The sequence below is a fragment of the Grampus griseus genome, assembly GCF_964374135.1.
Source record: "Grampus griseus genome assembly, chromosome: 16".
NCBI classification, from domain to species: domain Eukaryota; kingdom Metazoa; phylum Chordata; class Mammalia; order Artiodactyla; family Delphinidae; genus Grampus; species Grampus griseus.
This window is the reverse complement of record NC_139010.1, coordinates 85,801,798-85,942,750: the sequence shown is the minus strand read 5'-3', so window position 1 is coordinate 85,942,750 and position 140,953 is coordinate 85,801,798. Positions and strand designations below refer to the sequence as shown.

The window sequence follows — 140,953 nt, the reverse complement described above, 5'->3', positions numbered from 1 at the left end:
CATGCGGACACGTCTCAGCACGCATTTCCAGCCCAAACACACGGGACGCGAGCGCTCCGCTGAGGGCCCGGTGCAGACTCCACACGCGTGCAGGGCACCCTGCTCCCTGCAGGACATGGTGACACCGGGCCCCTCTGAGGACGCAGCAGCACCTCCGGCCTGCGTTCTTCCTCACTTGCATCGACTCCGGGAGGCCGGTCTCGGCCTTTGTCCCGACACTAACGTGGTGCCTCACGAGGTCCGCAGAGCCCACAGCCCTTCCCATGGTGGGAGAACAGGGCTCCCTCTCGGCCAACGTCCCTCTCGAGTCTGTTCCTCCAGCCGGTGGCCACCTGGGGTCGGGTTTGCTGCCACCTCCAGCTACAGAAGCCCCAGGCCTCGGCCATGCCCCGTCCCCACAGGAGCCGATGCTGGGTCCCCGAGCCCAGGACACCAGCAGGACGGAGTGTGGAGGTGTGGTGGGAAGGGACTCGAGGACCCACACGCCGAGGGCGGCCTCGGGGGTGATCCACACTCAGTGTGGACGGTGCAGAAGAGGACGCTTTACACCACATGAAAAAGGAAGCACTTCAGACTCAAAACAGCATCACCTCTTATCTCAATCTGTAAAAATGTACTTTTTCATTTGTGCAGAAAGTGCGTCTTGCTGGGGCAGCCCCGGTTGTCACTGAGCTGATGTCAGAGGGAAGATCCAGCCTCGTAGCTCGATAAAGCTGCCCTGAACAGAAAGGCCCAGAGACGCTGCCACAGACTTTACAAAAGCAAAACGGTATTATTTCAGGATCGAAAAATCCCTTCATTAAAAAAACCCCACCTTGTATAAAACCATCATATTAACTCAGATAGGCAGTCTGGGTTTCAGTGGGGAAGAATGTTCAGCGGGCCAAGACCTCCTTTTTTCCCCAAGCAGGAGCCCACAGGGAGAGCCCTGGGGACACGGCCTGGCATCCCCGCACAGGGCCACCTCCCTGCTTACCCACTTGCTCTGCCCTCTGGTCCTGGCAGCTGGATGAACAGACTCCAGGTGAGCTGCCCTGAGGTTTCAGCTGAGAAATTTCAACTTGCAGGGTCAGTGCTGGGAGCAAATGACTCCTGGGGACGGTGTACACGTGAGTGTGCACGTGTGTGCGTGAGGGAGCATGAATGCGTGTAGGTGTGCACCAACGTGTGCGTGCGCGTGGGCACCAGTGTGTTTGCACGTGTGTGTGCACACGTGTACGATGTGTGTTGTGTACATGGGTGTGTGTGTGCGTGTGCGTGCACGTGGGCACCAGTGTGTTTGCACGTGTGCACATGTGTATGATGTGTGTTGTGTACATGGGGGTGTGTGTGCGTGTGCATGCACGTGGGCACCAGTGTGTTTGCACGTGTGTGTGTGCACACGTGTACGATGTGTGTTGTGTACATGGGTGTGTGTGTGCGTGTGCGTGCGCGTGGGCACCAGTGTGTTCGCACGTGTGTATGGGTGTGTGCACATGTGTATGATGTGTGTTGTGTACATGGGGGTGTGTGTGCGTGTGTATGAATGTGTGCGTGCATGCGCGTGTGCTTGTGTTCCGTGCCCTGTGCCTGTGCATCTGTCTTTGACATTTGGAGCAGACGGGTTCTCCCGTGGACCCTGGGTCTCACCCTGGCTGAGTCCATCATCCATGCGTGGGTGGCAGCTGAGCTGAGCTGCTGTGGGTGACATGGCACAGAGCTCCACCCTCATGCGGGGACCCAGGAGGGAGCTGCCGGCCCGGGGAGGGGGGACGCCCCAGGAACTGAGGCAGCCGTGGTGGACGAGGGGTCCTGTGTGGTGACTCCCGTGTGTGGCGTTCAGTGCACGGGAGTGGCCGCTGTCGCCTGGAACAGCGCTGGGTGCTGGGAGGGTATCAGCCGGAACACGCAGCTCTGTCCAGGGGCCCCGGGGAGCACCTCCTCTGCCCGGTGGTCGCACCATCTTCCCCCTCCCCCAGGGGGTCCCGTGCAAGGCAGGTAGGACCCAGGTGGGGATGCAGCGCTGCCCTGGCCCTCAAGGCTGAGTGCTAGGCCTGTGACCAGAGAGCCGAGCAGGTTGGGAGCAGGTGCTGTCATTACCCGGCTGAAGGGACCCTCCCAAAGGCCTGAACCTTCCCGGTGGCTGGGCCTGTGGGCTTGGGTGGCATCAGGGTCCGTCCTACAGAGCCAGGTTCACACACCGGGGCGGCTGCGCCCTTTCCTCAGGGTCTGTCCCTTCCAGCCCTCTCAGCGTCAGGAGGCATGCACCCCCTGCCAGGACACCTCACCTCCCAGCTGGGACCCCACGGGGGGACCCTAGGAGCCCCTCGGTGCCCAGCCCGAGGCAGGGCTCCCACAGGGAGTGGGAACTTGCTTATGTAACCGGGCACAGCCCTGCTGGTAAGATGCACTGTTTCAATGAACCAGGAAGGTGTCCCGCTCCGCTTCGCAGCCTCTGGGCTAGGTGTCCTTCTCTGGGAGCTTAAAGGCACGTTGGGTATTTCGCGCGCTCTTTGTGGGGTGAGACCCTGGCCGCAGAGCTATTTCATCTGGGCTGCGGGACGTTAGTGAAAACTGCAGCAGAGACGAGAAAACCGTCCAAGGGCCGGCTTGCGCCTGCGGGCAGACGTGGAGGGGACGGCCTGGCTGCCCCTGCAGAAGCCCAGGTGGGGGGCCCAGCGGGGCCTGGGTGAGGGCCTTGGGACGACCCAAAGAGCGGGTGTGCGGGAGTGGCCGGCTCCACTCCGGTTCCGTCGCAGGTCCCCACCCAGACCTCTTGGTCGTCCACCAGCTCCGCCACCCATGCTGTGCTGCTGCCCGAGGCTCTGTGGAGCATCCCTGGAGGTTCTGTCCTCCTGGCTCCCCACCACAGGGACCCCCGACTGGCCCGGCCACGTGGGTGCTGCAGTGGGCTCCCAAGTCGGCCCTGCGCCCCCGCCCCCCTCGCCTCTTAGCCTCCCCTTCTTCATCCCTGAGGCTTCAGGCCCGGCAAAGGTAGGTTTGGGCCTGTGCCGACCACTCTCCTGACCTCGCCTCCGCCCTGGACAGGCCGGCCCGGCAGTGGGGGCACCTGCCGACCTCAGGAAAGCAGAGTCACTACCCATGGCCCCAGCCCTCCTCCTGGGAGCCAGCAGACCTGAGGGCAGCGTTCTGCTGATGGCCAGGAGGGGTGACCAGGAGGGCCCGGCACCCCTCCAGAGCTGGGGTCTCGATCCCGTGGCCACCCGGCCACCCACGCCCTCAGAGTCCGCCGTCCTCAGGGCTCAGCAGTGTCCCTTATTCTGACCTGAAATCTCCCGTGAAGCCTCCGCGACGGTTCTGGCATGAGTTCCACTTCCTGGGACCCAGGTCACCTCCGACTGCCAGGTCCCAGGGCACTCAGCGTGGCCGGGCCTGTGGCTGCCCCCACGTGGCCCGGAGGACAAGCAGGCGAGGGCTGGCAGCTGCGCTAACCAGCTTCCCGGAGGCTTAGGTCGGGATGTGCAGCAGCTGGGCCGGCCCTCTCGTGGGTAGTTTCCGAATTTCCCTGACTTCCTGCGCTGGATGTCCCTCTGTGAGGGGGGTCATGGCTCTCCTAGGCGTCTCTGGGGGGGTGCTGGGCGCCCTCGGCACAGCCGTCCACAGCCAGGGCCTTGCGGGTCCCCTCTCCCCTCTGCTGCCCACCTGGGGCCCTCGAGGGAGACGGCTGAGAACTGCCGGGCTTCACGGAGCACGGCCTCGTGAAGACCCCGCCCGCGAGACGAGACGCACAGACTTCCCAGGAAGATGAGCTCTGAGTTCACAGTCTGTCTGCCGTCAAGACCGGACCTAAAAAGCAGACGGCATCCTGGCCCCCAAGGAGGCCCCGTGGTTGAAGCGCGCACGACCTGGCCCGTGGGAGCCACGTCCAGCAGGATTCAGGAGGCGTCTCTGCACGGCAGTCCCAGCACGAGTCCATGTCTGTGCCCATCAGGTGGGACCCCTGTGTGGGTGCCCTGGAGTCTGGCACTCGCCCCATTCCCGGGGCCTTAAATGGGGGACACGTGGGGGCCTGGGCTGCAGGGCTGGGAGGTGTGCGGGGCAGGGGCAGGTCACAGGAGGCCTGCCTGGTGCACGTGGAGCAGATACACAGGAGCGGGTGGGGGTCCTCGTGCCCTTGAGTCTGCCCCACAGGCTGGTCCTCACCTGTCGCCCCCTCCTGGACTTTCTTCTCTCTCGGCCAGGACAGGTGAGGGCGGGAAAGGCCCGGGTTGGGGCTCTCCGGCCTCTGCAGATGGGACCCCATGGGGCTTTGCGGAGTTCCTGACCTGGAGGGACCGCTGGGCAGAACCAGCCCGAGGGTAGCGGAGGCTGGCTCATCCAGCTTCCGGAGCTGGAGCTCTGAGTAAAGCCTGTGCCTCAGGCTGGAGAAACACCGCCTGATAAATTCCAAGGGAAACAGAGAAGGACCGAGCAGACCACAGCTCATTGAACAGGAGACACAAGCAAGCATCCCAGGACGTGGGGACCTGCGGGGCCGCTGCCATGGCGGGGTGGCCAAGAGTGGCCATGGAGCCGTGAGAAGCCCCTCCCCCACAGAGAAATGGCCGCCCAGGCGGGGAGGGTGTGGAACCCTTGGAACCTTGGACCACGGTCCAGAAGATGGAGGCGTCCACGGATGGGCACACGCCCTACCTCCCAGCCTTGAGACCTGGGTCGAGACAGGGCTAACCTCCCACCTTCGCTCACATGACCTCCTTGAGTGGCTTCGAAATGGTGATGGGGAAAGTTTCCCAGCGGGTGTTGGCTCTGAGAGCGGAACCTGCTTTAGAATCTGGGCTCTTTTCAGCTTGTTCTCTGGTTTTCTCTGGTGCACATAGAGCCTGCCTCTGGCTGCCGGATTGGGAGGGAACCACAGCCCTGCCTCTGGGCCAGATTTCAGGCGGTCACACCGTGTCAGTTTGCGCTAGGTACGGAGGGCCGGGACCACGGACAGCAAAGGGAAGCAGCCCTTCTGCAGGGCCTGCGGTGGGATGGGCATGGGATCCACAAGGAGTTTGAGGCCTGTGTGTAACCCAGCAGGACGCTGCGTGGGGGCCTTCCCAGGACAGACACCACCCCCATCCTCCGCCTGACTCCTGTCTGTAGAAAAACTTCAGCCTTCTCCGAGTTCCAAAGAGTAAATTAAATCAAACAAGTGAGAAAATGCAGAAGCAAAGGAAAACAGTTAAACAAGACAAAATATTAATTGTTTAGCCATTAAACAGATCAAGGACCTTCAGTTCCTCCTCAAGGGCTATAGATACTCTTCTGAGCTACGTCCTTGAGCTGTTTTGCAGATACTGAAGCCCCCACCAGGTGGAAGAAGTCAACTGCATGCTGCCCACAAGCACGCAGACCCCAGGCCAGTTGGAACCAGAAGGCTGATGACGTTGACTCCTGATGACCTCACCACCAGCCAATCAGAAGAGCATGCACGAGCTGATCACACCCCACAACCCACCCTCCCTCACCCTGTCTTTGAAAACCTTTTCCTGAAAGCCTTTGGGGAGTTCAGGCCTTTTGAGCACTAGCTGCCTGGACTCCTTGCTTGGCCCTGCGATAAATGCTGCACTTTCCTTCCCCACCACCCGGGGTCAGTAGATTGGCTTTACTGTGGGCAGGCGAGTGGACCCGAGTTTGGTTCGGTGACACGCAGGCAGCAGGCACAGGGTGGGCAGCACTGGGACAGCATGTCACCTGCAGAGCTGGTGAATAGAACCCCGAACATGCAGGACAGACGACGCCCACATTTTCTAAATGAGACAAGAGCAGAAGACGGTCAGATGCTCCGGAGAACAGCCGTGACCAACGCCTGCTGAGATAGCCTTGGGCAGAGCTGCCACCTCCCACGTCAGGTGGGAAGGCCACTCTCCTGTTTCCAGGGAGGACAGAGGGTCAAGAACCCTCCCCTCTCTTGCTCTGTCCACCTTTACAGCAGATTGTGCATTGGCACCCAGACCCCAACCCGGTGGGGTCCTCACAGTCTAATCCCAAATGTCCCAGGGTGGGAGGTGGGCACGGGCTGTTCCCAGAGCTCCTGACTGACGCGGCTGGTGGGGGGGCATTCTCAGAAGCTGTGCATCAGCTGTGGCCCCTGGATCAGCTCACATGGAAAGATGATGCTTCCCCTTCATCCCGTGGAAGAAGGAATGATAAGTTTTCCATCCGGACCTCTGGGTCAGAGCTGATGGAGGACCCTCCACTCCGTGTGCTGGGCCCCCAGCCCCCAGCTGTGACCATCCAGTGGCCTGAGCGTGGGCCCTGGGCTGCTGAGGGGCTGTGGGCCCTCAGACAGTGACGCAGCCTCTCCTTTCTGGTTTTGTGTCTCTAAGCACGGGGTAGGTGCCCCAGGCCTTATCTGCCTCTCTGCCTCACAGGACTGTTGCAGAGTTGCCAGATTTAGCAACAGAGCCGAGGATGCCCAGTTGAATTTGAATTTCAGATAAGCATTATTTTGGTAGAAGTATGTCCCAAATACTGCGAGGGACAAACTAAAGAAGTTCTTCACGTTCATCTGAAATTCCAGTTTGGTGGCTGCCCTCCTTCCTGGCCTCTCTGCCCACGTGTGGGGACGAGCCGGATCCCTGCCCAGGTGCTGTCTCAGCAACACTCAAGACGTGGAGGAAGGGTTCTGGCCCCTCGGCCGCTCTTTAGGCCCTTTTATGAAAAGACTCATCAAAGCAGAAGCTCACCTGCTGAGCTAATGAGTATGTGGACATGTGCTCCGGCTGTTTAAAAACCACATGGCCCAGGGTGTGGTCTCCTGGATGCTCAGTGGCTGGGCCTGTGGCCCAGCTGCAGAGGGCCCAGCAGGGCACCTGCCCCTTCACTTCTCCCAAAGACGATCAGGGCCTAAGGAACAGCCTTGGCTAAGCTGGGAGACAGCAGCCTCTGGGCCTGCGGAGGTGCTAAGCCCGGGCCCATCCCAGGGACGAGAGCCTTCCTTGGGCCCAAGAAGCCAAGCTTGGCTTGCCTTTCACGGAGCCAGCTCTCCGGGACTAAGACGTGGCCACGTGCCTGTATCAGGGGGGCAGTCTCCTCGGGGCAGGGCCATGTGGAGAGCGGGCAGCTCAGGACGCAGCTGCCGCCTGGAATCTGTGTGCCCCTCAGGCAGCCCATGCTCTCTGGGGTCTGCAGGCCGCCCAGTGTGGGTCGAGGACACCTTTCAGAGTTGCAGTCATTTATCTCCTCCAAGTGCCCGGCACGCTGACCAGGTCCTCTAGGAAAGGACACACTGGGGAGGGCCCGCCCCGTCTGTGCTGTGTCCACGTGACGCGCAGGAAGGCACTCCCGGCTTCTGTCTTTGGAGGCGGTTTAGAGCGCGTTTCAGGGCGTTTCCGTGGGAAGCCCTCTGAGCGGGAGCTGGGGAAGATTTCCTGGAGATTTTCACGGTGACTCTTCGTCCTGGTCCTGGACGTTCTCCCAGCTGCACGAGCCTGCTGGTCCTGACGTGGGCCGTCCGGGTGTCCAGGCCCAGAGGGAGACGCCAGAGGGCTCGTGGCCCCTTCCACACACGGCCAGGGCATCTGTGGGCCGCTGGACGTGGTGAGACGCCCCCTCAGATGGGCCCCGGCTTCATCAGACCAGCAGGTCCTGGGCTTGGCCGCTGCCTGGGGTAAACACACAGCGGAGGCTGGAGGCCAGGCCTGGTGGGGGGCCGGGCTCGCCTTGCAGCTGGGCCTGACTCGCCCAGAGCCCTGCAGTCTTTTCCATGCTCTGGCTTCCCCCTCAGTTTCTGAACTTTGTCCTGGGTTAAAAACAATAGTGATGACAATACTAACGTATCGTCTCGAAGGAGAAAAGTTCTTGGGAAATTCTCATCAGTGCTGAGGCCACTGGACGCTGGTGGTTCCGTGGGGGGCCCCCTTCTCCCTCCTTGGGTCAGGGGACACCTGCTGAGCACCCCTGCAGCCCCACACGACCACTTTACCGTCCCTGGAGGCTGCCTTGCGAGCGTGCTCCCGGGGAGACCCCCCCGCAACGGGGAAGCCTGCAGCCGGGGTCTGGGCGGGACTGGGGGAGGCCCCGTGCCGCCCTGGTGACCAGGACTTGGTTTCCCTCTGTGTCAAGGCCCGGGGCGCCCAGCCCAGCGGGCACGAGGGGCAGTCGCATGCCCGCTGCTGTCTCCGGGCCGTTTCAGTCGCGCTGGAGCTGATGGAAAGGCCGGGATCACGGAGCACCTTGGGCAAAGGGCAGTTAGGCTGGAGGGCAGGGGCTGGGGCTGGGGGTGGCTGCGCTGCATCCTCCGGGCTGCACCGCACGGTCCTGGAAAGAGGCGCCGGCCTCCTGGGTTTTCTTTTACGTTTTGAGCCACGCGCAGGTCTAACTAAGAAAACATCATCGGGAAGGGCCGGCGGGGGCTGCGTTGGAGCACACGCTCTGCTCTGCTCGCTCCACACGCGGCCGGCATCCCTGCTCCCGACGGCGCGCGGGCGGCGCTCGGCTCCGGCAGCCGGGCCTCCAGAAACCCAGTGGCGCTGCGCTGACGGCGGGCCCTGACACCCCCGCTCGCCGTCACCGAGATCTGACCTCTGGGGGTGAATGCTGCCACGTGTCGGGAGGCCACAGCCGTGGCACACGGGGCGTCGCCATTGACACGCGAAGGCTCCGGGGAAACCCCGACCCCAACACGCAATTGAAGGCAGTCGCTGGCCGGGGTGACCAGAGTCAACTAAGAATAGAAAACTGTGTCGCATTTTAGCAGCAGCTGCAAACCCATGACTGGATGACGCATTATTTTCATTAACTATAGAAGCCCAGATTTTAAAAATTATTTGTGCTTCAGACAGAAGGACGTTTTCTACATAATTTGGAAATGAACAATCTGATGGCACTAGAACTTCTCACAAAAACTTAAGTGTGACTTTGGTTCCGAGCATGTGTCTCACAGGCACTTGTTTTAATCCTTGCCTTTCCCTCCTTCACCCTCGTGCTTTACGTTTCTCTGAGTCCCCGCATTCCTCTGTGGCCGCTTCACGGGGTGGGGAGCTGGGGGCCTCCCGGTCTCTGCTCTCATCTCAGCCGTAGGGGGCACCCTGCACATGGAAGGGGGGAGGAAGGTGAGGGGAGGTGCTCACAGCCCACTCGGGGCCAGGGGCAGGCGCCAGGGGCAGTGTAGGGAGGTCCCATGGCGGGGGACATGGGAGGTCAGTCGCTCTGCATTTCACAGCTGTCACACACAGATCCAGAGGAAATCCCCTCTTCCTGAAAGCTGTCAGATCTGTTTAACCGGCAGCAAAATGGTATCAACAGCATAATAACACCAATGCAGAACAATTAAAGCCTGGAGGCTGTGGGGTGGGCAGAGGCGCTGGGCCACGCTCCTGGGCTGCCGATGGCCCACCACGCCCCAAGGCTGTCCGGGCCCGTGTGTGCTGGACGGAGCCTGGGCCCCTGAGTGACCGCCGAGGCAAGGCTGCTCGACTGGCCTGGATGGGACGTGAGTGAGAAGTAGAACTGCTGTGCTGACGCTCGGGGACGTTTGTTACGGCAGCCGGCGACACTGATGAATACACACCGTGAGGGCATCTGCAGCCCCAACACTGGTCTCTCGGCCGACCTGTCCTGTCGTCATGGTCTCAGCCTTGAGCTGCCGAACAAGAGGGTCTGGAGGGAGCGGGGAACGGAGGGCGGATGTGGGGAGGAGGTGGCCTCTGCTCTGTCCAGGGCCAGCTGCCTATCCAGGCAAACAAAGACCTCGGCTGGTCCAGGGACGCGGGGCAGGCCTGGCCTGGGCCGCGGGAGGCTCTTCCGGCGCCGACACCACTGAGGCCTTAGTGGAGCTCAGGCCCAGGTGGTCAGCACCTCCATCACCACGTGGGAGCTTCCTGCAGGCTCAGAGGGTGGGTTTTGTAGAAAACCTCAGGGGTCACCCCCAGGAGGGCATGAAACTCAGCACAGTACGGAAAAATTACACTTTAGTAAATAATTCATTTTCTTGAGTGAAAGCCTTGCAGGAAAGGTAAAGGAATTTTGCTGAGGTAATCATGGCGATGACCTCTTCAGAGGCGATGGGGGGAGGGCCGGCACAGGAGACCCCGCCCCCAACAAGGTTGCTGCTCCCACAGACCTGCTGAGACTGCCTGGGGTTTGCCAACCCTCAGCGCCAGGAATCCCGGGACCAGTCGGAGGTTGGTGACCCCTGTGCTGGTGGGAGCCACCCTGCCCCCACTCTGGGTGCCAAGGCCAAGGGTCGTAGGGGAAGGTGCTGCTGAGCTCCGACTCTGCCCAGAAGGCACCCCTAACGGCACTCTGTCCTGCCCCTGGGGCCCCTGTGGGCAGGGCCGGCTCCTGGGGGTGTGACCGGGCGTGGGGCTTGGGTCAGGCTTCAGATGGACAGCCCCGCCCCCCAGGTGAGGGTGAAGGGCAGGTGACTAGCACCCTGGGGCCTCTCACGGCACGCGGGGCTCAGGGCAGGGGCTCCCTGTCCTAGTGCCACGTGGTCAGGACCCTATCCATCCAGCCCCGGGCTGGGCCCAGACCCCCGGCTGGCATACGGGGGCCTCGGGACACCGCAGCTGGATTTGGGGACAGGCAAAACTGGGGGCCCTGGCACACGGGGAGGGCACGTGTGCCCCAGAGGGGGGACGCATGCGCCTCGGCCCGGCCACCCCCTCGCCTGCACTGCCCACTCTGGGAAACGTCCGGATTATCACGGCAGCTTTTCACGTATAAATAGTTTAGACCCATTTGCCAAAAATGCTTCTTACATCCAGGCTCTTAAAAGCCATTAGCCACAGAAAATCCTCAGCGTGCATCCAGACAGCTACTTTATTGGCACTTTTTAACAGGAGGTTTCTTTGTTTCTGCTCCAGGCAAAAATGATCCTTAAAGAAACCTCCCTTTAGAGAAAGTGCTTTGAAAGTAGAGCACACAGAACGCGAGTCTAGAGAAAGCCACGACCGCGCAGAGACAAAGAGGGCGAAATCCGGGAGCACCCTGCCTTTTCCGGAGGAGCCTGCGTTGTTGCTGCCTGGCGACACATCGAGCCCCGGGAAAGGTGGCAATGGGAACACAGTTAGCGGCACAGTTCAGACAGAATTAATCCTCGCAGACGCTTTGGTTCTGAAAGTCCAAGCGAGGCCCCCGCTGACCGAGCTAACCCAGTTATTCTGTGATGTCTGGAGACAGGAGAAGGAGTGACGGTGATCCTACGGGAGACACTCAAGCCCAGCCACAGGTCGCTGGGCTTGAGACCGTGGACATTAGACCACGGAAGGTACTGAAGCCTTGAAAATGGCGGAGAGCTGGGGACAAGTATCTTCATATGTATTTACTACTCTGAGGAAGTGATCTGCCGTAAGCCAGCCTGGACACACCCGTCAAGCCAGGCTGGAGCCGGACGCTGGGCTTTCATGTAGGAGACACAGGCCGGGGGCAGACGTGCCTTTGCTGGGGCCGCGCCCAGACGTGCCTTTGCCGGGGCCGCGCCCACGTGCTTCCCCAAGTGGCCCTGGGTGCTGGGGCCGGAGCCCACGTCCCTCTACTCCCTCGGCCGGGGCGTCAGGCTGCTCCGGTATCGGCCCCAGGTTCTAGACGGGGCTGCGGCTCCTCTCCCGAGACCCACACCTGGGCCAGTTTGCCGGCACTAAGGGCTGTGGGAGCTTCCACACTGTATGTTGGGTTGAGGCTGTTTACAGAGAAAATTAAAATCCACCTGTTATGCTCAGCTCTTTGGTGAGGAGACCCCAGGGGTGCCCCTCGGCTGCCCCCTTGGGCCTTATCTAGACGCCCTGATTAGACTATCTGGAACCTTCAGCTCCCCAAGTGCCTCTCTGGAGGACGTGAGACGCCGTGAACCAAGCCCGAGGACACAGGCCAGACCCCGGCCCGGTGACCAGCGGAAGCCCCTTTTCCTGCAGTCGCTCCACCGCCGCGGGACTAACACCGCATCAGCGCAGCTGTGGACCCGCAGACCCCGAGACGGGGCTCAGGGTGGCATCAGCGAGAGAGCTCGGAGGAAGGTTCTGACACCACCAGCAAGAAAGAGCATCTGTGGAAGCTGACAAACCAATCCTGCTTTGTGGAAATAAAAGGCCTCAGGGAGGACAAACAATCCTGAAAAAGAACGAAATGAGTTTAAAAAACGTACTGCAAAGCTACAGTCATCAAGACTGGTTCTGGCACAAGGACAGAGCGTACATCAGTGGGACAGAATCCAGAGTCTAGAAATAAACCCTCACACTCACCATCAGCTGATTTCCAGCAAAGGCGCAAAAGTAACTCACTGGGGAAAGGTCAGTCTTCTCAACACGTGACCGGCACAGTGAGCATCCACGGGCAGGAAGAAGGATTTATATAAAAAGATGAATTTGATCAAAATGCATCGAAGAACTACATGAAAGAACTAAAATTATAAAACTCTTAAAAGAAAACATAGGAGTAATACCTTGGGACCTCGTGCCCTTGGGTTAGGCAAAGATGTCTTAGATACAGAAAGCACAACAAGTTCAAAAGACATAAAAATGAAAAGGGAAGCTGTCGACTGAAGCAAAGAATTGAAATCATATATCTGAGGAAGAACTTGTATCCAGAATATATAAAGAGCTGTTACAACTCAATAATAATAAGATAAATAACCCAAATAGAAAGTAGGCAAAATGTTTGAATAGTTATCTCATCAAAGAAGATAAAGAAATGGCTATTCCATGCACTAAAGAGGTGCAGCATTGTTGGTCAGTAGGGAAACGTGAGTCAAAACCAGCTCTAGGGGCTTCCCTGGTGGCGCAGTGGTTGAGAGTCCGCCTGCCGATGCAGGGGACACGGGTTGGTGCCCCGGTCCGGGAAGATCCCACGTGCCGCGGAGTGGCTGGGCCCGTGAGCCATGGCCACTGAGCCTGCGCGTCCGGAGCCTGTGCTCCGCAACGGGAGAGGCCACAGCCGTGAGAGGCCCACGTACCGCAAAAAAACAAAACAAAACAAAAAAACCCAGCTGTAACGTCAAACGCACTGGGATGTGGAAATGTGGAAGGATGGGTGCTAACAGGTTTTGGTGAGGCGGGCACCCCCCTCCTCACCCCCATGACGGAGCCTGGGAGATGGAGGTGTGGGCCTGGCGTCCACACAGGTGGTTCCCATAGGTGCAGGTTTGGAGATGCTCCTTCCGCCTGGAACCGCGCCCTGTGCCCCACGAGGAGGGACCCACTGCCCAGACCGAGGGCCATGGACACGTACAGCCCAGGGTCCCGGACAGGCATAGGCAGAGCTGGGGTCTGAGGAGAAGCTCTGCTCAGTGGGGCAGAGCGTCCACCCCGTGGTCAGAAAGCATCCCTGAGATGCAGTTCAGGCCCGTTTAGTGCCCACCCGGCAAGGAGACCCGTCAGGTCCAGAGTGTCGGCCCCGCCAGGCTCAGGGGTCCAGGGTCGTCGCGTCTCCCCTGGGGGCCTGGCCGGAGAGGAGCCACCAGCACTGGCCCATCGAGGGGCTCAGGCCGGCTACGTCCAGACCAGCTGTGTCCAGACCAGGGCTGCTGCTCCAGGGCCCGGCTTTGGAGCCAAGGGGAGATTTCCCACTCACTCCTCTGGAATCCTGGGGGTGTCCTGGCCTGAAGCCGAGCTGGCTGCTGTGCGATGGGGGCGTCCTACTCACCCCCTGCAGTGGCTCCTGGAGACTCCCCTGCTGCAGCCACGGGGCCCCGCTTTCCTCCATGTCACTGTGGAGGGTTCTCTCTGCAGGGAAAAACATTCGCAGGTGGCAGCTGTCCTGTGCTCGGTCCAAACGCCCTGCAGACCGTGGCCCTCAGGACGGGGTCTGCATGGACGTGCCGCCCAAGCAGGGTTGTGAGGACACAGCCTCATCAGCCTGCGGCTCCCTGACACCTAAGGGTCAAAGCAGCGACTAGTGTAACCCTGTGCGCACTGGAAGGTCTCAGGACGCGGAAGGAGGCTGAGGCCACGACACCCCCAAGGGAAGGGGCAAGTCCATGGCGCGCTTCTCCACACGAGGCTCCTGCTACTTTTGCAGGCTGCTGGGTTTTTCCATCCCTTTCCTTTTCTGATGGCGAGTGCTAAGTTGCTCATCTCTCTCCACAAGTCCTTATTTTGGGAAACTTGTCCACAGCTGCGTGATTGCGAACAATCCTTCAGCCTGATTGCAGTCTGTCCGCTGTGTCCCCACGGCAGCTGTCCGTAGGCGGGGGTGGGCAGGCCGTGGGGAGGCCCTGGTGGTGTGAACGTCCAGTCTGGTTCCCTGTGCCAGAGAGTCACCAGGAGAGGGGAGGAGGGTCCCACGTGCGTCCTCCTGGTTCCAGCACGTGTGTGTGGAAACCACCTGAGGGCGGGCAAGGGGCAGCGAGAGGCTGAAAGGAAACCTCCGTCCAGCCAGATTAGAAAACCTCGCGACTCCTGGGCCCTGGGTAGACTCACAGAGGCGTTCACTGGTGGAAAATAGAGTCCTGGAGCGAACACTGCCCTGGTCCCACCTCACAAACCTTACGAAGCGAGGTTCACGAGGATCCTCGAGCACAGACACACCCGGCGCTTTGCCAACGTGAGATCCACAGTGTCTGGGTCTCTGCTCAAAGATTGCCGGCCTGCACCGAAGCGGGGAAAAACCACAGAGCTAGGCCACGGCCCAAGGAGGCGATGGGCCCACAGGCTGGGAGGCGGGGCCGTCACAGGCCTCATGGGGGCGGGGGTGGGTGGGGCGGCCTTGGAAGCTGCCACAGAGATGTCCGCGGGCGCTCTTCTGTGCGAGGCGGCCTTGTGCGGTGCTGTGTCCCCTCAGGTCCAGGGGTGAACAGGCGGAGGCGGGAGGGGCCTGCAGACCGCCCCCCCCCCAGCACCTGCGAGCTCGGCCCGCACAGGCCTCCACCCGCCTGGGCCCCCGGCAGTGCTGGCCTCCTCCCCAGGGCTCTGCTCCCCCGCCACCCCGCCGTCAGGTTCCTCTCTCGTCCTCACCTCCGATCCCCTCGTGGTCCCGGGTTTGGTGAGAAGGGGGCCCGACGGGGTGAGGGGCCGCGGCCGGGGGCGCCCATCCTCGGGCCTGGGGCATGGCTGCGGGAGGACGAGGGGGTAGCCCCGGGCTCCAGGAAGGCATTACAGAAGCAGGCGCAGGGAAGGTGGGCTCAGGACAGGCCTGGAGGAAGCAGGACCCGCTGAGATGAGGCCTGACTCCCGGGGTGGGGATTAGAAAGGTACAGCCAGAGCCAGGGGCCCTGAGGGGCTGCCGGGGACCCGGGCAGGAAACGGAGCCCAGCTCAGGGTGAGGACGGGGCTGGGGGGGGGGGGGCGCCAGGCCGGGGAGGTGCGCAGCCTCACTGAGCGGCTGGGGCTGGAGCTGACAGGCGGGTCTCGGGCTGGGCTGGGGCCGGGGGGCGCGGGGCGGCGGTGCAGTGGGTGAGCTAAATGGAGACACTGATGGGCAGGTCGCGAGGCAGGTGTGTGCTTTCCCGGCCCTCGGAAACCACTGCTGAGCCTGGCACAAATGCTTTGACGCAGAATCGGTTGCTTGCATGGGCTGGTCGGGGGGTGTTCACAGGCCGAGCGGCCAGAGGCGTGACGACAGTGCCCAGGTCCTTGGGAGCAAAGTGCACCCCCGTGGCGTGGCCCAGTTCCTGTCTTTAAAGCGAATCTTAGCCGCTGTTTATAGTTCAGGAGAAAAGCGTTCTAAGTGCTTGTCCGGGGCCTCGGGGGGGAAGAAGCGCGAGCTCGTGGGAACGCTGGTGCTTCTGAGAATACCCGCCAGAGTGAGCTCAGCAGAGAAAGGTGGGCCGGGGGCCGCTGCCCGGCGGCTCTGCACGCCACGCACCCTGAACCTGGACGGCAGGTCGTCACGGGAACCTCAGCACGGGGTCGGCGCCCCACAGCAGCTCTTCCCAAGTGTTAGTAAAGCACCTTCCAAGAAGCAGCCTCTTCATCTCAGCACAAAGGCCAAAGCGCTGGGGACTCCCAGGTGCCCCCCGAGGGGAGAGGGACCCTGAGGCTCCAGGCACGTCTGAGAACACGTGCCCCCTTTGCTGCAGGGCCCCTGGGACAGTCGCCGGGCTTGCAGTGACCTGGCCCAACGCAGCACACGAACTGGCCAGCCACACGGGGGACAGGCTGGCCGTGAACTCCAGGCCTCAAGGTCTGGACTCGACAAACTGTCCCTGGGCACAGAGGTCAGGGTGCGGAGCCCACCCCTGGGTCTCACTAGGGGTTCCTCCATGCCTCCCTAAGTTCACAGGGCGGGGGGGACACACCTGGGGAGGACCCGTGAGCAAGAGCCTGTGGGCGTGCTGCCCTGCCCCTTATCTGGGGGAAGTTACTCTGTGAGCGAGGGTCCTGCTCCCAGCGGGTCCTGTCCTTCCCTCTAGTGGGATGGAAGCTGGGAGGGAGGCCCCTGGAGAAGAGAGACCCCGTCACCCCTCCCCTGACAGAGGCCATGGGAGGCTGAGTGGGCCAGGCTAGGCTCCTTCACAGGCTGGAAACCGCAGGGCTCAGCCGGCCTTTGTCAGGAATCTGAGCTGAGATGGGGGCGTCTGGAGAGACGCAGCCCCCAAGACAGCGGGGGCACAGCCAGCCCCTCCATCTGTTAGGCAGGGTGGGAGGCCAGGCCCAAGGGCCCCCCTGCACCAGGCCCACCCCCAGACATTCACCCGAGGGGAGGGGCTCACACGAGCCGGCGGACAGCAAGAGGCAGGGGTCATGGGGTGCCTGGAGCCTGCCCGGCACACCCCACACAACTGAGACCCCTAGAAATGGCTTGCAGGCTTTCCAAGACGATAGGAAGGGAGACACACACACACACCCCCAGCTTTCATGTGCTCGGGCTAACCCACAGGCAGATGGACAAATCAGAAACCAAAGAAATACATGGCCGTGGGGGACAGAGGCGGTGGGGGGAGCCCAGAGCTGGAGGCAGCTCCCCATCCTGCCGGAGAGCTGGGCTGCGGGGCTCTGGGGGCCGCATGCTGACCCGCTGTCGGCAGCAAGGCCATGGTCTCCATCGATGCAGCCCAGGTGGGCAGGGCACCCGCAGCATCCACTCTGCTCAGGCTGAGACGGATCTCGGGTTTGGTGATGACCTCTTAGATACAACACCAAAGGCACAGTCCATGAAAGAAATAACTGATCAGCTGGACGCCATTAAAATGAGACTCCCGCTCTGCTCAAGATGATGGAAGAAAAAGAGAAAGGAAGCCACAGACTGGGAGAAAACATTTGCAAAACACATATCTGATAAAGGACTGCTGTCCAAATATTTAAAGAACTCTTAAAACTCAGCAAAAAGAAAACAACCCAATTACAGTGGGCGAAAGACCTTAACAGACACCTCACCAAATAAGCTATACACGTGGCAAACAAGCATATGAAAAGATGCTCCACAGCATATGTCACCAGGAAAATGTAAAGCAACACACAATACCGCTACACACCTATTAGAACGGTCAAAATCCAAACCCCTGACAACACCAAGTGCTAGTGATGACCTTGGCATTTTTTTATTGTGGTAAAGTACACATAACATAAAAGTTACCATCTGAATTATTTTTCAGTGCACAGCTCAGTGTTAGTAAATACATTTAGAATGCTGTGCGACATCACAACTCCACCTTTTCATCATCTTGTAAAACTGGATCTCTGTCCCCATTATGCACCAAGCCCCCATTCCCTCCCAAGCCCCTGGCAACCCCCATTTTACTTTCTGTCTCTGTGATTCTGACGGTTCTAAGTGCCTCCCATAAATGGAATCACGCAGTGTATTTTTTGTGACTGACTTATTTCACTTTGCATAATGTCCTCAGGTTTTATCCACGTTGCAGCCTGTGTCAGAATTTCCTTCCTTTTTATGATTAAATAACATTCCTTTGTATGGATGGATCCCATTTTGTTTATCCATTTGCTTCTACAGTTTAGCTACGCTATGAACATGGGTGTGCAAACATCCATTCAAGTACCTGCCTTCAGCTATTTGGGGTGTATACCCGGGAGTGGAATCACTGTATCATGTGTTAGTTCTATTTTTAATTTTTTGAGGAACCTCCATATTGTTTGGCACAGCAGCTTCACAATTTACATTCCCACCACAGTGCACAAGGGTTCCAATTTCCCCACATCCTCACCAATGTTTGTTATTTTCTATTTTTTTATGGCAACCTTTCTAATGGGTGTGAAGTGGTATCTCACTGTGGTTTTGATCTCTTCCCTGATGACCCGTGATGTGGAGCATCTTTTCATGTTTATTGGCCATTTGTATGTTGTCTTTCGAGAAATGTCTATTCAATCCTTTGCCCTCTTTTAAATCAAGTTGTTTGGTTTCTTTTTGCTGTTGTTGAATTTTAAGTGTTCTCTCTCTATTGTAAGTATTAAATCCATTATCAGAAACATAATTTGCAAATATTTACTCCCATTTTATGGGTGATGCAAATGCCCCACCAGAGACAAAGCCAAATGACCAAACCTTGGTCCAAAAGGGAAAATCCCAACCAACACTCCACCATAGGTGAAGCCTATGAGATAGGAATACCTTGGTGTCGTCACTTACCAGAGAGGCTCACAAACCAGACCAGACCGACCAGGACCAGAGCCTTGTTTCCTTCACCACAGAACTGAGAGCGCCGTGGACAAGCGACGCCTGGTCAGTGGCAAACACTTGGGCCTGTCCCTGAGACAGAGGTGCTCAGGCAGCTGTTAGACAGGATCCAAGAGCTGCCACTGGCCAGGGGCCGATGTGCCACGGGCAAGATGCCTGCTCCAGACTTCTGTCCCACCAGGGGTGCCAAAATTATTACAGAACCAAACTTGGGTCCACTCACCCTTGTGCAGTAAAGCCAATCTACTGACCCCGGGTTGTGGGGAAGGAAAGTGCAGTGTTTATTGCAGGGCCAAGCAAGGAGTCCAGGCAGCTAGTGCTTAAGACTGAACTCCTTGAAGGCTCCCAGGGAAAGGTTTTTAAAGACAGGGTGAGGCACGAGGTTGTGGGGTGTGGACGCTCTTCTGACTTGCTGGTGGTGAGGTATTTGGAAGTCAACGTCATCAGCTAAAGCTCCTCGACTTTCTCTAACGGCTGAACTATCATTATTTTGTCTTGCTTGATCGCTTTCCTTTGTTTCTGCATTTTCTCACTTCTCTGATTAAATTTATTCTTTGGGACTCGGGGAAGCCTGGGAGACTAGAGTTTTCTACAGACAAGAGGCAGGTGGAGGACATGGGCGGAGGGGGTTCTGCCCCGGGAAGGCCCCCCAGGTCTTGATGGTTACACCTTTTTACTCATGTGCAGGTTTTTGTGTGGACAAAAGCGTTTAAATCAGTTGGGTAAATACCTAGGAGAGTAAGTGCTAGATGATATAGTAACATTGCCTTTAGATTTATAAAGAAGCTTCCAGACTGTCTTCCACAGCAGCTGCATCACTTGCGTCCCCACCAGGAATGCTGATTCCTGTTGCCCTGACTCGAAATGAGCAGGACCCTAGGGTCCTTCCCCCTGCCCCATCCTCCACCTGCCTTTTGCTTGTGGAAAAATTCTAGCCAAAAATAAGTTTAATCAGAGAGGTGAGAAAACGCAGAAGCAAAGGAAAGCACTCAAAAAACACAGAGTAATGATAGTTTAGTCATTAAGCAAAGTCAAGGACCTTTAGTTCCTCCTCAAGGGCTATAGATCATATTCTGAGCCGTATCCCGTGAGCTGTCTTGTAGATACTGAAACCCCTGCCAGGTGGACGAAGTTAACTCCATGATGACCAGGCTGTAGCCATGACATAAGCTGCCACAGTTCTGAGAACTGGCCTCAAGGAAATGGAAACAAACGACCCAGGAACTGAAGATTCACTGTACCTAAAACAATCAAGATGACGCTGGTCAGACCACCGATGACCAATTTCAAGATGACTGCCAGAGCTGACTGTGCTGTTTCTGCATGGAGCCCCTTCCGTCCACCTATAAAAGCTCTTGCCCCCTGACTGTCAGTGGGGGGAGTTGGCCTTTGAACAAGCATTAGCCCTCCCCTCCCGTTGCTGGCACCCAAAATAAAGCAGACTCTGCTTTCTACCAAATGGCCTGTTTATTGGCTTTTGAGCAGCGAGCAGCTTGGACCCCCACTTTCGGTTACACTCTCAAGACATTGGTGTTGGCAGGTTTCGATCTGAGCCACTCTGATAGGTGTGCGGAGGTATCTTGTTTCAGTTTGCATTTCTCTAATATCACATGATGTGGAGCATCTTTTCACGTGCTTATCTGCCATCCCTATATCTTGTTTGGAGAGGTCCGTTCAGATCTTTATCCCAGTCGTAAATCATGCCGTTTGTTTTCTTATTTTTGAGTTTAAGAGTTGTATGTACATTCTGGATCTGAATCCTTGATCAGATGTGGCTTTGAAACATTTCCTCCCATTCAGTGTCTCGTATTTTCATTCTCTTAACAATGTCTTTCACAGACGCAGGAATTTTGGGATCATGCTTTTGCTGTTGTATCTAAAACCTCATCACCAAACCCCAGGTCATATAGATTTTCCTTTATGTTGCCTTCTAGGAGTTTTACAGTTTTGCATTTCTGAGTGAGTTTTGAGTTTATTCTTTGCGTGTCCGGTGGTCCCAGCACCAGCTGTTGGAAAGTTTGTCCTTCCTTTACTGAATTGGCTTCTCAGGGACCCACACTGCTGGGCAGGGAGCAGGGGGTGTTGGCACCGGAGCTGCCCTCCCACCCTCCAGTTCCGGGCACGGGAACAAGGTGGCGCTGATCAGGGGCCGCAGCCGGGTGCGTCCAGAGCCGCCACCACCGGCTACCATCAGCTGGCAGCACCCTCAGCGGTGGGCCGGAACCCGGTCCTCCCAGAGGTGGAGGCCCCTTTGCAAAGGGAACCAAGGCGAGGGGTCCCCCGTGTCAGAACTTCTGCGGGTCACCTGACGAGCCCTCCCTGCTCTTCCTGCCACCCGGGGACGCCTGCACTGCCCCCCAGAACGATGGGCCTCTCCTGACCCCGTGCGGGCCTCCTGCTGCTCTCCGGGGCCGCCCTGTTGGCCATGAGCTGTGGACCCCAGAACTACCCGATGGAAGCCAGCACCAGCGGATGAATGCTCTCCTCCTGCATTTAGGGGGCTTAATGGGGGCCCCGGGATAGGCAGCCACCGCGCCCTGCTCCAGCTCACTGTCCTGAGACCGAGGCGCACAGGGAGCGACCCAGGCGTCCGTCTCGGCTCTGCTTTCTGCGGGAATTGGGCCCGCGAGACCGCGTGCCGTTGGCCCAAAACCCAGCGCCCGGGTGCGGGAGGAAACTACACGTGTGTGCATACACGCTTACACATAAGACGCACACACGTACACTCACACGTGTGCACACATGATTGGTGCCCCTACACGTACACACTCATGCACACCCTCACACACGTGCACATATAGACGCGCGCACACACATACAGGTGCACACGTGTACGCACACATGTCCTGGTACTTGCATTTGACAGGCAGTGAGGGTCCTGCAGGTGTGGGATGAAGGATGCCCCCTTCGTGGTTGCCAGAGGCCCTCGGGGCTGGCGGGAGGGGTCCCTAGGAGACAAAGCAGCTGTCTCCAACCCCGGTCCGCTGGGAGTCCTCTCCAGGGACAGCTTAAGGGTCTTCAGAATCAAAGCTACAGAAACACCCCAGGACAAGAGGCCAGCAGTGAGCTGCCCTCAGGGTGTCCCCTGCCACACCCCTGCCCCAGGATGGAGCCAGGCCTCGTGGTGGTGGCACAGAATTGGGAGCCAAGCCCCGAGTTTGCACAGGCTCTGAGCCACGGCCACAGGACTCCCACACGCATGAAGGGCTCCCATTTCTCCCCTGGGCACGGGCCTAGAATATGTTTACGTGTAAAAGGTCCGAAAAGCATTTGTTTGTTCTTGTTATAAAATTACGGCGTTTTCTTGTCTAAGGAATGCTAACTCGCTCTTTTCATTTCGATTGTGATAAAGCCACCAATAAAATCCCAACAGACTCCAAGGGGCGGCGCAGAAACCCCTCCTGTCCTTTCTTGGACCTCGACCTAGCCCTTGACCAGACCGTGTCAGCCCCACGGGCAGCAGCACAGGCCCCTGGTTCCAGGGGATTCTTTGTGATTCTGTCTCGTTCTCTATCACACACCAACTTTTCTTAATCCTTCCTCAAATATAAGGCAATTCCCCACATGGTAACGGTGCTGATTTATTATACCATTGGGAGGTTCAAGTGACTGATTTAAGTATTGATTCGAGTGATTTATTACAGTATTGAGGGGCAGGGTCTTTTCTCAAGACTCCAAGCACAGCTACAATCCACGCACGCAGGCTTTGAAGGACGCTGCCTCTGAGGACTAGGCTGTGCCCCCGTGGGAGGGAGGGACGGAGCCGGCTGCCTCCGAAGACTAGGCTATGCCCCCCGTGGGAGGGAGGGACGGAGCCGGCTGCCTCCGAGGACTAGGCTCTGCCTGCTGTGGGAGGGAGGGACGGAGCTGGCTACCCTGGGGGGCAGTCCCCCCACACCCAGCTCCACTCCTGCTTCTGGGGCAGGAGCGTATCTCAGGGCTGGAACTGTCTTTGTGACCAGCCCGTCCAGAGCCCCGGCCCTTGTCTGACGGTGCAGCACACGGGGCTGACCTCTTGACACGTGTAATCTGACAGGGCTCTAGGTCCTGGCTGTTTATGCTGAGATCTTAGCAGTGTCACCTGCTTCTGGAGTCTGCGTCCTCCTCCCTCTCTGCTCCCCACCCCCCTCCCTGCTCCCCTACCTGACCCCTCCCTGCACGCAATCAGTGATCATTCATTCCTTGCCATGTGTGCGGCGTGGCACTGGCACCAGAGGCCGCGTTAAACGGGCACAGACCATCTCCCCAGTGTGCACGCAGGACACACTGCTTCCTGGTCCCCGGGCTGCGCCAAGCCTCTTTCCTCATTTAACCCTCAAATGGCCTTGTTTGTCTCCGCCTTTCCCAGCTGGGGGATCCGGCCTGGGAGGCTCACCAAGGAGCCACAAGTGCTGACTCCAGGCGGGGGAGCTGCTCACCAGCCCTGGCCCCCGTCTGGCCGGCGAGCCCCAGAGCCTCGGGGGATTATTTGAGGAAGCCGGAGCTGTGCGCAGCAGGGGCAGAGCGGGAGGTTCTAGTCCCCTCGCTGTCGGCCCGGGGCAAGCTGAGGGCTCAGCAGCCTCCAGACCAGCAGCATCTCTCAGGAGAGCCTTGGGAGATGCTCAGACCACCGTGCCCTTGGAAGCCATTATCAGAGCCCACCCTCTCGGGAGCCCTTGTCATTCTTCGTCCTCATTCCTCAGCCTGAACCAGCCCATCCTGAAGCTGGCACTCCGCTTCCCTGCCACGGTCCAGCCTGGAGAAGCCGCTCTGTGTGCACTTACGTGCACCCAGGGTTTCTCTGCCTGGACTGGCCATGTAGCTGGGCGGGTGGTGACAGACACACAGGACGCTCTGTGCTCACAGGCTCGGGAGATGTGACGGGAACTTGACGTTTACCAGCTCGCCCCCAGTCGGGTCTCCCTAGGACCAGAGGGACGCGCCTCGTGTTTACACATCCATCCCTGGACGAACCGCCCGGATGAGCCGGGAACAGTTCTTCCCTGTAGAAGCATGTGGCGTTTCATCAGCACACGTGCTCTGATCCTTTCTGATTTTAGAAGGTGGCTCTGGAACACCAAAGGGCGAAGCTCCTCGGGGCGCCTGACCAAGAGCCACCTTTTGTCTGCTGACCCTCCCTCCAAGGCTGGGCGCTGGCCCTCTATCTGTGTAATTAACCGTGGCCCCCAATGTTTAATCATAGCTGGTGCTCCTTGATCCAGAACCCCAACCCCTCAAAATCTGTCCCAAAGCAGATGCTGGCTGATCCAGTGATGGGCTCGGAAGCAGGACCAGTAGGGACGCAGGGGCCAACGCCGCCCCTCCGTAGGCCAGCTCGGAAACCCTGGAGGGGGAGCCCTCGCGTTCACGGGGTCTGACTCACCCAGGAACTTCACGAAAGCAGACAACCCTGGGAAGGGGTTCACTGAAAAGAGGGGTTGGGAGCCCAAAGGCGGGTTCAGGTGGGGGTGGGAAGTCAGAATGGAGAGGTCAGCCTCTGGGGGGCCCTCTGAGCAGGCCTCACCCTCTCAGCTCTGCAGGCTTCCCTGATGCCCCAGCCCCGGGAAAGGCACACCCGCTGTCGGCACGTATGGAAAAGGCCCAGGTGTCCCAGAAATGCCCCAGGAAGAGGGGCCGGACTGTTTGCAGAGAGACCAGCCCTGCGTCCTCCGTCCGTCCTTCCAGAGGAGGAAGGAGGGCGGGTGGCCCGGTGGTTTCTGCGCCATCCCCGACAGCAGTGGCTTCAAAGATCGCAGCTTTTCCCTTCTGTCAGAGTGTGTTCGAGGGCCCCTCGGTCTGGAGGGCACACGGGCGGGTGGAGTCCCACTGGGCCCACCGGGCCCCTCCATCCACCTCGCCCCAGGGCACTTCAGCTGAGCTTTGGAGAGAGGCAGTGAGGCCCCTCCCGCTCCTGTGCCCACTGACCCCCCACTTAGCCCGGCTGTCTGGGGCAGCCCCGTACAGACGGCACCCCGGCCGCCCTCCGCTCCCCAGAGCCAGGCTGAGAGGCAACTCATCCCACCTCCCGTCGCCCGCAGATACTGACCCTGGGGGAAGCGCAGTCAGGTCCCTGAAGCGTGTGGGCTGGGCTGTGGCTTCCTCTGGGCAGACGGCCTCTCAGGTGCGCAGGTCCTGGGGGCCATTGCGGTGTGTCTCTGCCCTCCTCCGGCATGTGCGGGGACGGTGACAGAACTGCTGACCTTCAGGGCATCAGGCTGACCTTCGGAGACACAGCCGCTGACCTTCGGGGCCTGCCATGAGCCCCAGTCCCCTGTGAGAGGCACTGCCTGCTGGGGATTGCAGAGGCGCCCGTGGGAGGGGCCCGTCCACACCCACCCCTCCGCTCCCCGCCACGGGAAGGAGTCCAACAGGGTGGACAGCCCTGTCCCCAGGGCCGCTGCCGGAAGACCCTTCCTAGGGCCCTCACCCCTCGGTCTGCGGACCCTTCCCTCCCAAACGAGGTCTTTGCGCGTCCGTGCAGCCCCCACTTACCCATCTCAGCACGGAGGTCTTCGCAACTGGAGGGCGGGGACGGTTCTGTCTCCCTGCACCTGCTCAGGCTTAATACGGAAACATTCAGGAGGCTTCATTTCTCTTCTTGAGGCGAGAGTGGAAGATGGCCTGCCGCTGGGGGAGCCCATCTTCGCACGGCCTGTTCCCTGACCCTGGGTGCAGGGGTCTGTGTGCGACCACAGAGCCGGGCCAGCGTACCCCTGGGGCAGCAGGAGGCCCCAGGTGCCGGGACCCCGGCCAGGCGCCCCTGCCCAGCCCCTCCCCCAGGTGGTCTCGGGCCTCCTCAGCAGAGTTCGTGGGCATCACCTCCCCCAGGCCCAGACCTGCAGCGCAGCCCCTCTGGGCTCGGAGTGTGGGCGGGCGGCCGGCTGGACAGGGAGGGCGAAGGCACTGTCCAGGGGCCCAAAGGGGACGGGCTGTCTCCCTCCGGTTGCCTGGGCTCCGCAGGACCAGTGGGAATCCTGCAGGGTTTCATGGCATGAGCTCCCGGAAACACTGGCTTCTACTGCGAGGAGCTCGTGAAACAAGAAGTTTTGTTCTCAAATACCCACCAGGCTCCAGACCAGGAGTTTTAACTAAGTGGCCGGGGGAGGGGGACGACTTGAGCCATAGGGGGGCCGAGGGCAGGAGACTTGCTCAGTCCAGGGCCTCACACGGGGAGGCAAGTCAGGGCGTCCCCGCACACCGAGACCCCGGGAACCCCCGGAACTGGTGGAGCCGGGTCACATTTCTCGGGGCCCCTGTGACAGGGCTGCTGCCCTCGCCCACTGCGCGCTGGCCTTGGGGGCTCCACGCCCTCAGCTCTCGGGGCCTCACCCTCCGGTTCCGAGTCTGCGAGGAGGGTGTGGCATTTAGTCCTGTTTCCCTCTGCTCTGTCCACGGTGTTTTCCTTCTAGGCCCAAAGAGCAAAGCTCTCCCTAGGGGATGAAGCCGAGCGGAGTCTGGGCACCAGAGGGTCCCCGGGCCCGGGGACAGACTGCATCGGGCAGGGGCCCTGAGCGCGAGGCAGCACGGACCCTGCACAGAGCCCACCGCCCCAGGCACCCCCCCGGGGTCACAGTGAGCCCTGCTCCAGCCGCTGTAGAAGCAGGCTGGGGGCCCTTCCAGCCACGTGCTCCGGCCCTACACCTGCCCGCACGTCACCTCTGGGAAGACGAGGGGCTCCAAGAGCCACCTGTGAAGCAGGGAGCGGCTGGAGCCCCACCCTGGGCCCCTGGGGTGACACTGCACCCCGGGCAGCTGCGGAGGCTCTCAGCTGGGTGACCCCCAGCTGCCCTGAGGACGCGAGTCTACACTGTGGCCGGCGGTGACTTTAGAGTTGCCCCCACCAACCGTGCTTTCCCAAAGGCGCTCTGTGTCCACACGCCCCGAGGAATCTCTGCTCGCTGACCCCTGCTCGTCCATAGGCCTGCCGTGCAAGCTTTCCCGCCGTGCAGGGAGGTTTCACCAGGTTGGGGGGCTGCCCCAGAGGGTCTGAGGGTCTGAAAGAAGTGGCCAATCCAATCTGTGCTTGCAGTTTCAGCTGCTGGAGGAGATTGTCTGAATGTGTAAACGACGTTAAATGCTTAGGGAAACTGTCGTGCGTATGAATTAATCAAATGGCGAGTAAGATGACTGACATTTATTATTTTATGCCAATATTAATAAATCCATAAATAATATAACAAGATCTGTGAGTTCAGCCTAGAGGCTTAAGGAAAGACATTTAAATTTGTAACTTGAATAATATTGATTAAAACCCAAGGACTGTTAAGTGTTTCCTCTGGAAACATGCTTGCATGGTTGGGACCCGGGACCGGCTCCACGCCCCAGTTGGTCTCTGATCTTCATTCTGGCCACAGAGATGCTCTGGCCCACCAGAGTCAGGCCTTGCCCACCTCCCAGCACATCCCAGGGGCGCTCACGGCTCAAGGACACTGCCTGGTTTTCTCTTGCTCACTTCTGGACGCATTCGCTTCATTTGTTTGTCTCCCGACTGGAGGTAATTTCAGGGAGTAGGGCGCTCCCATCTTCACCGTGGGCGGAGTGGGGCGTGGTCAGGTCCCTGATCTGAGAACCCAGTCATAGACCCACCTGGAAGCACCGTTGTCGGCAGCCTCACCCCAACACCATTCCAGTGGCCCCAGGGTCTCCCCAGACGGTATACGAGCTGATCCTCACCAGTGCTCTGTTCTTCAAGAGGATGCCCCCTCTCCCCTGCTCTCTCCTCCGAACACTCCCCACCTCTCGAGGCACCGCCCAGTCCCCTCTTCCCCACTCATTGAGGCCCTTTGGGCCAAGTCTCTTCCCGCAGAGAGGGGCCCCCAAGGTTACCCTCCCCTCTGGCGTGACCTTGCACTCCTGCTGGGTTTGGTGAGGTCTGGGGGAGGAGGATGCTCGGGGAGGACAGGACTCCAGACACAGGGTGCCCCAGACTGCAGGGTGCTTGGGTCACCTGGTGCTTTCGTTCTTTCAAGGAGGCTCTGGCCTCAGGCTCGTTTTCACTGTATATAAACAGCACTCTTCATTTACCTCCATGTGGGCTTTTAGAAATGGCTAGTGTTCACGGTTTCTAAAGAAGACGCTGGCAAGCACACAGAGCAGCTTCACGTTCTGATGATCTGCGTTCATCTGAAGCAGCCTCTGTGTGACTGAAGCCCTTTCTTTTCAGGTCCAAGTTTTTGAATTAAAGAAAGTGTGCGCGAATCCTTCAACTGATGATGGGTAAACAAAATATGCCATCTCTAGTGATGGAATGTTATTCAGCCATTAAGAGGAATGAATTGCTGATTGATACTAAAACACGAGTAAACCCTGAGAACCTTAGGCTAAGTGAAGAGTGCCAGTTGCAGAAGGCCACATTTGTATTGCTCCATTTACAGGAGATGCTCAGCATAGACAAATCCATAGAGACACAAAGTAGGTGAGTGGTTGTCTGGGGCTGGGGAACAGAAGGGATGAAGGGTTCCTGCTCATGGGGTTTCCTTTTGGGGTGATGAAAATGTCTGGAATTAGATAGTGGTGATGTTACATAACTGTGAATTTACTAAAAACCACTGAATTGTACATGTAAAAAGATGAATTTATGGCATGTGAATTATATCTTAATGTTAAAAATATAAATAGTCTAAACACACCAAATAGAAGACAGAGGTTGGCAGAGTAGTTTAAAAACATGACCCAACCATTTGCTGTCTACCAAAAGCTCACTTCAAATATACAGGCCGGTTGAAGGTAAAAGAATGAAGAAAACTTTACCATGCACACAGTAATCAAAAGAGGCAGAAGTGGCTACACTAGTATTGATAGCATAGACTTCAGGGCAAAGAAATTACAGACAGAGAGACAGGGAGGGATATCATATAATGATAAAAGGGTCCATTCACCAAGAATACATAGCAGTCTTAAATGTGTATGTACCAAACAGCAGAGCTTCAAAATGCTTGAACCAATACTGATAGAATTTAAAGGAGAAATAGTCAAATCCACAATTGCAGTTGGGGAGTTAAACATCCCATCTATCTCTCTGTACTGAAAGATAGAACATCAGCAAAGATATAGAAGAGCTCAACAATACCATTAACCAACAGGATTTAATTGACGTTTAAAGAATCTCCACCCAACAACAGCAGAATTCTTTCAAGTGGCCATGGAACATATACAAACATAAACCACGTCCCAGGCCATAAAGCAAACCTCAACGAATTTAAAAGAACTGAATCCATACAGGGGGTGTTCTCCAACCACAATGAAATCAATAACAAACAGATAACAGGTAAAACTATACATGCTTGGAAAATAAACAACACACTTCTAAGTGACCCATGAGTCAAAGAGGAAGTGTCAAGGGAAATTTTAAAAAAACACAAAACTGAATTAAAATAAAAATACAACACATCAAATATTGTAGGATGCAGCTAGGGCAGGGTTGAGAGGTAAATTTGTAGCACTAAAATGTATATATTAGAAAAGAGGAGATGTCTAATCAATAACCTAAGATCCCACGTCAAGAACCTAGAAAAGGAAGAGCAAAATAAATCTAGAGCAAACAGAGGAAGGAAATACTAAAGAGCAGAAATCAATGAAATTGAAAATAGTAAAATGCAGCAAATCAATGAAACAAAGAGATGATTCTTGGAAAATATAAATAAAATTGACATATCTCTATAAAGAATGATTAAAAAGAGAGAAAATTCAAATAACTTATATTGGGAATGAAACAGGGGATATCAATTCAGAGCCTGCAGACATCAAAAGGGTAATAAAGGGAGAGCTACTACAAACAAAATTAAACACATAAATTTGAGAACTTAGATGAAATGGACCAATATTTTAGAAAACATAAACTACCACAACACACTCAGTATGAATAAATAATTTGAATAGCCCTATAATTATGAAGAAAGTTGAATTTATAATTAAAAGATTCTCCCAAAATTAATCTCCAGCCCCAGATGGTTTCCCTAGAGAATTCCATTAAGCATTTAAAGTTGAATTAACACCAATTCTATACAAACTCTTCCAGAAAATAAGAGGAGGGAAGACTTCGTAATTCACTCTATAAAGCTAGTAATTACTCTAATACCAAAACCGTACAAAAAGAGAGAACCACAGACCATCATCCCTCATAAATATAGACACAAAAATCCTTATAAAAAATCAGTAAATAGAATTCAGCAACACATAACAAGAATTATACAGCACGAAAGTGCGTTTATTTCAAGGATGAAAGGCTGTGTTCAGTTTTTGAAAATCTATCAGTGTAACCTACCATCTGAACAGGTTAAAGAAGAAAAATCATGTGTTCGTATTGACTGATGCAGAAAAAGCATTTGAAAAAGTCAATATACATTCATGATGAAAATTCTCAGAAATATAGGAATAGAGAAAAACTCTCAACTTGTTAAAGAACATCTAAAAAGAACCTGCACTAACTGTATACTTAATGGTGAAAGTCTAAATGTTTTCCCCCTAAAACAAGGCACAAGACAAGGATGTCCACTCCCATAACTCCTATTCAACATTGTACTGGGAGTTCTAGTCAACATAATAAGGCAAGAAGAGGAAATAAAAGCCATACAGACCAGAAAGGATGAAATAAAACTGTTCGTGTTTGCAGATGACATGACTGTCTATGTAGAAAATCCCAATGACTATCAAAAAATCCCAGAAATCAAAACAAAACAAAAACCTCACAGAAAACAAAAACAAACAAAAAACTACGAGAACTAATAGCAGTTCTCAGAATACAAGATCAAAAAAATCAATTATATTTCTATATACTATCAATAAACACATGGAAATCAAAATTAAAGATAAAATGACATTTAAATCACAAAAGGAAGGAAGAAAGGAAGAAAACGAAGGGTGAGAGGAAGAAAGATTTACTTGTAATAAATCTACCAAAACATGTACAGAACTTTTATGTAAGAACTACAAAATGATAATGAAAGAATCAATGAAAGATATCAACTCTCTCCAATCGATATACAGGCTTCAACAACTCATTAAAATTCTAGTTAATTTTTTTCATACATACAGGCAAGGTTGTTCTAAAGTGTATATGGAAAAGTAAAAAAGAAAGAAAGAAAAGAAAAAGTGGAGGTATTTGTCTATCCAATTTCAAGACTTATTCGGAAGACTGGATAGTGTCTATGGAGGGACGGACACACAGATCAGTGCGACAGGACAGAGGAGCCAGACGCAGACCCACACGAATGTGCTCAACTGACTTGTTAGAAAGACACAGAAACAATCCCACGGAGGAAATACAGCCTTTTCAACAAAGGGCACCGGAGTAAGTGGGCACCCAGGCAAGAAAGGACCTTGGCTGAAACCTCACACCTTACACGAAAATTAACTCAAAACAGGCCACGTACTTCAACGTGAAACTTAAAGCATAAAGCTTTTAGAAAAAGCATAGGAGAAAATGTTTGATATCTCCAATATCTAGGGCTAAGCAGAGCTCTCAGACTTGACATCAAAGGCTCAGTCCATAAATGGATACATTGATGGGCTGGACTTCATCAAAATCAAAAACATTTGCTCTATGAAAGACCCCATTAAGAGGAGGAAAAGATAAGCTATGGCCTGGGAGAAAAAACTACAAACTGCATATCTGACAAGGGACTAGTATCTAGAACATATAAAGAACTCTCAAAACTCAACAGTTTTTTTTTTTTAAAAAAAGAAAGAACAAATAACCCAGTTATAAAATGAGCTAAAGTCACAAAGGGCTTTCCACCAAGAGGATCTACAGATGGCAAATTAGCACATGAAAAGATGTCCAACATCATAGCCATTAGGAAAATGCAAATTAAAACCACAATGAGGTATCACTACACGGTTTTCAGAATGGCTAAAATAAAAAATCCCAAATTCTGGCAGGAGGCAGAGGAAATGGATCCCTCAGATACAGCTGCTGAGGAGGTACAATGGTAGGGCCCTCTGGAAAACAATTGGGCAGCTTTTAAAAAAACAACTAAACATGCAATTACTATATGACCCAGCAATTGCACTCCTGGGCGTTTATCCCAGAGAAAGGAACATTTTTTTCGCACAAAAAACCTGGGCACGAATGTTTATGACAGTTTTATTTATAACAGCCAAAGTGTAGGAACAGGCCAGATGCTCTTCAACAATAAGGTAGCTGAGATGCGCCCAGACCACGGACAACTACTCAGCCCTAGAAACGAGGGGACGACCCGGTGAGCCTCCAGGCAGCCACACTCCTTGTGTGAGCCTCCAGGCAGCCACACTCCTTGAAAAATGCCAGTCCCCAGGGTTACGCACGGCGTGATTCCTTTTCTGTAACATTCTGGAAATGGAAAACCTGCAGAAACGGAGAAGAGATGAGGAGTTGGTGGAGCTGAGGGGGGTGGGGGGAGGGCACACGTCCGTGTGTGGCTGGGCCTGCAGGTGAGTGTGGTGTGTCTCGTGTGCACACGTGTGCACACCTGTCCGTGTGGGGGTGCGTGAGTGCATGGGTGTGTGCACACCTGTGCGTGTGTGCATGTAGGCGTGCCCAGGTGTGTGAGTGTGCACGCACTGTGCATGTACAGAGCGTGCACAGTTATTCACCTGGGTGCCGCCTGTCCACTCCACTCCTGGTGCCTGGCCCGAAACAGATGACTTCACTATGTCCTGGGGCCAATGTGCTTTCTGGAAAAGTCCATGTCTGCAGTGGCACTGGGAATGGGGCAACAGGACTCGGCTCGGAGAGTGTTTACTTTACACGGTTCCTTTGGACCAGCTCCACGTGCGAAAGGAAGCCGGCCTGTGGGAGGGGCTCCTTCAGACCCGGAGTGACAGGGTCTGTGTCAGTCACTTGTGGAAGCCTGTTCCTGGTTTTAAGGAAAATAAAGTGAGCTGGCATCACCTGCATCAGCTCCTGCATCATCTCCTGCATCAAGGCTCAGCAAAGCTCCTTTTAAATAGAGAGCTCTTCCATGGGCTGTATTTAGAATATAACTCGATTAACTGAAAATAAAGTTTTGCACAACCCGTCAGAACGACATCATCAGGCGAGCAGAGCCCATGGTAAGCAGCTCGGGAGCCGCGGGCCAGGCCTCATGCCATCTATGAACTGCAAGTGTCCCCCACCACGTGCTGGACAAGCTGCCGCGTTCGTTCTGGAAATCAGCGTGGTAGGAAAAGACCATGTCCTCCGCCACCTCAGAATAGGGTGTCTTAAGGCTCCCTTTCATACATTTTTTTAAAACCAGTGAAAACACGTCTTTCACGATTACAGAGCCGACTCATGCAAACCCAGATACAGACGACCCAGTAGGTCTTTGCACAGAGGGTCCCCAGGAGCGACCTCTGACAACAGCGGCATCCACCACCTCCCTGCCCATCGTCCCTGGTCAGCCCCGAGTGGGGCCACACCCAAGGCCAAGTCCACTCGGCGCCCACACTGGCAGGGAGGCACACCCCGCACCACCGGCCCTCACCCACGGGGAAGCTAGGGATGGAGAGGCCAGTGGGGGGCCCTGGGCACGGGAGGGCACCTCCTGGCTGGCGGGGTTCAGTAGGCACCAGCTCAGCCAGCAATGAGCAGAACAGGAAGGACGAGGGCCAGGGTCTTCAAAGAAAAACGGAGGGGGCGGGGAATCGTGTTTAAACTCAGAGAATGAAAACACAAAGTGGCAGAAATTGCACGTCAGAGCGAGCTCGGCAAGTTTTGGTCACGGGCGGGGCCCCACATCAGCATCAAAGCGTTGGTACGCAGAGGCCGGCAGCTGACTCCCGGGAGGCACTGCTCTGACGGAAGGCAGCATCCTCACGGGGGGGTGAGGGGCTTCCTGGGAAAAGCAGACGGTGGGCGTGGAGGGAATCAGAGATGCGGCCTGGCGCTGGCCTGCAGAGCGGGTCCCAGAGAAGTGGCTGCTCTGCGTGGGCGGGCAGGGCTGCTGGGCTCCCGCACAGACGGAAGGGCAGGACCAGGCCCCTGGGCTCGGAGGCGGCGGCAGCGGCTCCGGCACCGCCCGGGCTTGGGTCAGCTGCAGTCACTCCTCCCGCAGACAGAAGCCAGCTCGGGTGGGCTTCTCCCCTCCACTGCCCACTGACCCCTCACCTGCCGTCCAGCCCAGGTGGGCACCAGGCAGGGCTGGGGGTGAAGAGAGCCCGGTGAGTGCAGTGGGCCAGGATGGCATCCATCCAACAACAAACAACACGATCCTGGATTTCTAGTCCCCATGACGACAGCTAGGAGCATGGTGGTCGCTTGTTCTGGTTTTATCAACGTCGAAGCACAGATAACGTCTTCGGGCCGAGCTAAGCTCAGCCAGGAGGCCAGGCCAACGCCTCTGACAACGTGTTCTGAATAGTGAGCTGTCATCATCGTCTGCATTTGCTTTATTCTTCTGACAGCAAAGACTTTACCCTGGGCTGATTTCCCACAGAGACAGGCCAGACAAGGCTGGCGCAACGGGAGAGGAGACCGCGTGAGTCATGGAGCCAGACGCTTCCCAGCAGAGATGGCCTCAGTCGGGCGAGGGGTGCCGAGCTTCTCGGGCACAGGCTGGAGCCCAGCGTCTCCAGAGGAGGAATTTTGACAACTTTTCTGCACACACATTCAGAAAAATAGCTCTTTCTACAGAAAGTGAATGCCTAACCTAACCCTAACCCTAACGCGTCCACCAGCACAGCCAGGCTCGCGGGCTCAGAGAGCCCTGTCTCAGGTCAAACACACAGCCACCACCTCCTCCAGCGCTGTCACCACTGAGTGGGGGCCCAAGTAAGGAGGAGTCAGCCCCACCCCACCCTGACCCGTCCTCGCCCCAGATACCTGGTGACAGGCCACGCAGTCTGGACGCAGGTTTCCTCTAACGGGTGACCAGAGCCCTGGCTTTCTACCCTGGCCCGAAGACCCCCTCCCCTGACACAAGCTCACGTTTGGGGCCCAGTCCCCAAAGGCCACCAGCTCGCCCTGCAGAGACCCACGTGGAAGCTGAAGGCCTGCAGCCATCGCGGGAGGAGCCGGCAGATACCAGGTGGGGGCCAAGCCCGGGCCCGGCACAGGCTGGACGGACCCACACGCTCCTTTCTGGTCTCCTGGGTCAAAGGTGACCTGCTGCTGGGACTGTCACTCTTCTGCCTCGGCCCCCATGTGGGCCCTGTGCGCTTCCCGGGACGGGGGTCTCCATCGTGGCAACTCCTGGGGACCCTCCCTCCGCCCACCCAGAGCCAAGACAGTCCTTTGAAACCCTTGAGCTCTGCAGCTTCCCTCAGACGAATGAGGTGCCCCTGGTTGACAGGTGGGACACACAGGGACCTGGGGTGGCATCTAAGGGAGAGACGATTGGCGTGGGGACCTGAGACACCAGACAAATGGAAATACGCCCACGGGGCACGTGTCCACGGCCGCAATCAGGGAACGTGTTTTTGTGGGGTCTGAGTCCTGTATTCCCCCGAACAATCCTTTGCTCTGAGATAAATACAGAAAAAGCCCGACCAGCTAAGGAAGAAACACAGTGTATAATCCCATTCCTCAAAACTGCTATTAATTCAGACCCTCCCCCGAGGGCCAAGTCCAGCTAGAAGCAACCGTGGACGGACCTGCTGCCTCGGTTGCACGCGGCTTCCATTCCACCAGCCCCTGGGGAATTCCTGCTGCAAAGATGACAAACTTCCCCCAAGAGGCGCTGGTTTATTTTCATACCCAAAGTGCTCTGAAAGAGGCCTTTTTATTATTTTGAGGATCTCACCTAATTGTGTTCATCTAAGTGATAACGTTTGTTAAGATCTTTAATTTAAGAAACCACGCAAGTCATTTATTTTATAAATGCAAAACCGCTCAAGCCCAAGATGTATTTAGATGAAAAAGAATCAGCTTCCCTGCTCTGCCTCATAATTCAGCGCAGCCCAGAGAGTTTCAAATTGTATGAATTTTCACATCAGAATGACGGTTGATAAACAGATAACAGGGGCTGCTTGACGCTGAGCTCCGCTGATGCTTAAATATAAGGTAACACATGAGCCTGTGCCAGCAGCGTACTTATAAACTGTGTGCTCTGTACAGACACCCGAGTGCACGCAGTCACTCTCCTGTACGGGAGAGGGATGAGATTTCCTCAGAAAGTTAAACCTAGAACTCCGTAAGACCCAGCAATTCGACCCGAGTATACACCCAAAGAACCGAATACGAGAACTCAAACGAAAACTGTGCACAGATGTTCACTGCAGCACGACTCACAGTAGCCCAAAGGCGGGAAGAGCCCGAACGTCCATCAACAGGTGAGACTGAATAGATGAAACCCCCGGAACGTGACTCGGCCGCGAGAAGGAGTTAAGCCCTGACACTCGCTACAACGGGGGTGAACGCTGAAAACACTGTGCTCCGTAGAAGAGGCCAGACCAAAGGCCACGTGTTATATGATTCCGCGCATACGAAGTGTCCAGAAAAGGTGACTCCAAAGAGACGGGAAGCAGATCCGTGTTGTCAGGGGCTGGGGGAGGGGCACGCGGAGCGGCCGCTGGCGGGCGCTGGCGCTCGGGGATCAGAGGGTCCTGGAGGCGGACAGTGTGATGTCTGCACAACTGTGAACATGCACTGAACGCCCCGAATTGCCCTGGAACCTGCCGGCAAGGGGAGGGGGGGAGCTGGGAGAGGAGATTGAGTCGGAGGAGGGAGGTCTCGCCCAAGGTCCCCCGAAGCAGGCCTCCAAACAGGCCAGGGAAGCAGGCGTGCGTGAGCGCGTGGACGCCCCAGCCGGGTTCCTCCCTGCCGGGGCTCTGGGGGCAAACTCGCTTCACGGCCTCTGTCGGGGCGAGGCAGAGGCTGCGAGAGGCCGGTGGAGCCCGAGGCCGGTTCTTCCCATAAAAGGCTCTGCCTGGGTCCTTCTGCATCACAACAAACATCACAGAGAGTTTTCTCATGTCTCATTTGCACAAAGGAAACGCCAGTCTTCTATTCGGCCAAAGGTGACCTTGTAATTAATGTGTCACACTGAAGCTGAAACAGGAAAACTGGACACTTTCAAATCCTTTCAGCTGTCGAGTATCCAAAAATCCTTCTGCCCCTACTTTGGGAGCCCAAATATTTTATTGCAGAGGTTATGTTAAGGACTAAAAACAGATATAGCACCTGAATTCTGACAGTAAAGAATGCTAGACGTGGGCTTCCCTGGTGGCGCAGGGGTTGAGAGCCCGCCTGCTGATGCAGGGGACACGGATTAGTGCCCCGGTCCAGGAAGATCCCACATGCCGCGGAGCGACTGGGCCCATGAGCCATGGCCGCTGAGCCTGCGCGTCCGGAGCCTGTGCTCTGCAGCGGGAGAGGCCGCAACAGTGAGAGGCCCGCGCACCCCCCCAAAAAAAACAATCTCAAGTCAACGACAGGTCCAAGGTCCCTGTGGCATCGGGGAGCTGGACCACCCACGGCAGGGGCAGGCCTGGCCACAGAGCAGAGGGTGAGGGACCCGTGGGTGCGGGCGATGCCAGGATCCAGAGGTGCCTCTGGGGCTGCAGAGCAGAGCCTGCAAGGGCCGGCCGCACCCATCTCCAATCCCCCGACCGCGTGCCCTCCACTGTCTCCACCCAGGACTGTTCCGGGGTGATCTGTGGTGTCCCCTCTGGGGGGGAGAGTCTCTGCTCTGCAATGTCATCCCCCATCACTGCCCAGCCGACAAGGAAGGAGCCCAGGAGCCGCCACCATCATACTCTCACAGGCTTGCCCACAGACTAGCTTCTCTGACCAATCCTGCCCCAGTCCTCACCACAGAAGCAGCAAAGGACCCCCTGGACAGCCTGGGAGCCCTCGGGGCCTTGCTCCGAGCCCATGGGATCCAGGAGGTTATCAGCCCAAGGAGCGCCCTCAGTGATGCTCAGCCCTGGGATCCCAGCCGTGCAGTCAGGAGCCTGGTGGAGAACCGGCAGGAGGGCCCACGGCTGCCATCAGAGCATCATCTCCCTCTGGTGGCCACTTCCTGAGGGCGCACACTCCTCAACTCCACCCGAGGCTGCATCCAAAGCCCAGGATGCCAGCGATCACCCTCCCCACCCCAGGGACACCGCCGTCACCTCCCCACCCCAGGGACACCACCGTCACCTCCCCACCCCAAGGACACCGCCGTCACCTCCCCACCCCATGGACACCGCCGTCACCTCCCCACCCCATGGACACCGCCGTCACCTCCCCACCCCAGGGACACCGTCGTCACCTCCCCACCCCAGGGACACCGCCGTCACCTCCCCACCCCAAGGACACCGCCGTCACCTCCCCACCCCATGGACACCGCCGTCACCTCCCCACCCCAGGGACACCGCCGTCACCTCCCCACCCCATGGACACCGCCGTCACCTCCCCACCCCATGGACACCGCTGTCACATCAGACAAGGTTGGACTCCAGGCAAAAGAAATGAACAATACGACAGAGGTGATAACCCACAGTGCAGGTGGAAAGGCTGCCCACCCAATGTGCCACGTGACACAGGACCAGAGGCCCTGAAAGCAGGGAAGCCCGCAGGTGAGCACGGAGACCCAGGCAGAAGCACACCAGTGATGCTGTGTTTTCAAAGGTGAGGATGCAGAGACCTGGACAGTAGAATCGGCGCCAGGTTCTAACTGACGTGTCATGATGTTTCCAGTGCCTGCGGGACCGTCCTGAGAACCGGTTGCATATCTGGGCCCAAAGGTGCAGAGCAAAACAGGTGCAGCCGGGACAGTGGTCTCTCCTCACAGTGCGACACCACGAGAAGTTGAAGCGGCAGGAAACAAAAAACTTTCAACTTGCATAAGAAACTCCTGAGCCAGAGAAGAAAGAACTCTCATTACAGACTATCTAGAAAGCAATCCTAGGGTAATCCCTGCTGCTCGAGAAAATGCATCCAGAATTTGGAAGTAAGGCAGCTAGGGGCTCTGGTTTTCAGCATCAGGCCACGCCCTCGCCCGCCCCGTGCAGCGGGCAGAGCTCTGGGGGCTCCTGTGGTGACCCCAGGGCTGGCCGGCCAACCTGGGAAGCCAGAGGTCACCCTGTGGAAAGAGGATGGCGTGTGGGTACAGAAGTGACCCCAAGGCTATACACTCATCGTCCCGTGCGACGTGCACCAGGTGTGGATCTGAGGCAGGAAACTGATTCACTGTCCCTGGTCCACTGGCGGGACTCTATGTCCTGCAACCTCGGACCTTATGGCCATCCGCCAGTTTCCTCATCAATGGGCTAGCGGGTTCTCTGCCACACCCCCAGCTATTTGTATAAAAAACACATTTCAACAGTTTGAGAATCAGGCTTCTGCATTATATATCAGAAATCATGGGATACAGCTAACAGAGCGCTCAGATGAAAAGTCACTCTTTTTTACTTATATTAATTACTAAGAAAAGGTGAAAATAATAAAGCAAGCATCCAATTCAATAAGAACTAAAAATACAGCTAAGTTAAGCAGACAGAAGGACGAGATAAGAACCAAGGAAGAAATTAATGATTTAAAAAATAAAAAATGATAGGATCAATAAATGAATCCAAAAGCTGGTTCTTAAAAATAGGAAAACAATAACATTTAAAAATAAGTTAGCTAGTCTAATCAAGAAAAAAAGAGAGATACAGAAAATAAGGAAATAAGAAGAAAAATCAGCCCCAGATACAGAGAAAATGGAAAACAACCATAAATGACTACTTTGTTCAACCCCATGCATATTACAATTTGGATGAAATGAATGCTTTTCTAGGAAAATATAAATTACCAAATTGAGGCAGGAGGAGCCAGTTACCACAGATGAGAGTGTTGCGAAAGAGCTGCAACAGTACACACGCGTGCAGCACACACACACACACACACACACATCCATACACATGTACACATACGCCAGACACACACACGAGCATATATGCACACGTACATATCCACACAAAGACCCCCACACACATACACAAAAGCACATATACGCACATCACACACATGCACACACACACACACACACCTGCTCAAAACAAGAAGAGAAAATGTCCAGTTTCACAAGCTCTAGTGAACCTTTAAGAAACACATAATTACAACGTTATGAAAACCAGTTCAAGAGCGCAGGAAAAAAGGGAAAAAAGGACAAGCTTCCCAATTATTTGTTTGAGAAGAAACCGCAGGACAACCTTACGTACTGAGGCGCATATTGTAAGCGCAGTGCTCGCAGGAGCAGGACCTTTCCTCACAGCCCAGAGGGAAGCCCACGGGGCTGCGGGGCACAGGCAGGAAGCAGCCACGCGGAGGGCTCTGCGGAGCTGCCTCCTGGGCGGTCAGTGGGCCCCACCTGGGCAGACGCCCGGCCTTCTATCCAAGCTCCTCTGCACGCTCAGCTTTTGGAGGGAGCGGAGGAGGATTTCAGGGGGAAACGCGTGGTGCCCCACAAGTTCCAACTTGATTCTTGGGGAGATAAAGCAAAGAGTGGGCCTGACCTGAACTGTCTTTGCTAAATGAAATACCATCCGGCAAAAAATAACTTTTGTTTTCCACTCTTAATATTTAAGGCTGCTGTAAAACTGGAAACAGGAGTTTTAATATTTAATGCTCTAGGACTCTGAAAGTCTTACTACACAACGTCTGTGAGACACTTCCTCGGTGGGAATAAATACTTTATAACTGCTATGCGTATGGTGCCGGATGTCTTTATGAATAAACAAAGACATGTTTGAGAACCATCTGTGAGGACTAATTGCTGGCTAATTTGACAGGGACTGGAGCCTTCTCCCTCCAAGGTGGTGCACGGCTCCGGACGCCGAGGAAGAAGGGTGTTTAGGTTTCAAAGTGATATCCAGGGAGAACTTCTTTTGCCATGTGTGTACATGTGTATCCATATTTCATCATGCGCTGGGCTCTAAACTTTAGCTAAGAAAACCTAGACTCTTGTCAGAAAATGTGTCAGACGTCTTCCCTCCCTCCTACTGCCCTGTGATCTGCATTTGCGTCCTAACCTTCACCAACGGGCACAGCTAAAGCCCTGGTGAGGATGTCGGTTGGGGGTGTCTCAGGAAACACAAAGCAGCCGTGAATTCAACAAGAGAGAAGTCTACTTCTTTCTCACATGAGGCTACCCAGGACTGAGCAGCTGCCCACAGAGGGGACCCGTGTTCCTTCACCCCAGCACAGAGGTTTCCTCTTCATGGCACAAAGTGGATGCTCAAGCTCCAGCCTTCATAGCCACTGTCCCACCAGCAGACAAAAGGGCCAAAGAAGGGGCTGCTCTCCCTTTGAGCACACTCCCCTAAGGCTGCATTGCAGTGACCAGAGCTGGGTTACTTGGCCATACTGGTCATAAGGAAGGCAGGAACTGGGGACGTCTTGTGCCTGCTAAAAGCTGGGATCTATTCCCGAGGAAGAAGGGGAGAAGACAGAGTACAACAAGATCTCCCCGAAGCCTGGGAGGCCAGGTGAGGGAGGTCTGCTCTACTGCCCCTCTGCTGCCGACTGTCAAATCAAATCATCCACGACACTTTCCTGTTTGCAGGCTGGCCTTCTGGGCTCTGGCAGCCACGGCACCAGAGCCCAGCCCCGCCCAGGGCACCAAGACCCACCCCACCCTGCCCGCCAGCTTCCCCTCCCGGTCACCTCCGCCCGATGCCTGCACCCACCTCCCCTGCTCCTTCAGCCTCCCACCCACAGAGGCCCCAGGGGACCTTCTCTCACCCTGGACTTGGGCAGCTGTGCCCTGCGGGAGCATCTTGGGGATGGGGGTGCCACTCGGGGTTCATGACCCCACAACGCAGGGCCCACAGGAGCTTCTTGTCACCCACTCGCTCACCCTCCTCCACGCCCAGTCCTCCCCAGACCACCTGGCCTCTCTCAGCTTCCCAGGCAAAGCGCCCGCCAGCTGACCCCTGGTTCTGGTCCACCCGCCCGGCCCGCGGACCCCGGCTCTGAGTGGGCCCAGCTCATGGTTCATTCCGGCTTGGCTGTCATCACAGTAAAAGAAGATGCCCCTGCTTTAAATGTCGCTTCACTGCATTTTGAAAAATGCATACGACCACGTGCCCAATTGTCCAGTCAAGACGTGGACCTTGTATGCCACCCCTCCCCAGTCAGGCCCCCACCCGATTTCTGTCACCTCAGTGTCCCTTTGCCTGTCCTAGAATTTCGTGGAAATGGGATTGTGCAGATGGTTTCCACGCCTGGTGCTTTTGCCCCGATTCATCCACCTCGGGGTCGTGTGGCTGGTTCACTCTTGTTGCCGAGTTGTGGTCCACCGTGGCTGTGCCACAACTGTCTACCGTTGGGCGTTTGGGGTTGTCTCCACCTTGGGGCCATTCAGGATAAAGCTGCTGTGTAAATTTCTCGTACACGTCCCTGTGCGTACATGTGGTCATTCCTCTGGGTCAATGCCTGGGAGAAGGATTTCTGGGTCAGAGAGTAGGGGGATGTTCAACTTTATTAAAAACATCGTTTTCCAGTGATAGCACATTTCATATCCCCACAAGCAGTGCGGAAGAATCCCAACCTCCACCTTTGTCGGCTGTCTCCATTGTAGCCGTTCTAGTGGGTCTATGGCGACATCTCTTTTTGAACATTTGTAATTTGTATTTCCCTGATTACCGACGATGTTGAGCACCTTTTCACGTGCTTATTGGATATTCAAATATCTTGTATTTTTGAGAGTCTATTCAAGTTTATGCCCATCTTTCAAAATTTGTGTTGTCTTTTTATTATTGATCTATTGGCTTTCTTTCTATAACCTGGATACATGTCCTTTGTTAGATGTTCACTGTGGTTATTTTCAACCACCCTGTAGTTTGCCTTTTCATCTTAACAGTGCCTTTCGAAGAGCAGAGGCTTCACTTTGGATGAGGACAGCTTTCTTTCTTTTCCTTTGATGCCATTTTTTATTTCCTACCTAAGAAACCGTTGTCTGCTCCAGGGTGGTGAAGTATTTTGTTTTACTCAAGAAGCTGTATGCACTTAAATTTTCCTTTTAAAGTCTACCTATGGTCCATCTCAAATTAGTTCTGTCCATGGTGTGATGCAGGTTCCAGGCAATTCACGGCCCACTTGTTCTGGCATCACTTGTTGCGAAGACTTTCCTTTTCCCCCTTGAAGTGGCACATGTGGCAAAAGCAATGGACCGAATCCATGTGGGTCTGGTTCAGAACTATTTATTCTGTTCTATTGGTCCATTCATTTGTCTTTCACCAACACCACACTGTCTGAAACACCACGGCTTTATTTATTTTTTATTTTTTGTCGTACGTGGGCCTCTCACTGTTGTGGCCTCTCCCGCTGCGGAGCACAGGCTCCGGACGCGCAGGCTCAGCGGCCATGGCTCACGGGCCCAGCCGCTCTGCGGTATGTGGGATCTTCCCAGACCGGGGCACGAACCCGTGTCCCCGACATCGGCAGGCGGACTCTCAAGCACTGCGCCACCAGGGAAGCGCACACCGCAGCTTTAGAGTAGGTGTTGAAATCCAGGAGTTTGAGTCCCCCAACTTTGTTCTTCTTCCTCAAGGCTATCTTGGCCATTCCAGGCCTTTGTGTTTCCATATAAATTTTAGAATCAGCTTTCAATTTCCAGGAAAGCACTTCTGGGATTCTGACTGAGATTTCATTGAGTAGAAAGATCAGCCTGGGGAGAAGGACATGTCACAGATAAGCTCCAGTTCACGAGCTCAGCGATCCTCTCCGTTCACGGGGGTCTCCTGGAGTTTCGCACAGCAAGATGTTGTAGTTTTCAGTGGAACAGTACTAACACATCTTTTGTTAAATTGATCCCAAGGTAGTGGTTTTGATGCTATTTTAAATGGTATGTTCTGCCCTTGTCTGTTGGTTGTCAGTATACACAGATACAATTGATATCCACGCATAGCACTGTATCCTGCTCCTTGCCAAGTTCACTTAGTAGTAGTTGTAGTAGTTTTGTAGATGCCACAGGATTTTTTACACCCATGATCACTTTGTTTACGAATAAAAGCCCATCAACTTGAAAAGTGCTTAATTGTCTTTTACCTTTAATAAGACACCTCCCCAGACACCAAAGGCCCTACATCATCTCCCCCAAGTCTCTTTCCTCCCCATTAAGAGCCAGACTTCTTAAAGAATTATGTACCCAAGTCTTTCCCTCTGCCTCCTCTCCCTCGCTCACTCTTCCACCCCCTCCAACACCCGCCCCCTCCCCCCCTCCAATTAGAGATGTAGCTATTCCTGAGTCACCGGCCTCCTCCCCCGGGTGCTGTTAAACCCGACACTGGCTTCCCAGGGCTCACCTCACCACTGTCTGGGCCACATTTGACCTGGCCGATCCCTCTCTCCCCCTTGCCTTGGCTTGTGGACTCAGCCCTGCACAGGCCTCCTGTCCACCTCTCCAGTCTCCCCCGCACCTGCTTCCTGCCCACGGCCCAGGGGTCTCAAGAGCTGCCTCCAGCACTCCTCGCCCCGCCACGCTCCCCCTCTGCAAGCTCACCCGCACGCCATCACCTCTGCACACCTGCTCACAGGCCTGAGCCTCCAGCCCCGGACCTCTCCTCCCAGCTCAGACACCTCCCACAAATGTGGGCTCTGAGCACCCGATCCACATGTTCCACAGAGAAGGCCCGACGTCCTCCTGAGCCCCACTCCACCCGCCCTTTCCCGGAGCTCCCCAGGCTGGCCCGTGCCCCCATCCACCCCCAGGTGTGCAGTCCCCTGGCTCTCCCTGGCGCCACGTCCATCACCCAGTCTTCACCTGGCGCCCACGGAACATGCTCAGACCCACGCACACCGCTTAAAGCAGTAGGAACGAGAACCGCCCTGGCAGTCGCGCTCTCCTGCCCCCACCCCCATCCGCACTGCTGTGCCCCCCACCCCGCGTGCCCCTCCCCAGGCCTTGGCAAGCGCTACTCTTTGGACATCCTCTCCCCTTCCTTCTCTGTCCAGCACCTGGCCCCTCTTTCAGACCTCAGCCCAACTGCCCTGAGCTTGGGGCACTCTCCCCAACACCCCCCTCGGGACCTCACCCCTCTACAAGTGGCCTGGCTCCCGCGCTTGCCCTGCCGGCGCCCCGGGCGCACAGTTACTCCGTGCGGGTGTGATGTCCTCTCCCCACGGGGGCGGCCGTCCACCCGGCTGCCTTTTCAGGCCCAGCTCAGCCCCGGCCAGTGGCAGGGGGCAATTAACTATTTGCAGGATACATGAATGAATGAGCTAAGGAATGCAGGACCGCTTTGTGGGAGACTGCGAGGGGCTTTCAGCAGAGGGTCAGGGCCCGAACCCTGGGCATCCTGGACCGGCAGGGACCCAGATCGGAACCCGTGGCAGCTGCACTGGGCAGCCCCGCGACGGGGGTGGGCAGGGGCGGGAGGCGGGGCAGAGCCTGCGGACCCGCCTGCGAGGACGCGACCCCGGTCAGGCGGGCGCCTCGCCCTCACGTCCTCTCCGAGGGGCTGAAGGCGCTCTCACCGGGTGGGCGCCGGAGCGGTTCGCCTCCGGACAAGTATGGCCCCGCCGCCGACCCGTAGGTCCGGCGCCCTTCTCTGTCGCTAGGCAACCCCCGGGCCGCGGAGATAAAGCCAGCGGACGTTGGGCAGCGGGCGCCTCAGCCGCCGGCGCCATGGACCCGGTCATAATGCAGGAGCTGGCCCGCGCCGAGAGCCAGCAGGGTGGGTGCGGGGGCCGGGACCGCCCGCTCCCCGCCCCTGGGGAGACCCCGGGACCCGCCGGTCACCGCCCTCCCACCGGGAGGCTGTCCCCGCCCTGTTGACCCCCGCCCTGCCTGATCCAGTGACCCCTTGAAGGCAGCACTTCGAGGATTTGTCTGACTTGGGCAAACTAAGGCGCCTTTTTAAAAGGAAGCCTTTCGTCCTTCCTAAGCGTTCCTCAAGGGTTATTCACCTCACGCTGCTCCTGAAGCAGGAGCCGCAGAGCTGCTGCGGGGCCCGGAGGGCTGAGCTCGGGGCATCTCGCTGCTGGGCTCCTTCCCCCGGAGAGGACCGGGCCAGCGCGGGGGCCAGCACGGGCTTGCCTGCCCGACCCCAGCCCTGTCCCGGGTCCTCCTGACCGTCCCCACTGCTGCTTGGTGGGGCAATGGCTGCGTGATGACCAAATCTGCCTCAACTCCTGTCCTGATAGATGCTGCGTCCCTGAAGAGGGCTTATCAGTTGATCAAGTCCGCCAACCTGGGGAAATCAGAGTTCGACCCCACAGAAAGCTTCAGCCCCGACCTGTTTGTTTTGTGTGCAGAACAGGCCCTGAAGGTGATTAATCCCAGGGGTCCTAGGGAGGCGCCTTCAGGGGACCCCAATTTCTTGGTTTGTACTAGAATCGGGAAGCGGCAGCCCCTGGTGGGTGGTCCACTGGGCCGCCCCCTCTGCGAACCTCCTGGGGGGGGGTCTGTGTTCTTGCGCAGATGGGGCAGCCCGAGATGAGCGAGGACTGCATCCGGATGTACTTCAAGGTGAAGGGGCCGGTCACCCAGTTTCTGGGCCGAGCGCACCTGTGCAGGGCCCAGCTGTGTGCGCCCAAGTCCACCGAAAACATGGTGAGAGGCGATTCCGGGCCCTGTCCCAGTGTCCCCGCCAGCCCTGCGTGCTGCTTCCGCCGGATTTTCTTTACTGTCCTTTGGATCATGAAGGCTTGGTGTGCACAGCCTTGAGTGTCTTGGCGAGGTGAAGCGCACCCTTAGCTAGCTTGCCATCCTGAAATGAATATGTAATTGTCCTACTGTGTTTTTCCCCTGAGAGGTTGCTTCCATTCTCCTCAAAGTTCCACGGCTTGTACCGCCGCAGTTAAAATTCCCCCACCTCCAGACGGCGTCAGGCTAGACTCACCTTAAAACGGCTTTGTTGGGAGTTGGGTGACCAGATTCTTCTCAGTGAAGTGAGATGCCGCATTTCCCATCTGTGCTTTTCCCTGAGGGGTCTGGCTTGTGTCCTTTTGACCTCTGCCCTTTGTGTCCCCGTGCCTGGTGGTGCCTGCAGCACAGGTGGGGCGCAGGGTGGGGTGGGGGTGGGCTTCCAGGCTTCCAGGGAGGGGGCGGAGCTCCTGAGAGCTTCTGTGGGCGTCCACTCCCCCTGTTGACACCCTGGGGGCCAGGCCGTCTTCAGAGAGGCTTAACGTTCAGGGGAGTGACGGTGAACAGTGATTGATGTTCTAGTAGCAAATTTGATCTAATTGTGCATTCTTTATGTTGTTTAGGAGGAATTTGAAAATTGCGTGACTCAGTATATGAAGGCAATCAACTTTGCAAAAGGAGAACCAAGGTGAGCATGACGGAACGGCCGTTTCTAACTGAGTGTGTACAAGGTTTAGAATCAGAACTTACCAGGTGGTTCTGTCTGTTTGGACGCCGGGGTTTTTGTCTTGTTTTGTTCGTGTTTTACTGCATCTATGGCTGTGGGCTCACGTCTCTAGCGTTGGAGCTGGGCCGCGTGCACACTGGACCCTTTAGCTGCACCCTCTTCCCTGTGCAAAGGTCTCTATGACCTGCAGATGCCTTTTGCCTGCTTTCTCTGTGGGAACCTTGCCTTTGACCAGTCCCCAGGCACCTCCCTTTCTTGTCCTCTCTGGGGGGTTGGCATCTGGGCTCCCTCCCTGCCCTGCCCCCACCGACCTGTGCTCCCCCTGGCAGATTGCCTGGCCCACGGCTTCGTGTCTGGAGGTGTGATTCCCCTGAAACTCCAGCACAGTTTTCTACTCAATTACTGCTTAAATATTATTGAAATTGTTAAGTTTGCATACAAACTGGTATTGATACAGCCTATTTAAACAGGACACAACGTTTAAAGCACATTTAAGTATAAACCCTAGGTTCATTCATTCCTTCTCCTAGTGTCGCTGTGGATGGCCTCCGCTGGCCAGCCCCTGTCGTAGGTGCAGGGGATACAGGGCCCAGCTCCGCAGACCCTTCCTCAGCGGGGACATCTGGATGGCAAGGCCCGGCCTTGAGCCAGAGGTTCTAAGGACAGTGGGTGTTTCAGGGGGACCATGCCCTGGAGCCCTGAGCCCACGCTGTGGGCACCCTTGGGGAGGGGCCTGGTCAGTGCTGCACTGCAGGGGTCTTGGGGGGACGTGCAGACTGCCTGGGGAGGACCAGGAGCCTTGGGGGCTGATGAGGGGTCTGAGTAGACCCCACGAAGGAGCAGGCAGCCTTGCCTTCCTGCTGGGCCTGGCCCGCCCTCCTCTGGGTCGCAGCGGTCATCGGCAGCACCGTCCATCAGACAGCCAGCACCGCCAGGGACCTGGGTCCTGCAAGGCAGAGGTGGCCCCTCCAGAGAGGCGCCTGGGTTCCCTCACTCGGGTTCTCCTGGGGGCTCCTGCAGCCCTCAGGGAAAGGCCCAGCTTCTCGGGGCGCTCTGCTTCTGCCCCAGCATTCCTCCTCACCCACCGTGCACTTCATCCGCTCGCACGGGGACCCCACCCAAGCCGCTTTCCCTGTACTGCTCTCCTGGCTGATTCCTCCAGGCAGCCTTCCTCGATGCCCCCTGCACTTGCCCATTCTTGTCTATCCCTTGAAAGCCGAAGGAGGCCTTCCTCATTGGGTACTTTTATGGGGAGCTGATCGCTTTTCAGAATGGCCAAAAGAGTGATGGGATCTCTGGTCTGGACCCAGGAGCCTGTGGCGGGGTCTGAACTGGAGCCACCTACGCGGCTGAGCAGGGCACGTGGCTGCCTCTGGGAGGATGCTGCGTCCACCCGACATGTATATCTGGCAGCCAGGCCAGGGCGGCTCGGGCAGGGCTGTTGCACCTGCCAGAGACAGAGGCCCTGGGTTCCCTCAGGAAGGGGCTCAGGACGGACTGGCTCTGGGTGAGCCTCACCCACCCTCCTCTTGTGCCCCAGGTATTACTTCCTGGTGTATAATGCATCGGTCCTCTACTGGCAAATGGTGAGGCCATTTCGCAAGCCTGGGTATCACCACCGCCTGATCCCCAGCCTCTCCCAAATCGTGAGTGTGTTGAATCAGACCGAGGAGGATGACAAAGGCTGGCGGGCCGAGCTGATGCTGTGAGTCCCCAGACACCCGGCAGACGCTGGCCTTCCCCTCCCCCCTCCCATGACCACATCTCACACCGCAGCCCTGGCAATGCTTTCTAGCCCGAAGTTAGAATCAGGTTTTGTGTGTCTTGTCTGCACACGTTTCTAAACTCTGCAGATGGCATCACAGTGTCCTGATCAGACAGGTGTTACCACAAAACACGTGCTTCTACTCAGAACCCGGGAAGTGGGAGCCTGTGTCATAGTCCTGGCTCGTGGTTTTGAAAATAAATAAGTTGTGAATCTAGTAGACATTCTAGCAACATACAGCTTGGCCCGAGTGCTCACGCATCCAGGTGGCCCCACTTAGGGAAGCTTGCCCTGAGCGCATAACCCCAGGGACAGACAGGCCTGCGTGGATGTCAGCAAGTGGTCCTCAGGCGGGCTGAAAGGCGCTCGGTGACACTTTCCTGTATTTGGGTGGCATTGTTTGCGGCCAGTGACTTTGTGGATGCTACTGGCGGGGCCCAGAGGGTCGGCCCTGAAGTTGGAATCCAGAGTGTGCAGGCATTCCTCACCTGCCTTACAGCTATTTGGGGAGGCCTTAACCGAAAATAAGTAAAACTATGCTCTTTCTGTAAAACACCGTTGTTTGAGTCCTTGGTACTCACAGCCAAACAGGCCCCTTTCCCTTTGCAGGCAGTGGCCGAGCTTTCCAGCCCCGGCCTCAGCTCAGTGAGCCCCATACTGGGCGTGGGGTAAGGAGCTGGCCAATCCCTGCATCTTTCTGAAATTTGTAAAACATGAAAATATAATAACCGGGTTATTAGCCGTTTGCAGCAGAAAATGACTTCATCCAGGTTTAACATGGACGATTTCTGTATTATCCAGGGAGCTTCTGGAGTGTTATCTACAAGCTGGAAGAAACGAGGAGGCCGCGAAGTTTTGTGCCACTGCAGCCCCGTTCATCAAGGCTAATGCGCCACAGAAGTATCGACAAATATTTGCTCTTATGGTAAGTTGGAATATTCCAAACTGTAGAAAGAAGTATTTTCTTAAGCCATTGTTCAGGAAACTATGTATAAAAAACAGACAAGACCATCCACTGAGAGATACAAAAACATACATACATATGTACCAGCATGAACAGAACAAAACAAAATCTTTTCCTTCGTTGTGACTGAATATTTCCCTTTTTTTTTTTTTTTTTAATATTTTAAATATATTTATTTATTTATTTATTTATTTTTTAAACATCTTTATCGGAGCATAATTGCTTTACAATGGTATGTTAGTTTCAGCTTCACAACAAAATGAATCAGTTATATATATACATATGTTCCCATATCTCTTCCCGCTTGCGTCACCCTCCCTCCCACCCTCCCTATCCCACCCCTCCAGGCGGTCACACAGCACCGAGCTGATCTCCCTGTGCTATGTGGCTGCTTCCCACTAGCTATCTACCTTACGTTTGGTAGTGTATACATGTCCATGCCTCTTTATTGCTTTGTCACCGTTTACCCTTCCCCCTCCCCATAGCCTCAAGTCCATTCTCTAGTAAGTCTGTGTCTTTATTCCTGTTTCACCCCTAGGTTTTTCATGACATTTTTTTTTTTCTTAAATTCCATATATATGTGTTAGCATACGGTATTTGTCTCTCTCTTTCTGACTTACTTCACTCTGTATGACAGACTCTAGGTCTATCCACCTCATTACAAATAGCTCAATTTCGTCTCTTTTTATGGCTGAGTAATATTCCATTGTATATATGTGCCACATCTTCTTTATCCATTCATCCGATGATGGACACTTAGGTTGTTTCCATCTCTGGGCTATTGTAAATAGAGCTGCAATGAACATTTTGGTACATGACTCTTTTTGAATTATGGTTTTCTCAGGGTATATGCCCAGTAGTGGGATTGCTGGGTCATATGGTAGTTCTATTTGTAGCTTTTTAAGGAACCTCCATACTGTTCTCCACAGTGGCTGTATCAATTTACATTCCCACCAACAGTGTAAGAGGGTTCCCTTTTCTCCACACCCTCTCCAGCATTTATTGTCTCTAGATTTTTTGATGATGGCCATTCTGACTGGTGTGAGATGATATCTCATTGTAGTTTTGATTTGCATTTCTCTAATGATTAGTGATGTTGAGCATTCTTTCATGTGTTTGTTGGCACTCTGTATATCTTCTTTGGAGAAATGTCTATTTAGGTCTTCTGCCCATTTTTGGATTGGGTTGTTTGTTCTTTTGTTATTAAGCTGCATGAGCTGCTTATAAATTTTGGAGATTAATCCTTTGTCAGTTGCTTCATTTGCAAATATTTTCTCCCATTCTGAGGGTTGTCTTTTGGTCTTCTTTATGGTTTCCTTTGCTGCGCAAAAGCTTTTAAGTTTCATTAGGTCCCATTTGTTTACTTTTGTTTTTATTTCCATTTCTCTAGGAGGTGGGTCAAAAAGGATCTTGCTGTGATTTATGTCATAGAGTGTTCTGCCTATGTTTTCCTCTAAAAGTTTGATAGTTTCTGGCCTTACATTTAGGTCTTTAATCCATTTTGAGCTTATTTTTGTGTATGGTGTTAGGGAGTGATCTAATCTCATACTTTTACATGTAGCTGTCCAATTTTCCCAGCACCACTTATTGAATAGGCTGTCCTTTCTCCACTGTACATTTCTGCCTCCTTTGTCAAAGATAAGGTGACCATATGTGCGTGGGTTTATCTCTGGGCTTTCTATCCTGTTCCATTGATCTATATTTCTGTTTTTGTGCCAGTACCATACTGTCTTGATTACTGTAGCTTTGTAGTATAGTCTGAAGTCAGGAAGCCTGATTCCTCCAGCTCCATTTTTCGTTCTCAAAATTGCTTTGGCTATTCGGGGTCTTTTGTGTTTCCATACAAATTGTGAGATTTTTTGTTCTAGTTCTGTGAAAAATGCCAGTGGTAGTTTCATAGGGATTGCATTGAATCTGTAGATTGCTTTGGGTAGTAGAGTCATTTTCACAATGTTGATTCTTCCAATCCAAGAACATGGTATATCTCTCCATCTATTTGTATCATTTTTAATTTCTTTCATCAGTGTCTTATAATTTTCTGCATACAGGTCTTTTGTCTCCTTAGGTACGTTTATTCCTAGGTATTTTATTCTTTTTGTTGCAATGGTAAATGGGAGTGTTTTCTTGATTTCACTTTCAGATTTTTCATCCTTAGTGTATAGGAATGCCAAAGATTTCTGTGCATTAATTTTGTATCCTGCTACTTTACCAAATTCATTGATTAGCTCTAGTAGTTTTCTGGTAGCATCTTTAGGGTTCTGTATGTATAGTATCATGTCATCTGCAAACAGTGACAGCTTTACTTCTTCTTTTCCGATTTGGATTCCTTTTATTTCCTTTTCTTCTCTGATTGCTGTGGCTAAAACTTCCAAGAATATTTCCTTTTTAACAGCACTGAATTTTTTAAAAAGTTAGCAGAAAATTAGTAATTTAAGTAATTACGGCAACAGTGTGTAAAGAGCATTCATCACATATTAATTTTATATATAGGAATCAAATTGTATAAGAAAAACTAAACATAAAGCATAATAACTGAGAAAATAATTGTTAATTACGAAATTTTACTTTTAAAGGAGGAATGTTTGTAAAATAATAGCTAAATAAAATATCTGGTCTTTCCCTAATTATTTGCTCAAATCTCTGTTAATATTCTGTTTTCATCTTACAACAGGTCCGACATGAATTAATGGATGAGCTTCAGTTAAAGGAAGAAGAGAGAAGTTCTATTAGCCTGTCTGTCACTTTCCAGATTAATGTGCTGAAAGCGTAAGTGCTTTGGGAAGGGGGATAGGCGCCGACTAGTCTCTGTGCCGGGGGGGGGGGGGGCACACGTGCAGGGACGGTGAGGCTGGATGGCGGGCTCGGCCTTGCCTCCCTTTACTGAGAAGCTCCGAGGAGGATGCCAGAGTGAGTGCAGCTCGTCAGCAGTGAGGAGGGTGGTTTTAGAAGAGAGGGACAGCAGCCATGTCAGATGCTTCAGTTGGCCCTGCCAGAGGAAGCTTGAGACCTGACCATGAGCTTGAACAAAAAGAGAGTAGTTGTGGGTGAGACCCTCATGGGACCGGGTGACAGTGCATGGGGGAGATTATACGGAGGTAGAGACCTGCTGTGGCGAGAGGGAAATAGACGGTAGAGAACCTGGTGTGTGTGGTGAGGAGATCCCGGTGTGTGTGAACGAAGAGAACCCGGGGTGTGAGGAGATCCTGGTGTGGGTGCGTGAGGAGATTCCAGCGTGTGAGTGAGAAGATCCCGGTGTGAGTGGGGAGGACAGCTGTCCAGGGGGAGGCAGGTGCTGGTCTGGGTTGGATCTGGGCAGATGGGAAGGGCCAAGCCTCCCTTTCGGTGGGCTCTTGGTGTGGGACTCGTTCTGGGTACAGGGCCTGTGCACGGTGTCCTCGGGATCCGTCCTTAGTGATGGAGGGAGATAGAGCCTGGGCTGGCAGTGAGGGAGGAGGGCGTGAGAGGTCATCAGGAGAATGGAGAAGGAGAAGGTCTTAGGCCTTAGGCCTTCTGTTCAGTGAGGACACAAGTTCATGGACTTCAGATTTTTTTAGGATAATTTAAAGAAATCTGACAGGATCTTTTGGTTATTTAATATTTGATTAAATCAATCTATATTCTAGAAAACTGGATAAAAATGATTTATCTGAAGATACCAACAAAATTCTGAAGGATACCTATAAATGTTTAAGTTATTACGATCACCAGAACTTGCCTTCAGTCAGAGAGGAAAAGTAAGTGTTTATGTTTTTGCAGTTTCACATCTATGTACAGCATTTCGTAGCTATAGGAAAATGTGGAAAACCACACAACCATCATTACGGAAGCAAGTGTCAGGCATCGTGGAGGTGTCAGTGTTTCCCTCTAGTCTTTTCATGTCCTGAGGTGTGTACTGCTTGGCAGCACCTGGGTTATGAAACTTCACATCATACTTTTTAAAAGTCAAATTCGACTTCTAGTCACAAGTGCTTTTCAAGTTACAACACCATCTTACACCTTCTGAATAGACGCCTCACAGCTGAGCTGCAGAGGAGCGTGCCTCTCCCTGAGCAGTTCCGTTGTCAGCTCTCTGCTGCCTGAGTCCTGCGAGCACTGCTCAGAGCTCAGTCCTGGATTGGATTCCTGGGAACTGGTAGTTGAGCCAGAGGCTGAAAGAAGGTCTGGAATGTACCCCCAGTTCAGCTCTTTCATCAGGTGCTCTGAGTTGCTCTAACTCAGAGCAGATCCTGCTCGTCCCGTGCCTGGGCACAGCCTCCCTGAGGGGCCCTGGGAGGTTCCAGAGGGGGGGCCGTGGGGACAGAGGGGACCACATGACACCAGGACACCTGCCCTGCCTCCTAGGACTGCACTGACTCCACTGCAGGTCCACTCCCTGCTGAAGTGGAACTTTTTTTCATATATTTACGGACATTTTTTTTCTCTCGTTAATTTTCCAATGATTTCTTTTGCCCAGTTTTTAAAAAGTAGGTTGTAAATCATTTTACTAAGGACTTGCAAAAGCTTTTTCTGTTTCAAAATTTGAGCCCTCCAATTCCAGTATAGTTATCAATTGTGTCAGTATGTTTACTTTTTAGGTCTTTGAAAACAATTTTTGATGTACAGATGTGTTTTATTTTTATTTTTTTATTTATTTATTTTTGGCTGCACTGGGTCTTCGTTGCCGCGCACGGGCTTCTCATTGCGGTGGCTCCTCTTGTCGCGGAGCCTGGGCTCTAGGCGTGCGGGCTTCAGTAGCTGTGGTGCACGGGCTTAGTTGCTCCACGGCATGTGGGATCTTCCCGGACCAGGGCTCGAACCTGTGTCCCCCGCATTGGCAGGCCGATTCCTAACCACTGCGCCACCAGGCAAGTCCCCAGCTGTGTTTTATTTAAGATAAGAATAATTTGAGCTGACGTTCATCCCCCAGCATCCTGGACCAGGCTCCATTTAGACCCGTCAGGGAGTCCCCACGCTTCTGGCCCAGCAGCCCAGTCGGTGGGCGCTGACCTGGCTCCCGCAGGAGCCCCGGCATGTGGCCTGCACGGAGCCAGCTGCGCCCCTGCTCCCGCGCCCGCCACACGCCCCCCTCCCCCACCCCGCCTGTGGGCCTGTGGCTTCGCGGTTGCCAGGTTACTGCATGTGGCTTGTGATGTGGCTTCCCGAGTGCTCAGCCCAGCTGCTCCCCAGGCCTGGGAGGGGCGTGGCCCCTGCTGGCCTGGGTCACAGGCTCAGCCGCTTGGAGATGCTGTCTGTGGGGTCAGGTCCTTCCTCAGCCCCGAGGCTCCAGCCGTCTGTGAGGCGCCCGCTGACCCCTCCCCACCTGAGCGTCTGTATCTAGAATTCGGGTAGAAATAAAAGTTCTGTGATGTTAAGACCGAAAAAGCACTGAAAATCAGTGCTGGCTCCCTTTGTGGGTTCTCCCTTCTTCCCTGCACAACAGGCCCAGGTGGTGGGAGCTAGGGGAGGTCAGAGGGGCTGTGGGTCTGGAGGCCCCACCAGGGTGCTTGGAGGTCCGGGCTGCACGGGTCGGGGCAGAGGGCAGGGACCTGCACCCACCCCCGTGAAGGGAGACGGGAGGGCGCCTATTGCAGCGGACAGGGTGCTTGCTTCCGGAGTGGGTGCTGGGAGGTGGAGGTGTTGGATAATGTTCTCCCGGCTGAGAAGCGTCTCTGAGACTGAAAAACAAAGCAGGCAGCTCTGTAAAGTGCAGTTAGGAAGTTCATTGTGGGGACTGACACACAGGCAGGACCAGTCTGCGGATGACAATCCAGAGGCATCCGCAGCTGTGCTCCGAGCCACCAAAAGGGGCGCAGGGGACTTAAGGAGGACTTAAAGGGGCCAGAGCTAACACTGGCACCTGACTACCAGTGGGACCGAGGGTTTACCTCCCCTGGGGGTTCCGTGACCACTGTCAGCACAGGGCACTCTTCAGTTTTCGTATCAGGTGAAGGCAAGGGTTAGCATTGCCGGGGCTCCTCTGCTTTGGACGCATTCCTTGTGAGTGGGCGGAAGCTGGGTCGCGGTCACTAGAAGGAGGCGGGGGTGAGACTGCGGGCCTGAGAGGAGCTGACCAAGTGCAGTCCGTGTGGTCCGGCCACAGTCAGGTTATGATGCCTGCCTCGGAAAGAGCAGGGAGGTGTTGGCTTATCCCCAAGGGAGGCTGGCATGTCTGGGGACGCTGCTGGTGGCCACTGTTGCTGGTGACCAGGGGTGCTGCTAAACACTCCACCGTGTGCAGGACGGGTCCCCACCCAGCAGAGAACTGCCTCATCAGGACGTGATGGTGTCAGGCTGGGAACCATTGCCTTGATTCCTGCAGTTTTATATTAAGTCTTAAAATCAGGCAGTTTAGTCCTCTGACTGTTCTTTTTCGGAGTTGCTTAGGAGAGCCTAGGTCCTTTGCATTTCCGTGCACATCTTAGCATCAACCTGCTGATTTCCACAAAGACCACGATTGGCACTTGGTGACTGTGAATGCTCTGGTCACGGCCCCGAGGAAATGTGTGTCTGTCTCTTGTCACCCCTGCCCCCCACCAAGGGCTCAAATGGTGATGCCCAGGGCTCACAGCCCCTCATCAGGCTGCACCTGCACCTGCCCTGAGTCAGTGGAAGTCCCTCCAAATCCTGTGTCAGGGCCAGAGGGGGCTGTGCTTAGGGACGCTCACCATAGGATTTCTCTTCTCTATTTTATTCCTGCCTCCCCTAAATGACAGCTGAAGGCTTATTCTACCCACAGGTGGGTGTTTCTTGTTGTCTCCTGTTGACCCAATGCTGTTTTGTTTCTGTTTCCAGAATTCTTTTGCTTTTTGAATTAGCTCATCTTTCTCTGATCTTGAAATGTGGGGAGATCACCTCTGACTGCCTCTCAGACTTGAAGAAGATGGACAGCAAAGTAGGTGGTCAGGGACTGGGTGCACCACCCCTACTCACTGTGATCTTGACATGAAAGGCAAAAAACAAAAACAAAAACGGGAAAGGAATTCAAAATCCCCTCACCAGGAGGGCCTAAATTGTTGTATTGGTAAATTTCCTTTCAGTCTTTTTTAAGTGCAATTCATACAGTTGAGATGATGTGATTTTTGCAGTTTTGCATCAATAGTATCATTAATGATAAATGGATCAATTTGTCAAGAGAATATAACAATTGTACATGTATATGCATCCAACATTGGAACACCTAAATATATTAAGCAAATACTAACAAATCTGAAAGCAGAAATAGACAGCAATGCAACAATAGTAGGAATCTTTAATACCCCGCTTTCAACATGGATAGATCATCCAGACAGAAGATCAATAAGTATATATTGGGCTTGAACTACACTTTAGACAAAATGAGCCTAATAGACATCCGTAGAACATTCCATTCAATGGAGGAAAATACACATTCTTCTCAAGCACACATGGAACATTCTCCAGGACAGATCATACATTAGATCAGTGGTACCCAAGCTTCTGGGCACCAGGGACCAGTTTCAAGGAAGACAGTTCTTCCACAGATGGTGGGTGGGGGTTGTTCAGGTGGTAATGTGAGTGCTGGGGAGCGGCAGGTGACACTTTGCTCGCTTGCCTGCCGCTCACCTCCAGCTGTGCGGCCTGGTTCCTAACAGGCTGTGGACTGGTACTGGTCCACGGACCGAGGGTTGGGGACCCCTGTGTTAGATCATGAAACAAGTCTCAACAAATTTAAGATGATTTTCTGACCACAGTGGTGTGAAACCAGAAATCAGCAACAGGAGGAAAGCTAGAAATTCACAAAAGTATGGAAATTAAACAACATACTCCTGAACAAAGAAAAAATCAAAAGGGAAAAAAAGATTTTGAAACATAGGACAATGGAAGTACAACATACCAAAACTTATAGAATATAGCAAAAGCAGTCCTAAGAGGGAAGTTCATAGCCAAAAACACCTACAATAAGAAAAAAGAAAGATTTCAAATAAATGACCTATATTTATACCTCAAGGAACTAAAAACAAAAAACAAAAAAACAGAACAAAGCCAAAAGTTAGCAGAAGGAAGGAAATAACAAAGATCAGAGCAAAAAACAAATGAAATAGAGACCAGAAAACAAATAGAAAAGATCATTGAAACTGACAGCTGGTTTTTTGAAAAAATAAACAAAATTGACAAACAGCTAGACTAGGAAAAAAAGAGAAGACTCAGAATCAGAAATGAAAGAGGAGACATTACAACTGATAACACAGAAATACAAAGGATCATAGAGACTACTGTGAACAATTATATGCCAGGAAGATGAGTAACCTATAAGAAATGGATAAATTCCCAGAAGCATACAACCTACCAAGGCTGAATCATGGAGAAATAGAAAATCTGAATAGACCAGTGAGTAAGGAGATTGTATCAGTAATCAAAAAATCTCCAAACAAGGACAAGATGACTTCACTGGTGAATTCTACCAAACATCTGAAGAAGAACTAATGCTAATCCTTCAAAAATTCTTCCAAAAAATTGAAGAGAAAGGAACACTCCCCAATTCAGTTTACAGGGTGAGCATTACTCTGATACCAAACCAGACAAAGACACTATAAGAAAAGAAAATTACAGGCCAATATCCCAGATGAGCACAGATGCAAAAATCCTCAACAAAATACTAGCAAACTGAATTCAGCAGAACATTGTAAAGATCAAACACCATGATCAGTGAGATTTATCCTGAGGTTGAAAGGATGGTTTAATGTAGGCAAATCAATAAATGTGATATATCACGTTAACAGAATGAAGGGTAAATATACGATCATCTTAATAGATGCAGGAAAAGCATTTGACAAAATTCAACATCCTGTCATGATAAAAATGCTCAACAAATTAGGTATAGAAGGAATGTACCTGCACATAACAAAGACCACATATGACAAGCCCACAGCTAACATTATATTCAATGGTGAAAGAATAAAAGCTTTTCTTCTAATACCAAGAATAAAACAAGGGTGCCCACTCTTGCCACTTCTGTGCAACATAGTACTGGAAGTTCTAGCCACAACAGTCAGACAAGAAAAAGATATAAAGGTCATCCAAATCAGAAAGGAAAAAGTAAATGTGTCTCTGTTTGCATTTGGCATAACCTGTTTATACAGAGAAAACTCTAAAGACCCCACCAAAAACCATTAGAACTAATGAGCAAATTCAGTTAAGTTGCAGGATTCAAAATCATCATCCAAAAATTGGTTATGTTTCTGTTCACTAAAAATGAACTATCTGACAGAGAAATTACGAAAACAATTCCATTTACAATAGCATCAAAAACAGTAAAAGACTTAAGAATACATTTAACCAAAGAATTGAAAGACTTGTGCACTGAAAACTAGAAGACATTGATGAAAGAAATTGAAGAAGACACAAAGAATGGAAAAATATCCCATGTTCCTGGATTGCAAGAATGAAAATTGTTAAAATGTCTATACTACCCAAAATCACCTACAGATTCAATGCAATCCTTATTGCAATTCCAATGGCATTTCTCAAGAAATAGAAAAAAAAAAAATTGTACGGAACCACGGAAGAGCCAAAGCACTCTTGAGAAAGAAGAACAAAACTGGAGGCATCACACTTCCTTATTTCCAACTATACCACAAAGCTATAGTAATCAAAACATATGGTACTGGTATGAAAATAGACACACAGACCAAGGGAACAGAATTGAGAACCCAGAAATAAGGCCACACACATAATGTCAACTAATCTTTGACAAGGGCAACAAGAAAACGCTGTGGGGAAAGGACAGCCTCTTAAATAAACGGTGCTGGGAAAACTGGCCACATGCAGATGAATGAAATTGGACCCGTACCTTACACTACTCACAAAAATTAAATGGATTACAGACTTTAAGACCTGAAATCGTAAAACTCCTATATGAATACATAGGGCAAAAACTTATTGACATTGTTCTGGGCAATGATTTTTTGAATATGACAACAAAAGCAAAAGTAAACAAGTAGGACTACATCAAACTAAAAAGTGTCTGCACAGCAAAGGAAACAACACAATGAAAAGGCAACCTATGGTATAGGAGAAAAATATTTGCAAACCATGTATCTAAGGGTTTAATATCTAAAATATATAGGGAACTCATACATCAGTAGGAAATCATCATCATCCAATGGGAAACATGGGCTAAGGACCTGAATAGACATTTTTCCAAAGAAGATACTCAAATCGTACATGAAAAGGTGCTCAACATCATCAGGGAGATAAAATCAAAACCTCAGTGAGTATCACCCCACACCTGTTCGAATGGCTGTTATCAAAAAGATGAGATAACAAGTGTTGGTGAGGATGTGGAGAAAAGGGAACCCTTGTGTTCTGTTGTTGGGAATGTAAATTGATACAGCTATTATGGAAAACAGTAGGGAAGTTCTTTAAAAAATTAAAAATAGAACTACTATATGATTTAGCAATCACACTTCTGTTTGTATGTCCAAAGGAAATGAGATCAGGATCTCAAAGAGATACCTACACCCCCATGTTCACTGCAGCATTATTCACAAAAGCAAGATGTGGAAACAACCTAGGTGTCAGTTGATGGATGAATGGATAAAGAAAATTGTGTGTGTGTGTGTGTGTGTGTGTGTAATGCAGTGTTATTCAGCGATGAGAAAGGACATCCTGCCATTTGTGACAGTGTGGATTAATACGCTCAGTGAAAGAAGCCAGACAGAGAAACAGAATAGCCTGGGGGTTGCCAGGGCCTGGGGGTGCAGGAAGTGGGGAGGTGCTGATCAAAGGGGACAAACTTTTAGCTTTAAGATGAATACGTTTTGAGGATCTAATGTACAGTTTGGTGACTACAGTTCAGAATTTTGTAGAGTATACTTGAAATTTGGTAAGAAAGATCTTAAGCATTCTCACCAAAAAGAAAACAAAACAATAACAATGTGAGGTGATGGATGTATTAATACATTTGATTATGGGAATCATTGCACAATGTCTATGCTTTTACACTTTACTCTTTAAATATATACAATTTTATTTGTCAATTATACCTAAATTAAAATTTTTACATAAAAATAAAGCAGAGTAGACATTTCAGAAAAAAACATTAGCAGACGTTCGAAGGTATAGTAATGCAAACTATCTAAAATGAGACAGAAAGGAGAAACACTAAGGAGGATATAGGGAACATCAGTGAGCTTGGGACGACTTGAAGCAGACTCTAATGTATATGTAATCAGAGTCCCTGAAGAATAGAGAAAGAAGGGGACAGAAAAAAAATATTTTAAGAAATAACGGCTCAAAATTCTAAATTTAATCGTCTGTAAAGAGCAGGAAATTATGTACTGAGGAAAAGAGAGAAGAATGACAGCAAACTTTTTGTAGGAAATAATACAAGCCAAAAGACATAAGATCAACATCCTTAAAATATTAAAATAAAATTAAAAATAACTATCAACCGGGCTTCCCTGGTGGCACAGTGGTTGAGAGTCTGCCTGCCGATGCAGGGGACACGGGTTCATGCCCCGGTCCGGGAAGATCCCACATGCCACAGAGCGGTTGGGCCCGTGAGCCATGGCCGCTGAGCCTGCGCGTCGGGAGCCTGTGCTCCACAACGGGAGAGGCCACAACAGTGAGAGGCCCGCGTACTGAAAAAGAATAAAAAAACAAAACCAAAAAAACTATCAACCTAAAAAATCTACACTCAGAGAAAATATCTTTGAAAATCAGAGGCAAAATAAGTATTTATTAAAATATACAAAATCTGAAAGAGTCTGACTTATACTACAAGAAATTTTAAAGGACTTTTTCAAGCAGAAGGAAAATGATGCCAGGCGGAAATCTGGATCCACACAAATAGTGAGGAGGACCAGCAAGGGGAGCCGCATGAGTCACACAGAGACGGAAAAATCTGTAAATCTCTTGAAAAGATAATTGGCTATTTAAAGCAAAGATAACAACATGGATCAAAAGACTCAATATTGTTCAGATGTCAGTTTTCTCCAGATTGAACTGTACATTCAATGCGATTCAATCAAAGTCCCGGCAGGAGTATTTCAAAAATTGGCAAGCTGAGTATAAAATTTATGTGGAAATGCAAAAGATCTAGAATAGCTAAAAGCAGCTTTGAAAAAGCAGAACGATGTCAGAAGACGAGCACGACCTGATATAAAGTCTCCATGGTTGAGACAGGGTGGCCTTGACATGGAGACTCACAGAGACTGAGGGACAGGACAGGGTCCAGAAAGAGACCCACAAGCGCGGGGCCTCCAGCTTGCATGAGGTGCAGAGGCTTCCGGTGGGTGACAGAGCATCTCATCCACAAATGGTACCGGACAAGGAAACAACCACGTGCGAGAACGTGAGCATCGGCCTGCACTTCATACCGTGGACAGAAATCAACTCAAAATGCATCATAAACCAAAACGTGAGTTAAAATGATAAAACTTCTGGGGAAAACGTTAAGAGAAAACAATAAGAGGAAACTTTGTGAGCTATTATCTCACAAGCACACACCTAGTAGACGGCTAAGCTGGAGACTAACCGTCCCAGATGGCCAGGAGTGGGATGGGAAACGGCAACCCCTTGGGAAAACAGCTGAGCAGTTTGTAAAAGTAAAGTGTGTGTCAGCCACCCACCCAGCAAATCCCAGGCCCCCGCCACCCCGCTGCCTCCAGCAGGACGCCCCGTCCAAACCCGGCAGGGATTCAATGAAAGAAATCAGCCAAGTTTCATAACAGAGCGTTTGTCTGAAGTTGGTGTAGTTATTTAAAAGTTCTGTGTCCAGTGAAATTAACTATCAAAGGTGAAAAACAATTTTTTTCTAGCTTTCTCATTCAAATCTTTGCATCTTTTGGAAACATTTGAAGTTTTTCTTATATATATTTGTATCATCTAATTTTTATTTGTTGAATTTCTACCTAGTACACGAGTCATATTTTTAAATGGTCTTTGAAGTTAATGAATGTGCGTGATCGGTTTCGTTAAAACTCTCCATCTTACACAGCACCTCCTGTGCCCCGCAGGATCCCGGGGAGCTAATTGAAATCGAATGCCTGGAGTATGAATTGGAAGCTGAAAGACTTGCAAATAAAATGAAAATCTACACCCGAGAGGCTGTGGAGGTAAGTCCTCGACTGGGAGCCGCAGCAGATGCTGAACTGTTGTGCAGGTTCCCTGGACCCTGTGATTTGACTGGTGCCAGGTTTGGGGGGGAGACCTGACAGGCACGGGCCAGCCCCCTGTGCCCTGGTTTCCCACCCGTGACTGTGGCCTCTCTGGCAGGAGCTCCAGGGGCCTGGGTGTCCCCCAGCTGCCGAGGCCGGCTGCCGTCCTCCTCTGCGGCACGGAGCTGGACCCCCCACGGCTCCCAGGGCCACCTTGGCCTGGCGGACGTCTGGGTTCATGCAGCCCATTCTCTGGGCCAGGGGCTGGGGTGGGACCATCCTCTGGCCAAGCCCTCCTGCGGCCTGTGTGGAGTGGCCCACCCCAGCACACTGATAACACTTGCCATTGGTGATCGCTGAGTCCCCGTGAGAGCACTTTGCCATCCTGACTCAGGTCCAGGAAGGCACACGTTGCCCCGGCTCTAGTGCGGGGCTGTCGGCCTCGCTGGGCTTGGGAAACAGAGGGGCTCCAGTGAAGTGGTGAGGTCATCACGGGATGGGGGAGGGGGGACCTCGGGGAGGGTGGAGGGCAGGTCCAGAGGACCCACACGAGCGTTCCTCCCTCGCTGCCCCCTTTGGAAATCCCTGACTTGTCTAGAATATTCCACTGGTATTTACTGAGGAGGCAGCTGTCTCTCTGAGGAGTTGGCGCACGGCAGCCTGGTGAACACGGTGGCAAAGTGACAGACCATGTGAGCTCAGCGTCCTATGTAATGCAGTCAGAGCTGGTCCAGCAGCCACCGCCCGAAAAGGAATCCAGCAATCATTTATGTTCTTTAATAAGAATCCTGCAGTTGGAAAAAGGGAACCAAAATACCCTGAAACAGAGTGATGGCGGCTGGCATTTCTTTGGGGCCCAGGTGTCCGCCCCCTGGCTCAGCTCCTGGGACCCTCTCTGGAGCCCTGGAGCCGGGCTGTGCTGCCCCTCTGGAGCAGGAGAGGCAGCGTCGGTGCCGTGAGCTCTGCCAGGGAACGATCAGCTGGGCCGGGGCTCCGCGAGTTCGAGGCCACCTGGGGGATGTGCGTGTTCCCTTTGGACTTGCCCAGGTGGCTGCCCCTGCCGGCGTTGATCTTCTCGAGGGAGGTCGTGGGCTACCTGTTGACCGCGTGCTGGTGCTGGCTGGTGGTGGCGCAGAGACTGCAGGGCTGTGTCCCTCTGCCTTTGTCGGCCTCGGACCTCGGGCCAGGGGCCCTTCAGGGACACCGGTTCAATGAGGCTTTGATGGACACATCTTGGCAGGCAGGAGTCACAGGGTCTGAACCCCAAGCCTGTGCTGGTCCCTGTGGCTTGGGAGCAGCACGAGGGGAGGCCCCCAGGTGCCAGAAGCCAGGGCCCATGGACATGGCTGAGCTTAGGCGGCAAGGCAGCCCTAGTGGGCGCTGAGGGAGGCATGGAGCTGGTGAGGCCCCTTGCACAGGCTGAGGCCGGCCAGCGCCTGTCTGCTGGGCAGGGCGTGTGGGGCACGGACTGGAGGAGCTGTTCACTGGACGTCACTGGGCGTGGGCCCCATAACTATACAGGGCCAGGAGATCAGCAGCTTCGCTCAGATGGGCTCACAGAGGAGAGACGCACCCAGAGGGCGCAGAGCCCGTTCTAAGGCAGGGTCTCGACCGCAGGCCATTTCCACGGACAGACTCAGACTGTGGGCCTGGGCGCCCCCTGCGGCCTCCTGGGCTCAGGGTCGGCCGGGGCTGCCCTGGCTCGCCCTGTGCTGCGCGTTTGCCCCCAGCCTCACACATGGGCCACTGTCTTTTGTGCAGACCCAGCTGAATATAGTACAGAGACTGGACATGGTGCTCCGGCGAGCTGTGCGCCTGGGCAACCCGCGGGTCATCCACGTGGTGTGCGCCACGCAGTGGAACACCTGCCTCCCGCTGCTGCAGCACGACCTGCGGCACCATCTGCGGAAGTCGCTGGCCAGCATCGCGGAGGTCCTGGAGAAGATGGACAGGTGGCGGTCCTGGGCTCTCCCCCCGGGGGGAGACAAGCGGGCGGGAGACCCTTGGGGTAAGGACGAAGTCCAACTCATTTTCCCAAAAAAGTGGGCAGGAAGGGCAGCAGGACTCCACGGCTCCCCGCAGAAGGGCCAGCTTGAGAGGCCGGCAGGCCGTGGGGGAGGTGTGTCTGGAGTGCGGGGGGCAGGGCCTTGCAGGGGGGAGGCTGGGGGGCACCCGGGCGGCGCCCATCTGAGGTCGAGAGGGGCTGAGGAGATAGGGCTTTGTCAGGAGGGTCCTGGGCTGCATGGCAGGGGGATGGCAGGGCACAGGGCCTGTGGGCACAGGCGCAGGAGGGAAGGTGGAGTGGGCGGTGAGTCAGTGAGGCCCCCCGGCTGGGGGTCGCAGCCCATGGGGATGCTGCAGTTGGTCCCTGGCAGACAAGGGGTCTGGGAGACGGGGACTTGGTGTGTGGGCAGAGAGGAGCTGTGGGGGGTCACCCAGGAGGGGCTGCAGCCGCAGGGAGGGGCGGTGGGGAGAGCTGCCCTGCCCCGTCTGCTCCTGTGATTAATTAGGGTTGGGTTTCGTCGCCTACTTGAGCCCTCGGAACAGGGGTCTCGGCAGGGGAGCCAGGGACCTGGTTGTCAGCCTGAGGGTGGGCAAGGGGGGTCCCCAGGGTCTCCGGTATGGTTCATTTCCTGCCGGCACCTGGGGGTCTTGGCTGTGAAGAGCTGCATCTCTCTTCAAATCTGGGATTTTTACCCATTTTGAAAATAGTTTCTCCTTCTGGAATCCCATGGGGATGTATGACAGGCTCCTAGCCCAGCTACCAACCCCCCCCACCCCGCCCCCAGCGAACTTTCCGCGCTCACGGCCCCACCCCCCATGTGTGACACGCTGAATTCTGACAGATTTCCTCCAGGCCATTAGTACTCTTTTATTTTACAAATTCTCTAATTTTCCTTCCTTTCTTTAGCCTATGTTTTTAAATTTTAATGACTATTTCTTCCAAAATATCCTTTTAGTTTATTTTCATATTTGCCTGATTTTTAAAAATAATGTCTTCTAGTTGCCCTCTTTTCCTCTGACAGCTCTTTTTCTGATTAACTTTATTGAGATATAATTGCACACAATAGAATACAAACATTGTTAATGTCCCTTCGTTGTGTTGTTTTTTAATCATGGGTGGGTGTTGAGTGCCGTCAAATGTTTCTTCTGCATCTATTAAAAGGTCTGTGACTTTTCTCTTTTGTTCTTTAATGTGGTGAATTATGCTGATTGAACTTTGAGTGGTGAACCAACCTTGCATTCTCTGCATGGTCCTGACATATGTCAGCGTGTTGTTAAGGATTTTTACGTGTAGGTTCATGAGGACGTTGGCCTGTGATTTTCTTCTTTTGTAATGTCTTTGTCAGGTTTTGACATCAAGGTCATGCTGAATTTATTAAATGAATTGGGAAGGTGGGAAGGATTCTTCCTCCTCTGCTTTCTGAAGGAGTTTGTGCAATCTTGGTGTTTTCTTCCTTAAATGTTTGATAGAATCCAGTGAAACCATCTGGGCCCGTCTGAAGCATTTCTTTTTCCATCCTTTCAATTCTCATCCTCTGTGGATCTTCCAATTTAAAGTGTAGAACACAGCTTTTAATAGCATGTAGTTTGGCCTCACTTCTTTCTGTCTAGTATGATAATCTCTGCCTTTTAACTGGAGTGTTTAGTCTCTTTGCGTTTAGTGTAGCTTTGAACTTGTCTACAATCTCATCATTTGTTTCCAGTTGTCCCTTCTGTTCTGCTGCTGCTCTTTCCCTGCCTTCTTTGAGGTTAATTGAATTTTTTACCATTGGATTTACTTCCTCTATCAGCTTTTTTGTCCACTGTACCCTTGGGGTGGGGGGGATTGCTGTAGGGCTAACAGTGCACATCCTCCTTAGCTAAGTCTGTGTGAGGTGGTGCTTCCTACCCGGCAAAGGGAAAACCTCACGCATTTCCCGTCATCTACCCCACTTTGTGTGGTTGTTGGCATGTCTTTTACTTCTCAATGTGTTATGGGCCTCATCTTACAGGTCATTGTTTTGCTTTTAGCAGCCAGTGGTTTTTTAAAGAAAATTACAGAGAAAATCAATAGTCTCTTATATTTGCCCACTTCTTTGTCAATCCCACAGGCTCGCTCTTCTTTCTTACCCTCAGATCCAAGTTTCTTTCTGCTGTTATTTCAGCCTGAGGAACTTCCTTTATTTTTTTCTTGTAATGCATGACTGCTGGTGATGAATTCTTTTGGCTTTTGTTGATCTGAAAATGACTTCACCTCACCTTCATCTTTGAAGATTATTTTCACCAGTTGCTGGATTCTGGGTTTACAGATTTTTTTTTCTTTAAACCCTTTGAAGAGGTTGTTTCATTTTCTTCTGGCCTTCGTAGTTTCTGATAAAAACCCAGCATCTGGCCCCTCTTACGTTCTGACTGTGGGTTACCTTTTCCTGTTTCCTTGCATGTCCAGTCGTTTTTTATTGTGTACCGAATGTTGTGGTTGGTGCACTGTGGAGTCTGTGGATTCTGTGATCTTTTTAAAGAGAGTGTTGCTTTTTGTTCTCTTGGGTACTTCAGTTACGGGTTGAGAGCTGGCTTCTTGTTTTGTTGGCCATATCTCTGGAAGTTTACAGTGTCTTCCAGCCTGTCTCAGTGGGGCTCAACCTCTAGCCCAGTTGCACCCGCGATCTCCGTGGGCTCGGCTGACATCTGGGGTGTGAGTGAGGGATACCCAGCTCTCTCCTCTCTGGTGGGCAGGCCTGCAACAGCTGCTCTGGTACCCGGCTCCTCTTCTCCAGCCTGGAGCAGCCTTCCCAGCCCAGAGCAGAGACCCTCCCTGTGGACGGCAGGTGCCCTGGTTCTGGGCCCAGTGCTCTGCCCGCGATGCCACGGGACACTGTCTCCAGGCAGGGTGCGGGCTCCTTCCTGAGTTCCCGCCTCCAGGGACCCCAGGCTTGTGCTGCTCAGACCCAGTGCTGTGTTTGGTCCAGCTTCACAGTGGATACTCGTGGCAGAGACTTGATCACAGTTGGAAGCAGAAGGAACTCTGAAAATTACTCATTTCTAATCCTTTTCATCTGGTCCCATTCATCCTGTTTTGACAGGGACGGAGTCTCTCATTCGAGTCTGCTGTGCTTACTCACCATCATCTCTGTGGCTTCCTTGAGCCAATGGTTTACCAGGTTGTTCCCGACGCTGGCTGTTCCGCTGTGTAGCCCTCTCCGCCTGCCGGGTTGCTCCTGACCAGGGCTGTGCCTCTGTGTAGCCCTCTCCGCCTGCCGGGTTGCTCCTGACCAGGGCTGTTCTGCTGTGTAGACCTCTCCGCCTGCCGGGTTGTCCCTGACCAGGACTGTTCCGCTGTGTAACCCTCTCTCTGTGGTGTCAGCTTGCCTCAGATGGCTCCTCGCGTGGTCCAGCCCTGGATGAGTCTCGCATTATGGATTCAGGGTCAGACTGCCCAGAGCACACAGTTCGGTGCTGGTCCAGCTCCCATTCTGTGGGCCTCCTCTTCCGCTGCCTCAACACAGAAGAAAGTGGCCTATTACTGGCTTCTGTCCAGGCTTCCGGGCAGAGTCCGTGGAACCTGCTTCCCTGATGGGAGCGCAGACCTCACCCTTGGCATCAACCAGGTGCCCTCTCCTGCCCACCACTCCCGGCCCCTGAGCAGCGGAGCGCCAGCCTCCAGGCGCCTTGGGCACTGCGTGCTCTTCCCTGAGGTCACGGGCCTAGCGTGTGACGCTTGTGCCTTGCCGTGGCTGAGGGTCGGCTCATGGGTCTCCTAGAACTTTAATTCGACCAAATTTGTTGGCTTTTCTGATGCTCGCGTCCAGGGTGGAGGCTGTGGCATGGGGCTCTGCGTGCTGTGGATGAAAGGCTTTGAGGAGACTGTGTTACCAGCTTAGACACGGCTGTCTCCAGCCCCGCCCAGCCCAGGAGGCTCCAGCAGAGGCAGCAGCAGGAGCAAACGCCAGGCAGGGCCACGGGTCCACGAGAGGCGTTCTGAGCAGGGGAGTGTGTGCTTCGGCCGATGAGATGGAGAGAACTCAGAGCAGAGCCGAGACGGCCCATCCGCTGAGGCAAAGCCTGGGCTTCGGTTGTGCTAAATTCACCTGCTTGGCCTCGCCAAGAGCCTCCCGGGGTGCTGGACGAGACGCAGCGTCGGGCGCCCCGCGTTTGCTGAGCTCGCCACCTGGCTTTCGTGCCGCAGTCGTTCTCTGTAGCGTGGAGCCCGGCTGGGCCCAGCTGCCGCTCCTTGGCCCTGGTGCGCCTGTGGGCTCCGAGGTCTCCTGTGGTCTGCAGGGACCACCTCTTGGTCCTCCGTGGGTCCTTGGGGTAACGAAGGGCAGAAGGCGGGGCTGGAAAACCAGGCACCAGGGGTGTCCCGCGACAGCCCCGCCGGGCTCTTGCAATGCTGTCTGTCCCCGCAGCCTCATGGTCCTGTTCCGTTGCCAAGTGCACATGGAGATGGCGTACATTGAGGAGGGTGCGGACCGGCTGGAGCCTGCCATGGGGCACCTGAGGAAGGCCGTGCTCCTGGACACCCTGGGCCTCTACCAGGACACGCTCAGGATGGCCCTCAACCGCCTGCACCTCTGCGCCACGCCGTGCCAGGTCCCTGAGCGCACCGAGGACAAGGCCACCTTGGCCATTGAGCAGGTGCGCCCCGCCCCCCCGGACCTGGGCCCTGGGGCCTCTGCGCCTGGGGAGGACAGGCATCCGGGGCGGGGCCCCGTCAGGCCAGGAGCGCTCAGCAGAGACGGGCAGCGGAGCTGCTCTGGACGACGCGGGTGCTCATCACGCCATCTACCCTTCGCAGGCAAAGAAAGCGATGCCGGAGGACAGTGTGCGCAAGAAGCGGGCGCTGCTGGTGACCGCGGGCCTGGCCCTGGCCCCTGACACCTTCCAGATCGTGCTCGACAGTGAGAACGAGGCCAAAGGTGTGCAGGCTCTCTCAGCAGCACACACACGCCTGACCTCCGCCCACACGGGCCTCAGGTGCTGGTGTGCAGCCTCCTGTCCCCACTCTGCGCGACAGAGCACCTCCCGTGGCGAGGGGGGAGGCTCACACAGCCTGGAGGCCCGAAGCCTGAGACCGAGGGGCTGGAGGGAGGGGCCGCCTGGGCCTGTCTCCGGGGCCCACACGGCTGGCTTGCCTCTGCACCCGTTTGTCTCTGTGTCCAATTTCCCCTTTTAAGGACACCCGTCATAATTGATTAGGGCCCACCCTAATGACCTCACTTTAACTTGATTTTTCCTGGTAAGACCCATCTCCAAACAAGGCCACATTCTGGAGTTCTGGGGGTCAGGGCTTCCTCGTATACTTTAGGGGGCACTGCCCCCATGCCACTGTCCCCCCCGAGGATGGGGGTCCTGGGCTTCTCTGCATTACCCCCAAGTATATCGAACCCTTGCAGATGGCAGATTAGCGCCCGGCTCTGGAGCACCCCGGCGCCCTTCCTCTCAGAGTCCCACCTGAGGTTGCCCAGGGCTCCCTTAATGTTGGCTCCCCCGGCAGCCTTCAGCCGGGCAGCCCCTGCCGTCTGCAGATAGGAGCCGCGGAGGGAGCCCACGGTGGCCAGTGTGGTGGATCTGGGATGTGGACCGGGGGATGGCTCTAGGATGTGACCCTTGGCCTCGGTGGGCCACGGACCTTGTGCTGTCTCTGTGGCCGCCGCACAGTCACCAGGTCCTGTTGTCACCCCGTCCGGGGCGTGGCAGTGCCACCCCGTGCTTCCTTCTTGTCCTGCTGGGTGTGAGGGGCACGGGCCCAGTGGGCAGCCGCCCCGGACACGCTCGGGCTCTCTTGGTGCGTTTCACTCGGCGAGGGGCCGGGCAGGAGTACCTGGCCAGGCGGGGGCCTTCCGCGGGGTCCCTGCCAGTCGGCTCCTGGAGGTGAGGGGCCGTGGAGACAGAGGCCACCACTGTGCTGGGCGCGGGTGGAGGCTCTTGGGGCCGGCCTGGCGGGTGCAGAGGGGGTCGTTCTGTGCACCAGCTGCCCCTGGTGCCCGGCGCCCCTCCCCTACAAAGGCACAGCTAGCGGGACCTAATCTTCATGAAAAGGTCAAAAGACGCCCGGGAGGCGCCACCACACCCGTCCAGAGTCCTGCGCGCTGGGGTTGCGGGAACGTGCCCTGACCCGGGACCCGCCGCGTCACTGCCCCGTCCCGCTGTCCACCCTCAGTTTCCACCGGGGAAAAGCGGGGCCGCTTCACCTACCTGTACGCGAAGGCGCGGCACCACTCCCTCAGCGTGGATGAGGCCGCGGGGCACCTGCAGCGCCTGCAGGGCCGGAACGCCAAGGAGAGGTGAGTGGGCGGTGGCCGGGGGGCGTGCGGGGGCTCCTGGGTCGTCGCGGCGGGGGCACCGGACTGCTGCCCGCCCCCTCGCCTGGCCCCGGGCAGCACCCCCGCGGGTCTGCCCGTCGCCTCGCGTCCAGGCTGGGGCGTCCATTGGGCTCGTGGCAGGAGCCCTGCGCCGGTTCTCCCGAGCAGAGAGCTCATCGTGCACCTGTGCAGGGTACAGATCTGGGCCGAGCTGGCCAAGGTGGCCCGGAAGCAGGGCGTGTGGGATGTGTGCCGGACGGCCAGCCGCTTCTGCCTCGCGTATGACGTCGGCAAGGTGGAGCGGCAGGCGAGGCTCAGGCGAGGTAGGCCCCGGGGCCACGCCTGGGCGCCCGCACTGGCGGGATCTCCCCAGGCGACCTGGGGTTGCTGCGGGGCCCGCGGGGCTCAGCGAGGGGACCCAGGGCTGCAGGCGGGGGCCTGCGGGCAGAGCGTGGGCCTGGGCCGGCTCCCCCGTCAGCGCTGGGTCCGCACGAGTCCGGCCTGCAGGTCTCTGGAAGAGGTTGGTTTTGCGGACGGTGAGGATGGGGGGGCCTGCAGGCAGTCCCAGGAGGCCCGGGGCCTGGGTGTTGGGGGCGGGGCCGGGGCCTCTTGAGGGGCAGAACAGCGCAAACAGAACCAAGAGCCCAGCTGTCAGGGAATCGGTGGGAGACTGGCCATGGCCAAGCTGGCTTTGGGGACACCTCGCCACCCCGTGGGGCCCCTGCGCTTGGGAGGTTTCTGCCAGCCCCTCCTGGGCACAGTGCCACCTCGCAGAGACCCCGCCGCCGCACCCGGGGCTGCACCGCGTTCCCTGAAAGGCTGTTCGGGTTCTGAGCATCCTGCCGCTCTGCTGTTTCCAGGGAAGAAGAAGAAGGGCGGGGACGGCGCGGAGCAGGACTCCGCGGGCCAGTCAGACGCCACCCTGCATAGGCCGGTGTCCCCCAGCCTGCTGCGCGAGTTCGCGGAGGTGGGGTTCATCAACGCTGAGGTGCGTCCCTGCCCACGACCCCTCGGCCCCCGTGTCACCTGCCTCTGCACGGACGTGGCCCTATACCCCAGCCCTGCTCCCGAAGGAGCCTGTCCTTTAGGGAAGTTTTCCCGGGTTCTTGGGAGATTTTCTGGGAGAAAGATATAAATCAGAATGTATCGTGAGGGGTGTAGATGTTAATTTTCCTTAGAAGTAATGTTTGAACTGTGAATCCACGGTGACGTAGGTACCGCAGGCTGATGGTTACTGGATTTGGGAGTGCCCTCTGCATGGGGATAGCTTCAAAAGCACTTTGAACCCATTGTAAGGGAGGAGCGTGTGTTCTCATCTCAGCCCCTCAGAGGCCGCTGAAGGCTGCTGGCGACCACCCCCCTCAGCCCTGACCTGGGGTCGCTCCCGCCCCCTGCAGTGAGCATGCAGAGACCCCAGCGTCAGCCAGGTGGCTGAGCTGGGTCTAAGCTGGCACTGGCATCCCTGCACCTGCACGTGGTGGTGATTTTGGTGATACTTTGTAACTTCGGGATTCTTGGGGCCACTCGAGGTTGTTTATTTTGGGGGTCGATGGGGTAACCTGGCCAGAACTCCCCGGCTCGTTCAGTGAGGGTTTGCTGAGCGCCTCCTGAGGGCCAGGCCATGCTGAGAGCTGGGGGCAGGTGACCGCGGAGCCAGGGATGGAGCCGGCATCACCCCCGGGAGGCAGGCAAGGCCACCTGCCCCCCGTCCTTGGTCCTGTCAGCCTGCAGGGCTTCCGTGCGCAGCCGTGGAGGGACGGGGACTGGGTTGCCGTGGACGCCTGTGGTGTGACAAGGGGACGTTTGTGTCCCTGGGGGCTCAGGCTGTGCTCTCGAAAGGAGCCGGTCTCTCTCTGAGATGCAGCGTGTATGGGTGAAGCAACGGCGTGGGGTGGGGGAAGTGTCGCTGCAGGCAGGGAGGACCCAGGGGCTGGGAAGGCCCTGGGGGCATTGCGCTGGGTCTGTGCTCCCGGGACCTCTCCTCCACTCCACTCGCTTCCTCTGCAGGCCACCGTCCACCTGCTGCGATCAGAGGGCGTGCAGCTAAATGACCATCCCATGCCCCCCGAGGACCTGAGTCAGCACCCGGTGGGCTACATACCCGAGTCCCCAGAGGACAACGCCGAGTGGATCACGTACCGGTAGGGGAGCCGCGGGGGCGCGTCCTATGCACCTGGCACCGCTCATGTGTGGCCCGGGGGCACAGGCTGGGACGCGGGCCGCGCCCAGACATGTGAGAGAAGTGGCCGGCTGTCCAGCACGGCTCACTAGCTCACGTCGTTGTTCGCTGTGGTTAGTCTTCCTCGTTATTGGTGGAAACGAGATGTGAGGGAGTTGGTGTCTGCGGAGGGAAGCGGTAGTCGGGGCTGGGCATGGGAAACTGTCCCGGGAAGTATGTGCATGGAAAGAGGGTCCACAGGGAACCCCCAGAGACTTGCCCACGTGAGATGCCAAGTGCGGTTTAATCATGAAATCGAGGTGCTGTGGAAACAACCACAGTTTTTAGCCATTGTTTCATCTAAAATTAAATATTCGAGAGGTGAACGCGGTGGTGAGTGAGAGTCCGCGTTGCGGTGTCGCAGGAGCCGAGGCTGTTGGCTGCTTCCCGCTGAATGCGGACAGGGGCCACTCTCCTGTTTGTTGCACCCAGTGGACGGGCCCGCACACCCGCCTGCTGTGGAGGGGTTGGGGATGCCGCCGGACTCCCTCTGCCCACGAGAGGCACAGGGAGGAGGGCCCTGATTTTGCGCAGATGGGGTTTGTCCTGGTGTTTTAAGTCGCCTGTGAGAGCGCAGCCCGCAGCCTTCCCCAGGGGCCGCCGCCGCTTCCGTCTGGGCCGGGCTCCCCACGCCTGGGGGAGGGCCCAGGCCACACCTGACCACCGCTTTTGTACAGCCCACGAGCTAACGGTGGTTTTGATGGCTTTTAAGTTTGTGAAGTTAAATAGTGAGAAACACACAACAGAGACTCCATGCAGCTGTCGAAGCCCAGGGTACTAACTGTCTGGCCCTTTAGAGAAAAGGCTTGCCAGGCGCTGGTCTGAGGCCAGCAGGTCCCACGTGCCCATGTGGATGGAGGAGGGCAGCCTGTGTGTGATGGGCCGGGGAGACTGGGCACAGGCAGGTGCAGAGCTGGACTGGCGGCCTGCAAGCCTCGGCCAGGGGTCCGTCCTCGGCCAGGGAGGGGCAGGGCGAGGGGCGTCCAGCAGGGAGATGGGAGAGCCAGGCGGATGGGGTGGAGGTGGGAGGAGATGGGCAGGCTGGGTCCTTCAGCGGGAGTGGCGGGCAGCCCCCAGCAGGGCAACTTTCTGACCCCTGGGCTCTAGGGATGGCTTCACACTGGTGTCTTCCTGCCGCTTTGGGAAGGGTCTTAATCCCGGGGAGAGCCTGACGCACGCCTTCTGTAGGACCTGGATAGAGGGCCTGTCGCAGTACACCATGAACAGCTGGCTGCGCTCGGCCGACATTGGGCAGATGATACAGGAGGCGTGGCTCGTGCAGAACGCCGTGGTCTACGTCCTGAATCACAACCAGCACCTCATCACGGCCGGGCGCCAGAGGGAGCTCGTGGACGCCTTGTACCACCTCCTGGGCATCGTCAAGGCCATGGGCCACAGCGGGTGGGTGAGGCTGCCGGTCGCTGTGTGCATCCTGGCTTCCCAGGAGGGCCCCATCCTGCCCCTGCCAGAGACCCTGGGATCGGGCCGGGAACTGTGGGGTGGGACGTGCGGGGCCACCCTCACCTAGTGCGTAGCAGTGACAGGGCCTCTGTGTACTGGCCGTGCACCCCGAGCAAGATACTCACCCTCTCTAAGCCTCAGGGCACCGTGTGGGGATCGATGAGGTGCTCAGACGCCCTCGGGCCCGTACACGGATTCCCAGCAGCACCACTGCCATGCAGCTTCCCGGCCTGTCACACTCTTGTTGCAAACAGTGCGATTCTGAGGGAGGTTGGCGAGGCCCAAGCCTCGTAGGAACGGGGGTGGAAACCGACCTTGGTCTGATTTGGGGCGGGTTGGAAATCAGTGTCCGGGAGTTTTCATATCCAGGTGGTGTGAACTCATGAGAGACCGATGTTTTCACTACCTGAAGTTGGAAGTGTGAAAGCGTCAAGTCAGGCCAGACCTTCGCCTAATGAGGGTGACTGTGTGAAGCCCTCTTTGTGTTCTCTGCTGCTTGGGCATTTAGTCTAAACACTCAGCTTTAAAGTTTTCCGCCAGATCCCGAAGCAGAAAGGCTTGAGTGAGTCAGGACGCAGCTACGTGTGCACATGGGGACTTTTACACTGCGAATAGGACGGAGCAGCCATGGAGGACGGCCTGCCAGTGCCCTCACCTCTCCTCTGGGCGCGAGGCCCGGGCAGGGTCCCCAGGACCGTAGGGGTTGCGGGAGCACCTCTCTTTCTAGGCGGGTGTCCGTGTCTCTGTCGTAGACACAGGTCGGACCGCGTTTGATGGTTTTAAATGTTTTGGTGCTGAGACGTTTCAGGAAGAAGCAGGGAGGTTCTGGTCCAAGCCCGCTCCATCCGTCGCCCAGTGGAGGGCCTGCTGGACGGCCCGGCAGTGGGCACGGTGGCCAGGTGGGCCTTTCTGTCCAGGCCCCGCAGGACTCCCTGAGGAGTCCACCCACACGGCACAGGTGTCTCCCAGGCGTGAAGGCCGCCTGGTGGAGGACGAGCCTCCACCGCAGCCAGTCCTGTCACCATGGCTTCCTCCCTGGGATGGCCTGGCCCGGACATGCTTCTCTTCCAGAGACTTGGCGCTGCTGGCGACGCTCTGCAGCACCCTGGCACGAGGCCTGATCATCGCCTGGATCCCAGCCCTGACGCCAGAGAAGTCTAGAAGACACACACGCTCAAACCCACTTCATACGCCGCTAGACCCTGAGGCCGCCTCTGAAGTCAGGACCGCAGTGGAGGTGCCGCGCCCGAGGGTGGGATCGGAGCCGGGGGAGTGGCAGACCCCGGTCAGTGCAGGCGTCAGTGGGAGAGCAGTTGAGGAAGGAAGCTGCAGGCATTCTCAGCTGCCCAGAAATGGGGCGTGGGGTGGGGGGACACGCTTTCTCTAAGAGCAAGGAAACAAGACGAGAACACCTGGGTGTCAGTGGTGGGGACGTCCCTGCAAGTCCCAGAGCTCAGAAAAAGGTGGACATAAGGCCAGAAAAATAGGACCAGTGCCAGTTCAGAACAGGAAAGCCGCAACACCAAAGGAAAGAGGCACAGGCCGGGGATACGGGCGGCTCCACGGCGACCGAGGGGGCTGTTTGTGCCCTGATTGCGTCTCCCGGGGACGTGGACTGTGTGGCGGCCTTCCCAGTCGAGGACGAGGGATGTTGATGGGTGCTGACAAGCACGGATGACCCCTCACCCATTCCTAGTAAACGTGAGCGAAGGTGAGTTCCGTAGTGAGTCTGAGGGAGGCGCAGAGCCTGCGGCTGCCCCAGGTGTGGCCGGGAGCGGTGCCTCCTTCCCGCTGAGGCTGTGCCTCAGCCCCAGGACTAGTGCGTGTTCAGGCCACCGTCCCTTCTGGACCCAGCGCCGGGTCTGCTTGTTTTTGCAGCTTTAGGTCTTGGCTCGGGTCCCCTGTTTGGACTCAGGTGTCATGAGCAAGGACACCTCCGTTTCAGGTCTGCGAGTTCGCCCTGAACCTGACCAACGGGACGGTGCCTGAGGAGGCGGTGCCCGTCAGCATCCGGCAGCAGCTCATCGCCACGTGGGTGAAGGCCAAGCAGCTGCTGTGGCAGCAGATCGGGCCGCGCCTGGGCACGGACGAGCAGGTGCCAGCCGGGGGGCGCCCCCGCTGAAGTCTTCCCCACCCGAGGGCGAGCAGCCTGGGGGACGGGGCGGCGGGGCTGCGGAAGGGGTGCTTCCCTTCAGGAGGGTCCGTCCTTGCCCAGGCCGACCCCCGAGAGATGGGGCGTGAGGCCTCCTCTGCCTGCCTGGCCGCTGGAACATCCCCTCGTTCCTCCAGCCGACTGGCCACAGTTCTAACTGTCCACCAAGAGCCGCTGGGCCTCTGGGGGCGCTGTCCACCCTCGGTGACACCTCGCTGTGGCTTTATCTGGAGATGTGTCTAGGCCACAGGGGGACACCTCCCTGGCAGGGCCCCACGGGCCACCTGAGCTGTGAACGCAAGGCCGTCGGGGTGAGGATGCAGGGACCCAGAGGGGAGGGGGCAGGGCCAGCCCCACGGCTTCTCCTCCTGCAGATGTGGGCCGTGGATGGAGGCCAGTGGGAGGTTCCCTGGGGCCCCAGCTGGAGCCAGGACACGTGGCTCAGGTGGGAAGTGAGGCTGGCAAGGCAGGGACCATCAGGGAGGGGCATCTGAGCCTGCCGGGAGTGAGCACCGGGTTGGAGCAGGACCAAGGGAGGGGCCTCTAGGCAGAGGGCCACTGCTGTGCCTGGCCACCTGCCCTCCACCTCTGGCCGGCTCAGCCAGCCTCCGGGCCACCTTGGGGGCTGCAGCGCCTACTCCTCTTTATTACGTGAAGAGGTAGCTTGGAGACAAACACTTACACAAACAGCTCCGATCGTTGCCGCAGAGCTGATGTTTCACAGGGTCACTTCCCGAGTAGTCCAGATTCTCCAGCCCCGGGGCTGACGGGCCCTCTGCACTTCCTTCCCACCAGAGCGCCAACGAGGGCATCAACTCGGTGACCGGAGTCCTCGTTGCTCTGGAGATGCACTCCTGCAACGGGCTGGGCCTCATGGACTTCACGGTGCCCCCCTTGGCTCAGGTAGCTGTCGCTCCCTCACCCCACAGGTGTCACGTCCCCCCAGAAGTCACCTTCCTCCCCCTTGGCCCACGCAGGTGTCACTAGGTGCCTGGTAGGCATTCCAGGGGCTGTGCCCCGACAAGGCTCCCCAACTCGAGGTGCTTATTCGAATTGTGCTGTCGAGACAAGGAGCCCCAGGTGGCCAGCGGCCCTGCCGTGTTCTCTGCACAGCGCTGCCAACAGAGCCGAGGGTCCCCTCAGGGCCCCTGAGTCTGGTCTCCTGGCTCGTCAGAGGGCAGGGCTGCCCATGTGGCAGGAACGCAGTGTGGACACTGGGACATTTGTCCTCAACCCACCAGCCCCACCCAGGCTTGGCCGCAGTTGGCAGCTGGAGCCTCAGCCTTGCAGGTGACTCGGCCTAGGCCGGGTGACCACTGGACCCATCCATGTGATGTCAGCCGTGAGCTGGCAGCAGAGACGCCCCCCACCCACTCACAGACGCCCCTCTCCCCTGCCACTGGCAGCTGGTGAAGATGGCCTTGGAGTGCAGCTGGTCGGACCCCTTCGTGGAGCTGCAGACCCTGACGCGGCTGACCCACTTCACCTACGTGGCCCGGGACCACGAGGCCACCATGGCCTGCTCGCAGAAGGCCATCCAGACGGGCATCAAGCACCTGCAGGCCTTCAGTTCGTGAGTCGCCCCAGCGCCCGACCTGTGTCCCTGTGGCGCGGTGCGTCCTCTGAGCCCGCCAGGCGGGGCAGCCTCACCCACTCGGCCCTGGAGCCACCCCGCCAGCCCCGCGCCGGCCGGGGCAACGCCTCAGCTGCGGCCCCTGGAGAGCCGTGTTCAGCAGGGTCCCGAGGCCCCACGAGCCCCGCCAGCTGCGGGCGTGACAGGGGCTCAGAGGCCGAAAGGGCCGCAAGGCTCAACCGGCGGCCGCTCCCACAGGCAGGCAGCTTTGTTGAGTTAGCTTTGAGCAGGCGACTTTGGAGGCCACGTAAAGTCGGAAGTAACTGAAGGGTGATTTCAGTGAAATGAAAATAGCCCCCCGCCACTGGCTCCTCTCCGCCCGAGCGCTGCTGGCGGCGGGCTCTCCAGGGTGCCGGGATGGCCGCAGGCGCTCCAGGCCGCTTGCTCCCGTGCCCCGGGCCCCGTTCAGCTCGTCGGTAATCAGGGCTTCTGACCCTTCCGTCTTCCTAAACAGGAGGTTGTTTTAAAGTTGTTTCTGTTGTGAGTATTTCTGCTGTAAAGACTGTTTCCCTTGAGGCTCTTCTCTTTGCCTTACTTCTGAGTCTATTTCCTGAAACACAGGATCCTGGCCCCCAGGCCAGGAAGATACCCATCGTGGCCGCACAGCCAAGCTGACCGCTCGAGGCCGGATCCAGGGAGGCCTGGCCTCCTGCCTCTGGGTGATGGGAGTGGAGGCCTGAGCCTCTTCCGGTCAGGATCCCGGGGCCAGCTGCGGGAGCGCGGCCGACACGTCCCAGCAGCTGCTCTGGGGCCTGCGTGGGACACCCCCGTGGGTGTTTGGGGGCTGACAAGTGACCATGACCCGAGCTGTGGTCACCCGCCTCGCATGCAGCCAGGGCCACAGGCTGCTCCGAGCTCCCGTGGAGGCCCCACCCGCACCTCATCTGTCCCTGCAGCGGCTCCTGGGCAGGGGCTGCCGTGCCCGCACTGGGAGCAAGGAAACCAAGGCAGGCAGAGGCTGAGGCCCTGGCCGAGGCCACCCAGCAGGTGGAGGCGGAGCGGGGAGCCCCGGCAGCTGCTGGCGTGAAAACCAAGGCAGCTGAAGCAGAGGCTGGACGGAGCCCCCAGGCCAGCCCAGCATGTCTCACTGCGCCCACCCCCGCAAGGGGCTTTCCCTCGTGACTGCCTTTCCTCCAAAACGGAGGTGGCTTTTGCTCAACAATCCATCCTGAGAAGGACTTGGCTTCTGAAAGGCTTTCGAACGTCCTGCCCTGGCCTCACCGTGCAGCAGGTGGGGGCCGAGGGCTCCGTGACGGCCAGGGGGCCGCTGGCTCAGGTGCCCAGCCTACGGAGATGGAGAAGGCGCAGCGGTAGCGCACGGAACACCCGGCCCCCCGGCAGGACATCTGATAGCAGCCAGGGACTCGGGGTTATTCCCGGAAGCCTCTGGTCCTTAGCACAGGGGTCCCCACCAGACACTGGTCTCCACCAACAACTGTAAAGCTGTGCTCGTCAGCAGACGAGCCCTTCCGAGCTCCGCACAGCATCTTATACACACTCTCCAGTGTGAACAGAGGTTCCTCAGACTTTTGAGAGGCCCTCAGCTCTGAAGAGAAGACCAACGAGAAGAAATAGGGAAAATTACTCTGGAAGAAACTGTCAGCTTTTATAATATAATATGTCCAGTTATCTCACCAGGAGAGGCGGGTTCATTCAGGAATAGCAGAGGAATTGCAATTAGGGAAATGCAAACTTCGGTGGACCACAGGAAATGTGGAAAACAAGGAGGGGGATCTTGCTTTTCTAGGAAAAAGGGGGAGTCAGGGGGGGCTGTGATAGCCAGAGTCCACTGGGGGAGTTGGGGGTCCAAAGTACCGAGGCTTCCTGTTGGCTGTCTGTGCCGGACTCTGATCGGCCGGGCTGTTGGGGGTGGAGGGAAGGTTCCTTCCTCCTGCTGCACAGTGAGTAGAGGCCCCTTCCTGTCTGAGATGTAGGTGAGGCCCCTTCCTGTTTGGGGTAATTGCGGTGCGTGGCGGACGTGGGACCTCCCTGACAGGCCTGGCCTGACTCTAGCTGTAGCTGAGGTTTCTGTAATTCATTCCACAGAACAGATTACATGATGATCAGAAGAAGTATTAAAAAAATAATAATAATAACGTCCAAGGTATTTGAGAAGATGCAGCATTTAGAAGTTAAAATGTGTTATGGAAAAGGAATGAGGAATAAAAGGAAAAGGACTAAAGAGCTCTTCAAAATTAAAAAGGTAATTTCTGAAGTTGAAAATAAAGTCAGTGAAGGGCTAGAAGATAAAGTGTGAGGAAATCGTGCAGGAAATATATGAAGAAGGACAGAAGGAAATGTGACAGAAAAGCCAGAAGAAACAGTAGGAGGTCCTAAACCCAGCTATTGGAATTCCAGAAAGAGGGGAGAAAGCGTTCTTAAGAAAGGGGTGAAAAGCAGGAGCTTCCCTGAGCAGAGGACACCGTCTCATGACTGACCCTCCCACTAAATGACCGGCGAGAAGAATGAAGAGATACTCACATCCAGATACGTCATGGGGTCATCAGGTCACGGTAGATACGGAGACTATCCTACAGCGTTTAGAAGAAAAGAAAAAGAAGAAGGAAATAGAAACGCATCAGTCTTCTCAGAAACCATCACTAGCAGCTAAAAGAAAGTGGAACGTTCTAAGTGGAAGTAGTTTTCAACATGTAATTCTAACTCACCCAAACTTTCAAGTATCCTGGTAAAGAAAGCTACTTTTAAACAGATGAGGACCTAGAAAATGTATTTGTCACACACCTGTTTTTAGAAAGTTAATTGAGGATACACTCCAGAAAAACAAGGGAGTAACCCAGAAAAGAGAAAGATGTTGGATGCTGGAAATGGAGATGCAGTCCAGAAAAGGTGCCCAGCTGCACTGCTTGCTGAGAGAGCCTCCTCGGCAAGGATGCAGGGGAGGGCCCTGGGGGTGCGGGCAGGGCCAGAGGAGGGCCCAGTGTTGTGGAGAGTTTACAGGTATTGTGGCAAAGGAGGGAGGGAGAAAAGCCAGTTGGAAATGCCAGGAGGTAACAAAAGTAATAGCTTGCCTCTTCAGTGAGAAACACAGACATTATCTGGGTGTTTATTGATATTCCAGTGTTAGGATTAGCATTTTGACAAAGAAGGCTTATTTGTGGTTACCCAGTAAAATATCAATGTTACCAATTTTGACAGTACGAAAGTAAAGTAAAAGCACAGATAACATACTTTAGCAGCGGGAAGGGGGACGAGGACAGGTGGCGTGAGACCCTCATCTGAGAAGCTGAATATTCTGAGGTACAAAGATAATAAGGGAATTAAAAGTAATGCTGGGACCGGCTATATTCATAAGTTGGGAAAAGGGACTTCTGTAGGTAATGTTTAAAATTCATAAATTGGGAAATCAAGATAGAAGCCAGTTTTTTGGAGGAAAGCGTATACCTGCTAGAAGATAGAGCTGAAGACCTAGGAGTCATTCCCTCTTGGGAATAGGACTGGGGGCTGGGTAGGGGAGTAGTTCTCAACCATGTGGTAGGTACCACTTTGATAAAAATTAGAAGGTTAATTCTAAAAGAAAGAAAAAGACTACATTCATAAAGAAAGAGTCGGTGTGTGAGGGCTGCTGCCTCGTCTTCTTATAGCGGAGTTAAGGCTGATTTCACTACTCGTTGCCGGCACCGCAGAGCTTGTGAGGGGACGGGGTGGCAGGGTGCCTGCTGCGGTGATGGGTGTGTGCCCCAGCTTCGCCGTTCTTTCCTCAGTGACCCTTAAATTAACTTTTATTTTAAAACAGCAATTCTTATAATAAAATAGGCTAAAAATATAAATGTTTACGTATGGTAATAGGGAAAGGGGAGGTCATGCAAGACTATGTAAAAGTTTGGTTTTCACCTCAAGACCTTGGAGAACTCATTTGTAGACTGTTGCTGTCCTCTAGTGGTGGTCGGTGTCACTACTCTCAGTGGGGTCACCCCTACCCGGGCTTGACTGTGGACCTGACCCGTTTTTCACCACACTGAGGGCCAGCTGTGTCTAGGCCTGGAGCTGGGCGCTGGGAGGCTGGACAGGCAGAGGTGGGCGGCCCTTGGCTCTCTAGGGGATGCCGACTGCACGGTGGCCTTGCTGGCCCCTCAGAGCCCTGGGCCCGGTCCCCAGTCGGCAGGATCCGCGGTCAACTTCAGCGCGTGGCGTGTGCCGCAGGTGATGCGCCTTTTTTCAAAACAGTTATACATATTTCAAATTTTTATGCTCATTTTTTCTATTTTGCAAGTTATGTAAAGAAACTCAGTGTGGAATTGGTCACAGTAATTTTCATGATAGCATTTCACAGTAATAGTGAAAATAGTTTTCAGATCTTGGTGAAAAATAGTGCAGTTACTAATCAATTAGTATTCTCACCTCTGAGTGTGTAATTGCCAGAATCAGGTTCATATTTATACTATTAATGTAAAGGAATATATATTAATAGGAATTTCATGTAGATCCCTAAAACAGACCAACAGAGATTACCTTTCTACTTTGTTTAGCACTTTTATTTGACATAATCATCATCACTGTTGGGTTTTTATGTGAACTTAAAAGTCACTTTTTCTACCAGTTCTGGCCATGACACACAGTGGATCTCATACTCTTGTGCTGTTTAAAAAACTGTAAAACTTGACAAAATACATGAAACAACTGCTTCCAGACACTGGCCAACAGATGGCCCAAGGCCACGCTTCTTGCAAGAAGAGGCCATCAGAAGTGAGCCCCACGTGCACCCTCGCGCTCTGCCTGGGGGCGCGGGGCGCTGCCCAAACTGCAGCTCCGGGAGCTGGAGCCCAGACAGAAGAAATGCTCTCGGGAGGCAGAGACCAAACCCTGGGGCTGCTGGGGCCTCTGGACTCCACAGAATGCAAGACGAGCGAGGAGGTTCCTGGACAGAGAAGGCCAGATCCTGCAGGCCTGGCAGGAAGCAGGCGACAGAGATGCCAGAGGCCCCGTGCTGACCCAGGACAGTCAGGGAGCCCTTGCTGAACCGCCGGGGCATTCAGGAAGACCACGCCTTAGGGACTGGGCTCTAAGGGCCACGCGAGTCTTGCCCTAAGACGCCTAGTCCAGATCTCAGTAGGATAAGGGTGAGCCACAGGTGAATCCACTGCCTGCCAGAATGAAACCCCACCTTCCTTGAAAGGAAGGCAACATAATCCACACTCTCAGCAAGACAGCCCTCCATCCTGCCCCCCGCCCCCCGCCCAGCGTAACAGCGAACATCACCAGGCATGTGGAAAAACAAGAAACTGTGGCCCATCCCAGGAGAAAAAGCAGTCAGCCGACTCAGACATGACACAGATGTTGGAATTAGCAGACGATGGATTTAAAACAGTTATTGTAAATACAAGGAAGGAAAGAAAGGATTTTAATGGGCAAATTGCAGGTGGTGAATTCCAACAAAGAAATGGAAACTCTAATTAAAGAACTAAGTGGAAATTCTAGACATGACAAGTACAACCTCTGACACGGAAATAGCAGTGGGCGAGCTCGACATCTGATCGGTAACTCTGAACACAGGCCGGCACACTATGGAAACTGAGGCACAGGGAGAAAGTCCTGAAAAACGGAGGAGCAGTGCCTTGGGGACCAGTGGGCTAGAGCCCATGGGCCAGCACAAGTGCAGGTGTGGTCTCAGAAGGACAGAGGCGAGGTGGGAATACGTATATTCAAAACTGTAATAGTTGAAATTGTTTCAAATTGAATTAACAGTATCAACCCAGAGATCCAGGATTTTCAATGAACTCCAAGCAGGATATACACGAGGGAAGCCACACCTATTTTTATTGTAGGCAAATCGCTGGAGACCAAGGTGACAAGAAAACCCTGGAAGGAAGGTGGAAGGGGAAAAGGACGCATTGCACACAGGGAAACAGGGATGAGAGGCGAGTTCTCAACAGGAACAATGTAAACCATCTTAAGTGGTAAAAAAGAAAAAACCCTGTCGATCTAGAATTCTGTATACACCAAAAATAGCCTTTGAAAAATGAAGGCAAAATCAAGCCATTTTAGATTAATTAAAACTAAACCATTTTAGATTAATTAAAACTAAAACTAGTTTTAAGTAATTAAAACTAAGAGAATCCATTCCCAGAAGACCCACAGAACAAGAAATGCTAAAGGAAGTTCTTGAGCCTGAAGGAAGATGGTACCAGATGGAAACTCAGTTCAGGAAGTAGTGAAGAACGCCCCAGGTGGTGACTGTGTGGCTGAACATAAAAGGTTTTCCCCCCTTCGGTTCTTGAATTCTTTAAAAGACATACGCCTGTTTCAAACAAAAATACATTGCATTGTGGGATTATTAACAAATGTGGAAATACAATGTATGACAGGGGTAACACAAAGGATGGGAATGGGAGAGATGGGGTATATCGAGAGTTCTTACACTGTCTGTGAAGTGGTATAATATTAATTCACCATAGACTGTGATTAGTTAGGAATGTATGTTGCAGTCTCTAGAGCAAGTACTACAGAAACAATAAAAGAATTATACCTAGACATCCAATGGAGAAGATAAAATTGAACACTAAAAATATTCAATTAATCCAAGAGGGGAGGAAAGAAAGGACGAACGTATGGGACAGAAGGAAAGCGAATAGCAAAATCGAAGGTTTAACCCAAAACCACACCAACAGATCCATTAAATGTAAATGGACCAACACTCCAGTTAAAGTGCAGAGTTTATCCCACTGGACCCAAAAAGCAAGACCCAACTCGAAGCCATTTTCAAGAGACACTCTTCAAATACAAAGACACAGGTGAAAAGTGAAAGGAGGGGGACAGATGGCCTCTGCGGCAGCAGCTGCAAGAACGCCGTGGGGCTGGAGTAAAGCTCCCAGGATGTGTGATCAGAGGTAGAGAGGCGTTTCACAAAGATAAAAGGGTTCAGTCAGCAAGAACACGTAAGAATCTTAAACGTGTATACACTTAACAGCAGAGCTTCAAAATTCAAGAAGCAGAAAGTTCGATACAGCCACAATTACAGCTGCAGATCTCGACATTCCTCTCTCAGTGGCTGATAGAACAGAGTAAGCCGTAAGCATATAGGTGGTCGCCATCAGCAGATCACCCAGTTGTCACTGACAGACTCTCCCCAAGGACCACGTCCTAAAGATCCAGGTCTCCAGGACAGCAACGCCAGGGCCCAGCAGGGCCAGGCTCTCCTCCACCTCCTGCTGGGTTGGCACGCCCATCCTGGGGGACGGGGCCAGCCTCCGATTCACCCCTAGAGCATGAGCTTGGCCGTGCCCTGCAGATCCTTGTAGGCGGAGGGACAGTCTCTTTCTCCCCTAGACTCCTGACGGGCAGGGTGGCGGAGCAGCTGGCTCCTGCAGGTGGGTACCTGCCTTTGGGGCCTCCCAGGCCATGGCGGGGAGGTCTACCCAGAAACGAGTGCTTTTCTCCTAGAGTAAGCCTGGTGCCCCCTGAGCCGAGTTGCAGGGACGTGCGTGTGGTTGTTACGTGCACAAGCCACGGCTTGGCTGAGAGAAGAGAGCTCGTGGCACCCTTGACGTTGCTGAGTCTAAATTGTACGTTCTGAGCTCTCAGCGCAGAGCCTAGGCCCCCTGAACAAGACGTGCTCTGGGGCACGGGGAACGGGGCCCCATCGCTCCGGCAGGGCCCGGCCTCGCTTGGGGTGGGCGCCTTGTTCTGCTGCTGCTGCCGCACAGGACACCCTACGTATTAGTCATTCAAACATCAGCTTATGATTCTGTCTCATGGTTCTGCGGGTTGACTGGACTCAGCCAGTTAGTTCTGGCTTGGGGACCTTCATGACGTTACTCTGGACTCCCCAGGGCTCTCTCCAGGGGCCGGGGTGGGGTGTCCCCAGGGCTCTCCCCTCTCGGCGGCACCTCCCTCCCCTAGGAGCCTCCTGGGAGCCGTGGCGCTTGTCTGTCTGCAGGGTGGAGACTGAGTTGGTGGCGGAGATGCTGAGCACCGCAGCCTGCATCCAGGGCAGGAGCATCATGGATAACCTCAAGGGCTGGAAGCAGCTGCGCCTGACGGCCGCCAATGCCTTCGTTGAGAGTGCGAGGTGGGCTGCGGCCCCCGGTGGCCAGGGTCGTCGTGCGCGTGGCGCGTCTGGGGTGCGTGTTTTGGGTGGGGACGATGGTGCCTGCGGGGCGTGGTGCTCGCTGGGGACTGTCCCCAAGGCCGGCCCCTCCCCCAGTGGCCCTGTGACCAGGGTCATCGCCTGCCCCGTGCGGTGACACCCACCTCACCCCCGGGGGTTCCCGGCAGCCCTGAGCGTCTGAGCCAGGACGGGCCCGAGGAACGGGGAGCCGGAGCTCGTGAGCGGGTCACGGCGGGGCTGCCCTGAGCAGAGCCCGTCCTGGTCCTGCAGAGATGTCTTGGGGCCCCACCCCTCCCCTCGGCGCCTATACCTGTCCAGGTCAGACCTTCCCTTCCAGGTTTGGGGGCATCGCGGGGAGCAGCGCCCTGGTGATGCAGGCCGCCCGACACTTCTGGAACACCTGGCTGCCGCTGCTGTCCTCTGCGGTCAACAGGAAGAAGTGCAAGAGCGCCACTCAGGAGGTCATCAGCGTCATCAACAAGACGGAGGCCAGAAAGCAGGTGTGCCCTGGGCCGCCTCTCGCGTCCTTCCTCCAGCACGGTGGGCGAGGCTCCCGAGGAAAGACGGGCCCCGTGGAAGCACTCAGGCGATGAACACGACGGCTGCATGGGGGACAGGGGACGCTGACACCCGTGAGATCCCAGTGGGGCAGGCGGGGCGGCTCCTGGCTGCGCTCAGGGCTCAGCTCCGTCCTCCCCCATCCCTGAGGGAACCCTAACTCAGACCTAGAAAGCGCCAGTAGGAAAGGGGAGAGGAGGGAGGGTGGGGGCGCAGACCCACTCAGGGCCCAGGGAGGTTTTGCCTGACAGTGGACAGGCATCTGGTGGGCCTCGGGGAGTGAGGCCTCCTTCCCCCTCCGCCGTCACCCAGGAGTGCGGTAGGTCGCGGCCCCGGGACCTCCCTTGATCTGAAAGAGAAAGCGTCAGTCTGTCACCTTTGAGTATCACGCTAGCTGTGAGTTTTTCACAACTTTACTGTGTTGAGGAGTTTTCCCACCACTCCTGGTTTTCTGAGAGATTTTGTGAGGAAACGTTTTTGGATTTTGTCACATGCCTTTCCTCCAGCAGTTGAGCTGATCGTGTGGTTTTCTCCTCTGTCCTGTTAAGGCGATGGGTTGCACTCCTTAGGTTGGACCAGCCTTGTGTTCCTGGGACAAATCTCCCTTGGTCGTGGTGAATAATATGTTCACTGTGTTGTTGGACTTGATCTGCAATTCAGCAGCTTACTCTGTCGAGAATTTTTGCATCTATGTTCATAAAGCGCATTCATCTATAATTTTCTTTTCTTGTGATGTCTTTATCTGGACCCCTATCAAAGTAGTGCTAGTCTCATAGAATGAGTTAGGAAATGTTCCTTCCTCTTCAATTTTTTGAAGAGTTGAGAAGGATAAGTGTTATTCTTTTTGTTAATGTTTGGTAGAATTCACCTGGGAAGCCAGCTGGTCCAGGAATTTTCTTAACTGGAAGGTTTCTGATTACTGATTCAGTCTTTACTGTTAGAATTTTGTTGCCATTTTTTATTTCTTCTTAGGCAATTTGAGTGTTTCGAGGGATTTTTCCGTTCCTTGTAGGCGATCTCATTTGTTGGAAGACAGTTGCTAGTAGGGTTCTATTATAGTTCTTGCTATCATTGTGGGGTTGATAGTACTGTTTCCACTTTCATTTCTGAGTTTAGTTATTTGGGCTTCTTTCTTCTTTTCTTTGCCAGTCTAGCTAAAGGTTTGTCTATTTTGTTGATCTTTGCAAAGAATCGATTTTTGGTTTCATTGATTTTGTTCCTTTTATTTTCTGTGCTCTAATCCTTAACATTCCCTTCCTTCTGCTAACTTTGGATTTAGTTTGTTCTTTTTCAGGTTCCTTAAGGTGTAAACTTAGGTTGTTGGTTTGAGATCTTTCTTCCTTTTCAGTGTCGGCATTTGCAGGTGTAAACTTCCCCCTGAGCCCTGCTTTTTCGTGTCCCATAAGTTTTCCTAATGTGCTTTTGATCCTATTGACTCAAAGCTATACAACTGACTTGTCTGCTTCGTGTCATTGTAAGCCGTAGACTGTGCTGCAGGGCTAGTCTGTGCGTGTGTGTGTGTTTTAAGGTAGTGAACCTTGAACTGGAGCGCCTTCTCTTACAGGGGAAATGTGATTCCACTTTTTGTGACTTAGTGTTTCAGAAATTTAGCCGCAGCTTCCGTAATTCAATGCTGAACCAAATGAAAAACAAACTGGTGAAAGAAGAAACTGCAACTTTCAAACGTCTGTACTGTTGATTTGTTTTTGCTTTAGGAAAAAGGGAAGACGCTGCTTCTGCACCAGTGGCCCACAGCCGACTTCCAAAGTGGAGGGACGATGGAAGGGTGTTTTCTCTCAGGTTTGTAGATGCAGGACAGACGGAGCCGCTGACATGAGGCCAGGCAGGGCCTGGTGTTGTTAGATCCCGAGCCTTGTGTAGAACAGGTGAAGTCGTGGCAGTGACCACGGGAAATGCCTGCTCAGCCCTGAACTCGGGCAGGCACGGTGAGGGTGAGGGCTCCTCGCGAGCAATCGGGGACCCCCACTGTAAGCATGAGGAAACCCCCCAAGCCTAGGTGGCCCCCCAGTTCAGGGCCACCCTGCGCCCTCCCAGGCAGCCTTGAAATCTAGCCTCTGGGTTTTTCTGACAGGTAAATCACACTTTTCCATTTCCATAAAAATGTGGAGATATACTTCTGCGAAAAAAAGTAGTGACCTTAATAAAATAAAACATATTGTATAATTTATTTCTAAAATAAAAAATGATTATCTGCTAAAAAATTATCATCCCTGTTAGCGTAAGGGCCACGGTGTGTACCGCAAAGCGTGAATGTGTGGATTAGAGCCGTGGCCCTCCCTCAGGTGCCTCAGAGTCTACGAGAGAGAGAGACTCGATTTAAAATAGTGAACAAAGATGTGACCGTGTGTAATTAAACACTGAGTTGAACTCTAGACCCCCAGGTAAGATTGTTTGCTGGTGCCGCAGAGGGAGATGCAGACAGCAGCCCAGACCCGCAGGACTGCAAGGGCCAGTGAGGAGCCGGCTGCTTGGGGTCCCGGCACCGCCCGGAGCGCGTGGAGCCCGTGTACGCTTTACTCCACGTGCTGAAACATACTCAGCTAAATGGTTTAGCAGCGTTAACAATTCAAACCATAGGAAAAAATGAGAAAGTAGAATTGAGCAAAGCAATGTTCTGAGGAAAGATTCCTGCCTAAAGTTTAGAGTGATCAAAGAGGCACACTTTCAAAATACGTGAAAATTTAAATAATGAGAAATGAGAAAATTAAAAAGTAAACACTGGAAAAGTACTGGCATCAAATTTAGCAGCTAAATGATCCATTTCTGTAATGCACGAGCAGTTGCATTAGTCAGGCTACGAGATGCCACACTGCAGTAACAAATGGCCCCGACGGCTCAGCAGGTGAACTCGCACGGGCAGTCTCTCCCTGCTCGTCCGAGGCACCGTCTGGAATTTCTGGCAAGCGGGGTTGCCACGTCCAGGGGCATGTGGCCCTGCTGCCAACCAGGGGGTGCAGAGCCCTGACTGTAAGAGCCCTCACCACCGCTGCGTGTGGTTCCGAGTTGGCCCGGCCGAGATGAGAGGAGGAAAGCACGCTATGGAACCCACGTTCCCAAGTGTCAAGACGTTGACCAGTTTATCTGGTCACGTGCCTCAATCCCCCTGCTCCTGGGCACCTGTATTCTGTCCCAGCGCTGGCAGTGGGGGGCCACGGTGAGCCCTCAGGCCCTAAGTGGTGTGAGTTGGTGCTGTCCTCTTAGCCAGCATCCGGACAACATGCCGGCAGGATCCACGGGCGTGTTCACCCCTTTGCTATAACGATTCAAAAACGGGAAAGAGAGCTACACGGTCAGCGAGGTAAAACAGGACAACATGAGTGTCTGGCACCAGGGGCAGGGGCTCTGCTTTGCTGGACGGCGCGGCTGAGGCGGCCCCTCGAGCGGCCTGGGCGAGGCTGGTGGGGAGAGGCTTCTTCTTTCCTGACGCTCCCATTGTTTATTTTTAAAATTACGGAAGAGTAACGGGAGTTTCCAAAAGGGAAAGGGCTTAGAGGACTGCGGGGCCCGAGAAAGCCTGGCGGGGTGGGGTGAGGGGCAGCTGGGGGCACCTGGTGCAGGTGAGGCAGGTGGGGGAGGGAGGACAGCAGCGCAGGTGTCGCCCGGGAGGAGCCCCTGAGCCTTCAGTCCCAAAAGGACTGATGTGTTTCCCACGATCGGGGTCACTCCCGCTGCTCGAGGCCCGGCCCTGGAAGGGCAGCTCTGCGTGTGTCTAAGGGACGCAGATGACGAGGTCCTGTGGCTGGATCTCCACGCGGTCCCACCTGCTGTCCGGCTCTGCGGCATGAGGCCCGGGGTGTCCCAGACAGGCGGCCGTGTCCCGAGTGCTCCCTGGGGGCCTCTCGGTCCTGTGGACCCCCAGCTGCTAGCACCTCCATCCCCAGACCCCCTGACCGGCGCCCCTCCTGAGCCCCCTCTCCCACCGCAGGGGCCGAGGATGACCTGACGCTGAGGGCCGCGCTGTATGGCCTGCTGTTCCACAGCCACGCCGACCAGCATGACTGGGAGGGCTGCCTCAAGGTGCTGGACGAGGCCCTGCAGGTGCTGCCGCGGACGGCGCACCGCCTGTGAGTCCCTGAGGCCCCCCAGGGCGCCTCCCCTCCCCGCGCCTCCCCCCCCGGGGTACCTTCCCCTGCAGCCCCCCAACAGGGTGGCTCCCTCCTCAGCCCCCCACTCTCCCATTTCCCCTGGTGACTTTATTTCCCTACCAAGAAGTCAACACACGAAGGGAGGGGATTTAAGCCCAACACACACAAATGATAAACGGAAAAAGCAAAACACAGCACGACACAAGACCCCCGAGGCACTCAGGTTTCCTTGTTTCTCTGCGTGAGCAGGAACGCGCACAGACACTCCAGTGGGTGTGCCTTCTATATGGGGACGACTTTCACCATCCAGGCGCTAATTTCTCTCTTTTACTTTTCTTCAGCTTGATTTTCAAACATATGGTCGTGGTGAAGGCTAGACTCGGCCAGAACTTCGTGATGGAAATTCAGAGATTCAAAGACCAGAGTGAGGAGTATCTGGCGCACATGTGGCGGCGCCTGGCCCTCAACTCCACGAGTGTCCCCGGGGAGCTGACCTGCTACCTCCACGCCATCCAGGCCCTGCAGGTCTGGCTCTGACTCACCGTGTGTCTGCGGATGAAGCCCCCGGGGGTGGGAAGGTGCGGGGGGAGGGGGGGCGGTGCGGAGCCCAGCCCCTCGGGAGAACCGGAAGGAAGGGGGGGCAGCGGGACACGAGCCGGGGCGGCAGACGGAGCCTGTCCTCCCACATGAGGGACGCAGTCCTTGTGAGGCCGTGTGGGGAGGGCAGGGGGTGGGCCGCGGGGCTCTGCAGCCTCTGGGGTTTTGGGGTCTTGGGGATGGCCCCCGCCCCCGAGAAGCCAAGACACGTGTTCCTCTCGACGCGCTTGGAGATTTGGGGGAGGGCGGGCACCTTGATTTGGTGCAGAGCTTGTGGGACTTGCCTCGGGGGAAAGAAGGCCCCTTGATTGTGGGACTGAAGCCCCCAAAGACGTGCCCTGCGGCAGGCACCTGACAGGCTTTTCTGTTGAGCAGAACGTTTCCCCTTCACGGAGCAGATCCCACCGAGGTTTTCAGAGCGCTCCAGGGTCGGGGTGTCCCCAGGAAGGGGTCCGAACACAGGCTCCATCGATGGCCATGCGGTCATGACCCATCTGTCAAGCAGAGGCCCGGGCCCACTACAAGCGGCCGTGGGTGCCCCTGCGTCTCGCGCCTAGAGCCCAGGCCAGGGTTCCTGGGGCCAGGCAGCTGTGCCGGGGGAGCAGGCGGTGCTATGGACGGGGCGGCTGCTGGCCGAGCCGAGCTGCCGGAACCCTCTGCACAGACTCCGTGGAAAGGCTCTCTGCCCCTTCCTTCCTTTGCTTCCTTTTTCTTAGGGGTACAAGGTGCTTTATAGTAAATTCACGGGGTTATGCAGCCATCATCACAATCAATTTTAGAACATTTCACCAGCCCCCCAAAACCCAGGTCCGTGGGCACTGTGTCCCTCCCCCACCCCCGCTGGCCCCAGTGAGCCAGCGTTACACGCATGGAGCCAGACGAGGTGGGTCCTCTGTGTCCGGCTGCCCTCCCTGGACGTCTCGTCCAAGCTCCATCTGTTGAAGCGCATGTCCGGGCTTCACCGCTGCTGGTTGAATAGTCCTCCATCGTGTGGACGGAGGCTGCGCCGATGGGCCTCCGTGTTGCTTCCTCTTAGGAGCTCTTGTGACTGGGCTGCTGTAGACAGCCGTGTGCGAGTGTTTGCACGGACACGTTACAGCTGTTCTCTGGGGCACATAGCTGGGAGTGAACTCCCAGGTCACGTGATGACTGTCTTTAGCTACCTGAGTCATGGTTTGACTTGCGTTTCCCTAGTAACTAACGTAGTAACTGGCAGCATGTTTTTCCTGTGCTAATCGGCCATTTGTGCATCTTCTCTGGAGAAATGTCTATTCAAATCCTTTGCCCTTTTAAAAAAAAAATTGGTTTCTTGTCTGTTTATTGCTGCGCTGTAGGAATTCTTTATGTGTTTTGGATACAAGTCCCTTATCGGATATAAGATTTGTACATATTTTCTCTCATTCTGTGGCTTGTCTTTTCAACTGCTTTCTCGTATTCTTGATGATGTCATTTGTAGCACAAAAGTTTATAATCTTTTTTTTTTTTTTTTTTTTTTTGCGGTACGCGGGCCTCTCACTGCTGTGGCCTCTCCCGTTGTGGAGCACAGGCTCCGGACGTGCAGGCCCAGCGGCCATGGCTCACGGGCCCAGCCTCTCCGCGGCATGTGGGATCCTCCCGGACCGGGGCACGAACCCGCGTCCCCTGCATCGGCAGGCGGACTCTCAACCACTGCGCCACCAGGGAAGCCCAAAAGTTTATAATCTTGATGAAGTCCAACTTGTCTATTTCTTCTGCTGCTTACGCGTATGGCATCGTAGCTGAGAAACCAGCGTGTAATCCAAGGTCACGAAGATTTCTACGTTTCCTTCCAAGGGTTTCATAGTTTCAGCTCTCACATTTGAGTCTTTGATCCGTCTTGAGCTCAGCCGTGTGTTTGGTGCGAGTTAGGGGTCCTGCTCCTTTCCTCAGTGTGTGGCTGCCTGCTTTCCCAGCACTGTTGTTGAAACGATGACCATTCCCTCTTCCACCGCCCTTGTCCCCATCATCTCTCTCGCACAGCTCTTGTCAAAGCCACCCGTGACCACATGGTCACGGTCATTCTGAGGCCCCATCCGACCCCTCCTTGGCACTCGTGGTCATCTGTCACCTGGCTTCCAGGCCCCACTGCTCAGGGCCACTCCTTCTTCCCTTCTGCCCACCTGCTAATGAGGGGGAGGACCCCACTCAGGGCTGGGATGCCCCCGCTCCCTGGTGACGTCAGGCAGTGTCCTGGGGAGAGTCCACCCTGACCTTGCGTGTCCCACCAACCGGCCCCTTCCCTCACCTCCGGCCGCGCATCCTCCTGGCATGTGAGGCGTGAGGTGTGGGGTGTGGGGCCTGGGGCCCGGCAAGCGGAAGGCAGGCTGGCTCCGCTCTCGGGGGGGCAGGGAGGGCAGCTTCCTCCCTTCGTGCAGTGATGATTGATGAGCGATACTGGGTCTGACTCGGGCTGCACACTGCACGGTGCAGCATCTTCAGTGCCCTCCGAGCCCTGTGAGCCACAGAACCGTCCATACCTCCAAGTGCCGGAGGAGACCCGGGGCTGGTGGTGGAGCGCCCGCAGAGAGCCCCTCAGGCCGGCGTCGCCCCAGAGGTGGGAGGGACACGCGGGGCCCGCGAGGGGTCCGGTGGGCAGGTGGCGGGGCGTCCGCAGGGAGCAGAGGCCGGGGTCACTCGCCTGGCTCTGGTCTTGCTGCCCGCTGCACGTGGGAGGTCTTGCCGAGCCTGGTGGTCTCGTGACGGTAGAGACGGGTGAAAAGCAGCCCCTCTGTTTCTAGGAGGTGGGGGAACACAACACCTGCCGTGTGGTCCTCGGGCTGCTGAGTGGCAGGTGTGTGTCTTTACCACCCTTTTCTGTTTAATCTCAAAGAAGCCAGAGAGTGAGTGGCAGAAGGTTGACTACATCATGGAATTCAGCGAGTGGCTGTTCCACAACCAGTTTCCTCTTGAAGACGTCGTCTTCCACCTGGAGTGGGCGATCGACATCCTGCTGAGGATGCGGCCCGACAGGGGCTCCCCGGAGCCGGCAGGTGCGGGAGCCGCAGGCGCGGGGGCCACAGGTGAGCGGCGCGGTGGCGGGCGGAGGGGCCGCCCGCCGTGAGGGGCTCCTGGGCTCCGCTATCCCTGCGACGCCCCTGCAGGCCAGCGCCCTGTGGGCTTGGCGAGGTCAGGGCCCCGCCTCCCCGGCTGCTGGTCCCTCCCGCTCCAGCAGAGCTCATCCACCAGGAAGGCCCAGCCCAGGCGTGATAGGGAGGTGGTGGGAGCCCAGCCAGATGTACGGAGGGAGGGGCGGCATCCCCTCACTGCCCCGAAGGTGGCTGCAGCGTCCCTGCAGGTGGGCCTGTTGTCTCCGCTGGGGGAGCCCTGGGAGGCCCGTCCCTGAGGGTGGCCCCTGTGAAGGTGGCATGCCCCTCTGGAAGAGTCTCAACCCCAGGCCGGGTGGCAGGGGCCCCTGGGGACCAGGCGGGCACAGGGGGTGGGCAGGGAGGGCACGCAGCGGCCCCTGTCTTCCAGAAGAGCAGGTGTCCACTCCGGCGGCCCCGGAGGGCCCGGGGGCTGAGGGCTCGGGGCCCCCCTCCCTGGAGAAGCTTCGGAATGTGCGACAGCTTGAGACGCTGGCCCGCGCCTACACGCTGCTGGCCCTGGCGGCCCCGAGCGCCGCCGGCCGCCAGGACTACTGCCTCATGGCTTACACCTTTCTCCGCCGCATCTGGCAGGTGAGGCCCCGGGACCTGCACTTGCACAGGTCCTGTGTCTCTCCCCTCCTTCCCAGCAGCACCCTCCCTGCTTTGGGGACTCAGGGGAGGAGGGAGGGCCTCGCTGCTCCCTACGAAGGGGCCCCTCCTCCCCAAGACTCACCCCAGCGCCTTTGCCCAACCACCCGCAGAAGCCTGTCTTTCCACCGCGCTGCCACTGGGCTTCCAGAACCTTCTCTATGCCCCCTCTGCACGGCCTCCGAGCTGCCCTCCTTCCCACCACCTCTTTACGGGGCCCCCGGGGCAGCTCCTGGTCGACTCTTGTTCTCAAGGACCTCTCGCCGTCGGTGCCCGCCCAGTGGGACAGTGTCGGCAGGACAGGCCTTTCTTCTGGGGGCAGGTTTGCACCCTGCCCTCAGCCATGTGCTGGGGACAACAGGGCCATCGCCCTTTGGCAGCAGGAAGGACTGGGAAGGCCGTCCTGGGTCTTGAAGATGCCCCAGGCCACTGCCACCCACCACCCACCACGCAGCGGCTCTGCGATTCTTTGAGAACCGCTAAAAGTCACTTGAGTGTGTTCTTCACTAGAGACGTTAATTCATTTTATGGGGCTGACAAGCTCTTCGTAAGGGTCAGCTGTGCGTCCCCGCAGGCCCAGAGTCCTGGAGGAAGCCCCCCGAGGGCAGAGGAGGGCGGCCGCGTGTCCACCCGCCGAGGGGCACTGCCGCCACCTCTGCGCCGGGCGGCTCATGGCCTGGCCACTCCCTCCCAACCTGCCCTCATACCTGAGTGCGTGGGAGGAGGGGGACCCGCTTGTGTTATCAGTGTTGCAAAGTCGGATTTTCTTTTCCCAGGTTTCTTTATTAACAGCAGGAAAATCAATTTCAGAAAGTAGAATTCCAGCAGCAGTGAGTTCACATTCATTGTTGCTTCAAAAGGAGAAGGAGAAAAGCAAAGACAGAGAAAAAGACAAGGACAGAGACAAGGACAAGGGCAGAGACAAGGACAAGGGCAGAGACAAGGACAAGGACAGAGACAAGGACAAGGGCAGAGACAAGGACAAGGACAGAGACAAGGACAAGGGCAGGGCCTCGAAGCAGGTGACCGTGCCCTCCCGGTGGCCAGGCTCTGCCCCAGCCGCCCTTGAGGCTCCTCGTCCCAGAGGCTGGGCCGCAGGGGGCAGAGCTGTCCTGGCTGCTCTGTCCGGTTTCTCCCCCTGGGAAGTGGAGCCAGTGGTTCTTGTCCCCCTGCCCCGGGTGTTAGGAGGTGACACGGGGAGGGTCTGGCTTCTCCCCTGTGGTCTGTCGTCTGCGTTCCCAGAGCGGGTCCCTCCCTCTGCCCAGGTGCATCTGGGCCCTGGCCATGTGGGGTGGGACAGCACCTTCTCTCCATCCACTGGGGGCCTGTGCTGCACGTCACCTTGTCACCGGAGGAATTGCCTGTCTCTGGGGCTGTGCTCACGGCAGCACCCCTCCCGGGTGTCCCGCCTCACTGTCCCCACTGGGGACGCCCCCGCCTCCCTCCCCCATCACTGCTCTCCAGGAAGTGGAGACACGTGTGGGTCCGGCGTGGCTTGCCGTCGGGCTGGCAGCCCAGGGAGGGCGCCACGCACGTCCCCAGAGGCGCTGCCGACCCGTCCTTTCCCGTGGGGCCACCTGGGTGTCTGCTGTGAGCTCCACCTCCTAAAGCAGAGCCTGGCTTCCTGCTTTGCAGTTTCAAAGCCCCACTCCTGGCAAACGCCTTGAAGACGTACCCGCAAGCATAGAAGAGTGGGCTTCCTACGCTTGCCCCGAAGAAGCTATATCAGTATTTAAGCAGGATCAGAGCAACTTTGCCGTCAACCGGTCAACTCTCCAGAAGCCGGTGAGTGGACCTGAAGATGCCGTCCCAGGCCTGTGTCCGTGTCCTGCCTCCTGGCTTGTTGTCACAGCTGACGCTTTCTGGTGTGAAGTGGGACCAGAGAGGGATGCGCAGAAACAGGGCTCTGCTCAGGGAATTGTGAAGCAGGGCCTCCTGGGCATGAGCCCCCAGACCCTCCCACAGGCCCGTCCCCGGCCCCCTCCCCCTCCCTGAGCACCCGGGGACTTTTCCTCACGCATTCCCCGCACAGGTCACACTCCTGCACGTGAAATTCAGCCATGCCTGGGAGTGCCCCACGGCTGCTGTGACCGGCCACCGCAAACCAGGTGCTTAAAGCAGCACAAAGGGTTTCCTCACAGTTCTGGAGGCCACAGGTTCAAAGTCAGTATCACCGGGCCGAAGTCAAGATGTCGGCGGGGCCACATTCCCTCTGGAGGCCCCAGGGGAGGGTCCTTCCTGCCTCTTCCAGCTCCTGGGGGCTCCTGGGCTTGTGGCCGCGTCACCTCCCCCACCCCCCGCCTCCGTCGTCACGTGGCTTCTCCGCTGTGTCTGTGTCTCATCTCCCACGTACAGGGGCCCATACGATGACACGTGGGGCCCGCCTGTATCATCCAGGGCAACCTCCCCAGCTCGGCATCCTTACTTCGATCACACCTGTGCGCAGGTTCCAGGGGTAGCGCCGGGCTACTTCGGGGGCTGTTTTTCAGCCCCGCACCTGCCTGGTTTCTGTGCTTGTGGAAATAGAGACTCTCGGCCTCTAACCGCCCATGGCTGGCTTCTCTCTGGAGCGCGGTGTCCGCGGGAATCCTCCGCGCTGCTTCGTGTGTCTGGTTGTGTTCACATCGTCGGTGACGAGTATTCCGTCTGGTGACTCGACCACGGCCTGTCTGTCCTTCAGCCACGGAAGGCACGGGGCTGTCTCCAGCGTGCCTGTTACAGATGTCTCAGGGCCCACGTGCCCACGGGCCTGGAGGGCACACCCGGCAGCGGCGTTTCTGGTCACGGAGCACGTGTATCTCCAACTACAGCATGTTGACAGACTGCCTTTGGCAGTGGTCGTGCCGTGAGGCCCGCCTTCTCACCTGGCCGTCTGGGGGGCGTGGGCCTCTCACTGGGCTCAGCCGGACACTCCCTGACTACGGTGAGGCCGGACGCCTCTCAGCGCCTTTTGGCCACTTGAATGTCCTCTTTCATGGCCTGCGTGTGCAATCGGTCGCCCATATTTTATTAAGCCTCTGTCTTTACCTTGTTGAATTGAAGGAGTTCCTTATCTGTCTTGGAAAAAACACTCTGACAGTTTAGGACAGCAGGTCACCCTCCACTCTGGGCCTTGACTGTCTTGAGGTCTTCTTGTGAATACGGATTCCAAGTTTTAGTGTACGAAAAAGTATTAATCTTTCCCTTTATGACTAGTGCCTTGTTGTGTCCTGTTTAAAAAAATGTTTTCCTTCCCAAAGGTCATGAAAATGTCCTCTTATGGTATTTTCCCAAAAGCTTTATACTTCTACATGTCAGATTTAGATCCCCTTGAAGTTGGTTCATGTGTGTGCTGTGAGGTGAAGGATCCGGTTCTGAGCTCTCCGATCTGGATAATCTGAATGTTCTAACACCACTCATTGAAAAATCGCTTGCCGGGCTTCTTTGCCACGCTTGTCATGAATCAGGCGTCCACACCTGCACCAACACCTCACTGTCTGAGCTCCTGAGGTTCGTCACCTTGACTGCTTGGGAGAGAACATTGCCTGCCCTTGTTATTCAGGAAGGTCTTGGATGTCCTTTCCATCGTCCATGTGTTTCCATGTGTCTTTTAGAGTCCGCTTGTTGGCTTCCATTGGAAACCCTGGTGGAGTTTTGGCTGTGATTGCACTGAATCTCGAGATCAGTTTTTGGTTTGGGGGAGAACTGGCGTCTTTGCCACATTGAATATTCCAGTCGACGAGCATGTTCTAGTTCTCTATTGACGTAGGTCTTCTGTAACTTCTCTTGATAATGGATTTGAGTTTTATGCATGGAGGTTACACACATTAGATTTATTTCTACGTATTTGATGTTTGTGCTGCTGTTATAAATATACCTCTTTTGTTTCATTTTTTTAAACTCCAGACGAAATCCAGAAATATAATTGTTTTCATCTTGACCTTGCAGCCATCAGTTTAGTTAACTTCTAGATAAGTTTGGTAATCGATCTGTAGATTCTTTGGATCTTATGTGTATACACAGAGTCTGCATTTCGTCCGCAAATGTTTTTCCTCATTTCCGATCATTACACTTTTTATCTCCTTATTCCACTGGCTGCCACCAGCACAGCGCTGAACAGAGATGGTGACACCTCCTTATCCTGCCCCCTGGCTTAGCAAGGGGGCTTTAGCATTTCACTCAGTGTCATCGATGTTTGCTGTAGGTGCTTATAGGTATTCTTTATTGATTAAGGAAGTTCCTTTGTTTCTATTTGCTAAGAGTTTTAATCACAAATGGCTACAGATGTTTATCAAGTATTTTTCTCCATCTATCACATAATGGCTTTTTTCTCTTTCCTTACTTTATTCCCTAATGCTTATCAGAATAATGTCAACTTGGTTGAGACATATTATTCGTTTCACTTATCATCAGATTCAACTGGCTAGTATTTTGTTCGGGGTGTTTGCCTCTGTGTTCATGAGGAAATTGGTGTTTAATTTTCCTTTCATACTACACGCTTGTCAGGAAGTGGTAAGAGGCTGCACTGACTCTGAACTGTTTTCTGCTCCCAGCGCTTCTGACCGCAGGTGTGCGGGTTTCCGCACAACAGCCAGTTCTCCGCTCCCCGTGGACACCAGCTGGGTGACCCCCCATTTAACTCAGTTCTGGCACTATGTGCCATGGTCAGTGCAGGCCCCACAGGGTCAGGGCTCCGTCCCTCGAGGCCGCCCCCACCAGGCGCCGGTCTCAAGTGTCGGGTCCCCAGGCCACTGCACTCCATGCAGTGTGGCCATGAATCGGGTTCCCACCACCCCCTCCTCAGGTTCGATGTTTGCCGTGACAGCTCCCAGACTCAGGAAAACGCTTGACTTAACTAGATCGCTGGTCTGTTACAGAGGATGTCGTAAAGGATGCAGATGAGCAGCCCGATGAGGGGGTCCATGGGGCAGGTGTGGAAGGGTCCCGAGCACGGGAGAGTCTGTCCCCGTGGAGCTGGGGTGTGCCGGGCACCACCCTCCTGGCAGGTGGACACGTTCACCAGCCCAGAAGCTCTCCAAACCCCTTCCCGCAGGGTTTCCCTGCAGGTTCTGGGACAGGGCACGGCTGATCGGCTCGCGGGCTGTTGGGAATTAACTCAGCCTCCAGCCCCTCTCCCCGCCCCAGATGTCGGGACGGGGCTGAGGGTTTCACTCTCCCATCATGTGGTTGGTTCCTCCGACCGCCAGCCCCCATCCTGAAGCTCTGTAGGGATGGCCAGGAGTCACCTTGCGAGTAAAACTCAGGTGTGGGTGAAAGGGGCTTGTGAACCACCAAATCCCAAGGGTTGTAGGAGCTCAGTGCCAGGAACCAAGAACAAAGACCAGAGGTATGTGTCTTATTATATCACAGTATCACACTGACCTTTTAGTCAATTAGAGAGTGTTCCCTTTTTGAACGCTTCTTGGGAAGAATCTGTATGAGATTAGCTGTTATTTCTTCCCTAAACGTTTGGAGGAACCCCCGGTGAGGACTTCTGGGCCTGGTCTACTTGCGGAGACTGTCAAACATGGGTCCAGTTTACTCAATAGTTACAGAATGCTTCAGGTTTTATAATTCTTTTGTAATGTTGGTGGGTTATGTTCTTCTAGGATGTTTCCAGTTAATATAAAATTTTTAATTTATTGACATAATGTGGTTCTTACTATCGTTTTTTTTTTTTTTTGCGGCACGCGGGCCTCGCACTGCTGTGGCCTCTCCCGCTGTGGAGCACAGGCTCCGGACGCGCAGGCTCAGCGGCCATGGCTCACGGGCCCAGCCGCTCCGCGGCATGTGGGATCCCCCCGGACTGGGGCACGAGCCTGTGTCCCCTGCATCGGCAGGCGGACTCTCAACCACTGCGCCACCAGGGAAGCCCCTTAAATCCTATTATCATCTTTTAGTGTCGGCCTCACCAGGGATGATCAGTTATTAGTCTCTCAAAAAAACACACGCTTTCCAGGCCACCCACATGCCACTGGGCTGGGATGTAACCCCTGACAGGGCTGTTTTATTTCGTTGCCCTTGAGCCTCAGGTGCGGGCTTTGGGGACCCAGTCGGGGCACTAGCCTTCAGTGGGCCCTCAACTCCACCTGCAAAGGAAGAGTCACAGGTGCTGTTCAGGCTCTCAGCTGCCTCTTCTGTCAACAGACATCCCAGGACACGTGTATCCCAAGGTGCCAGGTTCACATCTCTCGATTCACATCTTCTTCCATGTCTCGGCCCAGTCATTTTTGCCTGCATTGTTCACTCTTCAGTGCTTTTAAGCAGATTTTTAAAATAGCTCATCCAACTTCTCTAATTTTCTACTGAGAATATCAAACCTAGTGTGACATTATAAGAAGTATTAGTTCGTCTCTGTCTATATTGAATTTGAAAGCAATTGTATGTGTATATAAAGAAATGAAACAAAGACATTAATTTGAATGAAAGCAGACAGATTTTTCTTGTGAGCATCTTTATACTTGGGTGCTGAAGATTCCAGGAGATTGCACACGACAAGCTGAAAGCCATTAACTGAAGGACAGGAGGCAGAGAGCACATCACTGCTTCCCTCAACAGACACTAGTTCAGCCCCTGTGCACGTGGCACTGTGTGGACAGAGTTTCTGGAGGGAAGACCCTGTGAGCTGGGGGCCCACCCTTCCCCCGTCTTTGACCTTACGTGTTTGCTGTGTATTGATGTAGGCGTACAGTTTATATTATCTGGACCACTTGGTCGAGGCCCTGCAGAAGGTGTTCCTTCATGAGCTCGCCATCCCGGTCCTGCAGTTGGAGGTGCTCATTGCAGCCTCCGTGGTCGACAGCAAGAGCCTCGAGGACCTCTACCATCTCCGGTTGGTGCCACCTGCTTTATTTTGGGGGGAGCTGGGAGACATTCAAGTGGCTAAAGTGAATATTTCCCAAAGCAATATAAAACCAAATAAGATTTTAAAATATTAATTCTGTAGTTGACGATTTATATAAATAATAAAGTCCCTACGATTTGTAAAGCCAAATAAATCAGAATACTTAAACATAAAAATAGTATTTTTAGTTTTAAAATTTCTGCCTGGTTCTTAAGAGAATATGATTATTCCAAGGAAATACACACTGAAGTAGAATAAGTAGAAAAAAGGAGCATTTTTGTGTCTCCAGCTTCCTCTCAGAGAGCTCAGGAAAACATTTGATATATATAAATTTTATATAAAATTTATGTGTAAATAAGTTTTAATTATTTCCTGAACTATATATGAAAGTTTATATATAGTTCAGGAAATAATTTTTATATATACAATTTTTATATTTTTATAAAGTTTTATATAAAATTTTAATAGATCTTTACATATATAAAATTGAGAGAGAGAGAGAGAGAACCTGGGTGGTGAAGGATGTAGTAATTCTTTGTAGTGTTTGTGTAACTTTTCTGGAAACTTGAAATCATTTCACAATACAACTGTTTTACACAAGAATCAAAGCAGAGCTTGTTTGCTTAAAGTTGTAACGGGTCAGAGCCCCACCCACTGCACCTTGTCTTGACCTCGAAAGATGACCCTGAGGCTATAAATGCGTGTGGAGTAAAGTTCATGAATGAATGGAGTAAAAAAGTTCATGAACGAATGGAGTAAAGTTCATGAATGAGTGTAGAAACGTGCTCCAGCTGGAACTTGATGGAGCCGTCTGTTATGTTTCCCTAGTAATCTGGCTTAGCTTTACAAATTATAGAAAATAGCCTCAGATTATCCATTCCTTTTCCCGTTTACCAACTTGTATCAAGTTGGCTGAGCCCAGGGCAGCCCGACTCAGGGCTGACGCTCCTCTCGCCCCCCCAGACTTGCCCTAGTTTGTTCTGATTTGAAGTTGAGGGAAGCAGCCACTTTCCACGAGGAGGTGGTCGGGCACGCCTACATCTGCGACGTGGAGCAGGTGAGGTAAGTCAGCCGAGCCGCGGAGCTCCGCCTGCTGCCGTGCCGCTCAGGCACCGGCCCTGCTCTCGGCCACGTCTCCTCGAGCCCCAGGCCCCGTCTCCCACCACGGCTGGGCAGCAGGGGCAGTTCATTCCTCACTTGCCCTCCCGTGTGTGGGCGTCTCCCGGGCTGGGGCCGCGTGGCGGAGGGACACAGCACCAGGCGTGTGCAGGGGGCCAGGGGGAGCGGGACGGGTGAAGGAGGCGGCGTCCTGAGGGCACACGGGGAAGGAGGGTCCCACAAGAAGCAGGGGCTGGGCAGGGGCCTCTGCGGGCTGCCTTTCCAGATGGGGTGGAGTTCTGGCCTGGATGTAAGTTTGAGATGCATGTTAAACATCCAGGTCGGGATGTCAGACGAGTAGCTGGGTGCATGAGCCTGGAGTCTGGAAGAGAGAATGGGCTAGGAGTGCAGATTTGGGAGTCATATATGCTGCTAAACCATGGGAATTAAAAAAAATCTTTGTAAACACGTGAGTGGATAGCGGCTTCTTGTAGCTATTTTCATTTGTATTTCTTTGATTCCTAGTGAAACTGAACATTTTCAGGTGTCTCTGGCCATGGTATTTCTTCCTTGGCATAATGCCTGTTTTACTTATATTAGCTGCAGAAAAGAAATTGCCTTGAAAAAGGAGAAAAATAAGGAACCTCTATTAGAAGAAAGTCTGCCAACACTGAGGGAGCCCCCCACTCCAGCCCAGCAAGCAGAGATGAAGCCCCTCGTAGCAAAGGATAAGGTAGCCTCTCTCTGCAGAAGCACCTCGGTTCCTAGCCCAGTGGGGGCAGTGACAGGTCCCGCTCCAGCCAGTAAGCTCGGACTTGTCTTAACTGCCTGCTGCCTCCAAATCCTGGTGTGGGGTTTCCTGGGAAATCCAGGGACCGATGGGATGTGTCCCCTCCCTGCGGGCCCTGGAAGTCCCCAGGGAAGACGGGACTGCAGGGCCTGAGCTGCAGTTCAGAGAGGCCGGGCTGGGAGTAGCGGGTGCCCCCCCGGGAGAGCTACCGCGCCAACCAGAAGGGGGAAAGGCCGAGGCCCTCGCAGGCCTGAGCGCCCACCGGCCTGCCCCCGACCCCGTCCGGTGGTGGGCTCGCCTCATATGGGCTCGCCCGTAAAGGAAATAACCATCCCCACCCCATGCTCCGAGGTCATGAGCACTTGTTACCATGGGAGTGCCACACCTGGGACTCCCTTCGTGGTGGGGGATGGCTGGGACCCGGAGTGCACAGAGCCCTCCTGCAGGACAGGCCAGGCGAGCCACCTGCACCCGGGACTGCTTGGTGGGCCTGGTGGGTGAGGAGAGACAGACTTCCCGGGGGACAGCCCGGCCACGGGCACTGGAGTGGGGGCTGGGCTTGGCGGGTGTGGGGCCGGTGGGGAACCTCACTTGACAGCATGGGCCCTGCACCCACGCAGCACCGGCGGGCCTGCATGTCTTACAGACTTTGAAGATAGACGGAGAGACCGGCAGGGGCCTGGATGGAATGTCCTTCCCGCAGCTGTGGACCCTCAAGGCTGAAGTCCTGCTGGAGATGGACCTGTACCAGCCTGCCCGGCTGCTCCTGTCAGAGGCGTACCTGGCCTTCCAGGTGAGGCCACACCTGCCCGGCCCACTGCGCCTGTGGGGCCTCTTCCCCCGAGTGGCAGCCCCCCAGCTCCGTGCCCCCGCTGAGACCCTTCTCTCTGGGAGGCAGGGACCTGTCTGTGCTGAAGCCTGTTCTAGAGCACCCGTCCCACTCCCATGTGCAGATCCAGCTCTGCCGGAGGTCCGTCCTTCACGTCCTTTGTCTGTCGGCTCCTCTGGTTTCTCGAGCTCCTTCATCAAGTGTGTTAGAGCCTCTTTCTCCTCCTGTGCTGGGGGGCCCCTTCTGTTTGTGAGCCGGCCTCCCGATGTGCGTGTGGATGGGCGCCCCTGGCGAGGCCGAGGGCTTCGGTTTTGTTCCGAGAGGCAGATAAATAGATGGGGCCCCGGGGCCCCGACCCGCTTGGCTGTTTTGTTGCCGCTCCTCGGTGTGGGCCCTGCAGGTGTCTGTGGCATCTCCGGGGTCTCACTGGAAGCCTGGGGTTCACCCGGCCTCCTCAGAAAGGCTTGACTCCAGCCTGGACGCTCAGATCTCAGCTCAGCCCCTCAGGCCCCCACTACTGTCTGCTGGGTTTCTTGAGCCTGCTCTGCCCCTGAGAACAGGTCTTTGGACCCTCCCCCGGCCCCGCCCCCTCCAGTGCCAACTTCTGGAAGCCCCAGGCTCCTGCCTCCTCCCCCAGCTCAGATGTGGCTTTCTTCCTGGGCTCTGTCCCCCGTGAGGACAGACGCCCTCGGGAAAAACCCAGGACAGAGCGGAGCCACCCGTGTGTGCGTCGCTCCCTCCCCAGAGGTGGTAGCTCAGCTGCAGTGTCAGCGGCTCCCAGGGCCTCAGACGGATGCTTCTGTCTCCGGGCGGGTTCAGAATTGTTCCCTGGGAGGGTGGGGCAAAGCTACAGAGCCACACAGGCTGACACTTTCTTCGTAGAGGAACTCCAGAGAGAGAAGCATCCCTAATAAAGGTACAAAAACTTCGCAGCCTTGGGAGGTTCAGCTCTCTGTCTTAGGCAGGGGGACAGGTGTGTGCAGACCAGACTCAAGAGGGAGCGTGGCCTGGGAAGGGACCGAGAAGGCCGTGCGGCTGCTGAAGGGAAGCGGCCAGGGTGGGCCCTGGGGGGTGCAGAGGAGCACAGGCACGGAGGGGCTCCCGGGGGCCAGGAGTGGGGACCAGAGGGCGGACAGGTGGCCTAAGGAGGTGGGGGGCTGTGAGCCGACACCCACATGCCACAGGCGCCGCAGTCCCGTCTCCTGGCCTGTGGCCGTGCATCCGTGACCCTCCCTGTCAGCCTCCCCCAGACTCACGAAAGAGTCATCCACGCGCTGCCCTCACCTCCACCTGGCCGCCACCCGACCCTCCTGCTGCCAGGAGCGGGCTTTCCAGGGCTGTCAGTGCTTTCCAGAGTCAGGGGAGTAGGTTTTAACACACACACAGGCATCAAGCCCAGGCCCTGCGCCCTCACACTGCAGGCATGTCTCCAGACAAGAGCTCAGACAGTGTGTGCAGAGGCCTGGTGCCACGGCTGCCGTCTCTCTCTCTCTGTCTCAGTTTCTCTGTCTCTCTGTCTCTCTATCTCTTTGTCTCTGTCTCTCTCTCGCTCACTCTCCCCCCGCCCCTCCCCGTCCTGTCTCAACACGCACCTCTTTTTTAGGAGCTCGACGATCCTTGTGCAGAATCAAAATGCCTGCACCTGTTGGCACGGTTGGCAAACAAGGAAAAGAAGTACGGCCAAGCTAGGAAGATGGCCGAGAGGGCCCAGCACCTGGGGGGCAATGAGCAGTTCTGGTACGAGTCCACCCTGACCCTGGCGGACACACTCCTGTCCACCGAGAACGAGAGGAGAGAGGCAGTGGTGAGGGGCCGGCCACGTGCCCGCCCGGCGGTGCAGCCTGCGGCGGGGGGGAGGGGGCGGAACAGCGGGGGCCGCCGTGACCCTGCTGGGCCTGCCTCAGGTCTGCCAGCTGTTCCAGAAGCTCATAGATACCTTCAACGTTCTTAAGAAGGAGAGACCGAACCGAATGCCCATATTGGAATTCATGACCACAGACCTAGAAGCCAGGTAAATTTTTGTAAGAAAAAATGTTAATCGGGCTTCCCTGGTGGCACAGTGGTTGAGAGTCCACCTGCTGATGCAGGGGACACGGGTTCGTGCCCCGGTCCGGGAGGATCCCACGTGCCACAGAGCGGCTGGGCCCATGAGCCATGGCCGCTGGGCCTGCGCGTCCGTAGCCTGTGCTCCGCAACGGGAGAGGCCACAGCAATGAGAGGCCCGCGTACCGCAAAAAAAAAAAAAAAAAAAAAAGTGTTAATCAACGTGAAAATAGTGGTTTACTTTTTTCCATCTATTAATCTTTAAGCCAAATTTCAAGCCTACGAAGTTCAGAGACTCCCAGGACAGGGCCCTGTGCCCACAGCGCCGTCCGCACCCCTTCCTGGCAGCAGGGCCCTGTGCCCACAGCGCCGTCCGCACCCCTTCCTGGCAGCAGGGCCCTGTGCCCACAGCGTCCGTCCGCACCCCTTCCTGGCAGCAGGGCCCTGTGCCCACAGCGTCCGTCCGCACCCCTTCCTGGCAGCAGGGCCCTGTGCCCACAGCGCCGTCCACACCCCTTCCTGGCAGCAGGGCCCTGTGCCCACAGCGCCGTCCGCACCCCTTCCTGGCAGCAGGGCCCTGTGCCCACAGCGCCGTCCGCACCCCTTCCTGGCAGCAGGGCCCTGTGCCCACAGCGCCGTCCGCACCCCTTCCTGGCAGCAGGGCCCTGTGCCCACAGCGCCGTCCGCACCCCTTCCTGGCAGCAGGGCCCTGTGCCCACAGCGCCGTCCGCACCCCTTCCTGGCAGCAGGGCCCTGTGCCCACAGCGTCCGTCCGCACCCCTTCCTGGCAGCAGGGCCCTGTGCCCACAGCGCCGTCCGCACCCCTTCCTGGCAGCAGGGCCCTGTGCCCACAGCGCCGTCCGCACCCCTTCCTGGCAGCAGGGCCCTGTGCCCACAGCGCCGTCCGCACCCCTTCCTGGCAGCAGGGCCCTGTGCCCACAGCGCCGTCCGCACCCCTTCCTGGCAGCAGGGCCCTGTGCCCACAGCGTCCGTCCGCACCCCTTCCTGGCAGCAGGGCCCTGTGCCCACAGCGTCCGTCCGCACCCCTTCCTGGCAGCAGGGCCCTGTGCCCACAGTGCCGTCCGCACCCCTTCCTGGCAGCAGGGCCCTGTGCCCACAGCGCCGTCCGCACCCCTTCCTGGCAGCAGGGCCCTGTGCCCACAGCGCCGTCCGCACCCCTTCCTGGCAGCAGGGCCCTGTGCCCACAGCGCCGTCCGCACCCCTTCCTGGCAGCAGGGCCCTGTGCCCACAGCGCCGTCCGCACCCCTTCCTGGCAGCAGGGCCCTGTGCCCACAGCGCCGTCCGCACCCCTTCCTGGCAGCAGGGCCCTGTGCCCACAGCGCCGTCCGCACCCCTTCCTGGCAGCAGGGCCCTGTGCCCACAGCGCCGTCCGCACCCCTTCCTGGCAGCAGGGCCCTGTGCCCACAGCGCCGTCCGCACCCCTTCCTGGCAGCAGGGCCCTGTGCCCACAGCGCCGTCCGCACCCCTTCCTGGCAGCAGGGCCCTGTGCCCACAGCGCCGTCCGCACCCCTTCCTGGCAGCAGGGCCCTGTGCCCACAGCGCCGTCCGCACCCCTTCCTGGCAGCAGGGCCCTGTGCCCACAGCGCCGTCCGCACCCCTTCCTGGCAGCAGGGCCCTGTGCCCACAGCGCCGTCCGCACCCCTTCCTGGCAGCAGGGCCCTGTGCCCACAGCGCCGTCCGCACCCCTTCCTGGCAGCAGGGCCCTGTGCCCACAGCGTCCGTCCGCACCCCTTCCTGGCAGCAGGGCCCTGTGCCCACAGCGTCCGTCCGCACCCCTTCCTGGCAGCAGGGCCCTGTGCCCACAGCGCCGTCCGCACCCCTTCCTGGCAGCAGGGCCCTGTGCCCACAGCGCCGTCCGCACCCCTTCCTGGCAGCAGGGCCCTGTGCCCACAGCGCCGTCCGCACCCCTTCCTGGCAGCAGGGCCCTGTGCCCACAGCGCCGTCCGCACCCCTTCCTGGCAGCAGGGCCCTGTGCCCACAGCGCCGTCCGCACCCCTTCCTGGCAGCAGGGCCCTGTGCCCACAGTGCCGTCCGCACCCCTTCCTGGCAGCAGGGCCCTGTGCCCACAGCGCCGTCCGCACCCCTTCCTGGCAGCAGGGCCCTGTGCCCACAGCGCCGTCCGCACCCCTTCCTGGCAGCAGGGCCCTGTGCCCACAGCGCCGTCCGCACCCCTTCCTGGCAGCAGGGCCCTGTGCCCACAGCGCCGTCCGCACCCCTTCCTGGCAGCAGGGCCCTGTGCCCACAGCGCCGTCCGCACCCCTTCCTGGCAGCAGGGCCCTGTGCCCACAGCATCCGTCCGCACCCCTTCCTGGCAGCAGGGCCCTGTGCCCACAGCGCCGTCCGCACCCCTTCCTGGCAGCAGGCATTTCTCTCAGGAGGGGGCGGGTGGCCTTGTGTGTCCCGTGGATTCTCAGCTCCCCCGGAAGTGGCTCCGTCTCCGGGAAGCCTCTAAGGCTGGGGCAGGCCCGGCCTCTCCTCTCCCCACGTTGCCAGGCGGTCAGACGTCCTCCTGGGGTCTGTTGGTCTGTCTGCTCCTCTGCTCGCCAGTTTTCCGGGCCGCGTGTCGGGTCCACAGAGACAGCGCCAGGGTCTCTGCAGCTGCCTGGGAGGCGGGAGGCTGCAGGAGAGACCCCAAGTAGGACCGTCAGCTTTCAGATCAGCAGCTTATCTTCGAGCCATCCTCCTGGTCGTTTGTCTTCTCCCAGAGAGCGGTTTCCTCGCGGTTTCAGCACGGACGTGCGTGGGTGCCTTTCTCGTAGCTGCGCGAAGCCGCGAGGTCTGTCTCCTGAGTTGGGTTTGCAGATTCCAGCTGAATCAGCCTTCTCAGAGCAACTTCTGCTTCACTGACCAAGGAATTGTGGATTTTGCCCGATTTTGGTTTTCTGTCTTCTCTCTTGGTCTTTGCTGAGTTCTTCCTGTGCTGGGAGAGGGCTTGTTCTGTCATGGCTGTTCTGTCTCTCCCTCTGGGATGGGTTCCGTGGCCCCTGTGCTCTGTCTCTGCCCCTAGCAGAGGCACCTCTGACGCCCCCTGCAGCAGCCTGCAGGTGTGACCTGTGAACGGATTCCATTTCCAGTGGGTTTTCTTTTCTGCCCCTGAGTGTTTTAAGAGAGGGGTGGGGTGGGGAGTTGTTACTTTCTAATTTTATGGCATTGTGACCAAAGAACGTGCGTGTCTTGTAGGATTTCTGGTGTCAAGAAACGCTGGGGAACGTGTTTCTCCCTGCGCCCAGAGGGAAGCTAGAGGTGGGTGGTGGCCTTGACCACGAGTCTCAGGGAAGCGCCTCCCTGCCCCGCCCCCCCTCAGGTGTGTGAGCCTCCAGCTCAAAGCCGCCCAGGAGCTGGGGGACTCTGAGCCCTTCCAGAACTCAGCTCTGCTGATGGAAATGGATAATCGCTTGCTGGAAATGGAGGAGAAGTTTACCAGCATTGGCCACAAGGAGAAGTGTGTGGACATCAAGCTGGAGCGCGCCAAGATGAAGAGGTGGGTGGGCCCACGCCCCCTCCCGGCCCTCCGCAGCGCTTCCCTGCTTCCCCCACGCGCCCAGCTTTCCTCCCGGGCCACCCCCGCCGGCCGCCAGCAGGGCCTCCCTACGGCTGGGCTTGGCCGCGGGGTTCTGCGACCCTCCCCCAGAGACACGTACTGGGGTCCGCAGCCTCTGGGGGGCGTCCGCCCACATCGTCCCGGCCCAGCCCTGGCCCCAGGCGCGCGCGTCTTCCCACGACCATACGGGCGCGGACACGCGTGTGCACACGCGGCCACACGCACGTCACCTCGGGAGGCCCGGGCGCTGCCCCCGCTCCAGCGGGCCGACAACCCTCCCACGTGACGCTCCCCTGTCCCCGCACCCCGCCCAGGGCCCCCCCGCGGTCGGGGCCACGCAAGCGTCCAAGACACAACAAGCAAACCAAGGGCAGGGTATTACAAACAGCCTTTATGCGGGAAAAGCAACCTGACGCCTGTGAAACCCAACCTAACACAATATTATCATAGAAGCAGTATATGTAGAACTTTAAAAAATGCAAAAAAACACAGACAGGAAAATTAGGGGTTTAAACCAGCACAGCTAATATTGTGGCATTGCTTCCCCTGATGTATCAGCACCAGTTTAGTTATGAGCATAGTGTCATGCTGTGCTTACTGCATTCCTCCAGATCGCTCCTGTTTTTTTATTTTTTTCTGAGATATATTGAGAATATATTTCCAGGTAGAACATCTAATTATGAAATTTAAAGGACTAATAAAATATGCGTCATAGTTACAAGAAAACCACACGCTACACACTTTGTTAGTACTGACGGCGTAATGCTTTGCCGTTTTTGTTCTAAGTTCCACTCTTCCGTCCAATAAAGGTTATCTGCCCAAAACGAGAAAGACGCGGAACAGAAGACTGCGTGTTACTTGGAGGCATACGACCTGGTCCAGAGAGCTGCTGCCGAAGAGGAAGAGCTATTTCAGCGTATTCAGGGCTTACTGTCCCTTCAGGGTGTAAGTGTGTTATGTGATTTTTACCTCAATTTTAAAAAACCTAGAAAGCTATGGAGGAAACGCCCAAATGTTTGGAAAGTAAGTAGCGTACATCAAAATAACCATGGGCCAGAGAAGAAATCAAAAGGGAAATTATTTTGAACTGCAGTGCTGCAGGGGGCGCATATCCAGATGTTTAAGATATCTCTAATGCAATACTTAGGGGAAACTTTGTGGCACTAAACACCTGTATGAGAAGAGAAAAAGATCCCAAATCAATGATCTCACCACCCTCTGCAATGTGAAAGGAGAAAAAGCAAATCAAACTCAAAATAAGTAGAAGAAAGGAAATTGAAGATCACAGTACAAATCAATGAAATAGAAAACACAAAAATTAAAAAGAAAATCAATAAAGCCAAAAGCTGTCTCTTTAAGAAGATCTGTAAAGTGATAAACTTGTAGCCAGACTGATCAAAAAAAAAAAAAAAAAAGAGAGAGAGAGAGGACATAAATAAGCAATATCAGAAATAAGAGCTGTGACATCACCACAGACTCTACACACATTAAAAAGATAATAAGGGAGTATCATGAGCAACTCTATGCCAAAATATATTTGACAATTAGATGAAATGGATGGAAAATGGCTTGGAAGACACAAACTACCAAAGCTCACTCAAAAAGAAACAGAAACTGAATAGCCCTCTGTCTACTAAATAAATCGAATTTGTAGTTCAAAGATTTTCCACAAAGAAAATGTCAGACTCATATGGCTTTACTGGTGAATCCCACCAAACATTTAAGGAAAATTAATACCAGTTCTGCACAAACTCTTTGAGAAAATTGAAAAGGAGGGAATACATCCCAACTCTTCTATGAGGCTGACACCAAAACAAGGTAAAGATATTAAAAAAAAAAAAAAACCAACCTACAGGCCATTATTCTTCATGAATATAGATGGAAAAATTTTAAACAGAATTTAGAAAATTAAGTCCAACAATGTATAAAAAGGATTATATACCAAGTTGAGGTTATCCCAGGACTTGTTTAACATTCAAAAATCAATCAATTTTGTTCACCGTATATTTTTTTAGAATTTTCTTTTTTTTTTAAATTTATTTATTTATTTTTGCTGTGTTGGGTCTTTGTTTCTGTGCGAGGGCTTTCTCTAGTTGCGGCGAGTGGGGGCCACTCTGCATCACGGTGCGTGGGCCTCTCACCGTCGCGGCCTCTCTTGTTGCAGAGCACAAGCTCCAGACGTGCAAGCTCAGTAGTTGTGGCTCACGGGCTCAGTAGTTGTGGTGCACGGGCCTAGTTGCTCTGCGGCATGTGGGATCTTCCCAGACCAGGGCCCGAACCCATGTCCCCTGCATTGGCAGGCAGACTGTCAACCACTGCGCCACCAGGGAAGCCCTCACCATATATTTTTAAAAATTAAAAATAAATGATCATCTTAATAGATGCAGGAAAAGCATTTGGCAAGATCCAACATCCATTTCTGATTAAAAAAAAAAAAACTCTTAGCAAACTATTAATAGAAGTGATCTTCCTCAATCTGATACAGGGCATCTATGAAAAGAACTAGAGCTCACACGTTGAAGGACTGCATGCTTTCCCCTTGGGTGAGGAAAAAGACAGCAGTGCGTCCTGCACCACTGTGATGCAGAATTTTATTAGAGTTCTAGCCAATTCAACAAAGCAAGAAAAAGAAATTAAAGGCGTCCAGACTGGAAAGGAAGAAGTAAAACTGTCTTTGTTCACAGCTAACATGGCCATCTGTATAGAGAATCCTCTGTAATCTACAAAATAATAAAGCTGCTAGTACTAAGGAATGAGCTTAGTAAGGTTGCAGGATACAAGAACAATATACAAATATTATTGTGTATTTCCATATACTAGGAATGATCAATTGGATATTAAAAATTTTAAAACAACACCATTTATGACAGCATAAATATGAACTTTGACAAAAAAGTGAAAACTCGTACCCCGAGAACTACAAAACATTGCTGAGAAAAATTAAACAATACCTAGATAAATGGAAAGATATATCAAGTGCATGGCTCAGAAAACTTGACGTTATTAAGATGTCAGTTCCCCCCTAAATTATCTGCAATCCTGATCAAGATACTGCAGGGTTTGTTTGTTTTTTAGAAATTGACAAAGTGATTTTTAAATTTATATGGAATTTCAAAAGACCTAACATAGCCAACACAACTTTGAAAAAGAAGAACAAAGTCGGAGGACTGACACCACCTGATTTTGACTCACTATAAAAGCTACAGGAACTGAGACAGTGTGGTTTTAGGGTTAAAAATACACAGACATCAGTGGAACGTAATAGAGAATCCAGAAATAGATACACGCACAGAGACAGAAAACTGACTTTCAGCAAAGGTGCAGAGAGTTCAGTGAACAAAGTCCCATCTTTAGAACAGTGGTGCTGGAGCAACTGGACGTCCGCATCCAAAAAATAAACTTCAATTCTTACCTCACACCATATGTAAAAATTAACTCAAAAATGGATCATAGGCCTAAATGTAAGAGCTAAAACTATCAAACTTCTAGAAGAAAACAGGAAAATACCTTTGCGGCCTTAGGTTTAGCAAAGCTTTCTTACGTGTGACACCAAAAGTGTGATCCATCAAACAATAAATGTATAAATTGGACGCTGCTCTTCAAAAGACACTAGTAAGAGAACGAATAGACACGTTGATGACTGGGAGAAAATGTTTGCAAATCATTTATCTGACAAATGTCTTGTCTCCAGAGTATACAAAGGACTTTCAAAACTTAGTAAGACATAAACAACCCAATAAAAACAGACCAAACATTTGAACAGACATTTCTCCAAAGAAAATATGTGGATGGTAGATAATCAGGTGAAAAGATGGCCAACGTTATTAGTGAGTCAGGAGAACGCCGATTATAACCACAGTGAAAAACCGCCGCACACCTGTTAACATGGTTACAACTTGAAGGACCGACCACACTGAATATTAGAACAACCTGAGGAACTGGGACTCTCCTACGCTGCCCGTGGGGACACAACGTGTGCAGCCACCTTGGGAGGTGGTTTGGCAGCTTCCTGAAGAGTTAAGCACAGGCCCGCCGTATGCCCCAGCCGTCCCGCTCCTAGCTGTTTACGCAAGAGACGTGAAAGCACGTGTTCACACACACACGTGTGCATGAATGCTCACAGCAGTGGCATTTGTAACAGCCCCAGACTGTGAGTGGGTAAACACACTGGCACATCGACACGACAGAACACTGCTCAGCTGTACGACGGGGTTAACATACAGGCAGCAACGTGGATGGACCCTAACGTAAACACGCCGAGTGAAGCTCGCCAGGCAGAGCGTACGTGCTACACGATTCCATTCGTGTGAAATCCGAGAAAGTGCAAGCTACCTTGTAGACCCAGAAAGTAGCCACATGTTTGCCTAAGAAGGAGGAGGTTGAGTCGGAGGGGGCAGGGGGTTTGGGGGCGAGGGTGCAGCCGTCATCTTCGTGCGTATCCGTACGTCGGCACGCGCGCGCCCGTCGGGGCTGCCTGGGTGGAGGCGGAGCCTTGGCGGGAGCGCCCGTGCCGTGACTGCGCGCGCACGCGTCTCAGTTGCAGCACGTCAGCACCCCTCTGGGGAGGAGGCTGGCGCACCTCAAGCTCAGCCTCGTGGAGGTGTGTCTGGACACTCTCCAGCGCACGTGGGAGGAGACCCTGGAGCGGCAGCTGGAGCAGGGCTCGATGGACAAGCTGCTGGCCGACTACCTGCAGAGCCCCAGTGACTACACTTCTGTCGGCCTGGTAACCGTCCACGGACACTCACCAGTCCCCCGGGGCCCCCACCAACGGGGGCTGTCATGCTGCGGTGGGGCCTCCACCTCCGTGTGCCTGAAGTGCAGACCAGCCAGTGGGAGTCCAGGAGGCCAGGTTTCACAGGCCTCCCCCTGAGGTCTCTGAACCCTCAGAGTGGGTTCCCTGCCCCCGCAGCTCCCGGCAGGTCCCAGCAGCCCCCAGCAGCTCGGTGGGCCTCAGAAAGGCCCCGTCTAACTGGCTAATGAAAGCGGGGTCGTACTTAGGGGGAGACCCCCTGTGCACAGACGGCTTCCCTTCCCAAGGCGCGAGTTTGCTCTGACGGTCATGTCGTCACAGTAAGGAGTCCATAAAGGTCAGCTGCAGTCTGTTGAGAAAATAAGTTACATTTGCAAAATATTTGTTTTAGGGAAACATGTCCTGGCATTTTAGACGTTGTCTTAGATTTCATGAAGTATGAATCAAATAATTTGATGTAACTCTAAATGGATCAAATTAGTCCTGAAATGGAGCTGCATACAAACTCATGTCCTTGTCAGTCAGCCCCAAATTAAGGTTCCATCAGCAGACTTCAGACCCTCCCAACACCTGACCCTTGGAGACCCTCGCCACAATGCATGGGGTGTTAGAGGGTGGGTCCCACTGGGGAGGGGCAGCAGTGGTGGGCCTATTGCGTTTCTGGGGCGGGGGTGGAGTAACTGAGGCGGTCTGTGTCCCTGAAGAAGTGGTTCACCCTGAAGCGGACCCTGGCGCACACCGTGCTGGCCCAGCTGGGGAGCCTGCAGCCACTGTGCACCGGCTGCGTGGAGCTCCGTGCCCAGCTCCTGAGCCTGGCCGGGAAGGCCCTGCACCTGTTGGCCGTGCACGCAGACCCCCTGCACCCCGCCTTCTACTGGGAGGAGAGCCTCTTGGTATGTGCTTCTGCTTCTGGCTGGTTCACAAACCTACCACCTGCGCTTAAAAAACAGAAACAAGATATTTAGAGCTCACCTGACCTCAGTAAGAACTGAGGTAGCAAACAGGTCTCTGATCATCCCCGTCAAGAAGGGCGATGTGGGCCATGGAAGGAAGGAAAGGGCGGCAGCAGCCCTGCCCGGGGCCTGCAGGGAAGGACGGAGACAGGGACTTTGGGGACAGGCCCGAGGAGGGGCGGCCGCCCTTTGCAAAGAACGGGTGGGAGAGGAAGGGCAGGCACACGGCTGGTCCTGGTCTGAGGGCAGGACGGACCCATCCTAAGTGGGGCATCCCACCCCACCCCAAATGTGGGTGTCCCTGGTGTCTCCCTCACCCTGGCAACTCTGCACCTGGGCGTCTGGCCTGCACCTGAGCACTGGACCTGCATCCTATAGCACAGTGGGGGGCCCCGCCCACCTCGCTCCCTCCCCCGCCCCCTCACTCCCCTGCCCCGCCCCTCACTCTCCCGCCCCTCACTCCCCTCCCCCCACTCCCCTCCCCCACCCCCTCACTCCCCTGCCCCGCCCCCTCACTCCCCTTCCCCACCCATACGGTCAGGTGAAGCCCTGACCCCAGCAGCTGCATCAGTGCACAGAAGCCCACACCCTTCTCTCCAGCACTCCTCACCCCCCACAAGGCTGCCCAGCAGGCCTGGTGCCCCTCGGAAGGAGCTCTGGTGACAGCCACTGCCACCGCTGGCCGTGGAAGCTCCAGGTCACCGTCCTAACCACCTCTGCAGATGCCACCTCCTCCAACTGGAAGGCACCTGCTTGGCGGTGCAGCCAGGCTTATCCCTGTAGACCCTGCTCTTTCAGGAGACCCCCAGCCCCGAGCAGCCAGGCGCCGCACCCCTGTGTGATTTGGGGCTGGTGCCTCCACTTCCCTGACCCAGCTGGGTGTGCAGGCCCCGGGGTCAGCCCGTGACTGTCTGTCCTGGGTCTCCAGGCCGCAGGACGTGACTCACATTTGAGTGAATTGATGGCGTTTGGCCCCTTGTTCAACCTGTATTTACTGAGCACCAGAGCAGGTGGCTCTGAGTCAGGCAGACGTGGACCAGATACACAGCTCCTTTCTGAGCGGGCGTCCCATCTATGAAGCGGCCCTCACCACACCCCAACTCGCAGGGGCTGCTGGGGAAACGTGCCCCCCAGGCCTCGCTTCGTGTCATGTCCCCTCACACCCAGGGCTCCCCTTCAACCCGAGTCCTCCTGGGCCTGCTGCCCCCTAGGCAGTTTCCCTTGGCACCCTGAGGACCCCGTCAGGGGGCTTGTCTTGCAGACAGGAGGGCCTTGTTTGTGCCTTCGCCCCCCGGGCCCCTGGGGCAGACTGGCAGCTGGCTCCCCGGGTCCTGGCCGGCCTGATGCCGGGGGAGGTGATTCTGAAGGACTGAAGGGCAGTGAGCACAGAAGGCCCTTGACCTGAGCGCGCCGAGGCCCCACCCTGGCTGTACCTGCCGAACGCCAGGCTCTTGGGCCAGGGTCCTGCCGGTCACCCAAATCAGCGAGATGCCGGCCCAGCGCCCACAGCGCCCTCACCCAGGGGTCCTACAGAGACGCCTGGCCACGGCGGGCACTGCCGTCCGTGCTGACGTGCGGGCCGACTGGAGGTGCGTGTTCCGTAGGGGGGCGCTGAGCTGAACAGCCGCGAGTGTCTGGAGATCATCCAGGAGGACGAGGACCGCAAGGGGCCCTACGGCGGCCTGCTGGCCCTCAGGGCCACCGCCGAGGGGCACAGCAGGAAAGGCTGGGATCTGAAGGTACCCCTGCCCCAGCCCCCAGCCCCGCCCCGGGCGCGCCCTGCCTGCGGAGCCGGCCTGAGCCTGAGCCTCTCCCCGCAGAGGAGGATGGCGCTGGCCCAGCGGTACCTGGCCCAGGCGTCCGAGGTGCTGCTGCAGTGCCTGCAGGTAGCCCTGGGCAGCAACCTCCTGGACATCGCCGCAGCCGCCAGCCTGGAGATGGTGGAGTGTGTCGGCACCCTGGACCCTGCGGCCACCTGCCAGTTCCTGGCGCTGTCTCAGGTGCGCTCTGCTCTGGGCGCCTTCCACAAGGTCCCTCTTAGCCACTGGGGAGAAGGAGGGTCCCCGAGACCCCGGTGCTCCCTCCGTTGGTGGCCCTGCCAGCCAGGCTGCAATTGGGCTCTGCCTCAAGGGTGGCGCTCATTGGAGGAAGCACCGTGGGCACCAAGAGAAGGGGGCCGGCCCCCCGAGGTTGCCCGGAGGCTCACGGGTGCACGAGCAGCAGAAGCCCTCCAAGCTCGTGTTCCTGCGACGTAGGGCAAGAGTGTCGAGCCCTCCTCCCTGCGTCCTGAGCTGCAGGCCTGCGGGCACAGCGGTGAAGGTCCGGCCTGGCCTCGCCCCGCGGCTGTGCCGGCTGCCAGGAGGAGCACCTGGGCGCCCACCTGCGCTGGACGGCGCCCAGGCCCCTCGGCAGCCTCCGTGGTCTGTTTCAGAGCTGCTCAGCCTCAGAGGGCATGCGAGACGTCCTGCTCACGGCCACGGCCAACACCAGCAGCTCACAGCTGGCCGCGCTGCTGCAGCTGCAGCACAGGCTGAGGTGCCAGGAGAGGACGTCCACCAACCTGTTTGCCAGCGTGGAGCAGAGACTGGCCGCCATATCCAAGGTGACCAAGCTAGGGATGCCCTTGACCCTGCCCCTGGCCCCGCGGCTCTGCAGACATACTCGGACCGAGTCCAAATCCTGGCTTGCTGTGTGGCTCTGGGAGGGTCACTCAACCTCTCTGAGCTGCAGCTTCCTCATGGGCCCGGTGGGGGGATAGCAGCCCACCTCCTCGGTGACAGCGAGAGTCAGCGAGCTCGCAAGTACAAATGCCCAGGGGCTGCAGCAGGCCGTGAGGGGGACAGTACCCCGGGGCTCTGCTTTCAGCCCTCACTGTGTTTGAAGAAAAGTTTTATACTCAGTCAAGTCTTAGAGTTTAATTTTGAAAGAAATTTGCAGAGCATGGTAGCTAATAGCACCTCTGCTTTTATTTGGACTAGCAAATATGAATTGGAGATTTAAAGAAATTAAACTTGATGCAACTCAACAGAGAAAACAGGCCCGGATGCTCTGGTCAAGCCCACCCTCCTCCTTCATGGGGCTTCCACGGTTACTTGCATGGGCCGACCTCATATCCCTTGACCCGGCTGCTTTCCTCCTTTTGACCTCTGAGGACAGGATGACCCTCTGTGGTGGGGCCGTCCTGTGCGCCGTGGGTGTTCAGCGGCAGCCTGGCCTCCAGCACCTCCCCAGGTGTGACAACCAAAAAAGTCACCAGGCCGAGAGCCAGTGCCGTGACCCAGGGATGGGAATCCTCCCTCCTATGGGGCGGAGGCAAGACGGGGTGCAGGCTGCTCTGGGCCAGGCCAGCCTGGAGGAGGTGAGAAGCAGTACATGAACCGTGAAAACACTACCAGGTGAGAAGCAGTGAGCGTTCTGCTAAGATGCCTTACTGGAGGGAAACGGCCCAGGAGCCGGGCAGCGCGGACCACCGTCCTGAATCCGTGAGCACCAGTGATGCAGCTTCAAAGGCGCAGAAGAGAACTGCCAGAGACAGAGCAGCCGCAGACAGACCCCCGGCTCTGCGGGGAGGCTGCAGCCGCCCTCTTGGCTGCTGGCACGATGAGCAGATGAAGAGGCAGTGGCCTGCAGAAGCGTGTGCGGCATCTGTGAGTGCAGGAGGTCTGGACAGACCCGGCCTGGAATGCGGCGCCGGTGTGACCAGCCCTGGGCCACGAGAGCCTCAACAAGTTCCAAAGCACTGAAGTCATTCAGTTTGTTTTCTAACCACAAGGAAATTAAAACGGAAATCAGTAACTAAGAGATACCTGTAAAACACACAACTGCCTTGAAATTAACCAGTATGTCTATCATCATCAGTTTGTCAAAGAGGAAGTCACGATGGAATTTAGAAAATATTTTAAATTGACTTAGAGAATAAAAATACTGTATATCAAAACCTAGGAGACTTGTCCAGAACAGGGCGTGGAGGAAAAATACAGCCTTGAATACAAAAGAGAGTCTTACAGTGATTTAAGCTGTGATTTCAAGAAGCTAGAGTAAAAACACCTAAGAAAAATAGAAAACAAATAAGAACGAGAACAGCAGAAGCCATGAAATTAAAACACACTTACGGCAGAGGAAATCATCATGGCAAGTGTTGGTTCCAAAGAGAAGACTAATAAAATTGATAAACACTTAGAAAGACCCGATAAAGAAAAAAGAGAAAGAAAACAAAAATTTCGGTATCGGTAATAAAAAGACATCACGAGATCCTTCAGACATCAAGAAGCTAGTAAGAGACTATTTTTTATAACCTTACTCTAATAAATTTGACAATTTGGATGAAATGGACAAATTCCCCCCAAAATATTACCTACCAAAGCGGACAGAATGGAAAATCTGGATAATATCGCTGCAAGAAATGGCAGCTTTTATTAAAAACATTCCCACAAAGAAAATCCCAGACCCAACTGGCTTCGCCAATAAATTCTTCCAGACATTGAAGGAAAAAGTAATCCTTCAAAACACTTCCAGAGGATAGGAATAAAAGGAATACTTCCTAACTGTCTTTAAAGAGGCCCAGTGAGCCTCGATACTAGAAACCTAGCAAGGACGTTACATGGAAGGAAAATCTCTCTCATCAACGTGGACACAAAGTATTAGCAAGTAAAATCCAGCGATTATAAAAGGGATAATACATGAGGATCAAGTGGCTGTGTTCCATGTGGTTTAATACTTTTAAATCATTCAACATAATTCACCGTATTAACAGGAGGAAAAGGAGAAAATCATAAGATCATCTTGATAGACGCAAAAAAAACATTTGTCAAAATTCAGCACCAGTCTGTGATTTCAAAATATCAAGATAGAAGATAATTTTCTTAATTTGATAAAGAATGTCTTTAAAACTCCATATCAAACATCATACTACAGGACTTCCCTGGTGGCGCAGCGGTTGAGAGTCTGCCTGCCGATGCAGGGGACGTGGGTTCGTGCCCCGGTCTGGGAAGATCCCACATGCCGCGGAGTGGCTGGGCCCGTGAGCCATGGCCGCTAAGCCTGTGCATCTGGAGCCTGTGCTCTGCAACGGGAGAGGCCACAGCAGCGAGAGGCCAGCGTACTGCAAAAAAATCCCCACATCATACTATATACTAAAATTTTGAAAAATTTTCTCCTTGAGTCAGAATGACACAAGAAAGCTATCACTGCTTCTATTCAATGGAACAATTAGACTCGAAAAACGAATAAAGGGCAGAAGCACTGAGAAGGAAGAAGTAAAACTGATTATTCACAATCAGCATGATTGTGGGCCTTGAAAATCATAGTCTCTCGATAACAGATTTAACATGCAGATTTGGCAGGTCACTGCTGAAGGCTGTAAACATGACTTGTATCTCTACATGCCAGTTACAAACAAGCAATGACAATGTCCGAATAATACCGTTTTCAGTAACATCAAAAACAATCAAATACCTAAGGGAAATCTAACAAAAGATACACATGACTTCTACCCTGAAAACTGCAAACCTATCCTAAGGAAAATTCAAGCAGAACTAAGTAAGCCCAGAGGCAGCTGTATTTGTGGGGGAAGCCTCCATACTAAGATGTTTGTAAGGAAACGCCAGCTTACTACACAAGATACCAAGACGTATTGAAAACTATAGAAGGTAAGACAGCGTGGCATTGGCACACAAATGGAGAAGATGACCGATGGGACAAGAAAACGCCCAGAAACAGACCCACCACCCACACCTGACAGATGAAAAGCGCGACACTTAGGGCAGAAGAGCGGATGGTGCAGCCCTGCACGAAGGGCAGCTCTACCTGAGAAGGTAACACAGCAGAGCTTTCAGAATAAGCTTTAAGGGGACCTCTTCATGGCTTCGGAGTAGGGAAGACTTACTACGCAGGAGACAGAGGTGCTAACCATCAAAGGGGGAATGATCAGTTGTACTGCACTGACAGTAAGAACTTGTGTTCATCAAAACCATAGCCCAGGAGTCAAAAGGCAAGCCCCAGAGGAGATACAACACACGCGGGGGGCCAGGGGCTGGTGTCCTGTGTGTAGACAGGAGGTGTCCCCTCTCGGCAGGAGAAAGACTGACTGTCCCACAGAAAACAATCACAAGACTGGAATTTCACAAAAGATACCCAAGTGGCCAGTAAACTCTGTAAATGACGCGCAAGTTCACTGGTCATCAGGAAGATGGAAACATTAAAGCCCCATTCAGGTACTGCTAGACACCCACCAGAAGGGCCGAAAGGGAACAGGTGCAAAGCCCCAAGGGCGGGACAGCAGGCGGGGCCCTGGCGGGGGTGGGGCCCGGTGGCCCCTTTGGAAGCGACGTCCCCCAGCAACTCCCCTGCGGCCGGTGGTCCCCAAAGAACAGACGTCACAGCAGCATTTGTGGCCCAAAAAGGGAGCCCACCCAGGTGCCCAGTGGCCACAGAAGGGACGAGAAGCGGTGCCCTCACCGATGGGACACTCTGCAGGCAGCAAAGGGCAGCAGGGTCAGCCGCCACGTGCGCCAGCGCGGAGGGCCCGGGCCTCGCACAGCGGGCCGCCCGAGCTGCGGAAGCCTGCCGGCGCCTCCCCTGGAGCGAGGCCGTGGCCCCTGTGAGCAGCCCGCAGCCTCCCGAGCGCCGTTCCCACGGCTTCCGTGTGTCCGCTGGCCGCCGGGGCAAGCGTCCCAGAAGCCCCTCCGCACCTCCGTGGGCTTGAGTGCCGACGCTGGTCGGCTTTGGGCAAAGCTGAAGCTCATTTCATCCGAAAGTGGGGAATGGGCTTCTGAGCGACCGCTGCTCTTCGGGGAGGCGGCCCGCGGGGTGCTGTGTGGCCCCCGCTGCGGACCCTTCCCCGCAGAGAAGGGGGACCCGGGTCCGGGCAGGCTGAACCGCCGGCCGCCCCCGCCCCCCGCGGCCTGCGGGCCGGGAGCGCGGGTCCTGCGCGTGCCCTGCCGGTGTCTGCGCGGGGGGCGCTGGGACCGCGGGGAGGGGAGAGGGCGGCAGCTGTGCTGCAGGACGTGCCGGGGCTTTTCCGTGCGCCTTTGGGCTCGGTGCCTTTGCGGGTGTGCGGCGGCGGGTCGGGCTCTGGCGGTACCGGCGGAGCCAGTGTCCAGGGCAGCGGTGAAGTCCGCGTGCGTCTGCTGCCCCCTTGTGGCGGCGCCCGGCCCCGCAGCCGCCGCCCGGCGCTGACTCCTGACTGCCCCCCGCAGGCTTGGCAGAATCTCTGGGTCACCGAACAGCACTTTAACTTCTTGAGTGAAATCCCTCCCACTTTTCGGATCCTCTTTCTGCACCACTCACGGGACAGGTGAGGCCTTCTCTCTCCTGTTCTCGGGCTTGCTACCCAGGCTTCTGCCCGCTAAGGTCCCTGTGGACACAGCACGGGGCTGCCAAGCCGAGGGACAGACAGGCCGGCGGGGGCTGCCCGCTGAGGGGGGCGGCGGGGGGCGACCGTCCCTCTGCCACGATGGCCAGGCTGGCCCGTACGACCCGGGGAGGGGAGAGGGCACGGTGCCACCTCCCGCCAGCACGTGGCCCTGGTCTGAAGTTCACTGCTCAAGTGGCGCAGAACCCACTGGTCTGGGGAGAAGCTGGTGTCCCAGCCTCTGGCAGCACCGCACACAGACCCCCCAGGGGCCGGTTTTAACCCTGTGTCTGACTTGGCTGAGGCACCGCAGGGAGGAGGCTCCTGTTCCCAGCAGGGTGGGTATGTGGCACAGAGTCGGCCTCGTCGTCGGGGCTCCTCTGGGATCCCCGGAGCCGGGCTTTGACCCCACCCTACGTCCTGCCAACAGGACCCATCTGTATGGTGCTGCCTACGAGAAATCCAAGTTCATCCCCGCAGCCAAAGGCAAACTGCCCCAGGTTGAGGGTGAGTTCTGCCGGAGCACCACCCTCGGGGTGTGTGCAGGGGTGCGCCCACCAGCACCAAGGCCGAGCGTGCGCACCCGTTCCCACCCGCGGTCCCCTCAGCCCCGGGGGGCGTTCTGCGAAGCCGCGTGTGGGGACAGCGGCGGCGTCTGTCTCTGCAGGCTCCTGCAAGGTGACTCGGGTGGCCGTGAGCCCAGCCGCCTTCTCCTCCCTGTTGGCCAGTGCCCAGCAGTTCCGGGAGCACACCCAGGCTGAGGCACACAGTGAGGACACGGCCCTGAGCCCAGGCTTGGTGAGGCCCCGAGCCCGGTGCCAGGGCTGCTTCCACCCCGCAGGGCAGGGTGCGGAGGCCTGGGCGAGGACCACCCCCCAGGCGCTGCTGGACGCCGGGTCAGGCTCCCCGACCAGGCACGGGGCCAATCCTTGAGCCAAGTCTGTTGCAGACGCCTCCGCGATGCTGGCAGAGGAGTCGGGGGTGGGAGACTGCTGGCTGCTGAGCTGGGTCTGTCCTGGGGGGTCGCCTGCAGGGTCTCGCCCCTCTTCCCCTTTGACGCCTCTGACTGCGGCTGTCTTTGGGGCAAGAAGGAGTCAGAGGGCGCAGCCCTGAGAGGGGAAGAACACGCTGTGCAGAGGCTCGCGGAGGTCGTGAAGCCCATGGAGGAGTATCTGAGGCCACTGTTCCCGCTGCTCAGCTGCCCCCCGGAAGCCAGGTACCCATCGAGGGCTGATTCCTGAGGAGCTCAGGGACAGGGTGCGGAGAGCAGGCGCCGTCTGGATTGCCCGAGCCCTCGAGGTACAGGGTCGTGTCGTCTCTCTGTCCCCACAGGTGCACCCAGGTGTGCACAGGTACAGGGACACCCAGGGCTGCGGGGCGCGGCCTGCAAGCACTCCCTGAGTCCCAGGGCCAGCTGAGTGACTGGCTGTGGGCGTGGGAAAGTCAGAGCTGTTTCCTTCGTGGAAACTTGCATCTCTGAGGCCACAGCGCCGTAGGCTTGGTGGGATTCTCTCTGCGCTGAATCGGACCGTTCGATTAAACGGGAGACATGCACAGGCTCTTTGAGAACAGAAGCCCGGGCTCTGTCCGCCTGCCGTCGGAAGGAAGTCTGGCCCTGCTTGAAACCTTTTCTGGGGGCGTCCCCGCCGTACGGGCCCCTGCCGCCCTCTGAGCCGCTGGCCTGGGTGTGAGAAGGAGGGGAGAGCACGGTGAAGTACCTGGCCCCTTGGGTCTGTGTTTGGTGGGAGAGAAGGTAGGGGTCGGGCAGGTGAACTTCCCTGATTGGCCAGCAGGCCAGAGCATCCTGAATCCTGTGTGTTCACATCCTGCCTGTTGTCCCTGCCCGCATCTCAGGAGACCGGTCCCCAACAGCGGGCCGGGAGAGTCTTGTGGCCCTCACTGCCCTGGTGGGAACAGCCTGAGGAGATGCTGTCCCTGTTCTCAGTGATTTTCATGGAGTTTTTAAAACTGAATCTCTGCCTTTGCCTTTCAGAGCACTGATTCCCACAGTTGTTGCGGATTTGGGAAAATACAAGGGCAAAGACAAGGAGAGGGAAGAGTCCCTGCCGCAGGGTGAGTGGGGCCCCAGGTCCGTGTCTGTGGGATGGAGGCCGGCAGAGCTGCGCTCTCTGTGGCTGCAGCGGGGCCGCCGGGGGCAGCCTTCCCGGAAGGTTCGCGCCACCCCGCCACTGCCCACGCGACCGCAGATGCCCCTGCCCTGCCGGATGCCCGGGCAGAAACCATGGTGACGTCGCCGTCACCCTCCTGAGCACGTCAGACGGCAGGAGGGCAGACGGGCCTCCCAGGTCAGCAGTCTGCTACTTTCCTACGTGGAAGATGAAGTGCTCTTGTTTGCTCCCCGCCACCTGCCCCGTGGCTGAGCCACCCGGTGCCCGAGGTCCCAGGCCGCGCCGAGGTGTGCAGCTGCCGGGAGCCCAGTGACCACTTGTGTGACGGAGCTTCTGCCCTAAACGTTCCCAGATGAAAACCCGCTAGACTTTAAGTAACTTGACTTTGCAAACACATCAATTCCACTGACATGTGTGGTGGCCTCAGCCTTTGCACCGGTTTCCCGACGGCTGGAGAAGCCGCGGTGTCAGGGGAGCGCCACTACCCTTCCTCGAACGGAGCTGTCCCCAGAGGCCGTGGCCCCTGCCTGGACGGCCCTCGGGGAGGGGGGTTCGTGCAGATGTTCGTCCCTTGAAGGGGCTCCCTGGTGAGGCCGCGGAGCCTGGGCGGCCCTCAGAACCTCAGGGGACCCGACGTCCCCATGGCCTGGCCTCTGTCCAGGTCCTGGCTGTGACCCGGCCGCACCGTCAAAACCAGCGTGTACCCCCAAGACGGCGCTGGCGTGCCTGCGAGTTGTGCCCGGCTCAGATCCTTTCCGCGTCTCTTGCCAGGCGGGGGCTGCGCAGCAGCCAGACGGCCTCAGTGGCGAGGGGCAGAGCCTGGCCCTCAGGTGTCTGCCGCTGCCTTGGTAGCCGCTGGCGTTCCCACCCACAGTGCAGCCCGAGGTCGCAGACAACGTCATCCTGATCGCTGACAGGCACCTTCTGGAGCTGCCGTTAGAAGGTCTCTCTGTGTTCGATGAAGGGATGGTCTCCTCCGTGTCACGAGAGTTTTCTCTCCAGATGCTGTGGAACCGCCTGCATAGAAAGGAGACAGGTAAGAGCTACACTGATACTTGACTTTAAAATGCAAATATTTAAGTGACTTTCACGATAAGAGAATGTAACTCTTGTCAAAAAATAGTTATCAGATGTTACCATACTTCTCGAGGCCCTGGTTCATTCAGAGAACACCTGCTATGAGCCGGTGCTCTGTTAGGTGCCAAACGTGCCCTGAACAGGAAATTTAACTTTGTTCTTGGCCTCACATACTTCTGTTTCAAAGGAGGGGACTGGTGCTAACCAACCAACTACACAGTTAGTCATCAATCAGATGATGAGAGGCAATGAGGGAGAGGACAAGGGGGACCTGGCTTGGCCTGGGGGTGGCTGGGGACTCAGGCATGATCATGTTCTGTGACTTGGATGTGCCTGGGGTGTGAAAATTCTCCAGGATGTACACTGGTGCTGTGTGCAGTTTTCTGCATGTATGTTGCACTACGATAAATATCAAATTACATTAAAAGTAGATAGATTGGACTTTTGTTTTCATCCAAGATGAGGTGACAGGGACCAAATTTGCCCCTCCAGCTGGAACAACAAAAACTCAGACAAAAATACATGAAACAGGGACTTCCTTGGCAGTCCAGTGGTTAAGGCTTCACCTTCCAATGCAGGGAGTGCAGGTTCGATCCCTGGTCGGGGAGCTAATGTGGAATTGTAACAAATTCAATAAATACGTTAAAAATGGTCCACATCAAAAAATAAATCAATAAATAATTTGAAAAATATCTGAAACAGCGGTTTTCAGATATTGGAGAACAGGCAGTGGGGGACAGCAATCCCCAAGAGAGAGAAACAAGCAGGTGAGCCCCAGCTTTCTGCCTGGAGAGAGTCCACAGGCTGAAGCACATGGTGCGGGGGTGGGGGGCCAGGCAGAGCCTGGCGGTCTCCCCGAGGCGAGGAGACGAGGGGCTGGGCACCCAAGGCGGTCCTGGGAGGAGAGACCTGCAGAGCGTCCCCCTCAGTCTTCTGCTGAGAGCCGGTCAGTGCAAGCGTGTGTGGAGACTACAGCCAGAATGGGACACCTTACAGTTCACAGCTAGCAGGTACAGGCCTCAAGGGATCAAACTATTTCCAGGTAACTTAACCGCATCTCGAAATAAAGCTCAAGATGGGTAGAGTGTTTTTAAAAATCCAGGACCCAACAAGGGAAATTCAAAATGTCTGACGTCCGATCAAAAACCACCTGGCATGCAAAGACCCGTGGTTGAGAGAAAAGCCAATCGAAAGCGAACCAGAGGTGACCCAGGTGACAGTTCCTGGAACTATAATCCAGGTGTTCCAGGAGGCGGTAAGCAAAGACACGGAAGATGTAAAACGGACCAGAACTGAACTTCTGCTGAGGAGGGACATGCCCTGGGCAGCATTCATGCAACTTGACACGACAGGAGAAGAGACTAGTGAGCCTGAAGAAGTAACAGCAGGAAAAAACTGAAAAAAAACAAAAACAGAAACAGAGACAGAGCACCAGTGCGCTGCTGGACAAAGTGAAGTGGCCGGACCTGCCTGTAACTGGAGTCTTTGCCGGGGGAGCATTTGAGTTAATAATGGCCAACTTCTCCCAATTTTGATGGAAACTGTAATCCTGCAGACCCAAGAAGTTCAGTGAATCCCCAACAAGACATAAAACCATACCAGGGACCATTGTAGTCAGGGTGATTAAATCCAGCGACAGAGTATTTTCCAGGCAGCCAAGAAAAGAGACACATTATATATCCAGAAACAAATACAAGAGAGTTAGCAGACTTCTCGGCTGAAACAATGCAAGCCGTGAGGAACGGCTTTAAATTATTAAAGAAAATATCTATCAATGCAGATATTTTTGAAAATAACTCTCAAAAACAATGGTGAAATACTTTTTCAGAAATAGGTGAGCTGAAAGAATTCTTCCCCAGCAGGCCTGCCTACCCCACAAGAAATGCTTCAGAGTGTTCTCCAGGCAGGAGAAAAAGGGATGGGAACCTGCATCTGCAGAGAAAGAAACACCAGAGACTGGAATTAGGCGGGTCAGTATTTAAAGCTTTTTTCTTAATTTAAAATCTCTTTAAAAGATTTTGACAGGGGCTTCCCTGGTGGCACAGTGGTTGAGAGTCTGCCTGCCGATCAGGGGACACGGGTTCGAGCTCTGGTCTGGGAGGATCCCACATGCTGTGGAGCAACAGGGCCCGTGAGCCACAACTACTGAGCCTGTGCATCTGGAGCCTGTGCTCCACAACGAGAGGCCGAGACAGTGAGAGGCCCGCGCACCGCGATGAAGAGTGGCCCCCACTCGCCGCAACTGGAGAAAGCCCTCGCACACAAATGAAGACCCAACACAGCCAAAAATAAATTAATTAATTAAAAAAAAAAAGATTTTGACAGCTTGGAGTGAAAAATAATAGCAACGTGTCGTGGGGTTCTACAGCATTATCTAAATGTAACTTGTGGGGCAGCAAAGGCTGGTGGGGGGTGGAGAATGGAGGCTCGGGCTACTGGACCAGCACAGCCACTGAAAACAGAAACAAAGAGGTAGAGCTAGTACACAACGAGGAAGTCGAAATGGAATCATAAAAAAAAATATGATTAATCAGAAAAAGGCAGAAAAAAGAAGGGACATGGAACAAAGAAGAGACAGGACAAATAGAAAACAAACAGCAAGATGGTGTGTTTCCACCCAACCACATCAGTAATCACAGTCTCCGCACAAGGTCAAAACATCCCAGTTAAAAGGTAAAGATCACCTTTGGGAATGGAAACGCAAGGTCCCAAACATGCTTCTTTAAGGAAATCAGCGTAAATAAAAGGACGCTCATGGGCCAGATACAAAGGACGGGAGAGAGAACAGGTCTTGCGCCCCCAAGAGGCCACGGTGCTGGGCTCACCAGGAGCTGCGGGCGGGGCCTCGGGCTCAAGCCCCGCCTATCTGCAGCCCCTGCTGCTGGCGAGCCCAGCCCTTCCACATTTTATGGGCCGTTTGATGTCCTCACTTGTGAAAATCTGTTCTAGTCTTTGGCCAGTTTTTCTCTTGGGTTATCTGCCTTTTGTTCTTTAGGTTTGTATAAATTTTCTGATCATTTTATGAACTACAGATGTCCTCCCAGTCTGCAGCTGGTCTTTTCACTCCTTTGCGTGGTACCTCTTGGTGAACAAAATATTTGAATATAGTCCAATGTATCCATCTTCTCTTAACAGCTGGTGCTTTTGGAGTCTTTTTATAAAGAATATTTTCTTACCTGAAGATCATGAAGGTTCTGTGATGTCTTCTAAATGGGTCTCTCTTTTTGTCCTTCACGTCTTCACGTACCTTCCATCCGAAATCGGTTTTGCACACAGTGTGAGATAAGGGGCAGGTCTCTCTTTCCCACGTGAGTCCCCCGCTGTGCACGCCCCATTCACTGAAAGGGCCTGCCTGTCCCCACCGCTCTGCGCCGCCAGCGCTGTCTGGAAGAGCAGACCACCCCCTGGTGGGGTTAGCAGAATAGCGGCCCTAAAGGTGCCCACGCCCTGACCCCGGGCCCAAGAGGAGGTGTCCTGATGTGACAAAAGGGCCTTTGCAGATGTGATTCAGTGAAGGGTCCTGAGATGGGGAGACTGTCCTGATTGTCTGGGTGGCCCAGTGTCATCGCCAGGGTTCTGAAAAGAGGGAGGCAGGAGGGTGCGGAGGTAGCGGAAGGGGCTCGTGGCGCCTCTGGAGGCTGGAAAAGGCAAGGGAGCCAATTCTCCTCCGGAGCCTCCCAAGGGAAACAGCCTCCCTCGCACCTGGACTTTAATCCAGTGGGACCCCTTTCGACTCCTGCCTCCAGACTGTAAGGTAATAAATTGGTGTTGTTTTAAGTCCCAACATTTGTGGTAATTTGTTACAGCAGCAACTAGACCCTAATACAAACTCTCACCATAAAGTAACAAAAATACTGCATAAATGTGAGTGAAGTCTTTTCAATGCATTACGGAGTGGGGATAAAAAGGATTCTGCAGGTCCCAGAGTGAAGTGTTCTCAGAGCCTTGAACCCTTCAGGCTGGAGGAATGCCCTTTGAGTGTTAAATATTCATGGCAAACCTTTAAGGATAATCACGAAAGAGCATAACTGGTGTATAAATTCCAAACCAGTAAAGAGGGAAAATGAATAAGAAAAACAAGTGAACCAACCCCTCAGTCGAGTTACAAAGAGCCAGTGGTGGAGACGCACACACGGAGCAGGGAGGACGGAGAACCCACGGGTGAAAAGGTGCTGTGGCCCATCCATTAGATCAGGAACCAAACCAGTGAGTGCAGCACACCTGCCGACTAAAGACACCGTAAACAAGAGCACATAGACAGGATTCCGGTCACGTGAGACTCTCCTGAACAGAAAGGGGGCACAAAAGCCAGAAAGCAGAAGAGCGGAAAGAGGAGCCGGGCGGCGAGCCCCCAAAAGGGCCTCCGTCGCACTGTCCGCCGGAGCCGACTTCACCGCCGCGGGCGTCCGCAGGGTCATCACACAGTGATAGCGGTGAAGTTCGTGGGAGGATCAAAGAGCCTCGAAACGGGAAGCAGCAAGTAACAAGCACCGGGGGCGAGGCTGGTGGCCACTCCCGCGATGGGAGATTCCCGCACGCCCCCACGACTGAAAGGTCAGACAAGCAGAAAGAGCGCAAACAGCGAGAATTGCGGCAACGCACTTAACAGACTTGGCTTAACGGACACGTGGGCCCTGCGTCTACAACTTAGAGACTCCCATTCTTTTCAGGTGCACGTGAAACAATCACAGAAACTGGCTGAGGCCACATGTGGTTAGGTTAGAAACCAGTTCCCAAAAGACGGATTTTTTAAACTCCCATACATCTGGAAATTTTAAAACACTGACTTGTAAAAACTCCCGGGACTCAGAAGAAACAATGATAGAAATGCCAAAGATGGCTGGATGTTACCACAGCAGAATCTAGAAGGATCCTTTAGCTTTAAATGCTTAAAGGATCACGAACAGACCCCAAAACAAAATAGGAAGCAAAGACAAAAATTAGTTATTTGGGAAAAAATGACCTCATAAAATAGACACATTTGGGTGAGAATGATCCAGAAAAAAACAGACAAGACATAAATAAACAATATGAGAAATACAAGAGACACCAGCTCTAAAGAGCATCAGAGATTTAAGAGAATAAGAGAATATTATGAACAACTTTTGGACAATATATTCAAAAATACTCGGAGACTCAAGAAGGAAAGAAAACCCAGCGGCCTCATAGCGAAGAAAGGACGATCAATACATTTACATTTCCCCACAAAAAATATTGCTTTTACCATTTTTCTGTTGAATTCTACCAAAATTTCAAGAAACCGTTCATGTCAGTCTATACATGTCTCCCCAGGTAGAAGAAAAAAAAAGCCATCCTTCTGCTGGCCAGTCCAGACCCTGACACCCAAACTTCTCAGGAGTAGCAAAGAAAGAAAGAAACATGTAACATTTCATCACCCAGTCTGACCTTAAAAACTTACAGGTATCACAGAGGAACAGATTAAAGGGAAATCGAACTTATAAACATCCAAGATGATGCAGGAAAAAAAGCATTTGATAAAATGCATGCATTCGGGTCTTCCCTGGTGGCGCAGTGGTTGAGAGTCCGCCTGCTGATGCAGGGGACGCGGGTTCGTGCCCCGGTCCGGGAAGATCCCACATGCCGCGGAGCGGCTGGGCCCGTGAGCCATGGCCGCTGAACCTGCGCGTCCGGAGCCTGTGCTCCGCAACGGTAGAGGCCACAACAGTGAGAGGCCCGCATACCGCAAAAAAAAAAAAAAAAAGCATGCATCCGTAATAGAAATTCTTAGCAAACCAGGAGTTCTTCTCATCCTGGTGGAGAAAGCCATCCAAATCTAGGGCAAGCTGCTTCCCAGCGGTGCCCCCATAAGGCTGGGACACGGCAGAGAGGCCCACATCAGCGCTTACATCTCTGAGGCGGCCAGACGGGAATGAAGGAAACTGGCATTATTTCGGTTACCTTCACCAGAATGGGAGCACAGCGGGGGCAGGCGTAAATACTCCTGCAAGAGGGAGAGGGGCCAGCAGGGCCCAGCCCTCTGCGACTGGGCCAGCTCAGCAGGTGCACCGGCAGGTGCCCAGCGTGGTGTGTGACGGGCAGCCGCATGGGCCCGGGAAGCTCTGGCGGCCGTCCCTTTCTTGAGGTCCCCTGGCCCGGCCTTTCCCAACCCTGTGAGCCTTTACCTTTGAGAGATTACTGCCATTTCAACCTCACAAAAATGGAAATCAACTGTTCACACCACTTCTTGTTGTTTTCATTGAGGTGAGATTCACGTAATATAAAATTAACCATTTAAGCATTCGAACGTCGTGTACCACGGCCTCTGTCTAGTTCCAGGACATCACCACTTCTTGTTATTGTCTCAACAGAAGGGAATGTGAAAAAGGAGAGCAGAGGTAAAGATCACAGAAAGAGAGGCACAGCAAAGAAGGGAGCAAAGGTAGGTGGTCGAGGCCCCGCTGAGGCGGAGAGCCGGGCGGGGCCCGAGGTCCGGCCGTGCCCCCAGGACGCATCCCCAAGGACGCCTGCCTGTCTTTGCAGCGCGTCGTGTCCCGGATCATCCCCCCCGACTGCATCGCGGTCGACGCGGACAACTTCAGATGTATCCTTTGCTGCTGCTTCTGCCCCAGACAGCGAGCGTGTGGTCCTGTTTCTCCTTAACCAAGGCCCAGTCGTTGTGGACCCCCACGAGGAGGCCCGAGGCCCAGGTGAGCCCTCCCGCCCACGCACAAGCCATACGCCGCCCACAGCACTCGGAGCATCGTGGACCGGGTGCCTCGGCCTCTGCTGCCACCCGGCCCTCCGTCACCTCCTGCTACACTGACGGTGGGCGGGAGGGGGACACTGGTGTGCTCCGAGACCCCGCCCTCACCGTCTGCGGCCAGTCAGGGCGACAGCTGTGTGACCTGGGCCCGAGGCGGCGCCGTGCCCCACTCCGGGCCTGCGGCTGTGGCTGAGGGCTGCCTCTGCGGCTCGGGGACAGGATTCCTCAGCTCCTCTTTTGCTGAGCTGGTGTTTTCAGCTCTCCACAAAGGAGGGAAGGAGTACTAAGATTTCCACTCCCCCGGGGCCCCCGTCTGTGAGGGCCCAAGGCCCAGGCCGCCCTGCCACGCCAAGAGCCGCCAAGGGCACCGGGACCGCCCGTGCCCACACGCGCGGTGCGCCTAAGTTTTCTCACCATCCGATTCTGGCTGCAGAAATGCTGACTCCTGTCTCCGTGACCCGGGAAATTTTGGAAAGATACCGAGACACGTTCACTGCGAGATGGGCGGGGCATCTGGGGAAGAAGCAGTTTCCCAGGTTGGCATCTGGGTTCCTGGGACGCCGTCCTGCGGTGGCTGGGGTGCGCCAGCCCGAGGGGCGCTCCGCATGCGGCCCCTTCCCCCCTCCCCGTCCCGCCGAGGCTCCCTCCTGCCCTGACCCCCACTTCTGTCCTGTCAGACCCTTCCCTCTGGTGCATGGAGGCGCCTAGATCCCCAGATCCTGGATGCGGACCTGGGCCCCCGCCGTGTGTGCGCCCCTGCACAAGGGCCGGGCCCCTCCAGGCGGGGCCTCGCGGAGGGGGCGGGGGCCCCAGAGGGCGGGGCGCGATGGAGGGGAGGGGCTCTGTCGGGGCGGGGCCCAGGAGGGGCGGGGCCCTCTGGGGCAGGGACCTGGGCTCCTTGGCCGGACGGAAGACCCTCTGCGGCTTTTCAGAGTAACCGCCTCGGGGGCAGGGTGTGGAACGGAACGCGGGGACGGTCTGCTCCGGATCGCGTCCTTAGCCCGCGGCTCCCGCAGGCACCCACCCCGGGTCTCTCTCCTTCCCTTGGCAGCCAGGCAGAGTGGGAGCAGCTGCTGGGCAGCTGCGGAGGCTTTTTCTTCTACGGGATGGAGAGCTTCCTGTCCCACATATTGGTAGAAAGGTTGGCCGCCATGAACTTGGAAGGTGAGACCCCCCCAAAAGCCCGCCTCTCTGCCAGACCCGCCGGCACAAGTCGAATCCACACGGGGACAGAGCAGGGCGCCCCTGTGTCTTATCAGGTGGCGCCCCTGTGCTCTGATGGCGGGCTGGGGGGGCGCTTTAGGAAGGCACAGCGGGGCCTGGCCAGGGTCAGGCGTGGGGGGTCACCCCTCTAGGGCTGGGCCTGCAGAGCGCAGGAAGGCTGGGGGGCGCTTCCGGAAAGTGCTGGTCGCAGCCCCTCCCGCCAGTTGTTCCACTGGCCCCTGCGCCACCCAGCCCACCCCCAGGGTGCCCGTGAGTGTCGTCCGGCCTGCCCTCAGGTGACCTTCTCCTGAGGGGACTGCTGGGTAGCTGGCCACTGTGCACGGTTGAGTGGGGGCCTTTTCAGGGACCCCTCAGAGAGGCCCCTACCCTTGGGGTGTGTGGCACAGGTGGACACTGTCCGTGGTCGGGATACCTGAACCCAGCCCGTCACCCCATCTCCTCCCTAGGCCCTGCCGATATGGGTGGGGTCTGCACGTTCTTACCCCAGGGGAAGGTAGAAACAGGCTTCTCTGAAACTTGAATTCTAGACCTTCTCAGACGAGCGGTGAGTGACACTGAAGAAATCATAGGCTCCCAGGCGCCTGTAGGGGTGACAGCATCGCTGGGTGCCCCCGCCGTTCCCAGCCAGGCCTGTCCTCACACAGCTGGAGGCTCTGCCCCCTCTGGGGACGGCCCCTGACGCTTGGCCTCAGCATCTGTGGGGCTTTCCGCACACCCACATCCAAGAGCTGCGTTTTGGACACTGGCCCCGTTTCAGTGGGCACACGGGGCCAGGGCCACCGACGCCTAGCCCCTGGCAAGCCGGAGTGCCTCATGGGTGGCCTCTGGGAGCCAAGACCCCTCTGCGAGGCAGGGAGAGCTGTGGCAGGCCCCGGGGTGGGCTTCCCTCCCTCGCCCGGCCCGGTCACCCAAGGAGGACGTGAAGGGTGTGGGTCGGCCAAGGCAAATAACGGCCGGCTTGCCCGTGCAGCCCACGCGACCCAGGACGGGGACGAGTGGTGTCAGAGCCTCGGTCGGGTCAGGCCGAGTTCCCGCTATCCTCCTCGCCCTGGGTGACACCCCCGCCTGCACGGCGCCCTCACCCTGGGTGCCCTGCCACTGAGCCGCCCCTCCTGTGACCACAGAGTGCCAGATGGTGGTGCTGCTGGACCTGGCGCGGTCCTGCGAGAGCACGCGGCGCCGCGTGGAGTCCTCGCAGAACAAGAGGTGCCCGGGGTCCCCTCCGCTCGGGCTTAAGCCTGCAGCCTGGCCTCCGGCAGCTGACGAGGGACCTGGGGGGGCATATGAGCCACGGCTGTCCGCCTGGGGCACTGTCCTTGCACCCCCTGGGCAGCTGGGATGCCGTGATCCGGCCCCCAGACCCTGCCTGGCAGAGTCCCAGGGCGGGGGGATGGATGGACGGCGCCTGCCTGGAACCTCAGGCAGCTGGGTTTGGGCCAGGAAGCAGACGGCTGGCAACTGGGAGGACACCCTGGCTTCAGGGCTCCCCGTGTCACCTGTCACCCCCCCCACCCAGGGCCTCTGTGGGCTGCAGGCGGGCGGAGCAGAGGACACCCTCTGGCGGGGTTCCCCTCCTGGCCCCACACCCCATGACTGGGAGCGCCCAGGGGGACTTGGCAGGGCTCGGAAATGCCTTTTCTTGTTAAATGGTATTTAATTGTGTGGGGGGCGGGGGCGGGGGCGGGGGAGGAATTCTCGGTTCTTTCGAGAACCCTAAGAGCTGTCAGTCCAAATACGCGGTCCAACACTTGGCGCTCTTCGGGCTGTGGGTGGAGGAGGGCTCGGACCGGGCCCTTTGGTGCTGGCCCGGCCCCCAGGAGCTCGGTCCCCTGCAGCGCACCCCGACTGTCCTTGGAGGGGCCCGTCGAGACGGCCGTCCTCCTGAGTCTGGTGGGGGTCAGGAGCATCGTGGCGAACCAGTGGCCGACGGTCCTGCGGGACAACGCGACGCGGGCCAGCATCCTGTGGGAAAGTGAGTCGTGCCGGCAGCCGCCCGTCCTGCAGCCCCGCGGGGCTCCCGGAAGCCTGTGGGCTGTTAACGGTCCCTCTGAAGGGCTGCTTCTTCTCCAGATCTGTTGACAGCTGGCAAGCCGATCGGGAGAACGACCCGCCTCCTTCAGAAGAGGGGAACCGGTGAAACTGTCCACCACGGTGATTAGAAACGGCCCTCCCTCCTTGCTCGTCCCTCGGGCTGCAGGGTCAGGGGTCCCCCACTTCTCCCGTTTCTGCACAGCCTCCTACAGGCCACTGCCTACAGTGAGATCTGGCTTCGAATGTCTTTACGGAAACACACATGGGTCACTGGCACGTCTTCATCTTCAAAACAGCTCAAGTCCCACAAATCCAAAAGCCCTGGTGTGTTCTCTGGGAGGCGGGGAGCCCACCCACTCCTCCTTCAAGGCAAATGGAGCCCTGAAGTCCATGTGTGGCAGCGGCCTTACACGCGGATTCTGGTGTAAAAACCTTAAATGCAGCGCGAGGGAGTCTGAGCTTTAGCAATACGTTGATTGGAGAGTCTACCGTAACTAAGAAAGGTTCATCCCAGGGTCATTTAAATCATGAAATTTTCAAATATACAAGGCGAAAGGGGCTTCAAATTCAAAACTCACATGGTCCACGGGTGCCCGGGAGGTAGTTGCCGAACAACAAAAGCTCGTGGAGCGAGTGCGCAGATGAGCGAGTGAAGGTGTGAGGGGTGGGCGAGCGCTGGCCTCTGGCTGCTGCCTCCGCGCCCGGCGTCCCCGTCCGGGCTGCGACCAGCGGCAGGGCCAGCAGCACCCTCACCTCTGCTGTGCTCCCCGCATGCGCCGTGAGCCTTGGTTGGGCCGCAGGCATCCTGTCCCCGTGAGCCCCGCGTTTCACAAGCCCGCCTGCTCTCCCCACAGATGAGGCTCTGCAGACCTGGGAGGACAGGCTGGTGCTCTTCCGGCCGCAGCCGCAGAGCTCGGAGCGGCTCCCCGTCACCCTCAACCTGGTCCTCTACGGGCTGCCACACCAGGCCATCGTGTGATGGGGCCGCGCCTCCCCACAGCCCGTCCCCACCATCCGCCATCCCCCTCCCTGGTGTCCCCGGCCCCTCCGCCCGTGACCTCCTCCCAGGCTGCGCTGCCAGAGCCCACCCCCACCCCGCCCGGCCCCCGTTCTGCACAGGGCAGCAACCTGCTTCTCCCTCCACGGTGAAGCCAGGGCCCTGTCGGCGGGAGGAGAGCATCTTGGGGGGCTCGACAGCACGGGTTGGGGGAGGAATGCGTCCAGGTCCACCCCACAGCGGCCTGGGCCCCCGGGTCCCTTGTGCCTCGGCTGCTAGACCAGAATCGCTGGGAGGCAGAGTCTGTTGAAGTGCTTTAGTAAACAGCTGCGTCACCTCCGAGCTGTGTTTCTGTGCCCCTGGAAGCAGGGACCAGCTCTGGTTCTGCACCCCCGGCCGACGCACACGCCAGCACTGCCCAGCACCTCAAAACTCAAAGAGAGGAAGTGGCTGTGTGAAATGAGCCCCCAGGCCTCCCCTCCCTGCCCAGAGCTTTCCACGGGGTGGGGACTCACGTCCCGGGCAGAGGCGACCGTATCCTCAGGGCTCCCAGGGTCCCAGCCCGGGACCTCGCCCACTCAGTTCCACGGGGCTTTGCCAAGGAGATGTGAGGGGGTGGGACGTCCGCTGCAAATGCATCTCAGTGGAGTGGCCGGCACTACCCTTGCCAGCCCTGGCGTCCCGGGCAGGGGGCAGGCGGGAAGAGCCAGTGGGCAGACTGGGTCCAGGACCTCATTTCCCCTGAATCACGGGACCAGAAATGGCCGTGTGAACATGCCAGGAATCCTCGGGGAGGCGGGGGCGGGCCTGCGACGCCCTGTTTGTCCTGCTCCTCGCTGACCACTCCTGGTGCGTCACAGTCTGTGGTCACCTCCAACCACCGGGCTGGGAATCCCTGGAGAGGGGCACTGTCCAGCGCCAGGCCGTGGCGGGGCCAGCAGGTGCTTGCAGAGCGAAGGGATGAGCGGGCGCGCCTCGGAGGCTGAGCCCAGGAGGCTGAGGGCGTCACGGGCTGCAGGGTGACTGCAGCTTCCAGAGACGGGAGTGCGGAGGGGCCCCATCCCTGATCTCAGAGCCCCCACTACTACGGGACGTGCAGCAGAGCCTCCTCCAGAGCTGGACGTCCAGCCACCACCTGTGGGCACCGCTCTGGGCAAAGTGAGCCCTGGGAGAGGCCACTGTCCCCAGAGGTGGACACTCAGCTGGAGCTGAAGGTGGCCATAGGAGGACAGATGCCACAGTCACCGGGAGAGCTCCTCACACCGTGCCCAGGCCAGCCTGGCCCACGTGTGGGCAGCAGACTGGCCAGGACCCTGCGTCCCGAGAGCCCCCAGGTCTGTGGCTGAGGGTCGAGGGTGAGCCCACTCCTGGCCTCTCTGGGGTGGAGCCAGCCCATTAGAGGGCGCACAGGCTGGGGCCGGGGAGGGTCAGAGCCCCTTCTGGCATGGGTCCTGGCAGGCAGCCCCCCAGATCCGCTGAGGCCAGGCCGCAGAGTGCACGGTCTGGGCCGCTGGCCCCGGGGCTGCTCGGGTGCCGTCTCCAGGGCGCCCAGGTGTTCCTGGGGCTCCCGGGCCCGTCCTGCCAGGCTCCGAGCACAGGTGCAGTGTCCACACAGAAGTCATGTCCCCAACCAGGCCTCAAGTCCCCTGCCTGCCTCGCCTACCTCTGGGGCCACGTGGCAGATGGAAGAAGCCACCCAGTGGCCAGAGGATGCCAAGTCCCAGGCTGACTGACACTGGTCACTGTCCCGTCTGGGCTGGGAGGCCCAGGAGCTGAGCACGTGGGAGGTGGCACAGCAGGGGAAGGTTCCCCTGGTACGTGAGCAGGCACGGAGCTCCGTCCTGACCTCGTGCCCTGGACACCAGCTGGCGAGACTGCATCCCTGCGGCGTGGCCTCCCTGCTCCTAGGCGCAGAGTGAGCAGTGCTGAGATTCCTGGGCCGAGACACACAACAGCCCAAATAGTAAAAAAAAAAAAAAAAAAAGGCCCAAATTAAGACCGAGATAAAATATCATTACCATATCTACTAAAACAGCTAAAATGAAAGATAGCGACAAACACCAAATGCTGGGGAAGATGCAAAGAAACTGGGTCTCCCATACGTTACTCCTGGGAATCTAAAATGGGGCAGACCCTCTGGAAAAGAGTTGGGCAGGTTCTCGTAAACTGTGGGTGCAGTTAGCATATGGCCCAGCCTCTGCATTTATCCCAGAGAAATGGGAACTTAGGTTCACACAAACACGTGCATGAATGTTTATAGCAGCTCCATCCCCTTAGAGCAAAAACTAGAAACAACCCAAATGCCTTCATTTCTAACAGTTAAGCAAACAGCACATTTACTTGCTAGAATGCCCACGAAGGGCTGGATGGACCTCAAGGGCGTCGTGCTGAGTGGAGAAGCCAACATCAATGAGATCACGCCCTGTGGTATCGTTTATACAACATCCTCAAAGGACAGAACACCTGAGATGGAGAACAGGCCCACTGGAGCCTTGGGGCAAAGCCACGTTCTGTGCCTCGGTTGTGACAGTGACACAAATCTATACATGGGATAACATTTCACAGAGCCCCTCCCACACACTGACACACAGAGACAGACACACAGAATACAGACACACACACACACACACACACACACAAATGCCTGTTGAAGTGGTGGAAACAGAACCGGGTCCACAGCCCGGATTGCAGCACCAACCTGGGCTCCTGGTTTGCCGCTATCTGGGGCAACTCCCCAGCGGAGTGTGTGCTGTGTAGGACGCGCTGCACTGCCTTTGCTATTTCTGCAACTTCCTGTGAATCTATAATTAATTCACCATAAAATTTTTTTAAAAGCTCATCTTTGATTAGATTGGGAGGTGGTGATTCCCCTCCTTTGTGTTTGATTTTTTTCCTTTTTTCAAATATATACACATGCTTGTTCCAGTTTTTTTTTTTTTTTTTAAAGCACTAACTAATGACCAGGGAATAAATTCAAATCAAGCAGCGTTGGAAATACGAGCTTTCTTCTAGAAAGATGTTGGCAGCCGCCCAAACAACAAGAATAAAAGCTTCTGGGAATATTTCATCTGTGCAGTGTCACATTTTTCACCTGGTGCTGCATCTGCTCCTGTGAGAAATGTTCAACGGTGAGTGCCGTTCCGTGTACCAAAGCCGCTACAATAACTTTCTGAATTATGTCCCAGCGACATAACAAATCACAGCATCAATTAGCTCCTATAACAGAAGTGGCATTCCGTAATATATCCAAGCATGAAAGAACTGCG

General features: G+C 55.5%; 1 protein-coding gene across 1 annotated transcript; it reads left to right on the top strand.

The window, feature by feature from the left end:
- Window positions 1–44,966: 44,966 nt before the first annotated feature.
- On the top strand, window positions 44,967–137,669 carry CFAP46 (cilia and flagella associated protein 46; the record flags this gene model as incomplete). Its single annotated transcript, XM_082673264.1, has 58 exons — window positions 44,967–45,015; window positions 45,485–45,609; window positions 45,762–45,893; window positions 46,550–46,614; window positions 48,194–48,358; window positions 49,220–49,343; window positions 52,054–52,148; window positions 53,006–53,116; window positions 56,154–56,253; window positions 62,339–62,437; window positions 64,241–64,431; window positions 68,866–69,094; window positions 69,255–69,375; window positions 70,620–70,743; window positions 70,954–71,084; window positions 71,622–71,749; window positions 72,769–72,902; window positions 74,168–74,380; window positions 75,512–75,677; window positions 76,386–76,535; window positions 77,388–77,495; window positions 77,999–78,165; window positions 86,120–86,251; window positions 86,628–86,790; window positions 88,564–88,648; window positions 90,795–90,933; window positions 91,296–91,479; window positions 94,400–94,574; window positions 95,044–95,246; window positions 96,939–97,088; window positions 101,966–102,114; window positions 103,090–103,188; window positions 103,825–103,957; window positions 104,661–104,807; window positions 106,447–106,647; window positions 106,748–106,854; window positions 110,212–110,388; window positions 111,258–111,393; window positions 114,986–115,174; window positions 115,906–116,094; window positions 117,759–117,893; window positions 117,975–118,154; window positions 118,586–118,756; window positions 123,351–123,448; window positions 123,936–124,012; window positions 124,173–124,303; window positions 124,597–124,721; window positions 125,499–125,578; window positions 126,509–126,670; window positions 133,041–133,111; window positions 133,213–133,273; window positions 133,344–133,379; window positions 133,869–133,971; window positions 134,487–134,599; window positions 135,784–135,865; window positions 136,495–136,631; window positions 136,730–136,810; window positions 137,545–137,669. The coding sequence occupies 58 exons, from the start codon at window positions 44,967–44,969 to the stop codon at window positions 137,667–137,669; spliced, it is 7,653 nt and encodes a 2,550-aa protein (XP_082529390.1).
- Window positions 137,670–140,953: the final 3,284 nt, after the last annotated feature.